The 144,179-nt window shown below is 44.1% G+C and overlaps 4 protein-coding genes, 1 long non-coding RNA gene, 1 other non-coding gene and 3 pseudogenes across 8 annotated transcripts; 5 read left to right on the forward strand and 4 right to left on the reverse strand.

Annotated features, from left to right (window-relative positions):
- Positions 1-18,849: 18,849 nt before the first annotated feature.
- On the reverse strand, positions 18,850-18,988 carry LOC123406599. Its single transcript, XR_006612266.1, has one exon. It is a non-coding gene; the product is annotated as a small nucleolar RNA Z247 (small nucleolar RNA).
- Positions 18,989-21,617: 2,629 nt separating this feature from the next.
- Positions 21,618-23,566, forward strand: LOC123405903 (annotated as a pseudogene).
- Positions 23,567-55,240: 31,674 nt separating this feature from the next.
- Positions 55,241-56,756, reverse strand: LOC123405904 (annotated as a pseudogene).
- A 23,662-nt stretch (positions 56,757-80,418) lies between these two features.
- Positions 80,419-83,171, reverse strand: LOC123401637 (putative F-box/FBD/LRR-repeat protein At5g44950). Its single transcript, XM_045095478.1, has 4 exons — positions 82,610-83,171; positions 81,328-82,212; positions 81,094-81,249; positions 80,419-80,986 (listed from the first exon to the last, which is right to left on the reverse strand). The coding sequence occupies exons 1-4, from the start codon at positions 82,613-82,615 to the stop codon at positions 80,558-80,560; spliced, it is 1,476 nt and encodes a 491-aa protein (XP_044951413.1). The 5' UTR covers positions 82,616-83,171; the 3' UTR covers positions 80,419-80,557.
- A 2,481-nt stretch (positions 83,172-85,652) lies between these two features.
- On the forward strand, positions 85,653-89,123 carry LOC123403053 (protein COP1 SUPPRESSOR 2). Its single transcript, XM_045097027.1, has 6 exons — positions 85,653-85,923; positions 86,006-86,230; positions 86,319-86,433; positions 86,536-86,609; positions 87,659-87,816; positions 88,396-89,123. The coding sequence occupies exons 1-6, from the start codon at positions 85,850-85,852 to the stop codon at positions 88,566-88,568; spliced, it is 819 nt and encodes a 272-aa protein (XP_044952962.1). The 5' UTR covers positions 85,653-85,849; the 3' UTR covers positions 88,569-89,123.
- A 2,045-nt stretch (positions 89,124-91,168) lies between these two features.
- On the reverse strand, positions 91,169-96,313 carry LOC123405905 (annotated as a pseudogene).
- A 9-nt stretch (positions 96,314-96,322) lies between these two features.
- Positions 96,323-103,346, forward strand: LOC123405906 (F-box/FBD/LRR-repeat protein At3g52680-like). Its single transcript, XM_045099421.1, has 4 exons — positions 96,323-96,583; positions 101,728-102,606; positions 102,720-102,872; positions 102,996-103,346. Exons 1-4 carry the CDS (start codon positions 96,323-96,325, stop codon positions 103,344-103,346), a joined length of 1,644 nt encoding a protein of 547 aa, XP_044955356.1.
- A 2,142-nt stretch (positions 103,347-105,488) lies between these two features.
- LOC123404147 lies at positions 105,489-106,221 on the forward strand. 2 transcript variants are annotated; one of them, XR_006611669.1, is made up of 3 exons: positions 105,489-105,591; positions 105,677-105,727; positions 105,818-106,221. It is a non-coding gene; the product is annotated as an uncharacterized LOC123404147 (long non-coding RNA). The 2 variants fall into 2 exon arrangements; XR_006611668.1 differs by having other exon boundaries at positions 105,489-105,727.
- Positions 106,222-111,845: 5,624 nt separating this feature from the next.
- Positions 111,846-114,546, forward strand: LOC123403533 (serine/threonine-protein phosphatase 7 long form homolog). Of its 2 annotated transcripts, XM_045097462.1 has the most exons (7): positions 111,846-112,213; positions 112,300-112,902; positions 112,980-113,258; positions 113,346-113,551; positions 113,637-113,949; positions 114,029-114,119; positions 114,196-114,546. In XM_045097462.1, exons 2-6 carry the CDS (start codon positions 112,825-112,827, stop codon positions 114,092-114,094), a joined length of 942 nt encoding a protein of 313 aa, XP_044953397.1. In that variant the 5' UTR covers positions 111,846-112,213; positions 112,300-112,824; the 3' UTR covers positions 114,095-114,119; positions 114,196-114,546. The 2 variants fall into 2 exon arrangements, with proteins under 2 accessions (XP_044953397.1, XP_044953398.1); XM_045097463.1 differs by having other exon boundaries at positions 111,846-112,902.
- The last annotated feature ends 29,633 nt before the right edge of the window (positions 114,547-144,179 follow it).

The following is a 144,179-nucleotide window of genomic DNA, read 5'->3' on the forward strand; positions in this document are numbered from 1 at the left end:
TCCGCCCGAGCTCCGCAGAAACGCGATCTAGAGGAAAAACCGTGGAGGTATGTGGTCGGGCTGCCGTGGAAAAGTCGTCTCAAATCAGCCCCAATACCTCCGTATATATAGGTGGGAGGGAGGGGACCTTGCCTTGGGGCTCAAGGAGCCCCAAGGGGGTCGGCCGAGTCCAAGGGGGGAAGGCTCCCCCCCCCAAACTGAGTTGGACTTGGTTTGGTGGGTGGGAGTCCTTCCCTTCCTTCCCACCTCCCTTTTTTTTTCTCTTTGATTTTCCTTTGTATGGCGCATAGGGCCCTTTTGGGCTGTCCCACCAGCCCACTAAGGGCTGGTGCGCCACCCTTATGGCCTATGGGCTTCCCCGGGGTGGGTTGCCCCCCCGGTGAACTCCCGGAACCCATTCGTCATTCCCGGTACATTCCCGGTAACTCCGAATACCTTCCGGTAATCAAATGAGGTCATCCTATATATCAATCTTCGTTTCCGGACCATTCTGGAAACCCTCGTGACGTCCGTGATGTCATCCGGGACTCCGAACAACATTCGGTAACCAACCATATAACTCAAATACGCATAAAACAACGTCGAACCTTAAGTGTGCAGACCTTGCGGGTTCGAGAACTATGTAGACATGACCCGAGAGACTCCTCGCTCAATATCCAATAACGGGACCTGGATGCCCATATTGGATCCTACATATTCTACGAAGATCTTATCGTTTGAACCTCAGTACCAAGGATTCATATAATCCCGTATATCATTCCCTTTGTCCTTCGGTATGTTACTTGCCCGAGATTCGATCGTCAGTATCCGCATACCTATTTCAATCTCGTTTACCGGCAAGTCTCTTTACTTGTTCCGTAATACAAGATCCCGCAACTTACACTAAGTCACATTGCTTGCAAGGCTTGTGTGTGATGTTGTATTACCGAATGGGCCCCGAGATACCTCTCCGTCACACGGAGTGACAAATCCCAGTCTTGATCCATACTAACTCAACTAACACCTTCGGAGATACCTGTAGAGCATCTTTATAGTCACCCAGTTACGTTGCGACGTTTGATACACACAAAGTATTCCTCCGGTGTCAGTGAGTTATATGATCTCATGGTCATAGGAATAAATACTTGACACGCAGAAAACAGTAGCAATAAAATGACACGATCAACATGCTACGTCTATTAGTTTGGGTCTAGTCCATCACGTGATTCTCTCAATGACGTAATCCAGTTATCAAGCAACAACACCTTGTTCATAATCAGAAGACACTGACTATCTTTGATCAACTGGCTAGCCAACTAGAGGCTTGCTAGGGACGGTGTTTTGTCTATGTATCCACACATGTAAAAGAGTCTTCATTCAATACAATTATAGCATGGATAATAAACGATTATCTTGATACAGGAATTATAATAATAACTATATTTATTATTGCCTCTAGGGCATAATTCCAACAGTATCATGTATACATCCAATTTTAAATTTCCATGAAGGAAATCCATTTTGACATCCATCTACCATATCTCATAATCGAAATATGCAGCTATAGCTAGTATGACCCTCACCAACTTCAGCATCGCTACCGACGAGTAGGTCTCGTCGTAGTCAATTCCTTGAACTTGTCCATAAGCTTTAGCGACAAGCCAAGCTTAGTGGATCTGAACATTTCCGTCCAGATCGGTTTTCTTCTTAAAGACTCATTTGCAATCAATGGCTACCACGCCAGGCGGTGGATCAACCAAGTCCCAGACTTGATTATCATCCATGGACTTTAAGTTGGTTCTCATGGCCTCAAGTCATGCATCGGAATCTGGGCTTATCATCGCTTCCTCAAATGTGTCCGCCTCATCGCTTTCTTGCAATAAAACATCGCACACTTTGTGCAATCTATCTGACCTCCATGGCTCCGGTGCCGACTGCACTACGGGTTCCCTGATCGACTCCAGTATGATCTCATCACCAGCCGAGTCGTCCCCGAGTGGCTCTCGAATTTCTTTGAGTCGCACCGTTCTCCCACAGGCCTCCCGGCTGGGAAACTCTTTCTCTAGGAAAACCCCGTTCCGAGCCACAAACACTTTGTTCTCTAGGTAAATCCAGAGGACACACGATTTTCTTCGCCTCCTCGAAACTGGCCGGGCACTTGTTCCCATTAGGAAGACGTTCGTGCCAGAATGACATGTTCTCGTCGAAGCATGCGTCGGTCATTTTGTGTTTTACCTTCATCTCAGAGCCATGAGCGTTACTTTCAGGCGGGTATCCTCGGGCCTGCATCCTTCATACAATGGAGTAACCGCGTCTATCTCCAGTTGATCCAGCTTGGCTTTCTCTCTGGCGGCAGCTCTTGCGTTATCCGTCTGCTTGAGAAGCAGCTCTTGAATATGAGGGTCCTACACCCAGGCCATGGATGGTCCATCGTCGTCTGCTCCGGCATCTTCATCTTCATGATCATGCCCTTCGTCTGCTCCGGCATCTTCCTCATCATCATGTCCGGCATCTTCTACATGATGACTGTGTCCTGGAGATTCTTCGTCTTCTCTCCCGCCCTCGCCGCGGTTGTCTTGCTCATGCCCTTCCTCATTTCTTTCCCGGCCCCCATGGACGACTTCATAATCATTTTCATCACCTTGCCATCGATAGCCATCCATGAAACCACGCAAGAGCAGGTGGTCCCGCACCTTTACGGAATCCGGGTCCATAAGGCTCTTCAGCTTGCATCTTCGACACGGACATCTTATCTCCGTCTCGTTCTTTTGAAGCATCTCGGCCTTCGTGGAGCTCAAAAACCTATTCACGATGCCTTCGGTCATCGTGCGGACCATAGTCGCCTGCGGGGTAGAGCAAAACGATATTTTAGAACCAAAAAAAAATTGGCATGACTTTGCCTAAAAATAGGACAAAAAAGAATGCATAGTGCCAAATTCTCGCCGAAACGGAAATGAATCAACATTCCGGGAAAATATTGGCAACTATCGCATTTCAAATACCGGTACCTGCAAACACAAACATATATGCAACACCACAAACATATGCAACACAACAAACATACGTAGATCTAGCTAGGCCATAAAAAGTGCATGTGCACGTTGTTGGAGGGAGAAAAAAGTAGATCTACAACATAAAAGCTTTCCCCTTACTTACCTATCAAAAAAAGGTAATTTAACCACTTAATTTGGATGAATCTATGATGCAAATGAGGTGAGGAGGAGGAGGCACCCGAGACAAGTTTGGAGGAGGAGGTGGAGAGAATGAAAGTGGGGAAAGTGAGTGTGGTAGGTGGCTCTCCAAAATATTTAGCTGGTCCCAGGTTACTAATGGCGCACCACCTACATATGCGCCATTAGTAACCCTGGTTACTAGTGGCGCACCTCCTCTGGTGCGCCATTAGTAGTTCTGTAAAAAAAAATTAGTAGTGGCGCACCACCAACAGATGCACCATTAGTAACACTGGTTACTAATGGCGCACTAGCTTTGGTGCGCCATTAGTAGTTTGCAAAAAAAAACCATTTTTTTTATAGTAGTGGCGCACTAATAACAGATGCGCCATTAGTAACCAGGTTACTAATGACGCACCAGGTGCTGGTGCGTCATTAGTAGTTTTGCAAAAAAATAATAATAATAATGGCGCACCGAGAGTGTGGTGCGCCATTAGTATCCACCACACTAATGGCACACCTCACATGGTGCGCCATTACTATATAGTAGTGGCGCACTGCTTGTGTGGTGCGACATTAGTATTTATATCATCTATAGCCCTTTTCCTAGTAGTGTATGGCCAAGAGCCATGATATTGCTAACTCTTGATGGCATGATAGATTTATATGACCAACTGATGGCTATATAATTTACTTTGCTCTTCATAGATAATTTAATAAGAACAAAAGGGGATTGCCATTGCCTTTCGTTCTAGATTTGAATGGACTAATCTCCCAACGTGTTTTTGCATATGCTATCACTTTGAGCATGGATACAAATCACGATGTTGAGATCTAGGGTTTCCTTTTCCCTCACCTATCCCTAGGAGGCTAGGGTAAATTCTCCCCTTAAGGCTTTGCCGGCGAGCCCGTGGATTCGCCTTTCCTCAACCTACTACTCAGGCGGGCGGTACGTGGGGATCCCGTTGCATTCGTCCCGGTTAATAGTTTAGGTTAAGGTTTTATAGTCCACACAGGTGCGGCACTCAGGTGGATGACGACGATTTTTTTTTTGAATTTTGGTTCCGGGCTCAGATCATCCTCGAGCTCGTCCATTTGAACGTAGTTGGCAGAGCTCGGGCTTAGATTCCTGCCGTCTTCTTGGGACGGTAAGGTTAGGGCGTCTCCTATGTGACGAGATTATGACTCCAGGGCTATAGAAGAGGAGCGGCTACAATGGTTCGTCAGCGGCACGTTCTGGCGGTGGTACTGGTCGTTTGATGGTATGAGAATCTCGATCTTTTTTTTAATTATGTTTGAGGTGTTTTGTATTTTTGGTGTATTTTAATAATAGATCTAGATCAATTTTGATTGAAAAATTAACAACGATGAGGAATTAATTAGTTTAATTTTGGAGATTGCACTCGTCGATATCTGAAAAAAAAAAGTATTTCCTTTCGGTACGTGGCAATTAATTAAGTACGTGACTTGCACTCCACGACATATTGAATCAACTTCATAGACTAGGAAAACACATACCGGTACGTAACTTTTGGTTCGTTTTAGGAGTACTTGTTATGTGTATGTAAATATCAAGCAGCCGGAGGATACTAGTACTACGATGGAATTATTTGCCGCGGACGTTCTCCGCGAGATCCTGCTGAAGCTGCCGGCGAAGGACGTCGCCTGCTGCCGGTGCGTGTCCAGGCGATGGCGCTGCATCATCGGGGACTCCTCCTTCTGCCGCCTCCACGCCGTCTCCGGCTCCGGCTCCGGCCCGGAGACCTTGCTCGTCTCCCACGGCACCTTGCTGGGCAAGGGCCTCCAGAACACCGTTTTGCTCAGCGTCTCGTCGACGAAGCCCATGCCGACGAGCCGGATCGAGGTAGCCGGGGGTGATTACCACCCCGCTAGCGTCTGCAACGGTTTCGTCGTCCTAGCGTCCGAACGAGTCGAAATAGGATTCAACTACGGGTACAGCGTGGAGTCCCTGCACGTGTGGAACCCCGTCACCGGCGAGAAACTGCGTGTTCCCGCGCCGTCCGTGCAGTCCAAGGGGTGGCATCTCTTCGCCATGGGGTTCAGCGGCGTCAGCCATCCGTACAAGCTGTTCCGCCTCCCCTTCCGGGGAGTCTGGACGGACGACAACCACCTGGACGTTTACACGTTAGGCGACAGCAGAGGGTGGCGCCGGCTCCCGGACCCCGTCCCAAGGTACTGGGTGCACTGGGCCGGGTCGCCGCCGACGCTCGTCGACGGCAAGCTATACGTGTTGACCAAACGTTCAAAGTGGTACCCGTCGCCGCCCGACAGGGTGCTGGTGATCGACGTGGCGAGCGAAGCGTACCGCATGTACCGTCTGATGGAGGGCTACTGGAAGACCGACGCCGTGGCGGTGATGGACGCCTTTGAGCTGGCGGGTCGGCTGTGCGTTGCCGTGCACGTCCTCGACAAGCTACATCTCTGGGTCATGCCACCGCCGCGCCTAGTGGAGGGTGGCCAGCGGACTCTCCGAGAAGCTGGCCGGCGACTGGGAGCTGCGCTAGAGTTTCTACCGCGATCACCCTGTCAGCCATTCGAACCTTGACGAGCCAAGGGGCACCTGGATCGACGATGATGGTACCCTCTGTTGCGTCATGGGAGATCACTTGTACAAATACAACACCGCCAACAAAGAGAACAAACACAATGACAAGGATGAGGTTGGTGGCAGTTTCCTAACGTGGGATCAGAAACTCCGGTTACCGCCGCCGCCGTCCGGCGACAATCGCCAGTGGCGAATCTATGGGGGCTACCGCCCTACCCTACTCTCGCCTCGAGATATTGGGGCGCAAGATCACGATGACAAATTATTTGGGGATTGCCTGCAACTCAGCCGGCTGAGACACAGTTATGGTCTCAGTCGGCTGACGTCACCTGGCGTGTTTTTTTTTTAAATTTAAATAGGAATTTTTAGTTGGTCAGCAACCCGCTCGTTTCCTTCGATTTTTATCTGTTGTATCTTGTGTCGTGGGTGTTGTCTAATTATGGGCCTCGTCGTAGTTTTTTTTTTACTAGGTCGAGCTTCCTTCCGTTGGTTGACACTCTGATGCAAAAAACAATATGATGTTTCCTGTGAGAAAACATTGGAGTTGGGTCGTGTGGATGTGTATGCAGAGTATTTAGAGCGTGCCAACTAATTCATGTTGAAATTGAAATCATGAAATTCAAAGTTCAAAATTTTAAAATGTCATGTTCAAATTCTGCCCTTTTTAAATCATAATTTTAGAAATAAATATCCTTGAATTTGTTCATAAAATATCATGATTAAAAAGATGGATTTTTAAAGGAAAAATTAAAAAAAATCCTCATGAGATTAACAATTGCAAAAGGTTAAAAAAGTTGCGAGTTTAAAACAATATTCACAAATTTAAGAAATGTTCATCATAGTTGTAATCGGCTAAAATATGATTTACAACTGTGATCCCGCCTTAGAAAAATGCAATTGCAACCCACCTTAAAAACATGCAACTTCGACCTCCCTTCAAAACATGCAGTTGCGACCGCACCTTACAATCATGTAGTTGAGACCCACCTTAGAAACATGCAACCAACCCCTCTTGGAAACATGCAGTCGCGACCCCGCCTTAGAAACATGCAGTTGCGACCCTACCTTAAAAACATGCAGTTTCGACCTTGCCTTAAAACATGCAGTTGCGACCCTGCCTTAAAAACGTGCAACCGCGACCCCGTCTTTGAAACATGCAGTTGCGACCCTGTCTGAAAAACATGCAATTACGACCCGTCTTAGTACCAAGCAGTTGCGACATTGCCTTAGAAACATGCAGTTGCTACCCCATCTTAGAAACATGCAGTTGCGATCTTGCCTTAAAAACATGCAGTTGCGACCCCGTCTTAGAAACATGCAGTTGCGACCTTGCCTTAAAAACATGCAGTTGCGACCCCGTCTTAGAAACATGCAGTTGCGACCCCGCCTTACAAACAAGTAGTTGAGACCCACCTTAGAAACATGCAACCAACCCCTCTTGGAAGCATGCAGTTGCGACCCCGTCTTAGAAACATGCAGTTGCTACCGTGCCTTAAAAACATGCAGTTACGACCTTGCCTTAAAACATGCAGTTGCGACCCTGCCTTAAAAACATGCAATCGCGATCCCGTCTTTGAAACATGCAGTTGCGACCCTGCCTTAAAAACATGCAAAAGAGCAAAGGCTCGGCTTAAACTCACACATGGGCTGTTGCTCGTACGAGACGAACCAGGCACCCAGCAGCTCCCGAGATAATGAAAAAAAAATGAATCTAGCAAATATGGAAGGTGAAAAGTGATTGAGACCATAGTTGAAACTCAGCCGAATTATTTGAGACTACTCATAATAGAAAGTAACATATAATATTAACATGCATATGTTAATAGTGTAAGTTACTACCTTCACAATAGATAATAGCATAGAGGTAGTAACATTAAGTCTTTCATTTATTAATTTATAGATTTATCTTGTCTTGTTATGGGCTATGTTGCTCCTAATATGAGTAATTAGTTAAGTTACTCAATTTCTCTCTCTTCTCATTAATTAACTATCACGTCATATTTTTTTGCTTAGGTAACATCTATTTTACTACTCCTACCTATGTTACTTTTATTGTGGATAGCCTGAGGACGACTCGTGCGCTGCAGCTGCCATAACTCCAAGAAAGGCCGCCGTCCTTCATGCCCAGACATTGGCAGTGACGATCATGCCTCCAAGAGGAGGATTTATCACTAAGACATTTTCCCCTTTAGTATTTTACATTGCGCATTATACAGTGGGATTCGTTGCTATGGTAATGTTGAAGGATTTTATGTTCTTAACTAGGACATGTTAGCTTCCATACAACAAGCGGAGAGACGTTGGATGGGGGGTCGATCCGCGTGAGGCGCGCGGGAGCGAGTGGATCAGCATGAAGCGAACGGGGAGGGAGAGGAAGTAATGGAGGGGATTTTTGTCCAAAAAGACCCCCTGTCGAGTGGGATTGTCAAAAGAGACCACATGCGAGTGCAAACGTCCAAAAAGACCCCCACCCCGGGCGGCGGCAGGCGCGCCAGGCGGCACGTGGCACCTGCCGCCACCGCAGGAGGCGGCCGGGGGGCCTGCCGCCACCGCCCCTGGCGGCCGGCGCGGGATCCCGTTCCCTCCGGTCTTCTCTCGCCTGGAGGGATGCGCGCTCGATCTGACCATTGATACCTGCCCAGATAGCACTCATTTTTGCTGTAGTTTTCTGCATGCACATCCTCTTGAATAGCTTGAACCAATCTTTGTTTTTGAATTTCGAATAAAAATTAGCTGCCAAATGCCTCATGCACCACCTTGTCTCCAGATCGGGCCACCCCCAATCTGGATCTTGTGAAGCCTTAATTATCTCAAGCGCGCTTAATAGTCCGGTGTTGCGATCAGAGATGATGCAAACCCCTTCCCGGTCTTTGATGACACCCATCTTCAGGCAACACAGGAACCATAGCCAACTATGTTTGTTTTCGCTCTCCACTAGTGCATAGGCAATAGGAAGAAGTTGATTGTTTGCATCAGCTGTCATCGCCACTAAGAGTGTGCCCTTGTACTTTCCTGTGAGAAATGTACCATCAATTGATACAACCGGACGACAATGCTTGAATGCTTGTATAGTCTGGGCGAATGCCCAGAATAAGCGATCCAGGATTTGCTCGTCCGGGTTCAATGGATTTGGACGTTCTTTCCGGAAAACTTGAGTCCCCCTATTAGCAACTGAAATCTGATGCAGCATTCTAGGGGCAAAAGAGTACGCCTCCTCATAGGTTCCATACAACCTCTGAAATATCTTTTCCTTTGCATGACGAGCCTTGCTATAGCTGACAGGGAAACCAATCAGATCAGATGCAGTTGCACGCAAAGCCCTAATACTAATATTAAGACTTTGCTGCACAATGGTTTGCATCACCTGTGACACATATTCTGCAGTCACGTTGCGGTGCTCTGAAAGAGTGCCGGTTTGCTCACAACCATGTTGCTCTATTTTTGTGACATGCCATGGCTGACATACCCCAGGCTTCTGGCGAGCAATAACTCTTCCGCGGCAACCCGCTTCGCGATGGATGCATATGAGCTTCAACTCCTTTTTATCAGACTGCTTCACTCTATGTTGCCTGTGTATAGCAATTGCATAGCTATGTATTGCTTGTTTAGCAGATTTCTTATCTGGGAAAATCTGTCCAACGGCCAGACTCCCCGCGTCTAGGCCAGCAACAGAGTGAAATTCATTGGTGATGCTCATAACCTGTAAAAACTCTGGGTTGATTGCTGCAGCGACCGCATTCTCAGGAGGAACAACTTCATCATCATCTGATTCCGAAGACGCAGAAGAATGACCATCATCGTCATCATCTAGCGCCTCCGGCAATCCCTCGACATGTTCGCTCATGTCAACGACCGCAGACCAATATCCCGTGTCATACACTTGATGGCCACCTGTTGGTTCCGTTGGGCTGGCGTCGGGGGCTACAGTTATGGCCATATGTTCGCCACCGCTTGGTTCCGATGGGCCGGCGTCGGGGGCTACAGTTGCGGCCAACTCGGCCTCACCGGCACCGCTACTGCACTCGGCGACATCACTGGCAGAAATGAACTCCACATAAACCATGGGTTGTCCATACATGGAGTTATTGGGATTGCTTGCAAAACCCATGTACGACGCCCATGCTCTTTCACCGGTAACCCGTCGCAAAACCCAACGATTTCCTCCCTCAACCACGAAAGCCTCCACGGTCATTTTTTTTCCATTCATCGTTGAACCAAACACCGATCGGATGCACCTTCTAACTGCCGCATACTCTACATTAACCATGTCTTTCACTACAACCGTAGTCATCCCGCACCTAGACACATCCACACCAGAAGGACTCTCACGTAAGATGTGCCCATAAAACACTAACAAATTTTCCATAGTACCTAACGAGCAGCCATATTTACATCGTTAGTCCATTAAAAATCATATTTTTAGATTTACATTGTAATAACAACATCCATTACTTATCTTTTTTACATATAACAATTTAACAACATCCATTACATCTACGCATAATAATTTATATTGTATCATTTATCGTCACACTACATCTATAAAATAAATAGAAGATGAATTACAATATGTCATTCATACCTCTGGTTGGCAAATTACATACTGCATATATATATATATGCGGCAAAATACATACTGCATATATATATATATCACGAATCATATTTCTACGGGGTTGGCAAATTATCAAATAAACAAATATATTACACACGCGTCTTGCATGTAATAATACTAATGGAGCTAACATATTATTACATGTTTTTTTTTACAAAAATGCTAGTTACATATGCATTTCTTCGGCTCCTTTCTAAATACCAGTTGCATGCAAACACGAACAAATCATCGGTAATATATGAACATAGTCGACCTATTATCACATGAACACAAATATGAACAAAGTCTCATACCTTGATCTTCAACTTAGTAGTTCATATCGCATGACAAAATAGTTCCACAAAAGTGATAATACGCTCCCTAAGACAAAAGAAAACACATACTTAGAAACTAATCAAACAAAATAAAAACATCATGCATGCAAACACGACCAACAGAAATGGAAAGCTCTTACCTTGATCTATCTTTTATTCAACTACAACGTCTTCAAAATAGTTCCACAAAAGTGATAATACGCTCTCTAAGACAAAAGAAAACACATACTTAGTAACTAATCAAACAAAATAAATACATCATGCATGCAAACACAACCAACAGATATGGAAAGCTCTTACCTTGATCTATCTTTTCTTCAACTACAACGTCTTCAAAATCTCACTTTAATCCGTCCTAAATCGCCACATAAACATTCATACGGAGTGAGAAAGAGAAGAGAGTGAGAAAGAGAAGAGAGTGGGAAAGAAGAGTGACACGGGAGGCAACGACAGGAGAAGAGAGTGAGAGAGGAGGCAGCGACGCGGTTCGCTTATAAAGGAGTAAATTTCGCACTGTTTCGTCGGTGGATAGCGGGAAAAATTCCCACAGTTCTGCCCGGCCGCGCGGGAAAAATTCGAGCGGGAAAGGAGCCTCAGAATCAGCGCAATCAATCATCAACAGTGCCGGCGTGCGGAAAAAAGGGCACCTGGCCGCCTGCTCCCGAGGCGGCAGGGCCCACCCGGCCTTGTCCGTTACGGACAGGAGTGGGCAGGAACGGGATCCCGCGCCGGCCGCCAGGGGCGGTGGCGGCAGGCCCCGGCCGCCAGGGGCGGTGGCGGCAGGCCCCGGCCGCCAGGGGCTGTGGCGGCAGGCCCCCCGGCCGCCTCCTGCGGTGGCGGCAGGTGCCACGTGCCGCCTGGCGCGCCTGCCGCCGCCCGGGGTGGGGGTCTTTTTAGCCATTTGCACTCGCAGGTGGTCTTTTTTAACAATCCCACTCGACAGGGGGTCCTTTTGGACAAAAATCCTAATGGAGGAGGAAGAGGAGGTGAGGCCGTAGCGATTAAAGAAGGAAGGATGCCTTGGTTTTTGGAGAGAGAGGACTCCGAGGAGGTTGATTGCCACGGTTTTTTAGGCTTCCTCATACTAGTACTCCCTCCGTGTAGGTGCATTATGCATCTTAGGAGGTGCATTGCAACCTAAGAACACAGAGATTGAAGTAGAAGAAAAAATTAAATCGCAGAGAAAGCCAATCACGCTATTCCTTTCTTAACTCAAAACGTGCAATTAATTTGGAAACATCTTAAAATTCGAAAAGTATGCCGCACAATTACATGCATTGGTCCTCTAATTAATAGATGTGGTCTAATTAATATGCATGCAACTAGCACTATTGTAACGTGCTGTAGTGTTTTGAGATTATTTAATTTTCGTAAGATGCCTAATGCACCGAGACGGAAGTAGTAGGACCTCCCTCCCTCCCTCCCTCCCTTAAATCACGCTAGGCAGTCAGTTAAGCTTCCTAATAAAGAGGCTCCCTCCCTCCCTCAAATAACTCCAGCAGTTAGTATGAGCTCCCTCCCTTGATTTTTTTCAAAACTACTACAAAATTTATAATAAATTTGAAAAGCATGTATGCGCTTTTAAAAATGTCAAAAATAGCACCCCGTCAGCTTGTGGGTGGTCGATGGGGGACCTGTCGGCCTGTGGGTGGCCGAAGAGCCACCTGTCGGCCTGGGGGTGGCCGAAGAGGGCCGTCGGCCTCCAGGAGGCCGAAGAGCCCCTGGATAGCCCCTGCCGACCCCCATCTTCCTGCATCTTCCTCCTCATTTGCTTGTTCCTCTTCTCTCCCTCGTTTTTCTTCCCTCATTTTGCCCCCTCCGATCTCCTCGATCCTCCACCCATTTTCCTATTCAATCCACGGAATCAAAGATCGTACCCATCTCCACTGGCCTACGGTCTCATTTTGTGCGATGCGGTAGTTCTTTGTTCGTTTGGAGGAGCCATGGTGGGGTGGTGGAGTTGTGGATGGTGAGGTGAGGAGGTGGTGTGGTGCAGAGGAAGAAAAAGGGGACACGCGCGTGGAAGGTATACCGATTTTTTACTGTAGGTTCTTTTTAGTGTTGGTTTATTTAGTGTACGTAGGTTTATTTTTGTATAAACTAGATCATTGATGGCGCGCGTTGCCGCGTCCATCTATTTAGAATTTTCTTAAATATATAATTTTCTTCAATACAATGTGCATCTATTAACCTATTTGTTAGCAATAAAAGAGAGAAACTTTAGTTGCCTTGCAAATAAGTATTGAGATAGTATGGCAGGATATGGTTTTTGTTCAGTTTAATGAACATTAATAGTAGGAAAACGACACATGATGGGGTACATAGTTAAACCCTGAAAAGTAAGTGTGCTTCATATTTGGGACTATATGATCAAAATACACTTTGTTTTCTTTGGCAAAAAGAGAGAGCACATACTACAATACAATGTTTTGACATTTTGGCATGGGAACTTTTTGAAATGTTTAGTGAAGTGAGGGGGGTACAGGATGCAGTAAGTGCTTTTATCTGCTATATGTAGCTAACTCATACAGAGTGCGGACGTTTGGAGCTCGGCCTCCATGGAGGCCGAGATTTTTGAATAATTCAAAATTCAAACTTTTTGGTTCCAAAAAAATCTGAAAAAAAAATATGGAAGTAAAGAAGGATGTTAGGCGTATGTGTGCAAAAATTTAGGATGAAATACCTTGAAATACGATCTGCATAAAAAGACAAATTCATGACCTGAAATGATGAATAGTGTCATGTGTAAAAAAGTCTCAGATTTGTCTTTTTTGCACAGCCCTCATTTCAATGTATTTTTTTCTGAAAATTTACACACATGTGTGTTACGCCTTCACTTATCCCTGTATTTTTTTCAGAATTTTTTGGAATGTAAAAATATGAATTTTCATGAAATTTGAGTTTCAAATTTAAAGGGCTCCATGGAGCTTGGGAGCCAAAAGCAATTTCCGACTAATACATTCTTAATAAAGTTGCAGACGATTATTATTTAACGGTGTATTTGCCAATAATAACATGCACATTTTCAATGTTCGCTTTCATGAATTGAAGACTTCAAAGAATGCATACATAGATATCCAAGAGGAAAATTGATTTGTGCATTTCATCAAACAAATGACTGACCAAATATAGAGATAAGAAAGGGTGCAAAGATAGTAGCATGAATGAAAGGCACTTACGATTGGAGTGTCCTTTAAGCTAGAGGAATGGTTGAGTGACACACATGCACTCGAGTGAGGGGGCTTCTATGACACTGATGATCAGCAGCCGGAGGTGCTCGTTGTTGCCCATGACGCAAGCACCAGCCACCATGGCACCTGCCCAGTACGGTGTTCTCTCGAGTTGGCGATGGATCTAACAACCAATCCACTCCATGCTTTTGCTCGTCTCCAGCACAGCAGCAAGGAGCCTGTATGTGCATGGGAGGAGACCTTAATCGATCGTCAAAGCAAGCATTGCCTCACTCCTATTAAACCGGCCTCCTGAGAAGTTCATCTCTTGTTTATTCGATGTTATACAGTGGTTCAAGTCTACAGCCAAAGAGAAAGATTGGTTGGCATTTTCTAGAATAAAGTTTGTTTAATTGAGAGGCCACATCTCTACTTGAATACTTCAAATCAGTTTATTTTCTTGCAGAAATATATTACCTACAAAATGATAACCCCCAGTAGGAAGACACCAATGATTTTGTCTGTGATGGAACTTGACAATTGACACCCAAGGGAGAAATACGCAAAAAATGCATAACTTCACCGCAACAGAACATAGATGCAAACTCAGGTCTAGTTAGGTTAATCCGTTCAACTATACAAACACCAAGACCGGCATACCTGAAATGAACAAGAAGGCTGCTTAGCTTTAACTAATCAAATATGAACTTCTATGGCCTGCAAATTCTGGAAAAATAAAGGGGTTCTCACAATTAGAAAAGCTAATTATTTATGAGCAGTATTATCACATACTTTTTCAGATATTAGATATATGTTCATCTTATGCAAAAGCTCTGTTTGCTCACAACATTTGAAATAGCAAAGCATGTAATGTAGGCACAATAGGAATAATTAATTTAACACAAATGCCTAAGTAAGCTCATGATAAAAGTTGATCCGTATTTACTTTTTCTAGGGAAGTATTTACATGGGCATTTGTGTTCAACTGTAATAAAAATAGACTTGGACAACTTGTACCTTCCGCAGATGCATTTGCCTTCGCAAGTGAGGATGCTGGGGAGAATAGGGTCCCTCCTTTTCTCCCTGGTCGATGGGAAATCCTCCGTTGTCGCTAGAGAGATCTCTTCCGAAATCCAGCTAGGACAATTTTACTCTAACCAGGTTATATGCTATTCGAAGCCACGCACAAATTGATCTCAGGTACATAACCACACCAACCAGGGAAAGCCAACAGTCAACACAGGTCGTGCAGAGCAACCAGCGACCAACACAGGTCGTGCAGAGCAACCAGCGACGGGGGAGGGGGAGGGGGATCGCGTATACGACGTACGTACCTAAACGCAACGGCACACACCATGGCCACCTGGATGACTCGATGAAGGGAGGACGAAGCGGATCGTGGTGGGGGTTGCCGCTCCAAGTTGCGCTCGGTAGGGCACCAGAGGGGAAGTAAGGAGAAGATGAGATAACCTAGGCACGGGCTTGCCAGGAGAGATGAGATGCAGGGAGGGATGGAGGTTTCCGTTTGACGGCGGGCATCGGCGGCGCTATCTCTTTGCTCCGCCTCGAATCGGGACGAGATTTTTTTTTCTTGAGGCAACCGAATTGGAGCTGGAAGAATTGGACGCGGTCGCTCCTCTTTATGCCGCAAGCCCAACGGACCTCCTTTAGCGCTGGAATGGGCTGACGGCCCAGTGCACCAGAGGCCTTCATTTCGGCCTCTGGAGCAGCAATCCACAAGACAGCTGGGCCAGATTACACATACTACGGGACAAAACGCTTTGTACACGAGATCTGACGGCCACGAATGTCAAGATCGCATAAACGGACGGCCCAAAACGAAAATCGCTGTGAGGGCAGGGATTAGGTGCGGTTATACTGTCCTTAATTTGTTCTTTGCGAATAATGACAAGCTTGCAATGTCTGACAGGTGAAAATGTCTGAATCTGTAAATTTGACTGTTTATTACGGCCCTGGTAATGTTCTGTATAATGAGTTGGGGGTTGATCTTAGCGAGTTTAAAAAAAGGCATGCTAACACTTTCAGACCCGGACAGACTGGACATTAGGCAGTTGAAGCACTGGTTGACTACTAGTTTTGGGCTGGATCCTGAAGTCTGTTCCGTCAGTATTCATACATTGTGGACCAAATCCTGTAAAAATGTCAAGTGGGAGTTGATGTCGATAGATAGGAGCCAGCATTGGTTGTCCCTGTTAAGTCGTTCCAGAGACCGAATAATCCACCCATATGTCCTAGTGCAACCATTGGCAAAGGAGGAGAATTTTATACAAGTCAACGTGGGGTATGAACCAAGACAGGGTAGTCATGTATCCAGGTCACGGCCACCGGATGTGGATGCTAGCCAAGCCGAGAAAGAGTCATATTATGTGCCACACAATGAGACTGGGCAGAGTATTCAGTCGATACTATTAGCTGGCTCTGGTGTTGCTTATGGGGATGAGGAAGGCGATGAAATGCAAAGGGTGATGGAGGAAGAGAACGAGGATGGGTTTGCGGAGGATCTGGATTCTGAAAACTCCGAGGATGAAGTGGAGGTATCGATTCCTTTCGGATGGGATAAGGACATACCCGATGGCATTACTGTCAACGATGGCCATGAGACTCCATGGCAATATAATTTGAACCAAGTCCAGATCGGGGCTATGTTTGACACAAAGAAAAATATTAAAGTATGCGGTGATAAGGTGGGCTATGTCTACGTAGAGGGTTTTCCAAACACACATATCGACTCCAACAAAATATACCGTGAATTGTGTTGAAACAGGTTGTCCTGCAAAGGTGCACGAGCACGTGCTGAAGTGTAACATCCACTGGGTTGTCACCAATGTGGTCCCACATAATTGTGTGAGGAAAAATCTGTTGGTTCGTCATCCAAACCTGAGTTCAACTCTCATAGGGCAACTCATGTATATTGAGATAGTTGAGAAGAAAGATATGGAAGCAAAACATATCCAGAAAGCAGTGAAGGTCAGATGGAATTATGACATTCCATATGGGAAGGCTTGGAGGGCTAAGCAGAAGGCCCTCGAAGGTCTTGATAAACACTCGGGCCAGATCTGTCCAACAATATATGCTTCAAGGAGCCAACTGATTCAGCCACGCACGGGCAGAACCATCCAACATCAAGGGCAAATGCTTCATCGCAACATTATCATTGCCGCCGCCAATTAGTACCGCGACTCGGTAATCGTCTAGCCATGTTTCACGCTTAGACTCTCCGGCGAACTTGCTTATTCCAGCCGCCAACCTGAAGTTGGGGGAATATCAACGGAGCGAATTGCTCGACTGAAAGACTCGGGGCCGGAGATGACAGAGCCACTTCCACTCGGACGATCTCTGTTGTAGCCGTCCCTATGGGCCCGACCTCTATCAACTCGCTTCTGAGTGAGATAGTCTCTTGCATCATGCCTGGGGTCGCGTTCATCACCTACCGAACGCCTTTCGTCGTAGTGTCGGGGCACGTACGATCCACTCCGTGGAGGAGAGCTCGTCCGGTGGCGATCATCACGATGGTACCGAGGGGGAAACATATTCCAACCCTAGTCTCTGTGCCGATCTTCTCGATGATCTCCGCCTCTGCGACGCTGAGGGGAACCCGGACTGTAAATTGACCGAACGGTTTCCGCTCGGGCAAAATTGCTATGCAGTCTATTGAACGACTGTAAAACAGCCGAATTCTGCTGCTGCGCCACTTGCAGCAAAGCACGAATCTGTTCCAAGCCTCGTCCTGCCTCTTAGTTTGTTGGCTGGAACGAATTTGCTATCTTCGCAGCCGCAGCTACATTGAGGACAGGTGTGCGGAATACCTCAACATTGTTCTGATGCCAACTGAAAGCGGGAGGGCGCTCATGATGACCACTCGACGCCTCTCCAGCCTCGTGCTTGTTGCGACTGAATTTGGGCGGGCTCTCCTGCGAGCCAGCCATGAAAACCTCTGCCACTGGGTTGCAGCTCTCGCACTCGGCCGGAACGTTAGACTGTCCCGACGCCAAGTCGGAAGTACCGCGAAGAGAAGCAGCGGGCTCGATGGCTGCAACTTGTGGCGATGACGCTTGACGCGCCAGTGCGTGGTGCACCCAGCGCAGAATTCGCGAGCGACTGGGTCACTTGTGGCGACGAACAACTGGGAGTGTGGTCGACAACGGAGTCGATGATTGGCGGAGAAGGACTCCGCAGGAACTAGCACGGAAGTGTGTCGCTCCATGAATCGGGAGTGCCTCAACGTCGAGAGGCACCTCCTAAATCCATGCCGAATTGTCGGCGACGAAGACGAGTGCGCCGAAACGGATCTCGTGACGGAAGCACAGATCGCCGACGGAAGACATGGTGAAAATGGGAAAACGCAAACTTGCGGGAAGTCACCTAGACGCCTCCCCACGGTGGCCGCCAACTGTCGTGGTTATAAGCCTGACAGTAGATGACTAGGGTACGAATAGAGAGGGCAGAGTCCTAGCTACGACAAGGTTGTATGAGTTCAGGCCCCTTTGCGTGGAGGTAACAGCCCTACGTCTCAGTGCTCTTGGAGCTTGTGTCGAGTGAAAATGAATGTTACAGGGATGTGAACCCTTGTGCCAGAGGGGAGGACAGCTTATATAGAGTGTGCTGTCCCTCATCAATGCCCGGCATGCAAGGGTGCGGTTAATGGGGTTTAAGTGCGTATTTTACTGATAACGTACGTAATAAATGGTGTTTACTATAGCCAGTTGAACGCCTGCCCGTTGGCCTCCCTGAGGTGGCTTCAGGTCTTCTGTATCGACTGGCTTCGGGTGCTATCGAGTGGATGAGGAATCCTCCGAGTGGTTTCGTACCGATTGGATTAGACGCTGTCATGATCCATTCGGAATTTCCCTTGTAGTCCTTAAACTGATAATGAGGTGCCCCTGGGTAGGACGTATAGGTAAGGCCTATGACCCTACCGTAGGGCTATGTCCCCGTCAGCGGCCGTGAAAAGCGGCGTTGGCCGATAACTTGAACCCTCCGCCAGAGCCTGCACCTTGGAAGAGAGCGAGGCACTGATCAAAGTTGCTCATCTGAGCGAAGAGGTCGTCGAGGCTGATGGTGTCGGTGTGGGCGTTGTTGGCGGAGACGAGGGGCTGGTATTCCATGTCCAGCCCAACGACGATGTAGGAGATCAGTTCACCATTGTCGATTGGTTTTCCATCGGCTACAAGCTCATATGCAAGGGACCTCATGTGAGCAAAGTATGCCGCCATGGTCTGTGTCCCCTTCTGTGACATGGAGAGCGTGATCCGGATGTTGTTGACGTGAGCCCTGGACTACGACGAGAACATGTTCGCGAGGGCAGCCCAGAGCTCATGTGGCGTGGCGATGGAGGTAACCTACACAAGGACCTCCTTGGAAAGGTTATTCATCAAGTAGCCAAGTACCTGTTGTCCTTCTCTCACCCAGATCGAGTGGAGAGGATTGAGCATCTGCTCTTCTTTGTCGCCTTTGTTCTTCACGGTGAGGATCTTTACGAGCTCCGGTGTGGTACCATCGACATAGCCAAAGTACACAGCTCTCCTCAGTTGCGGCGTCACTTGTGTGTGCCATAGCACATAGTTGGTGCAGGTGAGCTTTTATGCCACTTGCCCGGGGAGGGCATCTGCGGCGTTGCCGGAGGAGGACGACATGGTTGAGATTAGTTTTGCTAGATGAGAGATAGATAGAGGTGGCTCTAATTACCATGTGAAGATAGCTATAACGTCGTACCTCTCTCGAGGCGACGGCTTCGTGTTATACAGCAGGGGCATATCCCTGAGATAAACATATAAATTGTTGGAGATTACATCTTGATGAACAAGAAAGATAGAGATAAACCAAACTAAGTCTAACAAGAAAATCTGGCTACTCTATCCTATATCGGTTACGTACAGACACCGTAACCGAGTCCAACTCTACCGTATGCCTAACAATGAGGTCGGGACTTCCTCGGAACATGATAATCCCTGACACCCAATGTTTTCTTAGTATTTTCAGGTATAGTTATTTCAAAGAAGTTAATGAGCAATATAATTTCAAGTACTAGTCATTAGGCCCTCAAAGAGCAAGTGGCCACTCCAAACCGGCGTCAGGTTCAACAACTCATTGCTCCAAGTTAGCTCATAGAGGTGTGGCGAGTTGCTCCAGGCCAACACCGCAGAACGGGCATTGTGGCAATCGTGGACGAGGTCAGACGCCGAGCCATCCAATGCTAGGTTCATGAAAACCGCGCCCTGGCGGCGGAGAAATAAGTCGGCTTGGAAATGAACAACGCAGCGAGCAACACGTCCACGATCGCGACTGCAAACAAGTCCTGGAAGATTTTGCCTGTGGCAGGCGAAAGAAAGTTTCCACCATTGTTGCTCTGTTAACCGTGGTGGACATGTTTTGTGCCCGCCACAGCTAATTTTTCAAAATAGCACCTATAAGAAAAAAAACCAGTAGTGTGAGGTTATGGTAAATCGGCGGTGTCTAACATTGGGGGCGAGCTTACCTCGGCACATTGCGAAGTCGGCAATTTTGATAACTTCTAGCTATGTGTAGAACCGCTGATGCATTCATACTTTATTTTTGTGTAATATATATTCCTCGCCTTCACATAGATGGTATATCTCATGTTCTTGCTTAGAGTTGGTAAGACATGAACAATTTGTAGCTAAAATATGTATTACTCCCTCTGTTTCTAAATATAAGTCTTTTAAGATATTTCATTAGGAGTCTACGTACGAAGCAAAATGAGTGAATCTACACTCTAAAGTATGTCTATATATATCTGTATGTAGTCCACTAGTGAAATCTCTTTAAAGACTTATATTTAGAAACGGAGGGAGTATTAGTTTTCTCATAATTGTTAGCTCGTTTTTAATGGACAAGTGATTTATGTTTTAGAAATGTGATTTTTAGCGAATCAATTTGTGATTGGATGGTTAGAGGAATAGTGGTATCCCAGTCCATTAGGGTTTAAATCCCGATGCTCGCATTATTTCTAAATTTATTTTAGGATTTCTGGCGATACGTTTTCAGTAGGAAGAGGCGTCCCCGTCGATGACGAGGCGCCTAAGCTGAATTCGTAAATTTTAACTTGATATGCCGACCCAGTCTCTCAAATGTGCTCACGTGGGTAAGGTGTGCGTATAGGGATGAATGCATGCTCACGTCTGTACTGTATTAAAAAAAATATGATTTTTGAAGTTACTTTAGCTTCTAAAGTTAGTGTATATTTAATTGCAATATTGTGTTGGAAAATTGCAAGTTATGTGTATCTCTAACGACTTGACTTCTCGCTTAACCAATCGAAAAAACGGGATCAGAGGTCCGTTATGCGCCGCCGCTTGCCCTGTGCTGAGCCCCACCCAATCGAAGCGCTCCACTCCGAGCCGCAGTCGGAAATCTGAGCGCCTCCTTTTTCTTAGCGGCAATTCGGAATCAAAGCAGTCCTCTCCGGATTACAATCAAAAGCAGGCCCTCTTTCGAATTCAGTCTCCGAATTTCCAATGGTAGCGTGTATATATACTAGAAAAAGGCCCGTGCGTTGCAACAGAAGAAAAAAATACCACATCCTTTTAATCTTTTTATAATCATTTTGATTTATTATAAAATAATGATGGAGCACGGGTTGAATAATAAAAATTACAGGGGCCTTTTTATAAAAATGCCGCGTTGGTTTTTCGAGGAAAGCAATAGCCTCTTTATTATTAGGTATAGATATGGCCCCTGGCTGTACCCGCCAATCTTCGGAGGAGACCAATTCACTGCAACTCGTGAGCCTTGAGCAGGTGCAAACTCCCGTGACATCCGACCATGTCGAGCTCTCTTCGCCGGCGATCGGCCGCCAGACCGATGGGCAAACCATCCGCCAAGGGCCTCAACAGCTATAACAGATGGTCCTCTCTAGCCAATCTGGTGAGTTGCTTATCCTCTACATCTTTTTCTGCGCTCCTCCAGATGAAATAAATAGTAGAAAAGAGTGGTCAAAATTGCTTCTTCTTTTTTTGGTGTGAAAAGACATTATATCAAAATATCACCGTGGAGACTGTATGTCCGAAATCACTCTGATTTTCTCTTCCTTCCATGCCAGATACCCGAAGAAGAGGAAAGCTATTATCAAGATGACCGGCTCAGCAATTTGCCCGATGATGTGTTGCTAAATATCGTAGAGCGACTTGATATCGCAGATGCTGCAAGAACCAGCACCCTCTCCAGACGTTGGAAGCCGATCCCCGCTATGCTCTCTGAAATTTCTATAAAGGTTGGTTCGGTCGACCCGGAGCACGACAGGACCTGTGATGAGGTAGTTCGGGCCAATGCAACCGTACTTGGGGCGACTAGGAGCCTTCTGGAAAACAGGACGTCAAATCTACTCGCCATTCGGTGCATGAGATTCTTCTTGGGAGATGCGTCCACTATAGTCGGCCAGACTGTCGGGAACACCATGGCGACGAAGAAGATTGGTTTGGCTGAGTTCGATATCTTGACAGAGAAGGTGGCTGAAAGATGCACCGTTGACGATATGGGCACTTACGGGAGACAGCTCATGGCATTTGTTGATGCTTGTCCAGACACATTCAGTGGTCTCACGCGACTCAAGCTGGAGAATGTGATGCTAGGTGGATCAGACTTCCCTAAAATCTTCAGTATATGCAACCGACTGGTGTTCCTCCGCTTGGACAACTGCGACATGGGGTTAATGTCCTTGCTAGAATTGCAACACGCGCAGCTTCGCCAACTCGAGATGAAAAATATTCATTTTCAGAGGGTTGATCTGAACTGGCTACCAGAGCTCACAACGCTCACTTTTTCTTGGTGGGCCTCTCCGCGTGATCCTTTGTCTTTTGGTTATGTCCCACTGCTCCATACCGTAAGCATCTCTAATACCACTCTATCATACCACAAGATGCTCAAGTTAAGTGAAGTCCTTGGCAATGCCACCATAAGCAGCCTGCATTTGAACTTTGAAAGTGAAAAGGTTAGTAAAGATTACAGAATCGTTGATGATGCACGTAATATTCCATGGTCATGCCTTTATTTTGTGAGGTTCTAGTCTTTAATTTGGTTAACAATCTTTTGCAGATTTGGGTTAAACCTGAAGGCCCAAAAGAATTGTCGCAGGTGTTCAACAAACTAAGGCTTGTGCATTTGGCTGACATTTCAGAAGACTGATCTGACTTGGACAATGTTCGTTCTTCAAGGCGCACCTTCCCTTGAGGAGCTACGCATCACGGTAAAGTCTTTAATTTGTACCTATTCTCCACAAAAAGAAGAGCTCAGTCCTGCTGCATGCTGAAGTTACAATGTGTATTGTCTCGTCTAAAACCTTGCAGCGCCACATTAAAATTTTAAATTTTAAATTGTTTCTTACATTGTTGGATGCAAATGTGTTGCAGGTGTGGAATAGGTGCCTGATGATGAGGGATGAGACCCAGAGGAAGTTGCAAAGGTATAGCGAGGAGAAGAAGGACGCGGGCACAGAGTGGGACGCGTCTGCATCAGCTTTCAAGCACCACAATCTTTTGGTGCTCAGGATCTTCGGGTTTCAATCAGAAGACAAGTTTGTGGATTATGTCAATGATGTCATGGAAGCAGCAGTGAATCTCAAGGATATATACCTGCTTGAGAAGCCAACGTGTCCCCACGGGAAGATCAAGGATACATACCCACGGACAACGAAGCGGAGGAACTTGATCAGGAGCTGTTTCAACATGGATATGCACCCGCTTTTAAGGATTCACTTCCCAGTTCGAGCCAAATAAAGCCATGGTGGTTGTGCTGGACCACAAGAAATTTGTGTTACGGTTCTGATGAACACTTCTATTACATTTTGTGTTTGGCCAAGTTATCGTGTGTTTACATTTTGGCAAGGCTGCACATTGCTTTTTTTTTAGAAAAAGGAGGTTTAACCCTCGGTCTCTGCATCAATCGATGCATACAGCCATCTTTATTAATTATTCCACGAAGATCTGATAAAAATATACATCACACCACCCGAAGCCACCATTCACACCTACAGACTCGATAATGTGGAGTGCTCTCACTCCCCATATCTAAAACCGGAGTTACCATCCACATAACGTATCGGGACCAACAGCCGGTGCAGCAGACTTAAAGCGCACACCACATGCACACATTAGAAGCCGCCATCATCATCGGTCCATTGACCCATCTTCAGGAGAGAGATCTGTATCATCTTTGCCAGTCCGAACATCCGTCGAGCCACCACGGCGCCAAACAGTGCCACCGCCCTGTGCTCATCCGTCCAGACGCGAAGATTCTGGAAGAACTGTCGTGCGTAGCACCTGCCAACCAGGCATGACTCAGCGTAGCACCTGTCGGTCAGTCATGACTTGACAGCTCCACCAAATCTTCGGGTAAGACGAAGCCACTCCATCTCCAGCCTATGTCATCCAGCACTGCTCCACAACGATGCTCCCAAAAGAGAAACGACACCGCAATACCGCCATCGTCCGATCTGTAAGGCCAGATCTTAGTCTTTCCCCCGAAGCAGTGCCCATCACCAGCAACCGTCAAGGACCCACACAGTGCCCACCACCACTCAGCCCTCAAGGCGACACCTTCAGGAAGGTCACGGCTTCAAGGACGCCGCCGCCGCCCACCGCAGTTAGGGTTTTCACCCGAGAGGCAGTGAGGTAGGAAGTGGAGGAGCAGACGTAGACCGACGTCTCCAAGAAGAACAACGGCGCCCTTGAGCGTCGTCGGTGGCGCGGCCGGCCAGGGCCAACCAAGGGGTTTCCCCCAATCTGAATCTCCTCCACCAGCTTCATCTGCGGCCATGCCGGCACCGCCAGAAACCCGTAGGAGAGAAGCACACCGATTAGGGGCCAGAGGACAGTGACCGGATCAGCCACCGCCGACCGCCAGAACAGCCAATGACACCACGAGCCGTGACCCCTGCAGTGACCCACGACGGCCGCCACCATCCCTCGCGCCGCCCGCAAATGTTGATCCTGGTAGGCAGCCAACCAGCCGCAACCCTAGCCCGAACCACCATGGCTCCAGGCTGGAGAAGACGCTGCAGGAGGCCTTCAGGACGCGCATCGGCGGAGCCGAGCCTCCCACCACCGTCCGCACTAGCCGCAGCCCGCGGATCCCAGATCGGATCAGGACCGAACGGGCCCGACGACCACGACCGCACGCACCGCGATGAGGCGCCATGCCACACGCCGGAGACCACCTCCGCCGCGAGCAAGGACGCTGCCCCAGAGCCGAACGCCGGACAGCCACCGCCCGCACGCGAGATCCCCTCCTCCCGCGCGAGCAGCAGCCAGAGGGCACCCCGCCGCCGCCGGATCCGCGCAGGCTTTGCCTGCCGGAGGCCATCGGCAACGGCGAGGAGCAGAGGGGCTGGTGAAGGGAGTCCGGCTGCGGAGGGGACGGGGTCGCCGCTCGTGTCGCCCCGGGAAGGGAGCGGTGCGGGGGCCTTTCTCCTTCGTTCGTCAGGTAGACTTGCCAAGAATCCAGTTTCCAAACATATGGGTCGGCTGCGCATTGCTAAGAAACTAAAGTAGTCTTGCTATGGTTTCCATCTCACCCTAGTACTCCCTCCGTTCCAAAATATAAGACCTTTTAGGGATTTCACTATAAGACTACATACGGAGTAAAATGAGTGAATCTATACTCTAAAATATGTCTATGTACATCCGTATGTAGTTTATAGTGCAATATCTAAAAGGTATTATATTTAGGAACAGAGGGAGTAATTTATTTGCTCAAACTGCTTATTTGGTACTCCCTCCATTCGGAAATAAGTGGCGTGGCTTTGCTTCAAATTGTAACTAAAACCAGCCCACTTATTTTCCGAACGGAAGGAGTATTATTTTGTAGTGGTTTGCTAGAACAATGTGCTTGGTGTTGCAGCTAACACGAGCAAGAATAGATTAAGAAACAGCCCAGTAGGCAACATGCACGCACGGCACTTTGAATTGCTGGGTTGTGCTATATGATTAAGCTCCTGACCACTTGTTTGATCAATCCCGTTCATGTTTTTGTTTTTAAGAGAGACACAACATATCTGCATATACTAAAAGCACAACACAATGTACTGTAAATTAAATCGAGCCACCATGCACATCATTTGAATTTGTATTATTTAGACAATTAGATATAGAATTAACAGCTATGATAATGAGTTATTTATTTTACGTACACATATTTGTTTGATATGGTTTTGTGTTTGTCACGGCCATCCTAGTTGTCAAATAAAAGGGTATACGTTGTTAAATAAAAGTACGCGCTATGTCACAATACTTAGGACATGCCTACATATGACCCTAAAAAACAATTCTTAGGACATGCTATTTCACAACTATGCTTAGGACGTACGTCCAGAAAAACTGTATTAAGCATGTGCTATGTCCACTATCGAACGTTAGATTTTTTTTTTTTTACTTTTCATCCATAACACTCGATCCACCGTCTGTTTGTTCGTGCATGAATCTTAGAACAATATTCTTCTCCCATGTCTCTTTTTCTCGGTCGTTGGCGTTTGATGTTCCTGCGACGTACGAAACGACACGGTCGCTTTCCCCTCAACTCGCCCCACACCTTGTCCACTCTCTCCACCGCACCGCACTAGACAAGGAATGGATGGGAGGAAGAGAGGTACCGCGGACGCAGCTCATCGACACCTCGCCAACGGCGGCTAGAATGGCGGCTGGAAGTGGCCGAGCGGAAAGCGGCGGCGCTCCGGAGCTCCTCTCCTCTCGCGCAGGAAATCTGGCCTTGAGGCCAAGACTCGTAGCGGTCTCCTCCCCCGACGACCGCCATCTCATCGGCGAGGGGGATTCTCCATCGACGGGTTCGGCGTCGACGATCTCCTCTCTCCCTTCACCCACCAGAGAGGTCGCGACAACTCGTCAACGACGGCTGGAATGGCGATGAGGTGGCTGAGCGAAAATCGGCGGCGCTCGGGAGTTTCTATCCCGCAAGAGATCCGGCTTGGAGGCGGGGACTCGCGACGGTCTCCTCCCCCGAGGATCGCCATCTTGTTGGCGAGGGGGACTCTCCATCTATGGGTTCGACCGTGATGGTCTCCTCCCTCCGTGCATTCGCCAGAGAGGTCAAGCGGCAGGTGAGGTGCTCGGGAGCACCTCACCACCACGACCACAGTAGCAGCAAGATCAAACAAGACCACGATCACGGCAAGGAGTAGCAACTGTTATGTTATTCTTCAAATTCTAATATAAAGAAGAAGGTCAACTTCTAACGAGCAAGCGGAGCAAGGCCCGTTGCCGGTAGGCTTGGGCCGGATCAGGGTTGACCTAGGACACCTTGTTATATATTCATCTTGTAAGCCGCCGCACGGGAGATATCGATCAGTTGTAAAATCCCCGGCGTTTGTAACCTCTCCCGATCATAGTGAAGCTTGGCTGGCTGGCGTTCGTGGTTTCCCCCCTTTGCGCTGGAGGGGTTTTCCACGTTAAAATCTTGTGTCCCTTTACTTGATTTCATTCTTCATCATATGGATTGCACTTCGTATCTCTAACAAGTGATATCAGAGCCTTGTTTTTTGCTTAGGGTTTCTTCGACGGCATGGCATCAGAAACTATGATCTCTAAGTTGTCATTGCAAACATGGTTCTCTCACAACAAAGCTGAATCTAGGTCGACAAGCTAGTCATATTTACAAAAACAAAATAGATAGAGTTTATACCAGCTTTTCAGTCTCAGTTACTTCGTCATATATCATCATTGTTGCCTTTCATTTGCACGATCGAACGATGTGAACGATAATAAGAGTGCTCGTGCATTGGACTAAGATGAATCTGCAGGCAAACACAAAGGAGAAGACAAAGTAATATGGCTCTTTAAAAGCTAAACTGGTAAGCATGTAAGAACCAATAAACATTGTAACCAATATCTTCTACCTTGACATAAAGAAAAAGAAAACTATTTACACTGGAAGCTCCCAACAAGCAAAAGAAGAAAGAAAAATCTTTTTGGGTTTTCTCAAAAGGACACAAAATAAGAAAACAAAAAAACGAAAATAAACTAGCATGGATAATACAGTGGCAAAGTGTGAACACCAGCTAACAGAGTGAAAGCATAAGCATGAATGTAAAGTCGGTGAGAACACGTACTCCCCCAAGCTTAGGCTTTTGGCCTAGCTTGGTCTACTCCCAAGGTGGGAAATAACCAGCTCTAGGATACTCCGGAGCAGACTGTGGATGCCACTGCTGTGTGAGCTCCTCTGGCTCCCACTTATAAACTGGCGTCTGGTACTCGACTGGCGGCTCGGGCACGGGCGCCTGTGGTTGGGCCAAGCCCCAATATGCGTAGATGTCCGAGGGCATAATAGTGTACCTGCCTGCATGAAGATCGAACAAAGAAGGAGCAAGCAAAGTAATAGTCTCTCGAGTACCCTGACTAAATACCAGGTTATAAATCATCCGTCTACTAGCATCTCTATCCAGAAAATCATGCTGTCATAATCCAAATATTTCTCAGGGAGAAGCATCTCTCCTTCCTCTCCCAGTTTAATGGATATCTCAAAGTGTCTAGCAAGACGGGTAGCATAGATACCTCCATAGACAACACCTTTAGAACGGTTCGGGTTCAACCGCTGGGCCACTATAGCACCTAGGTTGTAAGTCTTATCGTTATAAAGGCCTTCGTGCAAAACCGCAAGGTCTGGAGAACTAAGTGATCCAGCCTCCCCACGGCCAATCAAACATTTTCCCACAAATAATGAGAAGTACCGAAGCACAGGAAAATGTATGCTAGCAATTCTAGCGCGAGACACTCCTCTCTCCTCTCCAACAGCAATAGAACCAATGAAATCCTCCAAGTCCCGTGGACGAGGGTCACGGATATCCCCAACATAAGGTAATTTGCATATATTGCAAAAATCCTATAGCGTCATGCACTGGGGGACATCGTATATCATGAACTCAACCATGGGAGGATTCTTCCTCGGATAAAAGTTGAAGCTTTGAACGAAAATATTGGTGAGGATGAGGTATTGTGAGAACTTATCTTCAACGAACGCAGTAAGACCTGTGTTCTCCACCAAGTAATAAAAGTCTTCATAAAGTCCGGCGGCGCGCAAAAATTCATCACTTGGCCACTCGCACGCTCGAACTTCTGTAACTCGAGGAACTACATATTTGGGGTGGTTCTTCTCATCCTCCTTGGGGTTACGGCTTGAGGAGCCTCTCAAGAACCTCCTCGTCTTTTCCTTTTTCTAGCTCTGAAAAAATCTGAAATTTTTAGAGACTTCGAAATAAAAGTGAATAAAGATTAACCCAACTTGTAGCAACTACTCATACTAGTGCCTAGAGACCGTATCATGCGGTAAAACTACTTGGGACCAGCTAAAATCAACATTTCTAGCTCAAGAACAGGGTCACCAAGGTAGCAAGAATACGCGAAGGATAAAGCACTAGAGAAAAAACTAATTGGACCAATGGAGGAGTCACTTACCAAGGAGCAATTTCCCCAAAACGGTTCGGAGAATGGTGCTTTGAGCAAGGAGATCGAAAATCACAGCCAAATGAGCAAGAACACGGGTTTGAGCTGCGAAACAATTTTTTCTCGAGGTGAAAGAAGAGGCTGGGAGCTGGAATGAGTGGAGGGGGTCCCTGTGGGCCCCACAAGCTTGCACTCCGCCACGAGGGGGGTAGGTGGCAGTGGCAGGGCTTGTGGCCCACTGGTGTGGCCCCCAGGCCAGCTCTCAGGCCCAGTAATTTTCAAAAATTCCAGAAAAAAATCATACTAAATTTTCAGGACCATCGGAGAACTTTTATTTTCGAGGTATTTTTCTCCGGGACGCTAAAACAGAAAACAGGAAAAACTAAACTAACTCTACCATTTTTCTTCTAAGCAACAGAAAATGAAAGCTCAAAACAGACGTATGTGACTCTTTGGCCACTAAGTCACCTCAATGGGGATATGTATCTCCCCAACAAGCAAATCATACTTCATCTTGACACGAGGAATAGGGCATTCAAAGCTCCCAATGAGAATCGATGAAGTCTTTTCGATAGCATTGATGCAATGTACTGGATATCATTTCTTCGGAAAGTGCACGGTGTGCTCATTACCGTTGACATGGAAACTGACATTGCCTTTGTTGCAATCTATAACAGCCCCTGCAGTGTTTAAAAAGGGTCTTCCGAGGATGACAGCCATGGCATCGTCCTCGGGAATATCCAAGATAACAAAGTCTCTTAAGATAGTGGTGTTAGCAACCACAACAGGCACATCCTCGCAAATGCCGATAGGGAAAGCAGTTGATTTGTCGGCCATTTGCAGAGAAATTTCAGTGGGTGTCAACTTATCCAATTCAAGTCTACGATAAAGAGAAAGCGGCATAACACTAACATCGGCTCCAAGGTCACATAAGGCAGTTCTTACGTAGTTTCCTTTAATAGAGCAAGGTATAGTGGGCACTCTGGGATCACCAAGTTTCTTAGGAGTTCCACCTTTAAAAGTGTAATTGGCAAGCATGGTGGAGATCTCAAGATCTGGTATCTTCTGTTTATTAGTCACGATATCTTTCATGTACTTGGCATACGGAGACATCTTGAGCATATCAGTTAACCGCATCTGCAGAAAGATGGGTCTTATCATCTCAACGAAGCGCTCAAAATACTCATCATCCTTTTTCTTGGATGGCTTAGGAGGAAAGGGCATAGGTCTCTGAACCCATGGCTCTCTTTCTTTACCATGCTTCCTAGCAGTGAAGTCATTCTTATCGTATTTCTTAGGTTGTGGGTTATCGGGATTAACCGAAGGTTCAATCTCCACATCCTCATCATTGCTAGGTTGAGCATTATTATGAACATCACTGTCCATATTGTCACCAGGTTCATGTTCATCACCAGATTGTGTTTCTGCATCAGACGCAGAAATATCATTAGGTTCTTCCGGTGTGACAGTTTTTGGTGAACTGGCATGCAGGCTTTTATCATCCTTCTTCTTCTCCTTAGGATGACTGGGTGTATCAGCATTGATTCCTTGAGAATCTTGATCAATTCTCTTAGGATGACCTTCAGGATACAAAGGTTCCTGAGTCATTTTGCCTCCTCTAGTAACGACTCTGACAGAGTTGTCATTTAATTCATTGAGCAGGTCATTCTGAGCTTTAAGTACTTGTTCTACCTGAGTAGTAATCATAGAGGCATGTTTACTCAGAAGCTTCAGATCGTTGACATTTTTGTCTACACAAGCACTTAAATGGCTAAGCATACGAGCACTTTGTTCCAAATGTCTGCTAACATAATCATTGAAACTCTGTTGTTTGGCAACAAAGTTGTCAAATTCATCAAAGCATAGGCTAGCAGGTTTATCAAAAGGAATATCACTCTCATCAAACCTACACAGAGAATTCACTTCTACTACCTCTATCGGGTTATCGAGACCATGGATCTCTTAGATAGGTGGTAGGTTTTTTACATCTTCAGATCTAATGCCTTTCTCTTGCATAGATTTCTTGGCTTGTTGCATATCTTCGGGACTGAGGAATAGAATACCTCTTTTCTTTGGAGTTGGCTTAGGAGGTGGTTCGGGAATAGTCCAAGCATTATCGTTGATCAAGATGTTATTCAGTAGAGTCTCAGTTTGTTCTACAGTTCGTTCCCTAAAAACACAACCGGCACAACTATCTAGGTGGTCTCTAGAGGAATCGGTAAGTCCGTAATAGAGGATATCAAGTCTCTCGTTCTTCTTAAGAGGGTGACCAGGCAAAGCATTCTGTAGCTGGACGAGCCTCCCCCAAGCTTGTGGAAGACTCTCTTCTTGGAGTTGAGCAAAGTTGTATATTTCCTGCAAGGCAGCTTGCTTCTTATGGGCAGGGAAATATTTCTCACAGAAGTAATAGACCATCTCCTGGGGACTACTCACACATCCAGGAGCAAGAGAGGTGAACCAGGCTTTAGCATCATCCTTTAGAGAGAAAGGAAACAGCTTAAGGATATATTAGTGGTGGATCTTGTCCTCATTAGTGAAAAGGGTGGCTATATCGTGTAGTTTGGCAAGATGGGCTACGACCGTCTCAGACTCATAATCGTGAAAAGGATCAGATTCGACTAGAGAGATTATCTCAGGATCGACAGAGAATTCATAATCCTTATCGGTGATAAAGATAGGTGAAGTAGCAAACTTCATGTAACGACCAAGATGCGGTCCTTTCCGATCTGGGGGTCGAGGCCCCCGAATAGGAAAGAAGCGCATCTAAGTGTTTCGCAAGCAAGTAAACATAGCATATAATAATACTTACAGTAGACAATCTGGGATTCAATTGTCTTCTTATTAAAATACAGAATACAACGCAGATACAAACAAGGTAGTTCCGGTACGGACTACAAAACAAGGAAAATGCTATGCTACCCGCTGCAGGCCCACGATCACGACCACGGCTCAGACCTCTGGATAGTTCACGTAAAGGCGATCTGTCTCCTCGTCGTACTGCCACGCCAGCTGGGTGCCGTCGGGATCATCTGCCTCTGGGGTACCTGTACCTGCTGGGAGTATCGGGGGAATCCGTGAGCCACGGGGACTCAGCAATCTAAGACCTTGGTGCCAGAACTAGTCATGTTATTGGGTAAGGAAGGGGTGAAAGGTTTCAGGCTGCTGCATCCTAAGGTTGAATAAGTGGCTAGCTTACGCCAAGGAGAAGTGACAGTGTTCTAAGCTAACGATCGTGAATACTTGATCAGAAAGTGATCCTGAACACCTACCTACGGCATTCATAACCCCACCGTGTTCCCGATCGAAGAGAGATCTTCGAAGGGACAGTCACGGTTACGCACACAGTTGGCATGTTTTTATTAGTTTATGTTTCAGTTTTCTAATACCGGATGTTAACAAAATATTCCAAGTTGCCACATAACTGCGGGCACGGCTTTCCGAAAGATTAAACCCTGCAGGGGTGCTCCAACTAGTCCATCACAAATGAACACAGGCCGCAAAGGCATCCTCTAACACGAATCTCGTGATCTCGTCGGATTCCTTAGAGGAAAACCTCGACTCTGGGGAAAACCAAAGCTTCACCGGAATTCCTATACGCAAGATATACCGCTAAGGCAAGACAAGACTAGCAGGACCTCCCGACGTGTCGACGACCCTGATAAGAGCCGCGTATCTCAGTCTCAGGACACGCCGGATGAGTCACACTACAGGTATACCAAACCTCAGGTTGCCCTGTGGTGGCCCCACAGTCTGCCCAGTTTGGACCAACACTCATGAGGAGCACTGGCCCGGGTTGTTGATTAAGAAACCTCGGGGTAGCTATTCCCTATGCAGTTTATTATTAAGTGATTAGCAAATAGTACCAATGTTGGGTCCTGCCGGACAAGCCTTAACACTACGCGATTTATCAAGGGGGTCCCCATAACAACCCCGAACGTGTTAGGAGCGATCATTATGGAATCAAACACCGGTAACCGGTAACTAAGGCGGCAATAACGGAACAAGACACCCGGCAAAAGGCTAGGCCTCCCGTCATTTACCAAGTATATAGCTACATTAATTAAATAACAGAAAATGATATAATGATATCAATCTCATGTCATCACATGAGTTTAAATCACCTGCAACTAACAACGCTAACATTAGTAGCTGAGCAAGCCAACCTAGCCATGCAAGTTTGTTAGGAAAGAGTAAGGTGTTTAGGCTAATGGCATATGAAGAGGCAATATATTTTCAGTAGTAGGCAGCGAGCAATTTGACATGGAATCGAAACTAACATAACAAGTCTAGAGATGGGATCAAGGTCATATCATCTTGCCTGTGATGTCCTCAGCTTGGAATGGTTCTGGATCGTCCTGCACGTACTCTCCTGACTCCACGTATTCGTTCTCCGCTCCCGGTGCTACCCAACACAAGAATAACAGCCAATGAACAGCAGCACCACAAAATGCAACAATCACATGATGCATGAGATGAAAGTTGAGCATGCACTACTATTTCCATCACTAGCACAAGCGCAATAAACTACAACAAGTTCCTGGGCAGAATTTTGCACTAACTTATCTGGGCATGCATGGGAATGATATGAACAGATGCATCTCGTAAAAACGGTGCAAAACCATATAAAGAACTTTGCAAACGGAACTACGGATCAACGGGAACCAACGAAACACGATATGAAGCTCTACGTGAAAGATTCAACACCTCACACACAATTGGCACAAATATGGTGTTCCCAGGTTTCCAAGACATATATTAACCCAACATGAATGAAATGGAGTAAGGTAGAACACCCCAACAACAATTAAACACAAACTTTGAACAAAATGGCAAAACTACGTAATCTGCCAGTTTCTGCATCTTAGCTGTTTGTGAGCAACATGCAACATAGCTACAGGTCTTCAAATATGACAAATAATATATGTGGATGTTGCCAACCAAGAACACTACAAGCTCCAGCAAGAATCACAGCAAAAGGAATTAAACTCTAGAAGATACAAGGCCACAAACTTTCCCAAAACCATCAGTTCTCAGGGACTTAGTGAAAATTCCTGCACCTGAGATTCTGTTTCTGTTCTGAAGCTTTTTGACAGCATTCAAAACACAAGTTACTGGACTCCAAATGACTTGGAAATTGACAGGAAGATTCAAAAATATACCAGTTTCAAAACACTAGCACTGAACTAAGTCCAGTTCTCAACAGAATGACCAGCACATCCTTATCTACAGGGGAAGAAAATGTCTCCAGCATTCCAGACTTAGTGAAATTTTCAGAGTTCAAAAATCTGGAATTTTCCAACCACATGCCCACTTTGTCTAGGCATAGTTTGCACACACAAGTTCCCAAGAGGTTTTTGACACCACCATGGTATTGAGAACAAACCCCTACCACCAACACACCAAGATCCATGCCTTTGGCCTCCATCTATACCATGGAAAGAAAGCCCAAACTTTCAACAAAATGTAATGCAAATCCATAAGGTATTCTTCTAAGACGACAAATACATAGGAGGGTTTCATGTGCACAATGACAAAGTGACATGGGGGTTTGAACCCCATGTTTGTGACATGCACATCAACAACTCCAACACACACAATTCCTCACAAGCACTAGCATCAAGCTCAAAACAAAAGAAACTTTAAGCTAACAAGAGGGTATGCACACCCCCACATATGGCCATGTGATGGTGCACACTCTCACAAGCACTCCTAGGATCTTTCTAGGATTCATGTCATTCTCAAGGAGCAATCCCCACAACAATCTACCCAAGTTTAACTAGGAACCACACCTCCACATGCTAACATAGAGCCACATAGAACATCACATCAAAGCATGTGATGAGGGGGAGGCACCCACCTCACAGTATTTCCATGCAAAACAATAAAGCTACAAGTTCAACTTAGCCCACACCAAAGTTCACAAGCTAGGGCTTTGCAAGATTAGCTAGGGCAACTAATCACCTCCAAACACTACACCCACATTTGTCAAGGCATCTAGCATCATGCCCTTAACAAGGTTGGCTCCTCTTCACTAAGGTACAACCACTATAAACATCACAAGCTAGCAATACTATTTATCACCCCTAGTGTGCAAAACATACTCACAACTATATCTACTCCACTATTCTAGCAGGAACAGGAGCAATCACCACTGTGTAGGAGTTTTAAAATAAAAACAACAGGGAACAAAACTGATAAGACACATGTGTAGGAGTTAGGACACAGATAAAATCATAAGCAGAAAAAGGAAAAGGAAAAGGGAGTAGCAAAAGAAATAGGCCCCCCTGGGAATCGAACCCAGCACACCTAGTGGTTAGCAGCAGCATCACACCACCACACCTCTGTCGTCTAATGGACAGGGTGGAGGAAAGGAGCAAGGTAACATATACTCAGCTCTCTGTGCCCTGTGTAGCAAACCTCAAAAAAAAAACAAAAGGAGGCCGAGGGGGGGATCGAACCCGCGCCCCTCCCACAGGCACAAACACTCTCTACCACTGCGCTACGATCCGATGTCTGAACGTATATGCGTCGCAAAACAGAAGAGCACTTCCTAGCTACTACTGCTACCGTCGACTGGCCGGAACAGAGGAGGTGCCTAGCCGGTGATGCGGGTCGAATCCATCTCCGATTCGTGGAGGGGAGGAAGCCCTCGATCACACGAATCCATTTCCGCACCTAGCTATGCACGAAAGGCTCTACCGAGACGTGACCACGGCGATCGGCGGCTCCGGCGACAGAGACGTCACGCCGGCGATTCCTACGGCTTCGGCGCCCGATCTGAGGCCGAGAGGAAGGAGGGGTGCGCTACCTCGTGTTCGAGTCGAGGAGGGAGCAACCGAAGGGGAAGTAGCGCGAAGGAGAGCGCGTCGCGGCGGAGTTCGCCGGAGAAGAAGAGCTCCTGGAGGAAGAGGAAGCAGCGCTGGGAACGTCGATCCGGCGGCGGGAATGAGCCCGTGGTGAAGCCCGCGTGCTTCTGGAGCCCTTGATGCGCAGGAGAAGGCACCACGGCGTCGACGGTGACCTCCTTCACCCGTCGGCCATGGCGGAACCAGCGCCTCCTTCATCGCGTCGAGAGAGGAAGGAGGAAGGAGAGATCTGGTGGAGCGGCGGCGGCGGCAGGGAAACCCTAGCCAAGGCACGGACGCCAAGGGGTTTTATAGGGTGAGCGGGGAACGAGAGGCGCGCCGCTGTGCCATGTGCGGGGAGCTTCGGCTCGGGGAGGGAGGTGGCGTGAGACTGACCGGTGGGACCCCTGCCTCGCTGGAAAGTGGAGGAGGAAGACGCCCGCGCGCGTGACGCCGGGCGAAGTGGGCTGGGCCGCGGCGTCGGATTCCTTAAGGCGATGGATAGGCCGAGACCGCGACAGTTTTGGTTTTTCTAATTATAAAAAGAAAGAACTACTCAGATAGGATTTAAAAACTATAGCAGTCCTGTTGGTGTAAAAAAATAAAAGCAAAAAGCCCCTAGCCATAAGGATTTATGGCCTGCTCAATTAAATTCGAAAATAAATATTTGGAGCCATTTTGGTTTAAACGCAAAACAGTAATTTATTTACTGTTTGGGTTTACATGCTCCTGTAAAGACAAGAACAACACAGCAAAACTTCACCTCCTCATAAACACAATTTACACTAACCACCAGACATTTTTAAAATCACTTTGGAAGAAGGAATTTTTTTAACCTGGAATTATAGAAGGGAAAAGGAGTTTAAATAGCAAGAGCTTAAATGGCTAGCACTCACCCCTACATTGCACACACCAAAATCACATGGGCATCAAACAAAATTATTACTAAACCACACCCTCACAGTTATCAATATCACATGCATACAAAAGGTAGGCAATGAATGACATGGCATGGATGCATGCATGCTAATGAACAGAGAGTAAGAGTCACATGAAATCACAAGAAAAGGAGATGAGATTACATGATATGTTGTTCTAAGCATGCATGCAAGGAAGACATGCAATGAACTCAAGGTGGCACAGGGAAACATAGACATAAGAGCCATCAACATATCCTTGACAGGGTGGACCCACATACAATAGGACCCAAAAGGGAAAGTTCCACACTTGGGGCATTACACTTCGGGTCGTATTTCATCTTAGTTTTCAGAGATTTTTCCTTCCACTTGAGAAGTAATTTCTCAGCGTCATAGGCATCCTTACATGCAAGAAAATCCTCAGCTATCTCTCCCTCCATAACGTAACCCTCAGGCATATCAGGCAATTCATATCTAGGAGAGCTAGATCTAGCAGGAGCAAAAGCAGGTTCTATCTCAATAGTATCGGCAGTATCAGAAGCATCACGAGCATTGACAGTAACTCTAGCAATATGAGCATCAAGGAACACCCCTAGTGGAACATTAGGCAAAGTAGTATCTCTAGAAGTATCAAGCATAGCATCATCAGGCAAAATAGCATCTCTAGCATCATCAGGCAAAGCAGTATCAAGCATAGCATCTCTAGCAGTATCAAGCATAGCATCTCTAGCAGTATCAGGCATAGTATCAAGCATAGTATCATCAGCAGTAGCATCATAAACATCATCAAGCACAGGCGACATATCAAGATTTCTAGCAGGAGGTGATGTCGCAAACTTACTCATAACTGAAGGTGAATCAAGTGCAGAGCTAGATGGCAATTCCTTACCTCCCCTCGCAGTTGAGGGCAAGACTTTGGTTTTTGGATCCTTCAGATTCTTCATAGTGATCAGCAGATATAAATCCCAAATGACTCAGAGAATATAGCAATACCTCCCCGGCAACGGCGCCAGAAAAATTCTTGATGTCAACTGTTCTTCCCCTTTGCAACGGCACCAGAAGAATGCTGCTAGCACTCTCCGGCAATCGAAACTAGAAGAATGTTGTTGACGGCCCACCAGCGCGTGGGATCGTAGCAGTTTTCGAGGGTAGAGTATTCGACCCAAATTTGTTGATCGCCAAAATAGGAGGTGAGAGAATACTCTCGAGTATTAGCAGTTGAATTTGTCAGATTCAACCACACCTGAAAGATTAGTATCTGCAAGCAAAGTAGTAACAGCAAAGTAGCGAGTAACGGCAGTGGCAAGGAACAGCGTTAGTGACAGCAGTAGCAAGTAGCAACAGTAGCAAGCGACAGTAGTAGCAACAGTAGCAGCAAAGCAAGACAAGTAACAGCAGTAGCAACAGTAATAACAGCAGCAGAGCAAGACAAGTAACAGCAGTAGCAACAGTAATAACAACAGCAGAGCAAGACAAGTAACAACAGCAGCAACAATAGTAACAGCACAGCAAGACAAGTAACAGCAACAGTAGGACAAACTCGTAGGCAATGGATCGGTGATTTGTTTGGATGATATTCATCATGCAACAGTTATAACACGGAGAGATATGTGGCTAGCTCCCGTTCGTCAATGTGATGTAGGCATGCATTCCGTATGTCGTCATACGTGCGTAGGGAAAAGAACTTGCATGACATCTATTGTCCATCCCTCCCGTGGCAGCGGGGTCCAAAAAGAAACTACGATATATTAAGGTTCTCCTTTTAATAAAGAATCGGACCAACGCATTAGCACTTGGTGAACACATGAACTCCTCAAACTATGGTCATCACCGGGAGTGGTTCCGGTTATTGTCACTCCGGGGTTGCCGGATCATAACACATAGTAGGTAACTACAACTTGCAAGATCGGATCTAAAACACACATATATTGGTGACAACATAATAATTTCAGATCTGAAATCATGGCACTCGGGCCCTAGTGACAAGCATTAAGCATGGCAAAGTAGTAGCAACATCAATCTCAGAACATAGTGGATACTAGGGATCAATCCCCATCAAAACTAACTCGATTACATGATAGATCTCATCCTACTCATCACCGCCCAGCGAGCCTACGAATAGATTACTCACGAACGACGAAGAGCTTCATGGAATTGGAGAGGGAAGAAGGTTGATGATGACGATGGCGACGATCTCCCCTCTCCGGAGCCCAAGACGGACTCCACATCTGCCCTCCAGATGAAGAACAGGTGGTGGCGGCGCCTCCGTATCGCAAACGCGACGAAAACTTCTCTTCTTATTTTTTTATGGGACGAAAGTGAACTTATAGACCTGAGGTTGGGGGCGGCACAGCCGTGTGGGCCCCACAAGCCTGCCCACCGCCACCAGGGGGTGGTGGCGAAGCCAGGGCTCGTGGCCCACTGGCCCACCCCCTCAGGTGGAACTTGGCGCCGATTTTTCATATTTTCCAAAAGTGCTCCCCGTAAATTTTCAGGACGTTTGGAGAACTTTGATTTTTGCACAAAAGTAACACCAAGGCAATTTTGCTGAAAAAAGCGTCTGTCCAGGTGAGTTCCATTCAAATCATGCAAATTAGAGTCCAAAACAAGGGCAAAAGAGTTTGAAAAAGTAGATACGATGGAGACGTATCAGTGAGTAGTTTACCACAGGCCTATACGGGTCCGTAGTTAGTACCTAGATGGATGTCTCTCTCTGGATCATCAAAATAATGGTCATCGCATCTTCGCTTTGATATATCCGATGTAATCCTTTTGTGTTGTGTTTGTTCGGATCCGATGAATTGTGGGTTTATGTTCAGATCATTCATGGTAAAGTTTTGAGTCTTCTCTGAATTCTATTATGATTCTTATTTGCATGATTATCATAGCTTCGTAAATCTCTCTGATCTATTGAAATAGTTTGGCCAACCAGATTGATATTTCTTCAATGAGAGGGGTGTGTTGTAGTGGTTTCAATTTGACGGGTTTCCATATCCTAGTGACAGAAGGGGACAAGATATGTCTTCGTATTGTTGCCACTAAGGATTAAATGATGGATTGATTCATATGTTGATTAAATTCTCTTTATCTACATCATGTCATTGTTCTCCAAGTATTACTCTGTTTTACTTAATACTCTAGATGCATGTTGGATAGTGATCGATGTGTGGAGTAATAGTAGTAGGTGCAGGCAGGAGTCGGCCTATTTGTTGATGGACGTGATGCCTATATATGCATGATCATAGCCATGAATATCACATAGCTATGCGCTTTTCTATCAATTGCCCAACAGTAATTTGTTTACCCATCGTATGCCTACTACATGAGAGATGTCATTACGTAAAACTACGGCCCCCGGATCTATTCACTTATAAGTTTACAAATGCTATAATTACCTCATTTCCTTTATTTACTTTTTATTTACTTTGCAGTTATCAATTTTCATCTACACATTTGACTTGCTTGCAAATAATGAGTTCAAGAGGATTGACAACCCTCTTTTTGGGTGCAAGGGTTTGCTTCTTTGAGTGCTCTACTAAGGGAAATACTTACCTATATTGTGTTGCATCACCCGTTCCTCTTCATGGAAAACCCTACGCAGATCGTAAGCATCAGGAAGGATTTCTGGCGCCATTGCCGAGGAGTGCCAGCAACCTACTATCAAGTAACTTCACACAAATTATCATTCGCTTGTTCTTCTTTTTATTTGATGTTATATTTAGTTTTCTTCATAAAAAACAAAAACACAAAAATATTTATCTTGTCACTAATTTACTTGTTTGCTTGCTACCATGACTAGTTCTTGTTTTGTTCCCTTTACTCCCGATAACGCGGTACTCAATTTTAAGCAAAGGGGAGGAGAAAGTTTAAAAGATGTGTGGTATGTCATTTGTAATGCTCAAAATAAAACAATCCATAAGCAATCACCCAATATTTTGCTTCGTAATTTCTATGTTGGTGTTACTACTTGGTATAGATTTGTACTTGATACGATTACCGGTGGTAATTTCTTAATGAGTCACACTTCGGATGCTTTCAAAGCCATGGAAAATTTAGTTGGGTCACCACCTATTATCATTAATGAAACTATCTTCACCTTGAAACATGTTATGCAAAGGCTTGATGTTATTGAAAATAAAATGGTTACTAATGAACAAATTGAGGAGTTAGATAAAAAACTTCATTATCATATCACTCAATTTGGGTCACGAGTAGGAATTAATTTGAAAGCTTTAAAAGAGAAAGATACAACTATTGATGAAAGGGTAGAGCAAAGCTTGAATAGGATTGGTAAAATGGAGGAAGTTATTGATAACGTAGGTTTCACTTTCACAACCCCAAAAACAAATGCTAGTATCTCTTGAAATAAAAGTACCAAATTCATATATGTTCCGAAGAGCATTAGTACCCCTCCAATCAAAAGAAGTGAAGATCTTAAAATGATTAGTGTGCATCTCAATTTTATAGACTTGATATGAGACCCTATTTTGAAGCCTCCTATTATTCTTAACAAGCATGGTTGTCTTATTGAGCATCTTGAAAAGGTGGATGACAACACTTGAATTATATGCATTATGCCTAGCCAGGGGCGTAAAACAATAACGTTAGTTGGGTGGTAATCCAATAGTTATCTTAATATTTTTGTTTTTTACTTTCTGTTTGTGTGTGATAACATGAATGTTGCCTCCGTAATGATTGTGTTGTTATGTTTAAATTAGTGTCTGTGTCAAGTAAAGTCTTTGGAACGATTTATATGATAGTATAATTGATGCGGTGCAAAAACATAAACTTTATTGTCCAGTGCAAAATTTCTGTGATTTTACTGAAACGTCTTTTTGGTTTGAATTTTTGACACAATATTTTTACACAAATTCCTCAGCTCGTCCCAATTGTTCAGAATTGGAAACTATGCTAGAGAATATGATATTGATCTTAGCGTAATAAACATACCCTTTCCTACTAATTAACAAGATTCTTGGTCCAAGAATGATCTGCCAAGGCGGGCACGTCCATGCACGCGTAGGGATTTTGGTTACCTCTGGAGAAGGAAGCGGAGGAGCATGGCTTGAAGAGAGCATCGATAGGATTGGAGCCAGATCAGAGGAGGAGGTGGAGGAGCACAGCTTGAAGAGAGCATCGATGGGATTGGAGCCAGATCAGAGGAGGCATCCTCTCAAGGGAGCTCCTATATGGCGCCGCAAGCGCCCGTTTGCGCTCCTGGCGCGTGCAGCGACTCGTACTGGGCCTGCCACGACAACATTTGGCCCATTTTCAATTTTTACGAAAAAAGATCGTGATTTGAAAAATGTTCTTCATTTTGAAAGAGAAATTCACAAGTATGAAAAAAAAGATCATTGATCTTCAAAAACAAAGTTCATCAATTTTGCAACAAAGTTCATCAAATTGGAAAGATGTTCACAGATTTTGAAAAGAAAAATAATCAAATTCAAAAAATGCTCATTGAATTTGAGAAAGGTTCATCAACTTTGATAAAAAAAGTTCAGTGATTATGAAAAAAGTTCATCAAATTTGAAAAACAAGTTAACCAATTTTCAAAAAATGTTGATAAAATCTGAAAAAGTTCATCGAATTTGAAAAAATGTTCGTCGATTTGGAAAAAGTTCATCGATTTTTAAACACATTTCATATAATTGAAATATAGTTCACCGCTTTTGAAAAACAATCATCCATTTTGGAAAAAAAGTTCATCGATTTTGCAGAACATTTCATCTAATTAAAAAAACACTGGTTTTGAAAGAAGTTCAGCGATTTTGAAAAAAAGTTCATCTAACTCGAAAAAAGTCCACTGGTTTTCAAAAAAGTTCATCGATTTTGAAAAACATTTTGTCTAATTGAAAAAAAGTTCACTGGTTTTGAAAAAGTTCACAAATTTTCAAGGACCACGCGCTAAAGAATACAAAATAGGATAAGAAAACAAGAAAAAAAAAAAAAAAGGGTACAATATAAAAGAGAAAACAACTAGTAAATTTGTATCAACTGATGGTCTCTTGGTGGTTACGGCGCGCTAAATAGGGATTGCTTCCTCTTAAGGTTGAACTGGGTCACCCTGTCGGCATCAGTGGGCTTCGGTTCCCGGCTATAGTATCGCTAGCCCGCGAGTTCGACGGCTGCAACCTATGGTTCGGCGTGGTGGTGCCAGCTACCGTGGTCGCCCTCAGCCTGGCGGAAGCGATTTCGGAAAACCCTATTTAGCGCCACACGCGTGTGTTACATGCAAAATTTGCTAGCCGGCGCCTGCAGCGCTCCGGAATTTGTATCAGCTGATGGTCGCTTGGTGGTTACGGCGTACTCGCTTGCAGCAAAGCGTTGCAAGTTCGAGTCCGGTACCCGCTGCATTTTTTTGATAATTTCTAGATCCAAAAAAAGATAAGACTGGACCGGCCCAGTTTGGAGTATTGCACGCACCCGTTGGCAAAAATACAGTCTAACGGGTGCCTGCGGCGCTAAATAGGGATTGCTTCCTCTTAAGGCTGAACTGGGTCACCCTGTCGGCATCAGTGGGCTTCGGTTCCCGGCTATAGCATCGCTAGCCCGCGAGCTCGACGGCTGCAACCTATGGTTTGGTGTGGTGGCGCCAGCTACCGTGGTCGCCCTCAGCCTAGCGGAAGCGATTCCGGGAAACCCTATTTAGCGCCACAGGCGCCTATTACATGCAAAATTTGCTAACCGGTGCCTGCACCGCTCCGGAATGGGTCGGTCCATCTACAGATCCGTCATGAACTTTTTTTAACCTGTGAAGTGTTTTAGCCCATGATTTTTTTTGAAACCGATGAACTTTTCTGAAAATCGATGAACTTCATTTGAAATTGGTGAACTTTTTTAAAAATTGATGAACATAATCTAAAATTCATGATCTTTTTTCAAAATCAGTGGAGTGTTTTCCAAAATTGATGATTTTTTCGAATTATGTGAACTTTATGAAAATCCATGAACATATTTCAAAATTAGGTGAACTTTTTTTATAATTATTTAACTTTTTTCGTAAATCTAAAGTTTTTGAAATACTGTGAACTTTTTTTTGTTTTTTTTACTGACTAACGCATTTTACATGGGTCGGTCCACAAGGAGAAATGCTGCAAGCGTCGGTTCCTCTAACCGACGCTGAAGGCGCCATATAGGAGTTCCCAGCGATTCCAATCGGAGGCTACTGCCCGTCACACGAAAACCGGGCTACCCAATGTTGGCGGACCAAGGCCCTGAATAAATAGCACGTGTGGAAAGGAGGGGCACATCAGTCTCTTAGCTCGTAATCATGTGCGTAATAAAAACATAAGAAGCAACTAGTACAATGCATTGTATCTTATGTGTTCTATCTAAGTTTAATGATTTATGGCTCATGTATGCATGTGATTGGGTTATCACCTCTTTTTTACCTATGGCCACGTGCCAAGGTTGTATGTTAGCTAAGATACAACATCATTATCTCTCTTCATTAAATATAGTGCCACATAAGCAAAATGCCTATGAAACCGCGCTAAGAGACTTGCATTGGCACATGCCTTAGCGAGCCGGAAGCCTGGGTATCTCAGTTCTCTGGCAGAGACCCGTTTTGGGATCCCGTTCCCCGGGAGCGCGACAAGAAGAACCAACCCTGTTCTTATCATATGACGTATTTGGTTGTTCTTATCATATGTAGGCCCTCGAGGGGTTGAGAATGCCTATGGGCCTACATATGATAAGAACAACCAAATACGTCAACGGGTGTCGAATACACGGAAGAAACGGTGGCGAGCATTTCCTGGCTTTTGACTCAAGCAAACAGTACCCGACACCAGCTTTGGAGCTCATCCACAATGTGCAGTTGAGGACTACACTGACGCACTGTTGCCACCCCCTCGACATGAACACACATGCCATGCTCCGTCATGTAAAGCTGGTATAGATATATATGGCCTCATTTGGGGCCAAGGGAACGCCCCCTTGTATCAAAAACACTACAACGGAAATATCATCAGGCATGAGTAGGGTGTGACACCACAATGGTGACCTGAACCTGGGTACTACTTGTGTACACTCCTCCCTAATTCATCTTCTCGGGCGATGATGGTGCTCGAGGAAACCTAGTGTCTTCAGTCCCTGACCAAACTCTCAAAAAAGGTTGGTTTGTACAACGACCCGATGTCTGGTTTTAAGGCACCGACAACTACCATATTTGCTTCTATAGGACAATGAGCAAAAATAACAAAATTAAAACTGCGGCATAAAAAAGTACACTCTTCATAGGTCCCGCCGCAGGTCCATGAGTAGAATACCACACACAATGGAAGGGGGCCACATCGAGTGGTGAGACACAGAACACAGAGCTAGGGTACCAAAACGCACACCTGTACAAAGGGGCCACTACTTATTAACCAAAGAAGTTAAGGCAGAAACATTAGATCGCAACCACATATCCATTTAGCAAAGAGAGCCTTGGCTCAGTGGTTGGGCATGCGGTTGTTCAGCCCTTTCGGATCTAATGGTTCAGATCGCTAGTCTTTTCCCCGAGGTTGGATCTGGTTAGGTTTGTGGATCCGTCCGACGCGTGCTCATGGTTCGCAATCCTTGCGATTAGGTTGGTTAGTTTAGTGATGTGGTTGGTTTGGTTTCCATTGTGCAGTAGGATACTGGTCTCAATCAGTAAGAGTTCAATTTGCTCTGATGATTGATGTTCCTTTTTTTGGGGGGGGGGGGGGGGGGGGGGGGGGCTGGGTGATTGATAACTATAATGTTTGCCCTTCTCCAATTTGACTGATCTAATATTTGAGCTTGATGACTGGTAGGGTTTTCGTAGATTGGTATGGTTCGGAGGTTTTCCATAAAAAAAATGCTCCCTTGAGGGTTTAGGGTTTCCATAAAAAACTCTGACATGACTGATAGTGTGTACTAGTATAGTGGTCTCTTTCCTTCGAGGGTTTAGGGTTTGCACTGATGATTTGATAGTTTTTTTAACTGGATGATTGATGAGAGTTTTCATGGATGGTATCGTTTAGAGGGTTTTGATAAAAAAAATTGGTTCCTTGGGGAAGGTTCAGTGGTGAGTTCGGCTTATCATGTGCAGATTGGTTATGCCATATGTTACTGCTTGCATGCTAGACTGGTTACTTGTACCATTGTAGATTTGTTGTTTGTGATTCATCAGTTTGTAATTCATCACTAAGATTTGCATTGCTGTCATAATGCAGGTCGCCATGGCTCCAAGGAAGATCCCCAGGAGGTTTCAGTCTTGCATTAATTGTTTTGGATATCTTGATGCATTGCTGTGTGAGACTCATTCTTACCATTTCTTGTGTTTGCAGTTGCAAGAACTTGGAAAACGACAAGCCAAAGCGTGCCTGCAACAGCCGTTTCCTCGAGGAGGCCGTGGAGCAGGATGGGCCCATTGAAGGTGAGAATATCTGATTGTTAATCACTTGTAATCCGCATGTTTAGTCTGTTTAAGTGAGTTGTTGGGCTAGTGCATCTTGCTAAATCCTGTCAGGTTTCTCTGAATATTTATTTTGCCTGTCTGCTTTTTCAGTGCCTTTCTACTTGGTGGCTCCCAGAGCAAGCTCCAAGAGGCAACTGATGAAAAGGGCCAGCATCTTGAAGGGCGCAACAACGGGCTATGGATGTCCGAGTGGATACAATGGGAACATTTGTTATCCATTGTCTGAGATGGAGCAAAATTTGTAAGTCTGTTTTTATGTCTTTTCCTATCTGTTTCTGTTATTTTTGTATATGTATGTTAGCTGATTTTATTTCTGTGGTTTCTAATTTTGAAATTGCAGGCTCAACTCCATGGGTGGTGATACCCTTGTTAATGAGAATGTTGGTCTGAATGGTGTGTCTTTACTGTAGCTGTACCCTATATATATATGTTGCTGTCCTATTGGCCAATGATCCTAACCCCATTTCATTCCCTTGTAGAATATGTTGCTGCTGTGGGAGGTGCTTTGCTGAACAACGCTTTACTTGGTAATGGTGTAGTATATATATATATGTCCTTGTCCTATTGGACTCCTATCTTAAGCTCGTCTCCAACACTTGTAGGAGGAGCTGCTGAGGCTGCTATGGATCATCTCTGAGTTAAGACTGATGTGTCTCTTTTAAAAAAGAACAGGTATTTACCCCAATTTTTTTGAGAATGTAGTATTAGTACTGATGATTGATGTTGTCAGCTGTCCTTCTCTTCTTCTATTACTGATCGTGCATACAATAAATGTTTTGCAACCATTTGTTAATGGCATGAGTAATCGGCATTGTTTGTTCTTAGAGTCATACCATCTTGTATCTTGTAAAAACACATATGTTAAATTTGTGATTGGTCATGTAGCTTTTATAATTGGAGCAGTATTAGCCTTTATGCTTTGTTAACTTTTATTCAGATCATTGATTTTGTGTAGTTAGAGCTGCTTGTTTTTTTCTTTGCTGGTTTTGCTTCCTTTTATTAGTTTCTTTTCGTACTGATTGTCTGCCGTTAAATTTAAATTTTCATGTCATGTTTTGCTGGACTGCAGTCTTTAATTTTCCTATTTGATTCCAGGAATGGTGAAAGGTAAACTGGATCTCGAAGACGCATGTCCCTGAATTTAACTGTCCAAACCGAGCTCCCCATTCATAATAAGATCACTTCCTACAGCTTTCCGCCATGTAAATTTAGCACTTCGTTTCTGTTGTACTGTGACTGTACTAGTGATCTGTAATTGTGCACTCTTTTAGATTGATGGGTTTGATTGGCTAGTTAAATTTTGGATATATTTGATGTGTTCTTTCGTTTTCTGTGATGTTTGACTGGGATTTTCGATTCAAGTTCTAATTCGTTTGCACTGGGAGCTCAATTAGCAGCATATGCATTACCTCATGAGCGAGCATGGATACAGAAGGCAATATCTTACCTGCTGCACTTCATTTCTGTCGTACTGTGACTGTAGTAGTGATCTGTAATTGTGCACTCTTTCAGATTGATGGGTTTGATTGGCTAGTTAAATTTTGGATATATTTGATGTGTTCTTTTGTTTTCTGTGATGTTTGACTGGGATTTTCGATTCAAGTTCTAATTTGTTTGCACTGGGAGCTCAATTAGCAGCATATGCATTACCTCATGAGCGAGCACGGATACAGAAGGCAATATCTTACCTGCTGCACTTCGTTTCTGTCGTACTGTGACTGTAGTAGTGATCTGTAATTGTGCACTCTTTCAGATTGATGGGTTTGATTGGCTAGTTAAATTTTGGATATATTTGATGTGTTCTTTCGTTTTTTGTGATGTTTGACTGGGATTTTCGATTCAAGTTCTAATTCGTTTGCACTGGGAGCTCAATTAGCAGCATATGCATTACCTCATGAGCGAGCACGGATACAGAAGGCAATATCTTACCTGCTGCACTTCGTTTCTGTCGTACTGTGACTGTAGTAGTGATCTGTAATTGTGCACTCTTTCAGATTGATGGGTTTGATTGGCTAGTTAAATTTTGGATATATTTGATGTGTTATTTCGTTTTTTGTGATGTTTGACTGGGATTTTCGATTCAAGTTCTAATTCGTTTGCACTGGGAGCTCAATTAGCAGCATATGCATTACCTCATGAGCGAGCACGGATACAGAAGGCAATATCTTACCTGCTGCACTTCGTTTCTGTCGTACTGTGACTGTAGTAGTGATCTGTAATTGTGCACTCTTTCAGATTGATGGGTTTGATTGGCTAGTTAAATTTTGGATATATTTGATGTGTTCTTTCGTTTTCTGTGATGTTTGACTGGGATTTTTGATTCAAGTTCTAATTCGTTTGCACTGGGAGCTCAATTAACAGCATATGCATTACCTCATGAGCGAGCACGGATACAGAAGGCAATATCTTACCTGCTGCAGTTGTTTTTGCTGCATGACTTCATGTGGTGTCATCTTTGAGTTGTGCGACAACAATTTGATGAGACGTATTTTGACTTAAACCCCGTCAACCCTCAGATTATTGCTGTCTTACTACTCCCTCTGTTTCTAAATATAACTAGTTTAGTGCCCGTGCGTTGCCACGGAACAGAAAAATATATATAAATACATTGATCAAATAATTGTTATTCAGAAGTGTATGTCAAACATGATGGACAAATACCGGTCCTTTCTATACTTACTTTCAGAGCGAACGGGAGGTCTAAACTAAGGGTTTGCAATAAAATAAGCAGATGCACTCAAAATAAATGATTTCAACCGATCAAAATGAAGGGAGGTGAGAGAGAGGTACCTTGGGTGATGAAAGTGCTCCGATTTCAACGGACAAATCTCAAGCAAATAAGAGAGATCTAAAAGGCTCTTGTGTGAGGAAGAGAGAGGGGGAATATCTGAGCTCGAGGGAGAGGTGAAGGACTGAATGTGTGGGTATGGGGAAGGGGAGGAAAGACCTCATCCAACAAGACAATCTTATCCTCAGGACCCTACCGCCAAGGTCCCGAGCGGTAGACTCTACACCCTACCATCATAGTGCTCGATGATAGGCACTTTGCCATGTCATCGTGGGTTGACGGCCGTCAGCTGCCATTCTATCCACCTATGTCGCCCTACCGCCGGAGGGGCCTGACAATAGGGTGTGAGTCTACCACCAGACCCTCCCATGATAGGTAAAAGGGCCAGATGATGACATTACATTTTTACCAACGGGTTAGATCCGACTAAAGAATAAAAAAGGGTCAAAACAAGAAATTTCCCCTTCTCCCTCCGTGCAAATTCCCACAGCCGGAGGCACTGCTCACGCACAGCTGCAGCGCTGACACTTCATGCTGCACATCCATCCATCCATGATCCATCCATGCATGCATTATTTCATCAGGCATCAGCTACCTAGCAGAACAGTTCAAAACAGTACCAACAAAAACGCACAGAGACAACCTAGCGAACGGGAGGTCTAAACTAAGGATTTGCAATAAAATAAGCAGATGCACTCAAAATAAATGATTTCAACCGATCAAAATGAAGGGAGGTGAGAGAGAGGTACCTTGGGTGATGAAAGTGCTCCGGTTTCAACGGACAAATCTCAAGCAAATAAGAGAGATCTAAAAGGCTCTTGTGTGAGGAAGAGAGAGGGGGAATATCTGAGCTCGAGGGAGAGGTGAAGGACTGAATGTGTGGGTATGGGGAAGGGGAGGAAAGACCTCATCCAACAAGACAATCTTATCCTCAGGACCCTACCGCCAAGGTCCCGAGCGGTAGACTCTACACCCTACCATCATAGTGCTCGATGGTAGGCACTTTGCCATGTCATCGTGGGCTGACGGCCGTCAGCTGCCATTCTATCCACCTATGTCACCCTACCGCCGGAGGGGCCTGACAATAGGGTGTGAGTCTACCGCCAGACCCTCCCATGATAGGTAAAAGGGCCAGATGATGACATTACATTTTTACCAACGGGTTAGATCCAACTAAAGAATAAAAAAGGGTCAAAACAAGAAATTTCCCCTTCTCCCTCCGTGCAAATTCCCACAGCCGGAGGCACTGCTCACGCACAGCTGCAGCGCTGACACTTCATGCTGCACATCCATCCATCCATGATCCATCCATGCATGCATTATTTCATCAGGCATCAGCTACCTAGCAGAACAGTTCAAAACAGTACCAACAAAAACACACAGAGACAGCCTACAGGAAAACAGTGCACACAGTATAACGTTGTAGACACTTGGCTCCAGTATTTGTATTTTACAAATAGTGCAGCACGTTCCTTGCAACTTTGCAAGGCAAAACATGAGGAATAAAAAAGTTCGATTCCGGCCTCTCGACCATTCCGTCAGTTTTCAAAAAAAATGTGTGGGGATTCCAGCAAAAGTTCAGAAGCCAAAATGAACAGTTTTCAGACAGAGGAATAAGATGACTACTATCATGTGCAAGGCCGGAGAAAGAAGAGGAAAGAATAGCTGACCAATGGAAAATTTCCTTTCTATATTTACTCAACTCATCACATCTCATCTCTCTTAGCCTACATGTACATGAGCAGCAACGATGGGCCGAGCTCAGCTCACACAAATACACAATGACCATGCCCCCCATATGTACAAATGAATGCCACCACCCCCTACCCTTACCCTGTCCAACATGGAAAAAATGCCACCTCTCCTCTCCCTTTGCCCGGTCTCTCCAAAGCTAATCAAACGCGACACATCCATTGAGGCACAAGCAAGCATCTACGCGATCAAATTGGTCGCCGTCGCCGGTCACCTTGGTCCGGACAGATCCATGGCCTCAAGGCCGACCGAGGACTCGTCGGCCCCCGCGAAATCGGTGAACTTCAGGGGCAGGAGCTCCGACGAGACGGACTTTGGCGTGTCGACATTCTGCGACGCCTCTCATTTCTCCGCGAGCCCGTCCCCTTCCAGCATCCTGATCACCTCCGACATCCGGGGGCGGTGGGACGGGTAGTACCGCGTGCACATCAGAGCCACCTGCACCATCTCCTCCGGCTCCACCCTGTCGTAGTTGCTGCCGAGGTCCTTGTCCACCATCATGTTCAGCTGCTTTTCCTGATGGAGCTTCTTTACGTGGAACCACCACATGCAAGAATGAGAAACAATGATTGTGCCAATACAAAGACCATATACTGAAATCTGAACAGAAGATGGTAACTGGTGGTCAATTATTTAATATGCCCAAACTATGATAATAAAGGATTAACAGAAATGAATATCACCTGCTCCATCTGCAAACTATTGTAAGGCGTCTTTGCAGTTCAATGTCTTGTATTGGTGTACGGAGGTAGCAAATTAATAGGGATGGCATGATTTTCTCAAAAAAAGGGAAATAATTGTTATCATTCTTAATTTCCAATGCCTTCTTCTGGTCATAAAATGATTTTCAAGCAGGACATCGCAATGGTGAACAGTTTAAGTTGTCTTTGGTATCATAGAGCATATTTTTTCAACTTACCTGTTTTTAACTATGAAATATGCTCCAATATCTCGAGTATAAAATCTTACCATTGAGTGTAGTCAATGTAAAAGGTGAGACAGGACCTAAAAGTGGCAAACAGAGTTGTCGAAAAGCTCTGAAGACACTAAACTAAAGGCGAGAACCGAACAAAGTCCAGAAAGAGAAAGCGATCTTTTCACATAAAGTAATAAGGTGAACTTGATACCATTGCATGAAAAGAGCATGATATAACATGCTTACCAGATCAAGCACTCCGCCCTTCTGATTTGCTAGGCTCCCAAAATCCAATGCTTTCTGGCCAGTGATCAACTCAACCAACAGGACTCCAAACCCAAACACATCTGTCTTCTCCGATGACTGGCCAGTTGACAAATACTCTGGAGCTATGTGTCCCACGGTTCCATGCACTGTCGTGGTAACATGGGTCTCCTGGTGATCCAAAAGTTTCGCCAATCTGAAATCTCCGACTATTGCTTCAAAATATTCATCAAGAAGCACATTGGAGGCTTTTACATCACGATGGATTATTTTTGGATCACACTGTTCGTGCAAATAAAGCAGCCCTCGTGTTGTTCCCAGTGCTATCATCTTTCTCCTCGACCAATCTAGAGCTGGCTTGCCATTTATATGCTCTGGAAAAAAATCCAGGAAAGCTTAGGTGGACTGAAGGAGGTCACAGTTTGCTTGCAAACCGAATAATATACTTGGAAAGCTGTCATAAGATGCCTCTTTTTTTATTAATTCATTTCATGGTGATGGACGGTGGGTCTAAGAGACGTTGGGAGGACAGCACCTGCAGCAGCCACTCCGCCAGATCGATTCCAGCGTTGTCGGCTGGTGGTTCTGAAGGCGATTTGCTTCCCTTTGTTTCGAGATGGTTCCAGGAGTTGGGAGAGAGAGAGGGGGCTGAAAAGGAAAGATGGGAAAAAGAGGGGTTATCTGCAAATGGGCACCAGGGGTCTTTTGCAAAAATATACATATTGCTTTGTGTGCGTTAGATGCAGATCCGACGGTCGTAAACAACGGATGGCAGGCACACCATCATCACCAACTCAGTTTTTTATAGGAGTAGAGATAGAGATATATCACTTCTTTTTACTAATGCTAGATATATTTCTGTTCAGGTTGAGCCTAACTTCCATTATCTATCTTTCGGACATTCAACATCGAGCTATCCTCCACAATTTGTACTTACATGGGGTTAATTTGATAAGAAACCAACTGATCATATTTATATTTCTAATATGCTGCTAGAAGGATGCACGTTCAACATAATTTGGAAGGGACCACCCTAGGTTCTGGGTGTCTTACATGATGATCCGGTAAGTGACTTTTTAAACAGATTGTTAACAAACTAAAAGAAATACAATCTATTGTATGAGGGAAGACTATTAGTGCAATTTTTCCAGTCAAAAAATATATATTACCAGTCTATTTTTCATTTAAGAAAATAAAAATTATGTTTGCATGAGAGAATATAACTTCTACAACAGACAAATCTTAAAGCATGGGAACTAATGTGAGGAGTTTTGTTGCATCAGGTTGTGATGTTGTCTCTTCTCCTCTATTGATAATGTGGTTAATATCTTCATTTCTTATTATGCTAGCCTTAGAACTGAATACCATTTCAGCAAATAATCTCACCATCAGCTCATCCTTATTGGCAACTACTTCCTCCGTTCCTAAATATAAGTCTTTCTAAAGATTTCACTAATAGACTACATACGGATGTATATAGACATACTTTAGAGTGTAGATTCATTCATTTTGCTCCGTATGTAGACTTCTAATGAAATATCTTAAAAGACTTATATTTAGGAACGGAGGGAGTAATAAAGAACACAACAAAAAAAGTACATTAATACTTGTTCCACTTTAACATGAAAATTAATGAAATTACAAGTAGTGGGAAGAAACAAAAGCAACTTTTCTGTTCTGGCAATAAATCTTGCTGAATGACCAAAGCATCCAAGGCAAGCTTCTTATATGCTCTCTTGATTACTTTTGCCTCAACAGTAATACTGCAATAGAACATTTTCTGCATGACACAAGTAAAACATACTGCTACCCTTCCATTTCCAAAAATAAATTAAGATACTCAGTGCAAACACGGAAGATACGGAATTCTTTTACAAATTCTATATTACAGTATTCACCTTGCAAATTCACTCGAGTGTTCCTAAGAAACAGAAGAATTCAACCTCAAAAACCATGGCAACGATAATAAAAAGGGTACTATCGCACTACCGTGCTGGCAGCTTAATGATGGTGGCATGACATGTCGAACTGCTAGTGTCAGACATTAACGAGCACATCTTCGAATTCATTAAGTATTTGATGACACGCTCCTGGAGAAGCATTATTGATTTATATAAAAAAGAATGAATTCCATAACTTGCATAGGTAGAACCAACATATGAGTTGCAATGGTGAAAATAGCATATAAAAGGTGAAGGATTAAACGGAAAAAATGCAACAGACCTGGTTCTTGAAGAATAGCTCCAGCACTGGATAGGTTGATGACGAGTTGAGCTTGCTTGCTATACGAAGCGCGTGACAGGCATGGTATGAATAGGTGTGGTACCTGCAATTTTGTAGCACAGTAAAATGGTGTTAGAATGAGGTGTACATCACCTTCTGCTACCATAATCCCATCTAGTGTCAGATTCTATGCAAGTTGAAGTGCAAGGCCAAACAGGGCAAGTTCAAATTAAGTGTAAATCCCACAACACCAGCATATGAACCAACTAACACACATCTAAATCAATAAATGGCAGATATTAGGGAAGATTCAGTCCAATTGTCAAATTCTCTAGTGTCAGTGCCAGAACTATCCATCAGCTCCAGAAAAAATTGACCATTCACAACCCCTTCTAGGCTTTTACCTCTCTATAATCTTACTGTAACTCTAGCCTTTTCCCATGGATCAATCTCAATACTCAGAGTACACATCGCCGAGGACCGTCCCACAAAATTTCCAAACTTGCCAAAATCACACCTGCACGGTGGAGATGAGAGTTTCACTGTGCATGATGGAGATGAGCTGCCAAAACCACAAAATTTAAAAATGCTATGTGTCGGACGTCGGGCGTACACATTAATGCAGTTTAAATTGCTAGTGACTATCGTACTGAACAGCGACACTAGTATGTTAATGCAGTTTAAATTGCTGGCAATTGTCCTACTGAACTGCGACAGATTAATTGGCTATGTTACTACTGAAGATTAGTCCAATGTTAACCATTCAGCTTTGACCAAAGGTAAGTACTATATTTCAAATAAACCAATAGCATTTTTTATATCTGTCTTTGTCAAAATCAACTTGCTATGGAAGTGGAAACTATGAAAAACATAGCTCAAAACTCAAGAACCAGTAGGTTATACAACCTTGATGCAACAAAGATGTCTATATTTTGAAGTACAAATAGAGGCAGTGTTAATATGGTCAAGCACAACATCGAAAAGAGCATTACCATTTACATCAAAAAATATCTGTTGATTATGCTTATGCCTCCACCAAAGAAGCATACCGACCACGATAGCGACAAACGCTGCAGAACCCATGGTTGCTCCACAGATGATGGCAATACGGTGACTTCTTGGCATGGCTTGTTGTGGCTGAACTGAGGAAAGGGAAACAAATATGAGCAGCGCAGAGGAGATAAAACAATACTATTGATGTATACTTCTCAAGAATAAAAAAAATCTCACTCTTAAGGTCATCTGGTGGATAAGAAAGCGGGTCCAGCGACACGGATGAGCAATTGTCTCCAGACTTGACACCACAGATCATTGAATTTCCAGCAATGTTGTACAAACAACCAGCAATAAAGGAAAGAAGAAATGAGAGCATGAGCAATAATAGCCTAGAGCATGCACAGAGGGTTATCAGGTAGGAATTGAATCAGCCAGGTGATCGGGCATGAGCTGAACGACTCACCTGAAAGTTCTTGCAGAAATCTTTGGCACGGGACCGCTCAGGTTGTTAAACGAAAGGTCCCTGTGAAGTAGGCCGATTATTAGAACTGCTTGTTGCAGTACACCGAGGAAAGAGGAGAAGAAGAATAAGTAAAGGATTCACAGGACATACACAAGTGCAAGGCCATTAATGGTGGCTAGTTATTCGGGTAAAACTCCAGATAAACTGTTGTTGTTCAATTTCCTGGCAGCAACAAGAGGACAAGGTGTGAGTTGTTGTATAATAAAGCAAGAAGGCAGAGAAATTGATAGCCGGGGAAAGAAATCTCACAGATAGTTGAGGTTCTTGAGATTGCCAAGCGAAGTCGGGATGCTCCCGGTAAGATGGTTGTCTGACATGTCAAGCGTCTGAAGCATCCCCAGCCTGCCTATGGTGCTAGGAATAGTGCCAGAAATCGCATTGTTCTGCAATAGCCTGTCCAAGAACAGGAAAGATGTTGAACACTTGCCCATCTTTCAAATGTCTAGAGGCTAGAGCGATACATTTTCAAAGAAACTGTACTGATAAATCTGAGCGACGAGCTTACACAGATTGCAGCCTGGTGAGGTTCCCGATGTCGGGCGACAGTTTACCGGAGAGGCGTTGGCTGGGCAAGCCGCTGCGAGCACAGACCATCACACGAGAAGATTAGTTCGGAAATAAGACGCGGCCACTGACGACGGACGCTCCTCGACGGAGAGATGTACCGGTGTGAGCAAAGGAGGGGCGGGGAGAAGGACGTACAGCGCGGAGACGTAGCCCGGCGCTGCGCGCAAGCATCCGGGTCGGCGGCAATGTTGCAGCAGCGCCGCCGTCGTGACTGCGGAGTTGGCGGTGGCGGCGGCGGAGCGGAGGAGGTGGCCGGGGACGGCGCTGCGCGCAAGCATCCGGCTCGCCGTCGACATCGCCGCCGACTGCGGGGTTGGGGGAGACTACGGAGGCCGGCGATGGCGATATGACGCCGCGGTCATCGCGCGAGAGAGGAGGGGATCGTGAGAGCGTGGGGGGAGGCAGGTGCGTTTGTGGGTCGCGTTTTTTTTGCCTTTTGACGGGTTGGGTGGACGTGGGTGGGTCTGAGCGACGGGGGATGGATCGTGCGTAGGTTTTAGTGGGTTTTTTTGAACCGTTATATTTGGCTGTGCTAGCGACGGTTTTTTGACTGGTTTATGAAGGGATTGAAAAAAATCGGTAGAAGGATGAAAAGGGGGACGAGCGAACGAGAGGTCGAACCATCGCTCTGGTCGAACCATCACGACGGCAGATCCCCCTTTAATAGTAGAGATTCTTCTAAAAGATGAGATGTCTACTATTAAAAGGTGTTCGAACTTTGTAGCGATGGTTTGACCTTGTTGGATCCCCCCTCACTCCTTGGATCGCTAGCCATGGTCTTCGATCCCCCCTCACTCCTTCGATCGCTAGCTATCTCGATCCAGCAAACCAGCCTAAGAAAATATGCCCATCAACAAGAAATATGAATCACCTACTAAGAAAACCGGAGTTATTTCTTCCAGCGACATCGTTCTCCCATCAGCTGTTTAAGTGAAATTTGGTGTGCATAAGATCCTGTTCTCCCATCAGCTGTTTAAGTGAAATTTGGTGTGCATAAGATCCTCTGTCGGTACTTAATACCAATAATCAAACCCCCAAAACCTGACAGTGCCAAGCACTGAAATGATACATCTATTATTCTTACCACTAAAAGTTATAGCAGTACTGCTTACCAAAAAGTTACCATTAAGTTCAAATACTGTCCACAAAACCATAACAGAAGTAGTACAAATTATCCAAGTACCATTGTTTAACTGAAACATGGTGTAGATAAGGTTATAAAAGCAAGTTGCTGCAATTTGGCCATGTGTTAAAAGCTAAGAGATACCAGCAATAATTAAGTACCACAAATCATAGAACTGAATCCAACTCAAGACTTTTGTCATGGGATTCCACAAACCCACATTGGTAATAATTGTACTTCAAACATGTTGTTACCGGCCAGCAACAACTCCAGGACGGAGTTGGCAAAGAAGAAAAGGCACTATACCTCCATCTAAAAACTGTTAAACAGCACATAGCAGAATCCTAAGCAAGATAGCAAGTGAAGCAACTACTCAACTACTCATGTCAGAACAAGGGGGCCGGTGATTGACGCGATGCCTCATGGCTGACACCTCACCTACCCATGCGCAAGGCGAGCGCCCACCTCGCACTCCTCGGACGTGTCGCTCGCTCTCACCTCTTCCTCAATCCGTCGAAATGGTGGGAGGTCGCAAGGCGAGATCGAGGCGGACTCTTCCCGCGCATATGGTGGCGCCGCCAACTGCTCAGCCTCCGATGGTGGAGGAGCCACTGCCGGAGCCGCTGTCGGCGTCGTTGCGACCATTCCCATCGATGGAGCTCCCGTGGGTAGAATCGTCGACGCCGGAGGCCAGGGCGGAGATGGTGCGGGTGTTGAGGGAGAGGTTCCCCGATCGTTCAAGGTGGTCTGAGATCTGCGTCGAGATCATACGGAGCTCGAAGTTCGTCGAGAGGATGCGGTTCGTTGGGGACGGCGGGGCGATGGACTACGAGATGGTGTTCAGGGCGATTCAGGAGGCGGAGCCCGAGGATCTGGTTCAAGCAGCGAGATGGATGCGATTCAAAACAAGGAATCCATCCAGGCTCAACATCCGCCCTCCTCCAGTGGTGGAGATCGCAAGTATCCCCCCGGAGTTCCCGCCGTCGGGGACGATGCTTCCTCGGGTCCCCTGAGGGGGCTGTACCCCGACAGGAGAGTGCGGCGGGGCAATCTGGAGCCGCCTCCCTGGCCGGGGGATCGCGGAGCAGTCATGTCGACTCGCTATCATACGCAGAAATGTCAGTTCCTGTCGTTTGACAGAAATCTAGTTGATAGTGATTACATTTTGAGGCTTGTCCCTCAGAGTGATTTGGGCTTGAATGCTAATTCTAGCATAAATCCAGTTGAGAGATTTACAGAGAATAATCGAGATTTTGTAGAAGATAGTTCGGGGGTTACCCCTCCTGATGAATTGGGTTCTTGTGTTGATGCAAATAAGGTTTCATTTGAGGGAAAATTGTGGGATAATAGTGAGATTGCTTCTGCAATCAGTGGGAATTGGATTTGATTTGGCCCGATATCCCTGGGAGTCGTCCAATCTTTCCTGATCCGATAATCCAGGGATGTGTGGTCAGGAGGAAAGCGAGAAAGCAAAAGCTGTCTTCCCTCCTGGCTCACGAAATGTCAAAAGAGGTGGTGGATTGTTTTTGGCCAATTGTGGGTGGTTCCATCCCCATGCCGTCGACAGAGGCAATATAAGAAGAAGCCCAGCCCCCCAAACCCTAGCTCCTCATTCCCTAAACTTTTTTTGGTGAGGAAAGATCTGTTCATAGCTAAGAAATTCTCTCCACAAGACTGCTTCCCTGTGAGATATGTGGGTCATTTTGATCCAACTCCAACTATCTTCAAAATTTCCTCGGAAGGGGCTACATCTGGATCTAGATCCTTTGCTCAGGTGGTGAAGGGAGAGATGGAGAACAAGGGACAGGGTAATCAGAAGAATCGTTGGCCTCCTCCAAGCAAGAAGAACCTGCAAGAGGTTAAGGTTGCCACCCCCCGGGGAATCAAGCCAAAGCTACGCTAGTGGCCAGAGCTGGGACTGGAGGGAGACAGATCAATGCACCTGTTCCAGCCCCGGTTGACAAGCCAGCTGCGCCAACTCAGATCCCAACAGTGCAAACCCTCGATCCCAGGTACAAGGATATGATTTGTTTCAATTGTAGCTGGCCAGGGCACTATGTGGGGAACTGCATTGAAGCAAAAAAAGTGTTTCATCTGTGCGGGCAACCACAATGTGAACAACTGTGTTGCCTGGGCTAAACCCCAACCCAGTGCTACTTATTTTGGTAGTGCTGCTGCTGGGTGAGGCTTCTACCACATCGATATCCATGTAGCTTCTGAGTCAAACTGGCTTAATTACAACAATTGTGCTATCCTCAAGGTGATCAAAGGAGAAGTTTCTACTTTAGAGGTACCGACTCAATTGAATGGAATCTTTTGCAAGAACAAAGAATGGCCATGGCAGATCGGAGAGTTAGAAGAGAGGAAGTTTCTGTTGAGATTCCCTCCTTGGAAGAATGTCAATGACTTAATTGAGTTCCCTGCATTTGAGCTGCCTATTGATGGAGTGTATGTGAAGATTTGTGAATGGCAAGGCATGTTAGACGCATTTGGGGAACTAACTGAGGCATGGGTTCAGATTGAGGGGATTCCTCCCAAGTGGTGTGCATGGAAGGTATTTGCTCAAGTTGCTGCTTGTTTTGGCATTCTTGTAGATGTAGACTGGAATGGGATTTTCAAAAGCTTCTATGAAATAGTGTTGATCAAAGTTGCCTACACAAACACTACAAGAAATATGTCAACTAATGACACAATGCAAATGTTTTCCATTTTTTTTTTGAATTTTTCATGGCCATTTCAAAATGGGGTCAAAACAATAGGTATGACCATTCCTACCTAGTGGTTGAATCTTGGAAAACTTTTGGTGTTTCTCTGATTAAATAGATACCTATCTACCTATAAATAATTTTTGAGAAAAATAAAGAGCAAACTATGAGGGAGTTGCAGTTCAAATTTAACCCGCTTCCAACTAAATTGGCAGAAATTTGTCTTTTTCACAAGAGCTGGATAAAAGCTTTTAACACCCAACCATTTTTTCAATTGTACATTAAATATGGCCTAGTATTTTATAAAAATGATTTGATCCAATTTTAAAACAAATATATGGTAGGTCCTTCACAAAAAGAACTCATTTTGGGCACTTGAAAAATGGAAAATGATTTTTTCATACAAGGAAAATAAAAAATTCCTTAATCAACATTGCTTGCCATTCCAATACTCACCTTTGTGTACAATATGAGATCATTTGAAAAAACTATGCCATGGATGTGGCCAAAAGATTGATCATTTGGCTTGAAAACCATGAATCTTCACACATAATAGCCCATTTCTAAGAACACTTTTTAAAAATAATTACCGTATTACAAGTTTATTAATTTTCCTAGTAACTTTGTCACATATGACGACACAATGCGAAGGTTTTCCAATTTTTTGAATTTTTTTAAATTTTTCATATCCATTTTGAAATGCGGTCAAAACGGTGGGTATGACCGTTCGTAGCTAGGGATTGATTTTTGCAAATATTTTGGAGTATATATGAAGAAATAGTTACTTTTGTACCTATAAATGTTTTTTGAAAAAAATAAATAGCAAACTATGAGACGATTGTAGTTTAAATTTGACCTGCTTCCACCTGAATCGATAGAAAGTTTTCTTTTTCACGATAGGTGGATAAAAGCTTTTGACACCCAACCATTTGGTCAATTGTATATTAAATATGTACTAATATTTTAGCGAATTGATGGAGTACAATTTTGCAACAAATATTTGGTTGGTTCTTTACAAAAATAAACTCATTTTAGCCACTCAAAAAATTGTTAAAAATAGCTAGAAAGATGAGAAATGCATACAAATTGGTACTCATCCATAAAATATGGTCTAACTCTAGTGAAAATTTGTGTGGTACACTTTTGAAAAATATTTTTGATAGATATTTTACAAAATTTCTCTATTTTTATTACCTTCAAATTATTTAAATTACTGTTTTCCCGAACCAACCACAACTCTTCCCACGGATTGATGACATGGCGTCCATCCATCCATCCATCCATCTCTCCATCCCAAATCCATCCATCCATCCATCTCTCCATCCCACATCCATCCATCCATCTCTCCATCTTAGATCCCCCCACCCGCAGCCCTAGCTCAAACTTCCTCGTCCCCATCTATCCACACCGCAGCCGACACCTCCTCCCTGTCCCCGCCCCCTCCCGATCCAGTTCTCTCCCTACCCCTCTGCAGCCCGACCCAAACCCTACCAGCATGCGACCCACTCTCCTCCCTCAATCCCCTTCCCTCTTGAGAACACGCATGTCGCCGCCTCCTTCTTCCTGATCCAGATCGGCGATGTCGGCTCTCTCACCTCGCCGGCAGGTCCGACGGCGTGTGACCTAAGGAAACACATCTCGCTGCGCTCCCGATCCCACCTCATCCATCCTATCCGTCTTCAACCAGTTTGTTCGCCACATCCTACCGCCACGTGCTCGCTAGGGTTTGCCGTCGTCACCACTCACTGATGTTTACTACACAACCTTCTCCTTGTAGACTTTGTTGGGCTTCCAAGTGCAGAGGTTTGTAGGACAGTAGAAATTTTCCCTCAAGTGGGTGACCTAAGGTTTATCAATCCACGGGAGGCGTAGGATGAAGATGGTCTCTCTCAAGCAACCCTGCAACCAAATAACAAAGAGTCTCTTGTGTCCCCAACACACCCAATACAATGGTACGTTGTATAGGTGCACTAGTTCGGCGAAGAGATGGTGATACAAGTGCAATAAGGATGGTAGATATATAGATTTTTGTAATCTGAAATTACAAAAACAACAAGGTAACTAGTAAAAAAAAAGAGCACGAACGGTATTGCAATGCGTGGAAACAAGGCCTAGGGTTCATACTTTCACTAGTGAAGTTCTCTCAACAATGATAACATAATTGGATCATATAACTAGCCCTCAACATGCAACAAAGAGTCACTCCAAAGTCACTAATAGCGGAGAACAAATGAAGAGATTATTGTCGGGTACGAAACCACCACAAAGTTATTCTTTCTGATCGATCTATTCAAGAGTGCGTAGTAAAATAGCACGAAGCTATTCTTTCCGTTCAATCTTTCGTAGAGTTCGTACTAGAATAACACCTTAAGATACATATCAACCAAGACCCTAATGTCACCTAGATACTCCATTGTCACCTTAAGTATCCGTGGGCATGATTATATGATATGCATCACATAATCTCAGAATCATCTATTCAACCAACACATAGAACTTCAAAGAGTGCCCCAAAGTTTCTACCGGAGAGTCAAAACGTGTGCCAACCCGTATGCATAGGTTCCCAATGTCATGAACCCGCAAGTTGATCACCAAAACATACATCGAGTACTCACATGAATCAAACGTGTGCCAACCCATATGCATAGGTTCCCAATGTCACAAACCCGCAAGTTGACCATCGCAGATAGACACGTGCAAGACATACATCAAGTGTTCTCAAAGACTCAATCCGATAAGATAACTTCAAAGGGGAAACTCAATTCATTACAAGAAGGGAGAGGGGGAAGAACATCATAAGATCCAACTATAGTAGCAAAGCCCACGGTACATCGAGATCAAGACATCTCAAGAACACGAGAGAGAGAGATCAAACACATAGCTACTGGTACATACCCTCAGCCCCGAGGGAGAACTACTCCCTCCTTGTCATGGAGATCGCCGGGATGATGAAGATGGCCACCGGAGATGGATTCCCCCTCCGGTAGGGTGCCGGAACGGGCTCCAGATTGGTTTTTGGTGGCTACAGAGGCTTGCTGCGGCGGAACTCCCGATCTAGGTTTATTTTTTAGGGTTTCTGAATTTATAGGAATTTATGGCGGTGGAATTACGTCGGTTGGGCCCACGAGGAGGTCACAAGCCTTGTAGGTGCGGCCTAGGGGGGTGGTCGCGCCTCCCGGGCTTGTGACTCCCTTGTGGCTCTTCTGGCCTTCTTCCAAACCTTTGTGGGTCTCTTTTGGTCCAAAAAAATCATCGTAAAGTTTTATTCCATTTGGACTCCGTGTGAAAAAGAGTCAAAAAGACTGAAAAACAGAAACTCGCACTTGGCACTGAGTTAATAGGTTAGTCCCAAAAAATATATAAAATAGCATATTCATGCATATAAAACATCTAAAGTTGACAAGATAATAGCATGGAACCATAAAAAATTATAGATACGTTGGAGACGTATCATTCACCACCGGCCAGCCATGGCATCCGGGAAGCACTCCAAGTAGATCGTCCTTGGCGGCGGCGTCTCAGGGGTAAGCACCTTGATATGTCTCTGTCGTATCTACTTTTCCAAACTCTTTTGCCCTTGTTTTGGACTCTAACTTGCATGATTTGAATGGAACTAACCCGGACTAACGTTGTTTTCAGCAGAATTGCCATGGTGTTGTTTTTGTGCAGAAATAAAAGTTCTCGGAATGTCCTGAAAATTTACAGAGAATTTTTCTGGAATAAAAGAAAAATACATGCACAAAGTTCCACCGGAGGAGGTGTGCAAGTGGGCCACAAGCCCCTGGACCGCGACCACCCCCCAGGCCGCGCCATGAGGGCTTGTGGGGCCCACGTGGCTCCACCGCCCCCAAACTCAGCTCTATTTATTCCGTCTCGTCCGGAAAAAATCAGAGAGAAGGATTCATCACGTTTTACGATACGGAGGCGGCGCCACCTCTTCATCTCGAGGGCAGATCTGGAGTCCGCTCGGGGCTCCGGAGAGGGGAAATCGTCGCCATCGTCATCATCAACCTTCCTCCATCGACAATTTCATGATACTCTTCACCGTTCGTGAGTAATCTCATCATAGGCTTGTTGTACGGTGATGAGTTGGATGAGATCTATCATGTAATCGAGTTAGTTTTGACGGGGATTGATCCCTAGTATCCACTATGTTCTAGATTGATGTTGCTACTACTTGGCTATGTTTAATGCTTGTCACTAGGGCCCGAGTGCCATGATTTCATATATGAACCTATTATGTTGTCGTCAATATAAGTGTGTTTTAGATCCTATCTTGCAAGTTGTAGTCACCTACTATGTGTTATGACCCGGCAACCCCGGAGTGACAATAGCCGGAACCACTCCCGGAGATGACCATAGTATGAGGAGTTCATGTATTCACCAAGTGTTAATGCGTTGGTACGGTTCTTTATTAAAAGGAGAACCTTAATATCCCGTAGTTTCCATTAGGACCCTGCTGCCACGGGAGGGATGGACAATAGATGTCATGCAAGTTCTTTTCCCTAAGCACGTATGACTGCATACGGAATACATGCCTACATTAGATTGACGAACGAGAGCTAGTTACTTATCTCTCCGTGTTATAGCTGTTACATGATGAATCACATCCGGCATACTGATCCATCACCGATCCACTGCCTACGAGTCTTTTACTATTGGTCCTTGCTACGCTACTTTGCTACTACTGCTATCGCTACTGCTGTTACTCTGATGTTACTACTGCTGTTACTCTGCTGTTACTACTACTGCTGCTACTGCTGTCACTACTCCTGCTGCTACTGCTGTCACTACTGCTGTTACTTTGCTTCTACTTGTTGCAAGACTTTTCTGGAGCCGTTGCCTGGGGAAGAATAGTCCCCCGTCCACGTGCTATTTACTGGCGCCATTGATACAACAAGTTAGGAATAGTCTGCCGTCAACAGATCTTTTTCTGACACCGTTGCTATCATACCACTTTGCTACTGATACTTTGCTTGCAGACACTAATCTTTTAGATGTGGTTGAAATTGACAAACTGAGCTGCTAATACTTGAGAATATTCTTTCGCTTCCCTTTGTGTCGAATCAATAAATTTGGGTTGAATACTCTACCCTCGAAAACTGTTGCGATCCCCTACACTTGTGGGTTATCAAGACTATTTTCTCGCGCCGTTGCCGGGGAGGCACAACTATATTCTCTGAGTCACTTGGGATTGACGTCTGCTGATCACTATGAGGAATCCCAAAGATCCAAGAACTGAAATCTTGCCCTCAACTACGAGGACAGGTAAGGAACTGCCATCTAGCTCTGCACTTGATTCACCTTCAGTTATGAGTAAGTTTGCGACTTTGCCTTCTGCTAGAATGCTTGATACTACTGAGCTTGATGATGTTACTTCTGCTGCCCATGATGCTTATGATGATGCTATGCTTGATACTATGCCTGATGATGCTATGCTTGATACTATCCCTGATGATGATATGCTTGATACTATGCTTGATACTGCTTTGCCACTAGGTGCATTCCTTGATGCACAACTTGCTAGAGTTGCTGCTAGACGTGATGATATTTCTGAAACTGCTGATACTATTGAAGTAGAACCTGCTACTATGCCTGAGTTGCCTGTTATGCCTGAACGCTATGCTATGGAGGGAGAGATAGCTGAGGACTTTCTTACGTGTAAGGATAGCTATGATGTTGAGAAACTACTGCTCAAGTGGAAAGAAAAATCTCTGAACGCTAGGATGAAATACGACCCGAAGTTTGCTACTTCGCCTATCTTTGTGACCGATAAGGATTATGAATTTTTATCGACCCTGAGTTAATCACTCTGGTCGAATCTGATCCTTTTCACGGTTATGAGTCTGAAACGGGTGTAGCCCATCTTACCAAACTGCACGATATAGCCACCCTATTCACTAGTGAGGAAAAGATCTGCACTACTATATCCTCAAGTTGTTTCCTTTCTCGCTAAAGGATGATGCTAAGACCTGGTTCACTTCTCTTGCTCCTAGTTGTGTGCGTAGCCCCGAGGATATGTGTTGGAAATATGCCCTAGAGGCAATAATAAAATGGTTATTATTGTTGGAAATATGCCCTAGAGTCAATAATAAATTAGTTATTATTATATTTCTTAGTTCATGATAATCGTTTATTATCCATGCTATAATTGTATTGATTGGAAACACAATACTTGTGTGGATACATAGACAAAACACTGTCCCTAGTAAGCCTCTAGTTGACTAGCTCGTTAATCAAAGATGGTCAAGGTTTCCTGGCCATAGGCAAGTGTTGTCACTTGATAACGGGATCACATCATTAGGAGAATCATGTGATGGACTAGACCCAAACTAATAGACGTAGCATGTTGATCGTGTCATTTTGTTGCTACTGTTTTCTGCGTGTCAAGTATTTATTCCTATGACCATGAGATCATATAACTCACTGACACCGGAGGAATGCTTTGTGTGTATCAAACGTCGCAACGTAACTGGGTGACTATAAAGATGCTCTACAGGTATCTCCGAAGGTGTTAGTTGAGTTAGTATGGATCAAGACTGGGATTTGTCACTCCATGTGAACGGAGAGGTATCTCGGGGCCCACTCGGTAATACAACATCACACACAAGCCTTGCAAGCAATGTAACTTAGTGTAAGTTGCGGGATCTTGTATTACGGAACGAGTAAAGAGACTTGCCAGTAAACGAGATTGAAATAGGTATACGGATACTGACGATCGAATCTCGGGCAAGTAACATACCGAAGGACAAAGGGAATGACATACGGGATTATATGAATCCTTGGCACTGAGGTTCAAACGATAAGATCTTCGTAGAATATGTAGGATCCAATATGGGCATCCAGGTCCCGCTATTGGATATTGACCGAGGAGTCTCTCGGGTCATGTCTACATAGTTCTCGAACCCGCAGGGTCTGCACACTTAAGGTTCGACGTTGTTTTATGCGTATTTGAGTTATATGGTTGGTTACCGAATGTTGTTCGGAGTCCCGGATGAGATCACGGACGTCACGAGGGTTTCCGGAATGGTCCGGAAACGAAGATTGATATATAGGATGACCTCATTTGGTTACCGGAAGGTTTTCGTGCATTACCGGAAAAGTTTCGGGCTCATCGGTAGTGTACCGGGAGTGCCGGGAGGGGTGCCGGGGACCATCGGGAGGGGTGTCACGCCCCAAGGGGTCTCATGGGCTATGGGAAGAGATAAACCAGCCCCTAGTGGGCTGGAATAAGTTCCCACTAAGGCCCATAAGGTTTGAGAAGAAAAAAAACACAAGGTGGAAAGAGTTTCCAAGTGGGAAGGTGGAATCCTACTCCAAGTAGGATTGGAGTAGGACTCCTCCACCTCCAATTTCGGCCAAACCTTTAGGTTTTGAGGCTGCCTCCTCCCCTCCCTCCCACCTATATATACGGAGGTTTTAGGGCTGATTTGAGACGACTTTCTCACGGCTGCCCGACCACATACCTCCATAGTTTTTCCTCTAGATCGCGTTTCTGCGGAGCTCGGGCGGAGCCCTGCTGAGACAAGATCATCACCAACCTCCGGAGCGCTGTCACGCTGCCGGAGAACTCTTCTACCTATCCGTCTCTCTTGCTGGATCAAGAAGGCCGAGATCATCGTCGAGTTGTACGTGTGCTGAACGCGGAGGTGCCGTCCGTTCGGTACTAGATCGTGGGACTGATCGCGGGATTGTTCGCGGGGCGGATCGAGGGACGTGAGGACGTTCCACTACATCAACCGCGTTCTCTAACGCTTCTGCTGTACGATCTACAAGGGTACGTAGATCACTCATCCCCTCTCGTAGATGGACATCACCATGATAGGTCTTCGTGCGCGTAGGAAAATTTTTGTTTCCCATGCGACGTTCCCCAACAGTGGCATCATGAGCTAGGTTCATGCGTAGATGTCTTCTCGAGTAGAACACAAAAGGTTTTGTGGGCGGTGATGTGCGTTTTGCTGCCCTCCTTAGTCTTTTCTTGATTCCGCGGTATTGTTGGATTGAAGCGGCTTGGACCGACATTACTCGTACGCTTACGAGAGACTGGTTTCATCGTTACGAGTAACCCCCTTTGCTCAAAGATGACTGGCAAGTGACGGTTTCTCCAACTTTAGTTGAATCGGATTTGACCGAGGAGGTCCTTGGATGAGGTTAAATAGCAACTCATATATCTCCGTTGTGGTGTTTGCGTAAGTAAGATGCGATCCTACTAGATACCCTTGGTCACCACGTAAAACATGCAACAACAAAATTAGAGGACGTCTAACTTGTTTTTGCAGGGTATGATTGTGATGTGATATGGCCAATGATGTGATGTGATATATTGGATGTATGAGATGATCATGTTGTAATAGAAATATCGACTTGCACGTCGATGGTACGGCAACCGGCAGGAGCCATAGGGTTGTCTTTATACTAACATATGTGCTTGCAGATGCGTTTACTATTTTGCTAGGATGTAGCTTTAGTAGTAATAGCATAAGTAGCACGACAACCCCGATGGCAACACGTTGATGGATGATCATGGTGTGGCGCCGGTGACAAGAAGATCGTGCCGGTGCTTTGGTGATGGAGATCAAGAAGCACGTGATGATGGCCATATCATGTCACTTATGAATTGCATGTGATGTTAATCCTTTTATGCACCTTATTTTGCTTAGAACGACGGTAGCATTATGAGGTGATCTCTCACTGAAATTTCAAGACGAAATTGTGTTCTCCCCGACTGTGCACCGTTGCGACAGTTCTTCGTTTCGAGACACCACGTGATGATCGGGTGTGATAGACTCAACGTTCACATACAACGGGTGCAAAACAGTTGCACACGCGGAACACTCGGGTTAAGCTTGACGAGCCTAGCATGTGCAGACATGGCCTCGGAACACATGAGACCGAAAGGTCGAGCATGAATCGTATAGTTGATATGATTAGCATAGGGATGCTTACCACTGAAACTATTCTCGACTCACGTGATGATCGGACTTGAGATAGCGGATTTGGATCATGTACCACTCAAATGACTAGAGAGATGTACTTTTTGAGTGGGAGTTCTTAAGTAATATGATTAATTGAACTAATTGTCATGAATATAGTCTAATGGTCTTTGCGAATTACGATGTAGCTTGCGCTATAGCTCTACTGTTTTTATATGTTCCTAGAGAAAATTTAGTTGAAAATTGATAGTAGCAACCTTTGCAGACTGAGTCTGTAAAACCGAGGATTGTCCTCGTTGCTACGCAGAAGGCTTATGTCCTTAATGCACCACTCGGTGTGCTGCACCTCGAGCGTCGTCTGTGGATGCTATGAACATCCGACATACACGTTACTGATGACTACACGATAGTTCAGTGCAAGATACTTGATGGCTTAGAAGCAAGGCGCCGAAAACGTTGTAAAACGTCACGGAACATAAGTGATGTTCCGAAGAGATGAAATTGTGATTTCATGCTTGTGCCCTTGTTAAGAGGTACGAGACCTCCAACAAGATTCTTTGACCACAAAGTAAAGGAGAAAAGCTCAATCGTTGAGCATGTGCTCAGATTGTCTGAGTACGACAATCACTTGAATCAAGTGGGAGCTAATCTTCCAGATGAGATAGTGATGGTTCTCCAAAAGTCACTGCCACCAAGCTTTGAGAGCTTCGTGATGAACTATGACATATCAAGGATAGATACTATGATCTTTTGAGTGATTCGCGATGTTTGACACTGCGAAAGTAGAAATCAAGAAGGAGCATCAATAGTTGATGGTTAGTAAAACCACTAAGTTTCAAGAAAGGCAAGGGCTAGAAGGGATACTTCGTGAAACGGCAAAACAGTTGCTGCACTAATGAAGAGACCCAAGATTAAACCCAAACCCGAGACTAAGTGCTTCTGTAATAAGGGGAACAGTCACTGAGGCGGAGCAACTCTAGATACTTGGTGGATAAGAAGGCTGGCAAAAGTCGAGAGAAGTATATATGTGATATACATAATGTTGATGTGTACTTTACTAGTACTCCTAGTAGCACGAGGGTATTGGATACCGGTTCGGTTGCTAAGTGATTAGTAACACGAAATGTAAGCTACGGCATAAACGAAGACTAGCTAAAGGCGAGGTGACGATACGTGTTGGAAGTGTTTCCAAGGTTGATATGATCAAACGTCGCACGCTCCCTCTACCATCAGGATTGGTGTTAAACCTAAATAATTGTTATTTGGTGCTTGCGTTAAGCATGAACATGATTGGATCGTGTTTATTGCAATACGATTATTCATTTAAGGAGAATAATGGTTACTCTATTTTCTTGAATATTCACCTTCAATGGTTTATTGAATCTCGATCGTAGTGTTACACATGTTCATGATATTGGTGCCAAAAGATACAAGTTAATGATGATAGTACCACTTACTTGTGGCACTGCCGCTTGAGTCATGTTAGTATAAATTGCATGAAGAGGCTCCATGCTAATGGATCTTTGTACTCACCTGATTTCGAATCACTAGTGACATGCAAATCATACCACATGAGCAAGGCCTTGTTTTCATTGAGATGAAGTAAGATAGTAACTTGTTGGAAGTAATACATTTTTGATGTATGCAGTCCAATGGGTGCTGAGGCACGCAGTGGATATCATTATGTTCTTACTTCACTGACGATTTGAGTAGATACAGGAGTATTTACTTAATGAATCACAAGTCTGAAATGTTGAAAAGTTCAATTCCGTTCAGAGTGAAGTTCGTCGTAACAAGAGGATAAACTGTCTACGATATGATCATGGAAATGAATATCTGAGTTACGAGTTTTGGTACGCAGTTAAGACAATGTGGAAATTGTTTCGCAGTTCATGCCACCTGGAACATCATAGTGTGATGATGTGTCTGAACGTCATAGCCACGCACTATTTGGTATGGTGCATACTATGATGTCTCTTATCGAATTACCACTATCGTTTATGGGTTATGCATTAGAGACAACCGCATTCACTTTAAATAGGGCATCACGTATTTCCGTTGAGATGACACAGTATAGATTGAGGTTTAGAGAAATCTAAACTGTCGTTTCTTGAAAGTTTGGGCTTCGACACTTATGTGAAAAAGTTTCAGTCTGATAAGCTCGAACCCAAAGCGGATAAATGCATCTTCATAGGATATCCAAAACAGTTGGGTACATCTCCTATCTCAGATCCGAAAGCAAAGTGTTTGTTTCTAGAAACGGATCCTTTCTCGAGGAAAGGTTTCTCTCGAAAGAATTGAGTGGGAGGGTAGTAGAACTTGATGAGGTTATTGAACCATCACTTCAACCAGTGTGTAGCAGGGCGCAGGAAGTTGTTCATGTGGCGCCTACACCAATTGAAGTGGAAGCTGATGATGATGATCATTGAGCTTCGAATCAAGTTACTACAAACCTCGTAGGTCGACAAGGTCGCGTACTGCTGCAGAGTAGTACGGTAACCCTGTCTTGGAGGTCATGTTGTTGAGCAACAGTGAACCTACGAGTTATGGAGAAAGCGATGGTGGGCCCAGATTCCGACAAATGGCTGGAAGCCATGAAATCCGAGAGAGGATCCATGTGTGAAACCAAAGTGTATACTTTGGTAGAACTACTTGATGGTCATGGGACTATTGGGTAAAATGGATCTTTAAAAGGAAGACAGACGATGATAGTGATAAGTCACTATTAAGAAAAGCTCGACTTGTCGCAAAGATGTTTCCGACAAGATCAAACAGTTGACTATGATGAGACTTTCTCACTCGTAGCGATGCTGAAAGTCTGTTAGAATTATGTTAGTAGTTGCTGCATTATTTATGAAATATTGCATGTAGGATGTCAAAACATTGTTTCCTCAACGGTTTCCTTGAGCAAACATTGTATGAGATACAACCATGAGGTTTTGTCGATCCTAAAGATACTAGCAAGTATGCAAGCTCCAGTGATCCTTCAATGGACTGGTGCAAGCATCTCGGAGTTGGAATATACACTTTGATGAGATAATCAAAGATTTTGGGTTTTTTACAAAGTTTATGAGAAACCTGTATTTCCAAAGAAGTGAGTGGGAGCACTATAGAATTTCTGATAGGTATATGTGGTTGACATATTGTGGATCAGAAGTAATGTAGAATTTCTGTAAAGCATACAAGGTTGTTTTGAAAGAAGTTTTCAAAGGAGTACCTGGATTACGCTACTTGAACGTTGAGCATCAAAGATCTATGGAGATAGATCGAAAAGCACTTAACGGAAGTTTCAACAAGATGCATGCCTTGACAAGTTTTTGAAAGGAGTTCAAAATAGGTCAGCAAAGAAGGAGTTCTTGGTTGCGTTGTGAGGTGTGAATTTGAGTAAGACTCAAAACCCGACCCCGGCAGAATAAAGAGAATAGACGAAGGTCGTCTTCTATGCCTTAGCCATAGAATCTAAAGTATGCCATGCTGTGTACCGCACCTGATGTGTGCCTTGACTCAAAGTATGTTGAGAGGTACAGAGAGTGATCCATGATTGAATCACTAGCAGCGGTCAAAATTTATCCTTAGTAACAAATGGACTAAGGAACTTTTCTCGATTATGGAGGTGGTTAAAGAGTTCGTCGTAAAGGGTAACGTCGATGCAAGCTTTGACACTAATCTGAATAACTATGAGTAGTGAAACGGATTCATATAGTAGAGTGGATATTTGGAGCATTTCCGAATAGCACGTAGTAGCAGCATCTATAAGATGACATAAAGATTTGTAAAGAACGCACGGATCTGAAAGTTTCAGAACCGTTGACTAAAACCTCTCTCACAAGCAAGACATGATCAGACCCCATAACTATATGGGTGTTGGATTCGTTGGAATCACATGGTGATGTGAACTAGATTATTGACTCTAGTGCAAGTGGGAGACTGTTGGAAATATGCCCTAGAGGCAATAATAAATTAGTTATTATTATATTTCTTAGTTCATGATAATCGTTTATTATCCATGCTATAATTGTATTGATTGGAAACACAATACTTGTGTGGATACATAGACAAAACACTGTCCCTAGTAAGCCTCTAGTTGACTAGCTCGTTAATCAAAGATGGTCAAGGTTTCCTGGCCATAGGCAAGTGTTGTCACTTGATAACGGGATCACATCATTAGGAGAATCATGTGATGGACTAGACCCAAACTAATAGACGTAGCATGTTGATCGTGTCATTTTGTTGCTACTGTTTTCTGCGTGTCAAGTATTTATTCCTATGACCATGAGATCATATAACTCACTGACACCGGAGGAATGCTTTGTGTGTATCAAACGTCGCAACGTAACTGGGTGACTATAAAGATGCTCTACAGGTATCTCCGAAGGTGTTAGTTGAGTTAGTATGGATCAAGACTGGGATTTGTCACTCCATGTGAACGGAGAGGTATCTCGGGGCCCACTCGGTAATACAACATCACACACAAGCCTTGCAAGCAATGTAACTTAGTGTAAGTTGCGGGATCTTGTATTACGGAACGAGTAAAGAGACTTGCCAGTAAACGAGATTGAAATAGGTATACGGATACTGACGATCGAATCTCGGGCAAGTAACATACCGAAGGACAAAGGGAATGACATACGGGATTATATGAATCCTTGGCACTGAGGTTCAAACGATAAGATCTTCGTAGAATATGTAGGATCCAATATGGGCATCCAGGTCCCGCTATTGGATATTGACCGAGGAGTCTCTCGGGTCATGTCTACATAGTTCTCGAACCCGCAGGGTCTGCACACTTAAGGTTCGACGTTGTTTTATGCGTATTTGAGTTATATGGTTGGTTACCGAATGTTGTTCGGAGTCCCGGATGAGATCACGGACGTCACGAGGGTTTCCGGAATGGTCCGGAAACGAAGATTGATATATAGGATGACCTCATTTGGTTACCGGAAGGTTTTCGTGCATTACCGGAAAAGTTTCGGGCTCATCGGTAGTGTACCGGGAGTGCCGGGAGGGGTGCCGGGGACCATCGGGAGGGGTGTCACGCCCCAAGGGGTCTCATGGGCTATGGGAAGAGATAAACCAGCCCCTAGTGGGCTGGAATAAGTTCCCACTAAGGCCCATAAGGTTTGAGAAGAAAAAAAACACAAGGTGGAAAGAGTTTCCAAGTGGGAAGGTGGAATCCTACTCCAAGTAGGATTGGAGTAGGACTCCTCCACCTCCAATTTCGGCCAAACCTTTAGGTTTTGAGTCTGCCTCCTCCCCTCCCTCCCACCTATATATACGGAGGTTTTAGGGCTGATTTGAGACGACTTTCTCACGGCTGCCCGACCACATACCTCCATAGTTTTTCCTCTAGATCGCGTTTCTGCGGAGCTCGGGCGGAGCCCTGCTGAGACAAGATCATCACCAACCTCCGGAGCGCCGTCACGCTGCCGGAGAACTCTTCTACCTCTCCGTCTCTCTTGCTGGATCAAGAAGGCCGAGATCATCGTCGAGTTGTACGTGTGCTGAACGCGGAGGTGCCGTCCGTTCGGTACTAGATCGTGGGACTGATCGCGGGATTGTTCGCGGGGCGGATCGAGGGACGTGAGGACGTTCCACTACATCAACCGCGTTCTCTAACGCTTCTGCTGTACGATCTACAAGGGTACGTAGATCACTCATCCCCTCTCGTAGATGGACATCACCATGATAGGTCTTCGTGCGCGTAGGAAAATTTTTGTTTCCCATGCGACGTTCCCCAACAATTATCATATTTCCTTGTTCATGATAATCGTCTATTGTTCATGCTATAATTGTATTAACAGGAAACAGTAATACATGTGTGAATAAATAGATCACAATGTGTCCCTAGCAAGCCTCTAGTTGGCTAGCTCGTTAGTCAATAGATGATCATGGTTTCCTGGTCATGGGCATTAGATGTCATTGATAACGGGATCACATCATTGGGAGAATGATGTGATGGACAAGACCCAATCCTGAGCATAGCACTAGATCGTATTGTTCGTATGCGAAAGCTTTTCTAATGTCAAGTGTCTTTTCCTTCGACCGTGAGATTGTGCAACTCTCGGATACCGTAGGAGTGCTTTGGGTGTATCAAACGTCACAACGTAACTGGGTGACTATAAAGGTGCACTAGGGTACCTCTGGAAGTGTCTGTTGGGTTGGTACGAATCGAGATCGGGATTTATCACTCTGTGTGACGGAGAGGTATCTCTGGGCCCACTCGGTAGAACATCATCATGAGCTCAATGTGACTAAGGAGTTAGTCACACGATGACGTACTACGGAACGAGTAAAGAGACTTACCGGTAACGAGATTGAACAAGGTATAGGTATACCGATGATCGAATCTCGGGCAAGTTCTATACCGACAGACAAAGGGAATTGTATACGGGATTGATTGAATCCTTGACATCGTGGTTCATCCGATGAGATCATCGTGGAGCAAGTGGGAGCCACCATGGGTATCCTGACCCCGCTGGTGGTTATTGACCGGAGAGGTGTCTCGGTCATGTCTACCTGTCTCCCGAACTCGTAGGGTCTACACACTTAAGGTTCGATGATGCTAGGGTTATAGGGAATTCTTATACGAGGTTATATAAAGTTGTTCAGAGTCCCGGATGAGATCCCGGACGTCACGAGGAGCTCCGGAATGGTCCGGAGGTAAAGATTGATATATAGGACGGATGGTTTCGGACATCGGAAGTGTTTCGGGCATCACCGGTAACGTACCGGGACCGCCGGGACCACCGAAGGTGGCCCCGGGGGTCCACCGAAGGGGGGCAACGACCCCGGGAGGCTAGATGGGCCAAGTGGGGGAGGGAACCAGCCCCTAGGTGGGCTGGTGCGCCCCCCCACTCAGCCCAAGGCGCAGGGGAGAGGGAAGGGGGGCAAACCCTAAGCCAGGTGGGCCTAAGGCCCACCAGGTGTGCGCCACACCCCTCCTCCCCTCATGGCCGCCACCTCCTGGCACAGATGGGGCTGCCGCACCCCTTGGGGGTGGGAACCCTAAGGGTTGCGCCCCTCCCTCTCCCCCTATATATAGTTGAGGTTTCGGGGCTGTTTCGCACACGGTTTTCTCTCTCTCTCGGTGCAGCCCTGCCCTTCTTCCTCCTCCTCTCTGTCGGTGCTTGGCGAAGCCCTGCCGGGAGACCTCGTCTCTCCATCAACACCACGTCGTCGTGCTGCTGGAGTTCTTCCCCAACCTCTCCCTCCTCCTTGCTGGATCAAGGTGCGGGAGACGTCACCGGGCTGCACGTGTGTTGAACGCGGAGGTGCCGTAGTTCGGCACTAGATCGGAATCACACCGCGATCTGAATCGCCACGAGTACGACTCCATCAACCGCGTTCTAGTAACGCTTCCGCTTAGCGATCTTCAAAGGTATGAAGATGCACCCACCCTCTCTCGTTGTTGGTCTCTCCATGGGAAGATCTGAATATGCGTAGGATTTTTTTTGAATTTATGCTACGTTACCCAACAATATGGTCTACTACTTCTTAAAAAATATTTCTCTGCCCATAAGAAACAAGCTGCCTTGCAGAAAATATACAACTTTGCTCAAGCTGAGGAAGAGAGTCTCCCACAATCTTTGGGGGAGGCTCATCCAGCTACTGAATGCTTTGCCTGATAACCCTCTTGAGAAGAATGAAATACTTGATATCTTCTATAATGGACTTACCGATGCTTCCAAAGACCACCTAGATAGTTGTGTTGGTTGTGTTTTTAAGGAACAAACTGTAGAACAAGTTGAGATTGTACTGAATAACATCTTGTGGAATGAGAATGCTTGGACTATTCCCGAACCACCTCCTAAGCCAACTCCGAATAAAAGAGGTATTCTATTCCACAATCCTGAAGATATGCAAGAAGCCAAGAAATCTATGCGAGAGAAAGGCATTAAATCTGAAGACGTACTTACCAGAGCTACTATCATGTAACTACACAGCCAGCAATACATTAAGAAATGATAAAATGTTTACATTAATAAACTGTATTATGTAATAGCTCTGTAGTTGCATAATAGATTAATTTCTTAATGTATGGTCAGGATTCGCTGCTCTGTTTTACTGCTCATAAAATAAAATTGCGTGTACGTGTAGCTTGCTGAACCTAACATTGTCAGCGCAACTGTGCCAAGTGATTTTGCATGTTACTACTAGTTTCTCCCATGAGTTTGCATTGCATTAGCATTAGCGTTTTGTCCCTATGAGTTTGGAGTTTACTGTATTCATATCAAAGTGCCAGCTTCCGTTCCTCGCTGCTGGTGCTGGTTCAAGCATTGCGTTACAGTCATTGTGTCTGTGTCCGAGTAGGGATGTAAATGGCGTTGGGACCCACTAGTCCCACATATGTCATCCACCAAAAAAAAATTAAATGGCTTTTGTGGACATCCATAAAAATTATCTGGGATAAATGGATAGCCCAGAAAATCCCATCGACAGTCCACTGCACCGCGCCAAGACATCCCGCTCCCAATCCATGGCGCCGCCGCCGCCATCCAGGGAAATCGCTGGAAATGCATCTTCATCCTGCCGATCCATGGCGCCGCCGCCACCACCGTCCCTCATCCTTCCGACGCCATCTTTCGCTCCCCCTCCGCCGCCAGAGGAAATCGCTGGGGAAATCCCGGCACCTGCTCTCCCGCCTCCTCCTCTGCTCCCAGGTATGCACAGACCTCACCTTCCCCTCCCCTCCCCTCCCCAACAGCCAGCCTCTCCTCCGTGACGAACCCTAGCCAGCCACGGCGGCGGATCCCTCGGGCATGGCATGTAATAGGTGTAGAGGTGGACGGCTCGCGCTCTGGTGTGGTGCAGAGGTGGGGAGGGGGAGAGCTGACGATGGAGGAGATCTGGCGACGACCGGCATCTTGGGCGGAGGTGGAGAGCAGGGGTGGGAGGCCGGCACAAGGGGTGGAGGCCGGCACGGACAGGGGACGAGCACTCCCCGAGGTTGCCAGGCGAGACGGAGATGCAGCGGATGACGGGTTGTTAGGCTTCCCCCCCCCCCCATTTCACTGGTGACGGGTTGTTAGGTTGCCGATCTTGTCATTTATGCTTTTTGTGAGCTTTGATGGTGATTCATATGCTTACTGTTTATAGTCAAAAGGGGTTGAAAATCCCCAGGAATGGGCCGAATTTCTCCGTTTTGCTTGGAGGTGTCAGCCTCTTGAACTGTTTCCTTGTTAGATGGTTGGAGATTTGCGTGTGGATTTATTTAGAATTGGCAGTTCTCAGTAGTATGAAGGATTACTTTGTTTCCCCCCCTAAAAGGAATGATTATTATGCTAATTGTTGAACCCTACCGTAAAAAAAGTATCCTTGATTCTGCGTCATCTATAATGCAATTTTGTAGAATTAATAATTGTAGAATGATTGTAAAGGCCTACAGCATGTTGACTGTTTATCAGAACCCTACAAAATGATTGTGATATTATACATATAAATTCATGTCCGTGATGAAATTATTTACTTTTTGTGACAGAAGTCTGTCTGTGTTGGTCCCTCTTATCCAACTCAGTGGTTTGGCCGTTTGGGGTTGCTGTTGGAAGGCTGGATTTGTGAGGGTGTTTGACCTGTTTGTTTAGAGAATCTGCAAAGTGCGTAGTAGTATAATCTGATCAACTCGAGTTTTCTTGGACATACTTCCGATTTATTTAGCATTGAGAGGCTGTGTGCAAAAAGATGTGCTGCCAGCATGCGTTTTGTGAATATGTATTATGTTTCAGCCTAGAATGTTAGATGAACCAAAATTGAACTTATGTTCTGCTGAAACATCTAATATGACATTTCAATGCAGATTTCATTGAACTGGCCATGGGTGACGACCAAGTGGCGTTGACTGTCTGTGTTGGTCCCTCTTATCCAACTCAGTGGTTTGGCCGTTTGGGGTTGCTGTTGGAAGGCTGGATTTGTGAGGGTGTTTGACCTGTTTGTTTAGAGAATCTGCAAAGTGCGTAGTAGTATAATCTGATCAACTCGAGTTTTCTTGGACATACTTCCGATTTATTTAGCATTGAGAGGCTGTGTGCAAAAAGATGTGCTGCCAGCATGCGTTTTGTGAATATGTATTATGTTTCAGCCTAGAATGTTAGATGAACCAAAATTGAACTTATGTTCTGCTGAAACATCTAATATGACATTTCAATGCAGATTTCATTGAAGTGACCATGGGTGACGACCAAGTGGCGTTGACAATCGACAAGCAAACTAAAAGGTGGAAAGCCATGGACCAGGATCAACATGTGTGGAATGCTATTGAAGAGCAACAAAAGTAAGTCCCTAGCCCTCATGTGTTTTCCTGTGACATTAACTGTATTTTTTGATATATATTTTAACCCCCAACGTTTGCCATCAAGATTGGTATAAATCTAATGTTTAGTGTGACATTGTTCAGGAAGAGACATTCGATCGCAAAGACAATTTCAACATTCTTCAATGGTGTGATATGTTAGAAACCAACTGACCGAGCCGTCCTCGTTTCAGGGGAAGTGGATTATCTCAGTGCATGTGTGTGTGCTCCTCCAGATTCGACCCCGATAGCAATGAGAAACCAGTAGCTAACAGCAAGCGAATTATCTTCGATGACAGCAGATCTTGTGCTCTCGATCCGAGACTTGGCTGATTGTAGTTCTTCTTGTTTGGCAAAATTTTGGCTGATTGTAGATTTTTTGGGTAAAACTTTGGCTGCTGAAATGATGCTGTGACCCAAAGACGCCACACCATCTTATCTAGCTGATTGTAGTTCTTCTTGTTTAATAATTACCCGAGAGTGTAAGCTGCAGAGAGATGTTTAATCTAAAGAGAGATTCCGAGTATTTTTATCTGAGAAATACTATTTTGTTGCAGTATATGGACAGTATTTTTATCTTAGAAAGTATATTTTTTCTGAAGAAAGATTTAGAATATGGACAGTATTTTTATCTCAGAAATTATATGGACAGTATTTTTTATCTCAGAAATACTATAAAAGTATGAATGTTGCAGTATATGGACGTCATAAATCCCACATAAAAATTAACTGGGCTACCACTTAATCCCACGTAAAAAGTGATGGGCAATGTGGTCAAGTCCAAGAGCGTCCAGCAAACAGCCCACTTACATCCTGATGTCCGAGTCAGTTTGGACTTTACAGTATTTTTTCATATGTCTCATGATGAGTATGCGTTACTCTGCTTGATGACTTTTGTCTGTGTTACTCTGCTTGATGACCTTTGTCTGCGTTACACTGCTCACTGAGTTTTACCTGGTCCATGCCATTAGCTTCCATTCCCGACTGCAGTAACCATGCAAGCAAGCACCACCTAATACTACTGGGTAGCTAAAATCAACACCTTTTTGCGTCAGCGATAACCCTTTTTTCCCTCGATAATTGAGCACTCTGGGTACTCCATTTTTGCTACATGACCAGGCCTCATCTCACCATAGTGAAATATCGCAAACGACTCGATCCCAGTGGTGAGTCTCTTCTTCATGGAGATCCTCTGCCTTTTAGTCCAGGGGTACCTGCCAAGCTTCCTCTCCTCGCAACTGCCACACTCCAACCTACTATACAGGAACACATCCTCTAGATTGACCGCCGCCACCAGAACACGCCTCAAATAACTCACAAAGCAATCTTCAGATTCAAAGCCAAAAATGACGAGTGTGGCCAAACTTTGGTGTTGGAAATCTGCTGCCACCAAGTCCCACTCTACACCCCTGTTCTCACTATACAAGTCTTCTTTCCTCTTCTCCTCGTCCATTTCCATATTACACGCATGATCCCATACCTACATGCCAGCAAAAAAGTGCAAGGATAAAGATAAATTGTCAATAGAGCATATGTGGCAAAAGAGACATCTTTACGTAAAAGAGACATCTTTACGTAAACACATACCGTCATGTATAGCTCCTTCAGTAAGGGCGCAGCTTCAAGAAAATACATTGTCCACGTGAGATCATACCCTTCAGGAAGATGAAGTAGATTCACAAACCTTAGTTGGCGGAAAACAGATGCCAGACATGGCGTCGGACATTCTGGCTGTACCCAAATCTGCAACGGATAAGCACATGATGAGATGGGCAGAGAACAAGTCAAGCCACAGTTCACAAAGTGACAATCTCGACATACCTTTTCAGAATTAAATGCCAACTTCAGATCTCGTATAGAGGTACCGCTAAGAAACTCACTTAACAACACCATCTTGTTGAAACTAAAGGCAAGATTTGTGAGGCTTACAACCACCAGCAATGGGACATGACCAATGAACAGTGGATCTTGGAATTGTAGCCAACCATCAAAGACCATTGTTGTGAGTTGAGGGAGCCAGTTCAGCTCAACTCGTTGAAGCATACAGTGGATGATACTAAGCTCACTGAGATGAGCATGTTCAACTTGCAGCGTGCTGCAATCACCAGAGTCACAATTGTACAAACGCAGACGCTTCAAGCGCTTGCAAGTGATGAGGACATTTGATATGTCTGGTTCACCAAATCTCAAATTCTCTAGGTCAAGGGTAGTGAGACCACCAAATGCACTTGGACAGGCATCAAAAAACAACATGAAATTTCTCGCAGAGGTGACCAGATCATGCTCAGCCATGTCACCATTGTCATACTTCCCTGTCATAACAGTGAATTTGGCATTCTCAACCAAGCTTGCCGCCATGGCACGACCAACAACACGCCCAATGGATATGGGGACATCATCTCTCAAGTAAAACATTGTGGACAGAAGGCGGATGGTGTGCTCTCCAGGATTTCTGCGTGTCAATATGCTATCTGTCGCTTGAACCACAGCTGCATTGATGCGAACCAATTCATCATCAGAGATGTCTGTGCACAACACATCCTTGGGCAGGAAGTCCAGAGCGCTTATTATAAGCCGAGACAGCTTGGCACAGAGCTGAGTCCACCGTCTTGAGAGGATGCTAGTTCTTGCATTCTCACGGACATTGAGTCGGTCAAGAATGTTGACCAGAACGTCGTCAGGCAATGCGCTGAGCCTATCAACTTTCTTGACAGGCACAAAGACAAATAAGAGTTTATTTCACACTAGTGGTAAAAATATACTCCCTCCGTCCCAAAATAACTGTCTCAACTTTGTACTAGCTCTAATACAAAATTGTACTAAGCTTAAGACACTTATTTTGGGACGGAGGGAGTATGTGATATTTTAAGATGTGCAACTTCTATGGAATTGCAAACATGTAATTTCGATGTTATCAGTCACCCAGACTTACATACTTTTTGTCGTGCAGAAATTGCAATTATTAAAGATGCAATTTTGATTCAGTTGGCAAATTTGATGTGGAAGTGCATTTTTTTCCAACTTTGAACAGATCTAATCTATATATAAAGCATTCTCTCTGAAAACAAAAGATCCGCCAAGGAAAAGAGGACAATAAACTCACTCCCATGGCTGCCACGAAGATCCGCCGAGGCCCGACAAGAATTAGTCGCCGTGAATTTGACAGCTGATGAAGGCTCACGAGTTGCCGCGGCTTGGTCTCCTCCGAAGATTGGCGAGTACCTCCGGCCAGATATATATAGGTGCTGGGTTCCCGCCACCAATGGAAACTCGGAGACTGAATTCGAAAGAGGGCCTGTTTCTGATTCTAATCCGGGAAGGACTGCTCTGATTCCGGATTGCAACTAAAAAAGGGAGCCGCTTCGATTGCGGACTGCGGCTCAGATTGGAGCCGCTTGATTGCTTGGATTGCCGGTTGCAGCTCGGAGCGCAGCCGCTTGATTGCGGATCGCCGCTGCTGCTGTTGCTTCGATTGGGGAGTGCAGCTCCCAAAGGGGGAGCTGCTTATTTGGTCGCCTACTCGGAAGCAGCACTGGATCCTCATTCGAGGCATCCGCCGGAGATTGCGACGGCGAGAGGGGGGAGATCGTCGCACGGCAGGCGGCGGCGCATAACTGACACCCGATCCCCTTTCCTCTCTGGTGGAACCCTAGGCGGCGTGGTTGGGGAGGATCACCGTTTATACGCGATGGAGGAATGATGGGCCACGGCCCAATGTTCCTGACGCGAGGCCGAGCTGGGCCGATCGGTGAATGGTGGTGGAGGAGTGGATGATATCCTAAGTATGTGACATTTGCTAAAATATATATATATATATATATATATATATATATATATATATATATATATATATATATATATATATATATATATATATATATATATATATATGTGAGAGGTACATGGAGCAGTCTCGAGAGATGATAACTTCGGTTCCTTCAGTGCAGTTAGGAGAAACTCTTCAGGCACTTTCATGGACGCTTCACCCATCAAGATCGACGGGGTGATGGATCCGGTGACCCTGGAGGCTTTGGCATGTCGCGAGGCTCTTGCTCTTGAAACTGATCTGGATCTTGCTCATATCCTTGTCGCCACCGATTGCCAAGGAGTAGTAAATGATATCAAGAACTGCACTGGGGGTGTTTACGCCAGCACCACTAGAGAGATTGCGATTTCTAAAGATAACTTTCACAGCTGCACCTTCATCTTCGAAGGTCGTACCACCAATGTTGAGGCACATAGCCTCACTAAACATGTTTTTGTTTGGATTTTGGGCGTCACATGAGGATGTTAGCACCCCCAAACCTATATTGTATCCCTATGAACTTTGTTGAATAATGAATAAAGCATGTTTTAGACTAAAAAAAGGTTACATGGAGGAGTGGATGATATCCTAAGTTGGGACTCAGCCAACGCTTCACGGAGACAATTATGTGATGTGTTACCTCGGTCTCCTTCTTCGTCATCTTTAATGGGGGGAAGCAAGAGGAATTCAGGCCTTCTGAGGGTCTCAGGCAAGGCGATCATATATCCCCTTATATTTTCCTATTGGAAGTGGAAGGACTCTCATGTCTGCTGAAGTCTACGAGTGCACATGATCGCATCGATGGTATAACGTTGGCTGCGGATGCACTCCACGTAAATCATATTACAGGCAAGGTCCTCTTGCCCAAGTTGATCATCAGCTACCGACAACCTGAACTGCCTTTCTCAACATGCGTCAGGAGATCCGAGACCCACAGGTGCATCAACAACTGCAGGACGGTTTGGTGGAGCACTTATGGAGGCTCAAAGGCAACGCCTAACTTGATATGTGATGAATTATGAGTTTTTATTTGTTAAACTATTTTGATATGTATTGATTTGTCGAACTATTTTTTATTTGTATTGATTTCTGTGATGAACTGATGAGGACATCAACATCATTGTTACACCCACAACCCCAGCTGTTATACATACTGGACCAGTTACTAGAGCTCGTGCATGCCAATTGAATTACCAGGTACTTTCGTTTCTTGAGAATACTTCTAATGTTCATGAACATATGATGTTGCCTACGTTAGATACTTTTGTTGTGCTCATGAATGAAGGACCTAGCATGGACAAGAAGGACATCCGTTGGAGCGGGATCAAGCATGGAGAAGAAGGTGCACGCGCGGGAGAGAACAATGAAGCTTCCACTGGTGATTTTTGCACTCTAAAGCCACCATAAGGAGAGTATGAAGGGGTTGGACGAAATATTCAAGACGCCATTTTATAAATTTCGTCCGTATGCTATTATAGGTGTTGCACCACCTTATTTTTAGGGCAGACCCATGTAATTTCGAAATGCCATAACATAGGCTATTTTTAGAGTCCGTATGTGTGGGGAAACGAGTTTTGGACTGTTTTTGGGCCCCTCCTCCAAGGGTCACGAAATTGCCTCTTTGTTCCCTCATATATACAGCCCTTAGGGCACCGTTTAGACTTGGATTTTGTTTAGATTACAAGTTTGCCATAGCTGCAACTTCGTGTTCTTTGTTTGTGTTCTACGACGAGACAAAGGCGTCACAGAACCCCACCTTCATCAATAAAGCTTTCCTCTTATATTCGCAATATCTTGACTGCATCTTACTTTCTTATTTGTTCTTCGTTTGCGTGCAGGAAACAGACCTGTCAGGTTGATCGTGCTTCGGCGTGGTCAATAACCTCTCGGAGTTGATTTAGCGATTGCTAAGGCGTGACGTCCTCACACGTTCGTAGTCGGATCGTCAAAGTCGACTCTACCAAAACGATACCCACGATCTCATCGAAAGACAGAAACAACTTCGCCTCTATCATGAACTATGTGATAGAAAAATAACTATTGTTGATCGTGGCGAAGCATGCCGAATATGAGCCAAAAGTGAATCAATTTGCGTTGAAAGTGGGCCAATTTGCGCTAAAAATGGACCGAAATTGATGGCTAGGAACCCGAGCCCCCCCCCCCCCCCCCCCCCCCCCCCAATGTTTCCGTCGGCGCACCCCAGACGACGCTATTTCATGTCCCTGAAGACCGAACGGCTGGAGATGCTCTTAAACATGTGCACGAAGCAGAAATATGTATCAACAATGATGAGTAAGCCTTATGTCAAACAAACAAACAAACAAACAAGGAAACCCACGCCAGTCTATGGGCTTTGCTTAGCACCGAGGGAACGGGCCCGAACTTCCGGGCCACCAAGCCGGGGTCACTCCGACGCGACGACCCTAATCCGCTCCAGCATTCCAAATCTCCACGACGACCCTCGCCGCCGGCGACTCATCCGGCAAGGAATCCTCTCAAATCCCGCCAGCACCGGCCCGAGCGCAGCACGGGTTCGCCATGGTAAAGAACTTCCGCAAGCGAAGCCTCGAGTCGGACGCCGCCGACAACTCCGACGACGAGGACACCCGCCGGTAGGTACCCTTCTCTCGCTCCCCTCCCCCGCCTCGTTAGGGTTTCTTGCTGCTGATGCCTCCCGCCCTTCGCCCCTCGCAGCGTTGCTCTGGAGGAGATCAGGTACATGCAGAAGCTCCGGGAGAGGAAGCTGGGCATCCCCGCGGCGTCCGTAGCCACCGGCGCCGCTTCCGCCGCCGGCGCCACCGACGGGTCCTCCGCTCGGGGCCGAGGTGGCAGCGGGGCGGGGGCAGCCGGCGAGGAGGACCTCGTGCTGCAGGATACCTTTGCCCAGGAGACCGCTGTTACCATCGAAGACCCCAACATGTGCGTGCGTTGTTGTATCTGCCTCTGCTTATTCTTGTTATCAATCCGGTTTCCAGAACTGACTTAAGCCTGGGTCTGATCGTTCAAGGCTGAGGTATGTGGAGAACGAGCTGTTGAAGAAGAGGGGCAAGGCGATCGAGGTGAACGACAAGGACGATAAGGACCAGGTGGACGAGCTCTATGTTGTGCCGGACCACCTCAAGGTTTGTTTGTGGCTGAACAGCCCTGTGATTCGCCCCTCGGGGTGAGATTGTTCGTGGTGTTGTGGGACTGCAATGATGTTGTGTTGTGTTGTTTGCTTGTAGGTGAGGAAGAAGAACATGGAGGAGAGCTCAACCCAGTGGACCACCGGCATCGCTGAAGTTCAGCTGCCCATCGAGTGTGTGCTTGCACCCCTCTTTTTCTGTCTTTATTTAGAGTTATTAAACTTGCTAAAGTTATATCATTATGTTGGGTTGAGAGGGGAAGGTGCCTAAAAGAAGTCTCATGTGTTGCGTACTTGTTATTGTTGCCTATGTCGATTTGTGAGGGAGAGCAATTTACTACTGTTCAGAAATCTCTAGATAAGTGCATGAAACCTACTGGTTAATTCCCATCTGTGCAGATCACTTATAACCTGTGCCAACTATTCGGTCCAATGGTCCATTGCCGACAAAGTTTCTTTGCTGGGTGCTGGCAGTTCTACTTCTAATGTTTGCTACATTTAACGCGCTAGATAGGTTTAATTTTGTGTGAACTCCAAGCTTCCTATCTGTTAGAGTTAATTTAGAATTTTTATTTTTCATGATTAGCAAAATCCTTGCAGCCGGAAGTCTAGGAAAGCATTTGGATCTCATTTGGTGTCATTACGTGTGCTATGCATTTTATCCATGTAATATCTGCAACGCTGATTCAAGATTGCTTTGCAAAGAGTGCGGTTGATCATGGCTACTGTACTGATCTTCTTTGTCATTGATGCATGCTATTAGCAACTGAACCTATTAAGTTGTGTAAGCATTCAGAAAACCTATAGATATTTCTCTGCTATACTAATACTATTGTTGGTATTTGAGGCGTAACAGTGTGTGGTTAATGTCTAGGTCAATAAATTTCACCCTGTCAATTTCTCATGGATACAGAATTTTCAGTCATATAACCTGATTTCCTGCTTACTCGATAATTTGATATTGGTGATATATCATGTTTCTTGCTTTCTAAAATTAATCTTGGTGATCTCAAAAGATTTCTCTGTGAATGTCATCACTAACAGAACAATCTTCATTTGATAATATTCCTTGCTCTGTATATAGGCTTGTAGCCATTATGATGCACTGTTTAAGTGGTACTAGTAGAGTTTACATAAAAGTGTGTGCATATCTATGTACAGTTTTATGTTTTCATCTGGGCCTAGTTATCATCAATTCATCGTTGCTTTCTTGATTGTTACAGGTACAAATTGAGAAACATTGAAGAAACCGAAGCAGCTAAAAAAATGCTGCAAGAGAGGAGGCTTGCGGGTAAAACAAAATCAGATGCAAACATTCCATCAAGTTACAGTGCTGATTTTTTCCATCGTGGGAGAGATTATGCTGAAAAATTGCGAAGAGGTTTGTATGCACTTAAGGTCACTTCCTTAGTTTTATTTTTGTTAGTGAGGACATGTATCACTGTTACATGAGATATTTAGATTATATTATTCAGTGTCAAGAAGACAGTTTTGTTCCTGTGGCAGAACTCTTTAGAGCGTATCTGCTACTGGTACTTTGATTCTGTGGTAGGACTAGTTTAAAAAGTTGAATCTAAGACTTTACAGTTCCCTAAGGGCAGCCCGGTGCATGTAGCTTCCGCTTGCGCAGGGTCTAGGGAAGGGTCCGACCACTTTGGGTCTATTGTACGTAGCCTTTCCCTACATCTCTGTAGGAGGCTGTTTCCAGGACTTCAACCCGTGACCTCATGGTCACAAGGCAGCAGCTTCACCACTGCGCCAAGGCTCCCCTTCAAGACTTTACTTTCCCTTTCATACAAAAATGCACTACTGGTTAAACCCCCCTGCTTATCAATCTGCACTTCTGCAGACAGTGTCAGCGATGATATGTTAATCCTATTATGTTGTTGAAACGCAGTCAGTGTGTCATGTTATTGATACACCTCCTTGTTATGTTACTAAACCATTGTTTGCAATGCAGAACATCCTGAGCTGTACAAAGGTCAAGATTCACAAGCTAATGAAACTGGAGGCAAACCAACAGATAGTAACAATCCAGGTGGTCCACCTGCAGCGCATAGAGAAGCTGCTACCGATGAATTGTTGCTTGAGCGTTTCCGCAAGCGAGAAAAATTCCGTGTCATGCGAAGATAGTAATAGCTGGCCGGGTAGGCTGCTGGCTTGGTGCCGTTGCCCTTTAAGCAGAAAACATGTACTCGGCAAATGAATTTTGCGTATGTCGTCGGAAGGGCTGGACAGTAAGTGGCAATACACGATAGTCCTCCATATATGTGTTGGGTTATTCAGTGAAAACCCATCACGCTCCCTTGGTTGGTTACTCTGCTTCTGCAGCTCCTGTGACAGAGGAACTATGAAGCTGATTTGAGTGGGTCTGTTACCTTCAGTGTGTTGCATCAATCTGGAGGCTTCATACAGTTCGAGGACTTCACGGTGGATGTCAAATTGAAGGAGTCACTCTTATTTTAGGGATTTGTGACTCTCGCAAATTGTTCAACTGCATGTTCATCTCCCTGGAAGAAACTCTGTTCTCAGTTGTACTCTTCTGCTATACTATGCATGAACGGCATCTTGAGCCAAGGGGTGGTCACAGGTCTAGTGCATTTTCTTGTGTTTACTTTAACCTAAGTGCATTTAGCGTGGAATATTCCTTCATCAATCTAGCCTGCAAGTGCAATTTACTTGTGCGAATTGCTCGTGGCTTTTTTGCAGTTCTGCTGCAGTATCTTCCTCAGTTTCTGCTTGTGTTCAACCGTTTACAGTTTCTTCAGTTACCAATAACACTTGATGGTTCACGGACGAGAGTAAATTTGCAGTCTGTTTAGCCGCAATGTTGCTTGCCTTGCTTAATAAATGTTGAAGTGCCAGCTTAAAAACATCTGAGTTTCCAAAGCAGTACATGAGGCGAACTAATAAACACATAAAACCTAAATTATTTTCTGAAACAAAACAGAACACGCAAAAACAAGATTATTTTTACAAAACTACAACTAGCCGGACAGTAGCAACTACTCCCTCTGTCCCATAATATAAGACGTTTTTAAAAGCTATGTTAGCTTACAAAAACATCTTACATTATAGGACGGTGGGAGTAGTCAAGTAGGTTCATCAAACAAAGGTCATAGCTACAACACTTTAGTGTACTGACAATACAGCTCCAGTTGACCATATAAAACAGTATGCAGGGCATTTCCCTCGACTGTCAAATGCTCCCTCTGTTCCTAAATATAAGACGTTTTAGATATTCTATTATTAACCACATACGAAACAAAATGAGTGAATGTATATTCTAAAATACGTATATATACATTCGTATGTAGTTTATATTAAAGTCTCTAAAAGATCATATATTTACGAACGGAGGGAGTAAAACACACTTGATAACATAGGAGTTACACAGCTAACACAAACTGTCCAGCCCTTCAGATGACATACGCAAAATTCAGTCAAAGTAATGCAAGCCCGGCAAATGAATCCTTACACGCGAACTGATCCCCATGTCCAATATGTTGGCAAGCGTGGCCGGGTGACTATTTCTGAAAAATAAAGTATATGTCCTTCACGGCGGCCGATGCTTTCATGGCGCTTTCGATGCAATTCACAATCTTCGGCTCACACTGAAACCCAAAGACCCTGAGCAAACACAAATTGTTGTGCTTGAAATCAGATGCAGGTGCTTTCCACGGTACGAACGCATACTCCTTGTCGTTGCTAAACCCATACTTCCTCGTCGGCTCCCCATCCACTATCATTTCACATAGATGATCCCACACCTGCATTTCGGCAAGCAAAACTTACAAATGTAAGAAGAAAACTACTCGTATGTGATTACTCAAACATTTTAATGCGCTCAGGAAGCTTGAGATGGGAAAATCCCACTGTAAATTGAACGGGTAGCGACTAGTTTTGTGAAGAGGTCTCTGGAAGCTGTCTTTTGGGCTTTCTGAAGGTAGAAATTTTCCAGGGGCATTGCACAGTAAAAACATGGCATCATACATATACAAACGATACAAGTATACCTAAGATTGTACCACGTTGGCAATATAATTGGTTGGGGATATTAGCTTTATTTTTCTTTTAACCTTTTTGGAGTGGGTATACAAATATTCTCACCGGAGGAAGTAGATACGCTGCATATAGCTTAAATTGACAGACTAGTGTTGGATGTAATTAAATTTACAGACTAGTGTTGGGTGTTCCTGTTTCAGGTGTGAGTATGTTATGCGACGGTGCAATTCTTTGGGTTTTCTTTACTTGCTTTGCTGCGTGCATGAATGGGCGGGAGCTGCGTGCGCCACTTCTTCCTACATTGGTGGCGTCATGCTTTTCTGCAGATCGGAGGCACGAGCACCCCATGGTCTCTCCAGCAACAGCAACAGGGAGCGCGCTGCTAGGGTAACAAAATGATCTTTGTTACATCTCACCAGAAAAACAAGTCCAGCAGACAGATGCTGTTATCATGTCAAAAGTGTTCATTGTTCAGTCTTCATCAAATGTTCTTTCGGCTAACACGCTATGTTCGCCAGTGTTACAAACTTACAACCCATTTCACAACGGAAAAAACATCGGCAGGCAATTTCCATTAGCCAAAATACTTGACACTAATGTTAAGACTACTCAACTTAGTACTCCCTGCGATCTGACGGCAAGTTTTTTCTTAGACAAAACAACGCACTCTCGCGCTGCAAAGCTACTGTTGGATGGCACTCCCTTCGATCCATATTACTTGTTGTCCATCAACTTGGGAAGCGGATCCCAACATCTGACGACATACCCTTGTTGATTTCGTCTCTAATCAACGACATCTCTGTCGACGACCACCTGCTTGGAAGCCTGCGCTTGCATTTCTCACACCCTGGATCCTTATACAGGTTTACTTTCTTCAGGTTCACCGCTGCCTCCATAACGTTTCTGGCATACCTCACGAATTTGTCTTCTGCCCTGAACCCATAGATACTGAGCTCAGCCAGATTGTGGTGCTTGAAATCAGGGGCAGATGGTTCCAACTCTAGTCCCTTGTCCTTCACCTCGCTAAACTCATGCATGTACCCCCGCTTCCCCTTCGTCATTTCACATAAATGATCCCGCACCTGCATTCAATCGGGTCAAAAACTCCTAACTGGTCATGGAAAGTTCGAACTTCGAGAAGAGACAATTCCCTTTGCATATTCAAACATGAGGTGGAATAAAAATGAGAGATAAAGAATCGGTACAAGAGTTTACCATGATGCATAGTTCCTTAAGGATGGGTGCACTTTGGAGTATGAACATCGTCCAAGTCAGGTCGCATTCTTCAGAAATGTTGAACAAATTCACAAGACTTAGTTTGCGGAACACCGGAACACTGGTTTGACCCAAATCTGCAAAAGAGGGGGATAATGCAGAGTTATGTTAACCAACAATAATGACTACAACCTTCTCCACGACACACATCATGCATGCTAATATAACATTGCAGACCTTCACTAACCTTTTCACATCTGAAGTTTAAATGCAGGTTGCTTATGGCTGTTTTACCAAGCAACTCACTTAGCTTGAGCATCTTGTGCCAAGAAAGACCAATATTAATGATGCTAACAGTCTGGAGCTATGGGACATAGCCCAAACAGAAGGGGTCATCTCGAGATAAAAACACATTAAATTTCAGTACTACGAGCTTTGGTACCCACTTGAGGTCAACCCTCTCGAGATTGCTACCGGAAATCACTAGTTCACGGAGTTGCGGGTGTTCTACTTCCAGCAAAGACAGATCCCCCGTGGCACAGAAACTCTAGTTGCTTGCATATACCGAAAATTTTGGAGAAGTCTGATTCGCCTAACCTCAAATTCTCTAGCCAGAGGCGTGCAAGACCACCAAATGCGTTTGGACACGAATCAAGGAATGACATGAACCGCTTCCCATAACTAGCAGGTCATCGATGTAACAATTGGTACGCACTTCGGTTAAGATTATCAACTCAACTGAAGCAACCTTTTGTGTTGCCATTGTGTTGGCAACAGTCAATCAATGAAGATGGAGTCATCTCCCAGATAGAATTGCACGGACAATAAGGTGAATGGTGTATAGACTTCCGGTCCTACTTTCCAGTATCCTCCTGGTTGCTTCCAGCACGGTGGCGTTGGCCCGAACTACATCGTGTGAGGTTAATTTTTTCCTTCCGTGCTTGGCCTCAAAAGGACCAACTGTTATGATAATTTTTGAGAGCATAGCAGGGATCTGCTTCCAACGTCTGGAGAGGATGGTGGTTCGTGCGACGTCGGTATTATCAAGTCGCTCGGCAATGTTGAGCAAAACGTCATCGGGCAGCTTGCTTAGCCTATCAACTTTATTGTCCTACATTATATATTTTTTAATTTAAAAATATATATATTCCCACTGTAAAAATTAAAAAACCATGGGCAGATTAGTTACACTCCTCTTGGAATAGGTGTAAACTTATACACCTGGATTTAATCTACAAGTGTATATTACCGGTCGTAGTGTGATTTCTGGCCAAAATAAAAACGACCATCCGAAGTCTGTAGCAATTATACATCGGTATTGAAACCAAACCGACAATCCAAACGCACCCTTAGGAGGTTGGGATACCATCCGCGAACGAAAAAGTTTCAAAACCTGACGTAGGAAGTCCTTAGGAACCGCACAAGAGAAACCTGAGCAGCTGCGGGTACATGAACAAGTAGCTCGGAACTGCACAAGAGCAACCTTCTCGCGTACGAAATGTATGTCAAACTCGATATGCTTCGGGGTTCACGGAAAGGTATACCATGAAGACGTTGTCACGAAAAATAGAGGTAACCTTGCCGACGGGGAAATATAGCTCACCAAGAAGTTGTCGAAGCCAGCAACTGTGTTTGCTACGGAGCAATACTCTGGATTTGGATACCGTCGGTTGCCGCTCAGACGACCAAGAAACGTGACTGCCACCAAGATAGACACATTAGTGGCTGGGACCCATAATTTCAGGCCTCTTAAGAGGAAGTTCTGTGTGTATTCGTTCCTCTTAAAAAACTCATCTTCATCTCAAAATAAAAATAAAAAATCTTGCAACAGATGGACATTACACGCATTTCAAAGAGAAAAAGAAAAGGTCTAAAAAATACTCAAAAAGAAAAGGAAAAAGTCTCACTTCCATCTTCCAAAAATAATCTCCAAAAAAACATTTCTCAAAAGAAATAAAAAAGTCTTACTTTCAACTATCAAATATAATCTAAAAGAAATCATAAATTATCTCGCCATGGCCAACCAGCATGCGCCATGTGGACATGCTAGTTGGCCGCCCTTCTCCCCCTCGTTAATGTGTTCAATAACCGAGAAGTGCTCCGACGAGTGTCAGTGCAGCAAGCCTAGTCATCAGAATAGGCTGCAGTATCCAAGGATGAAGGATCATGAATCCGCAAGACACGAGTAGACGTGTCATGCCATGGATGTAGCGAAGAAGTCGCTTAACAAGAGACCAATGTACTAGCATCTTTAGGAGTAAGCATGTGGAGGCAGACTTGACCGACGACACATGCAATGTCTGAACGTGTTAACGTCAAATACTGGAGCATGTTGGCCATGATTTGAGAAGATGTGGCGTCGTGAAAATTCATTCCGGAAGTGGCGGATACATTGGGCTTGGTGTCAACTGGAGTAGAAGAAGGCTTGCAATTGAACAAAGTAGTTCGGTCCAGAAGCTCCTCGACATACCTTTCCTGACAGCCCACTGGGTCTGTGACGAACGTGGACACCAAGGAAGATTCAGGTGACCGAGATCATTGAGTTTTTATTTTATGATTTTATACCTTTCTTGGGCTTGAGTTTTTAAATTCGTAATTTTATACAAGAACATTTAAATGATGAACACTTATTTTAATTCTTGAAGATTTTTTGAATCATTATACATTTTTTCACTCGATGAACCTTTTTGTAGTTTATGAACAATTTTTATTTTTGTGAACATTTTTTGTAAAATTCATGAACAGTTTCTAACCCACGAATATTTGTTCAAAATCATGATTTATTTGAACTCATGAACACCTTTTCAAATCGCTATCATTTTTTTTCAATTCCGAGAACATTTCCTGAATTCAAGAATATGTTTCAAACTCAGAACATTTTTTAATTGGAAAACGATTTTTCAAACTCGTGATTTTTTTTTGAAATTCAATTTTTTGTTTTGAATCCTGACCATTAGTTCAAATTCGAAACTTTTTTCAAATCCCCCACAATTTTGTAGAAGAAATAAAAAAACCCGAAAATAACAAAAGAAATTAAAAAAATGGGGCGCCCCTCCGCCATACGGGCCGGCCGAAAAGTTTGCGCAGAGAGCTCCTGGCGGTTTGGGCGCATGAGCGGGCGCGGTGCTTCTGTTCTTTTTTCGTCGTTCGTAGTTTCTTTTGTTTGTAACTTCGAACAATGTTCAAAAATCCAAAAGTAGAAAAAATTGTTCGGGGTTTCAAAACAATTGGAATTTTTTCAAAAAATATTCATGATTTGTTTTTCGAATTTCAATAAGTTTCTGGGATTACAGAAAAGTTCCAAATTTTAGTTTCGGGATTTGAACAATGCTCTGAATTCCAAAAAATGATTATAAATATGAAAAATAATAATCGAACGGAGGAAGGTATTTTCCTAGTAAAACCTTTAAAAACACTTATATTTAGGAACGGAGGGAGTACCTTACAACGCATTAAAACAGGGCAACTTTTGCACACTGAATCCAATAACAATATTGTTGCTCTAATCTAAAGTAAGAAAAGCACATCAACACCGAAGTTGTTTACTTGGGGAAGTAGATTTCCACAGCTGAGCACATGTCGTTGTTGATTTTGTTCCTGACCGAAATTTTCTGCTTGCTTTGTCCATGGGTATCTCGATAGCCTTCGAACCGGCTTGTTATGCAAGTAGATGTTCTCAAGGTTCACCGCCGCTTCCATTATATTTTTGATGTAACTCATAAACTTCTCTTGTGTCTGAAACCCAAAAATCCTAAGCACAGCCAAGCTGTGGTGCTTGAAACCGGATGCAGACCCGCCACATTCTAATCCACTATCTTTCGGCTCCTCGCTATACGAATACTTCTTCCTCTCCTCTTCATCCAGTATTGTATCACAGAAATGATCCCACACCTGCATGTAATCGTACAGAACACAAGGTAAGAAGAAAATATCTTTTGTGATTACTTATTTAATTTGGTCCAGAAAGTTTAAACTCTGAAATGAGAGACTATATACACTTCCACAGCTTGGATTAGAATGTGACGTGCGATTAAAGCCATTGTTCGGTCATCGAGGTCCAGCTTGTAGTACTCGCTCCTTTCCAAAATATTAGGCACGGGTTGATTTTTTTTTTTGGACTTCATCGCATAGCTTTGACTATATTTTCACTTATTTTATGCCTACAAAATTATCATAAAAAAATATGAAATATAAATTGTTTTGTAAGACAAATACGATGATACTATTGATACATGTTCAATCCATATATTATCGAAAAAGCCTCCTTTTCGAAAAATATATTGTCGAAAAAGGCTTTCGTTCAGCTTTATATACTATAAAACAACAATCATCAACAGTCCAGAACAAACGCACGTCACAAAAATGCACGCACACACCTAAAACATGATACAAAGACGCTGAGCGCAACTACATCACCCCTATCAAGAAGAGATGAAGCTACATATGATGATACATGGACTCCAAGACGACGCCATCAACAAGGAGCATCGCCACCGTCCGATCCGAAGATCAGAGTTTCCCCTCGAGCAACACGTCGGGCAATGAGAGCCGTGACGATGCATTCAAGAAGGGAACGAGCTTCGCCGTCGGTCTGTCCGAATCAGGTCTTCACCCCAACTAACACTCACCGCCACCGAACGCCACACCCCGGCTACCATGCCGCTCACATGACCATGGCCACCGGGCAGCACCGAGCCACGGGCTTTGCCCATGAGCACCATGCTACCACCACTAGGGTCGTCGCCCTGGCATCCAAGACCTTGACACCACTTCACTCAAGCCCTGCAGCTACCCCAACCAAAGAGACGAGCATAAATGCCCTAACAGAGGAGAAGAACGGAGGGCGCCCAGGAAGAGGCCCCGTTGCCGCCTTCACAGGAGCCTGCCCGGGCTTCGCCGACGAAGCGCCTCCAGCAGAGGCGAGACAAGTAGGGAAGGAAAGAAGGTCCAACAGCGCTCGGTGGAGTCACCCTCATGTCGCTAGAGGAGGGCGGAAGGTGACGCGGGGGTGGTTTTTTTTAGTGTCATATTAGGATGACTTTTAGGGGAGGCTCAAATATTCTCTCCTTGGCCACAATCCATATGTTTTGATATAGTATTAGTCAAAGCGTAAATCATTGTAAAACACAAATATCTGATTTTGCTCCTAAAAGATGGGATTTAGACATTAAAGCGTAAATCATTGCAATGCATTATCCTACTATAATTTCTACAGTGATATGGATAAAGATGAAGTGAGCATGACAGCTTCTTCCAACACATCAAGAGCACTCAGTTTTAACCTCTAAACAGAGCCACGTAGCAGTGAACTTATCCCAAAGGAAGCATTCACAAATGTCAAAAAATGTACCAATTATTTTCTCCATTAGGCCCATAGCTTCTATTTAAGAGAAAGCAAGTGTACAAGCGCAATAACTACTGAATTGTGGAGTTCCTGAACTCCTAACAACAGACCATACAATGGAGGACTTGCAAACTACTACTAGGTCATACAGACATCTCATTTTTTTTCAATTATTACGGCAAGAAGCAAACCATAGCAGGCAAAGACATCCCAAATTCTTGAATGATCTGCTTGCGCTCATCAGCATTCCGTGGATATCTCGATGGGGACTTCACCTTGGGATCCAAATCATCACAACACAGACATACCTTCTTGTCGTGCAGAAATATCTCTGCCATATTAACCGCATGTTCCATGACACACCTGATGAATCGCACAAAGATGTCGTCAGGTTGGAAGCCATAGATGGTGAGCTTAACCGGATTCTTGTGCTTGAAATCAGGGGTATGTGGCTTCCACTCCACGTCTGCCTTTTCACAGTAGCCATTTCTCTCCCTAAACTCTTTGTATCTCATCAACATATGACACGAATGATCCCATACTGTGATGCACAACTCTTTGAGGGACGGTGCAGCTTCAAGAATAAACATTGTCCAAGCTAAATCACATTCTTGAGGAAGTTTGTCCAGAATCACATGTTGCAGTTTGTCCAAAAATTAGGTTATCTTTGTGTCACTTGCCACGTGATTGATTCAGATTGGAAAATGAAGAAATTTGTCATAAGGTTCGTCATGATGGAGACCCCCCCACAATGCTATGAACATGTATGGTGTGATACTAAAGACTATTCAAGATTTTAATTTAGAGGATAAGCTCTTTGGTTTCACGTTAGACAACGCCCCGGTGAATACCGCGATGATTAAACACTTTAGAGATAATTTGGTTAAAAAAGGTTGTCTTCTCTTGAAAGGCGAGTTGCTTCATTCTCGGTGTGCTCCTCACGTATTCAACTTAATGGTTCAAGATGCTCTTCTTTCAATGAAATATGTGGTCAACAACATTCGAGAATCTGTCCAATATGTAAGGAGTTCACAATCTAGACGACAAAATTTTCAAGCGATAATCAATCAAGTAGGGTGTTGTTTTAGTAAGCAGCCTTCAATAGATGTACAAACTCGTTGGAATTTCACATATTTGATGCTTGAATCAGCTATACCGTTTAGAAGTGCATTTGATGCCTTAGTGGAGCAAGACAAGTAATACGAGTTATGTCCAACACCTGTTGAATGGAAAATGACTGAAGCTGCTTGCAAATTGCTAAAAGGATTTTACACGGCAACAAATATTCTCTCTGGATCAAACTATCCAACTAGTCATCTCTACTTCCCTCAGTTATGTAAGATCAAAAAGATATTGAAGAGAGATTCATCAAGTAAGAACATCAGCATTGTGCTTATGGTGCAGCAAATGGAAATAAAGTTACAGAAATACTAGAAAGAGTCGTACATGTCAATTTGTGTTCCGGTCGTATTTGATCCAAGGTTTAAGTTTGATCTCCTAGAATATATGTTAAAAGACTTTGGAAGTGAAGCTGAAGCCAATGAATGGAAGCTTAAATTAAAGAAAGCAATCCAAAAGCTTTTTGATGAGTACTCTCGAGAGATCCATGTTCATCAGCCACAAGAAGATTGTGGGAGTCCTAGTGCCGAGGAGGATGAGGAAGACGATGATCCACTTGCAGAGTGGGATCATTATATCAGTTGCAAAAAAGGGCAAGCAAATAATCAGCTGGATCAATATTTGAAAGAGGAGTTGTATCCAAGGAAGAAAGAGTTGGACATATTAGAATGGTGGAAAATCAAGTCTTCCAAGTATCCGGTTCTCTCTACCATTGCTCATGACGTATTGGCTATTTCGGCGTCTATAGTGCCTTCTGAATCTGCCTTTAGTTCTGGAGGACGCATTGTGAGTGACTATAAGGAGCAGTCTTTCTTGCTCCACCGTTGAAGCTTTGGTTTGCCTACAAGACTGGTTGAGAACAGATGGTTAGTAAGTTTTTCTTTTATTCTTCACAAAAAATGATAAACACAGTTAATCTAATAATTTACGTGTTTTGTGTTTTGTCTTTTGTGTTTTACAGATCCAGAAAGATACGAAGGCGCATCATTAGAACCAGAGTAAGAAGATCAAGGTATATGCTATGCCCCCATGATAATTTACTTGTTTGGATTCTCTCTATATGCTCTGAATCCTGTGATTATTTATGTGCTATCTAATTTGATTAGTCTCAGTGGACCATGGAACCTCGAAATATGAGACATTACTACTGCCAATCTCTGTCATTAATGGGGCAATCCTTTCTTCTCGGGGGCTAGTTTGCACAGGCAAAAAGTAGACCCAATCTCTTTAGGTTCACATGGATCTCAGTTTAGTTCCATTCCCATCTAAAGCAATTACGCTTATTCCCCTCCACCCAGCAGCCCTTACTAGAAATATGACACAAGGTTCGAGAGTAAGGTGTTACTCAAAAAGTACTGTTCCTCAAAAAGTACTGTTCTTTTGTATTTAGATTGGTCTACAGAGCTCAATGTTTACTGTTGCATTGATGCCCATGTTAATCTTGATCTCTGAATATCTGCAGTACTCGCCAATTCAACACTGGAGATTGTCCCAGAAGCCAGCGACAATGGGATGTACTTCTTTACATCCTAAGATACTGAGCATTGCTGGGTTACGAGGAAACAGATGCCTTCACGGCTCCGACTGCTTGCAAGACATGTAGCCACGGATGCTGGGCACTAAGATCCCAGTAAAATGGGTCTCTGGTTTGTCCATGCTATTTGTAAAGGAGAACATTCCACATTAGAAAAACTTAGTTCAATTATGAATAATGAAAGTTGCATGTACATACTCACACGCTTTAGCTGGGCAAGGGCCCTTTGTACTTCATTGGGTCTTTAGTTGGGCAGGGCCCTTTGTACTCCATTGGATTGCCATCTGTGAAGGAGGGAAATGGGGACTTCGTTGTTTGCACCCAGGAACTGCAGCCAGAGCGAGTAGAGAATAACATATGCATATGCAGTACGAAGTCCTTAGCTGGTGCTCATGATGCACGTGTTCACGTTTAATCAGAAAAGCCATTACCAGTTACAAACTGTGTTGTATCTAATGGCTTTCTGTTGCATTAATGCTTATAATAATTTAACTTTAGTGAACATCCCATTAAACCCACTTATCCCGCATAAAAACATGTGGGTCTAGGCGGACCTCCCACATAACCTATGTGACAACTGTGGGGCGGATGCGGAACTCCGCTTAACGTCCCACTTGCAGCTTGAAGAGAAATATTAAAGTTTTTCTTTTCTATTTGAAATACTACGAGCTGCTCGAGGACCATACAACAATGGCTGCAATTACACGTTGGGCCTTGTATCCTATGTTTATATACACGTACATACACTTATACCTATAAACCGAGAGACCGAGTCGACATATCATCTTGAGATTTACGAAGTCATCGTAGACGCCTCGTCATCGACGAAAACGTCTCCTCGCACTAAAAGCATATCATCGGAAATAATGTAAGCACTAGTATTTGAACCCTGGTGGACTGGGAATATCACGGTCACTCTAACCATCCAACCACAGATTGGTTTGCCACTCCGTTCAATCCTAGGGTTCCACCAAGAGAGAGAGAATTTCTAAAAAAACAAGAGAGAGAGAAGGGAAAAGGATCGGGTGTCAGTTATGCACCGCTGCCTGCCGTGCGCCGACCTCCACTCTCTCGCCGTCGCAACCGCCGTCGGATGCCTCGAATGAGGATCCATTGGTGCTTGAGCAGAGGCGACCAAATAAGCAGCTCCCCCTTTGCCCTTTGGAGCTGCACTCCCCAATCGAAGCAGCTCTTTTGGGAGCGGCTCCAATCCGAGCTGCAACCGGCAATCCTTTCCGGATTAGAATCAGAAGCAGGCCCAATTTCGAATTCAGTCTCCGGTTTTCCATTGGTGGCGGGAACCTAGCAGCTACTACTACTTATTACTCTCTCTGTCTCAAAATAACTGTCTCAACTGAGGGAGTATATATTTATCCGGCCAGTCTTAAGAGGAGACGAGCAGCTCTCTTCCCAGGCGACCGGCTGCCAGATCGAGCGGCCTCGGCAAATCCTCCTACTCTCAACAACATGCTGGTGAGTTCGTCCCCCTCATCCTTTTTCCCTCCTTGTACAATCCTCTTATCTTATTACAACATCACCGCAGAAAAGTAATCAAGGAATAATAGAAACTTAGGAACCATAATCAGAATTCGTGGCCATAATCAGAGTTGGTGGCGAAATCAAAGTTGCGGCAGTCTCTTGGAAAGTACTTACTACTCCCTCCGTTCCTAAATATAAGTCTTTCTAGATGTTTCACTAGTAGACTACATATGGATATATATAGACATAATTTAGAGTGTAGATTCAATCATTTTGCTTCGTATGTAGACCCCTAGTGAAATTGCTTAAAAGACTTATATTTAGGAACGGAGGGAGTAGTATGTTTTTTTTTTTTCAAAACTCTGGGTAATTACATCCTTTTGTGGGTAATTACAAAAAACTGTGCTATCCAAATTGTGTCTTAGAGGCCGGGGGCACGCTCCTTTTCTAAAAAAATAATGATCAAAATTGTGCCTTTTTGTGGGAATATATTTATATATTTTTTAGTTTTTTGTCCGTGGAAAATATTAAAATTGCACCTGTGATGAGACAGTAAGGAATCGACTCTGATTCGTTTCCATATATATAAAATGTAGGACAGCGAAGTTGATAGGCTCAGCGAGTTGCCTGATGACGTTTTGCTCAACATTGTCGAGCGACTTGATCTCACCGACGTCGTGCGAACCACCATCCTCTCGAGACGTTGGAAGCAGATACCTGCTATGCTCTCAAAAATTATCATAAAGGCTGGTCCTTTTGAGGCCAAGCACGGAAGTCCAAAATTAACCTCACATGGTATAGTTCGGGCCAACACCACCGTGCTGGAAGCAACCAGGAGCCTACTGGGAAGCAGGACGGGAATTCTATACACCATTCACGTAATGTCCTTGCAATTCTATCTGGAAGATGACTCCGTCTTCATTGGCCAGACTGTTGCCAACACAATGGCAACACAAAAGGTTGCTTCAGTTGAGTTTATAATCTTAACCCAAGTGCGTACCAATTGTTACGTCGAGGACTTGCTTAGTTATGGGAAGCGGTTCATGTTGTTCTTTGATTCGTGTCCAAACGCATTTGGTGGTCTTGCACGCCTCTTGCTAGAGAATTTGAGGTTAGGCGAATCAGACTTTCCCAAAATTTTCGGTATATGCAAGCAACTAGAGTTTCTGCGCCTTTACCAGTGTGACACGGGGGATCTGTCTTTGCTGGAAGTGGAACACTCGCAACTCCGTGAACTAGTGATTTCCGGTAGCACTCTTGAGAGGGTTGATCTCAAGTGGGTACCAAAGCTCACAATACTGAAATGTAATTGTTTTTTATCTCGAGATGACCCCTTCCATTTGGGCTATGTCCCACAGCTCCAGACTGTGAGCATCATTAATATTGGTCTTTCTTGGCACAAGATGCTCAAGCTAAGTGAGTTGCTTGGTAAAACATCCATAAGCAACCTGCATTTAAACTTCAGATGTGAAAAGGTTAGTGAAGGTCTGCAACTAATGTTATCAGAATGACGTCTGTCTCTGTCATGGAGAGGTTGTAGTCATTATTTTTGGTTAACACAATTCTGCATTATCCCCCTCTTTTGCAGATTTGGGTCAAACCAGAAGGCCGAAAGCAATTGTTACCGGTGTTCCACAAACTAAGCCTTGTGAATTTGTTCAACATATCTGAAGAATGCGATCTGACTTGGACGATGTTCATACTCCAAGGCGCACCCACCCTTAAGAAACTACGCATCATGGTAAATAAACTCTTCTACCGATTCTTCATTTCTCATCTTTATTCCACCACATGTTGAATATGCAAATCAAATTCTCTCGTTTTTCCGTGACCTGTTTGGCGTTTTTGACCTGGTTGAATGCAGGTGCGGGATCATTTATGTGAAATGACAAAGGGGGAGCAGAGGTACATGCATGAGTTTATTGAGGAGGACAAAGGACTAGAGTGGGAACCACCTGCCCCTAATTTCAAGCACCACAATCTGGCTGAGCTCAGTATCTATGGGTTTCGGGCAGAAGACAAGTTCGTGAGGTATGCCAGAAACGTCATGGAGGCAGCGGTGAACCTGCAGGCCATAAACCTGTATAAGAATCCAGGGTGTGAGAAATGCAAGAGCAGGCTTCCAAGTGGGTGGATGTGGACGGAGATGGTGTTGATTAGAGACAATATCAACAAGGGTATGTCGTCAGATGTTGGGATTCGCTTCCGGAGTTGACTGGCGACAATTAATATGGATCGGAGGGAGTACCATCTCAAAATACACAGATTCATCGTTGGCGATTAATCAGTGCATACAGCTGTAGCTTTGCAGCGCGAGTGCGTTGTTTTGTCTATGAAAAATGTTGCTGTCGGCGACAATTAATATGGATAGGAGGGAGTACTGAGTTGAGTACAATAATGAGATTAGCATAACATTAGTGTCAAGTATTTTGGCAAATGGAAATTGCCTGCCGATGTTTGCTTTCGCTGTGAAATGGATTGTAAGTTTGTAACACTGGCGAACATAGCGTGTTAGCCGAAAGAACATTTGATGAAGACTGAACAATGAACACTTTTGACATGATAACAGCATCTGTCTGCTGGACTTGTTTTTCTGGTGAGATGTAACAAAGATCATTTTGTTACCCTAGCAGCGCGCTCCCTGTTGCTGTTGCTGGAGAGACCATGTGGTGCTCGTGCCTTCGATCTGCAGAAAAGCATGACGCCACCAATGTAGGAGTAGGAAGAAGTGGCGCACGCAGCTCCCGCCCATTCATGCACGCAGCAGACCAAGTAATAAAAGCCCAAAGAATTGCACTCACACCTGAAACAGGAACACCTAACACTAGTCTGTAAATTTACATCCAACACTAGTCTGTCAATTTAGTGTATCTATTTCCTCCAATGAACATATTTGTAAACCCACTCCAAAAAGGTTAAAACAAAAATAAAGCTAATATCCCCAACTAATTATATTGCCAACGCAGTACAGTCTTAGGTAATACTCCATATGTAAACTAATATAAAAACGTTTAGATTACTAAAGTAGTGTTCTAAATGCTTTTGTATTAATGTATGTAGTGAGTACTTGTATGATGACATGCTTATCACTGTGCAATGTCCTAAACGAGGCTCTGGAAAATTTTTACCTTCAGAAAACGGCAGTACCACGCGTCGGCGCGCCGGTGCGAGGGCGACCGTCAAATCTGCAAGGGACCGTTAGATATATCCATGCAAAAAATTTCCCCGATGCAGCAAATTTTGGTGCGATACAGCAATTTTCGTCAACGGTTGCAACAAAAAAACAATTATAGCAAAAAAAATATCTACATGATCGTAGCAAAAAAAAGAAGCTGAGCGTGGTATCAAAAGTCAAACGCCGGTTGTAGCAAATATCTATGTGAACGTGTATGCAACTTTTTAGTGAACAGTTGCAGCAAAAAATGATACCGGTTGTAGCAAAAATTCACACGATTGTAGCAAAAGTCCAACGTCCGGTTATAGCAAAAATTCGATAAACTCGAGTTGCAATCAACCGTGAATGCAGCTTTTTAAATAAATAAAATGTAGCAAAATGACAAACGCCGTATACAGGTCTGCCGCGCCGCATCTCGCGCTCGTTCCATCACCAGGACTCCACAAGGCTTATGATAACTGTAGAGTCGCAGACTCTGCCCTAATACTGTAGAGTGGTGGCAGCGCTACTGCTCGACGAGACACCACCATGGCCTGCATTTTCTTTCTGCGTGAATCCATCAGAAAAGGACGATAGTACTGTAGCATTGCGACAGGCATCTGCACCGTGTGTTATTATTCAGACAATGGCGCACTGGTGCTACTGGTAGCTACTACTCCAACGAGACGCACTGCATTTTGGTGCATAGGCATGTGCATTTCAGAGCAATTATTTGGATCCCGGTATCTCCTCTCCACGGCTATAAAATCGGGCTCCCGTCAAGTGTGCGTCCATCCCACTCTCTCCTCTCCACATTGCAACTGCAGCTTCTACGTCTCTTCTCTTCTTCTGGCCACTGGAGTTTGAACCTCCTCTCCACCTTCCAACTACAACCACCTCTCCACCTTCCAACTACAACTCCTAAGGTCTCTTCTCTTCTTCTGGCCACCGGAGTTTGAACCTCCTCTCCACCTTCCAACCACAACTCCTACGGTCTCTTCTGTTCTTCTGGCCACCAGAGTTTGAACCTCCTCTCCACCTTCCGACCAGAATTCCCTTCTGGCCAACTGAGTTTGACCCTGAGGCACTCATACCGCTACCTAGTTTGGAATGCTAACCGTATGAATGGCTCAGTTAGCGGTATGAGTGTCTCAGGGTCAAATTTTGATTGCCGGAAAAACAACAACGGCAACAAAGGCAAGTTTAAATATAGTATTTATTGACTTATTATGTAAAAATTTAACACTAATTTTGCTCCTTGAAACAGATAAAAATATGTTTTTATAGAAAACCTTCTATCTCGGAGGTAACAATCGGTTTTCTTGCCTCTTAGAATTGGATTGTACACATCCCAAAACTATCTTTTCGTTACATCATCAAGTTTATTTCAGGGACAAGAACAAGCGATGAAAAGATAGAGAAAAATGAAGAGGTTTTCAAAGGTAACACACTCTAACTTGGTCTTCTTACCACCTAAAGTTAGTCCGATATTGGTTGTTTGTGTGAAGATATTAATTACCTATATCGTATAGGACGAAAGCGCATGGTAGTCAACATCACCGACATCAAACGACCATCGCCACCTCAATATGTCAACAATTACCCGTTGTCTACAATCTGTGCCATCATATTGATCATGAAGATAACTTAGTATGCATAGATCCACGCTAGAAGGAGAAGACAAGTTGTCCTAGTTGTGTTTGTGGTAAAATCATGTCCTTATTTATTTTGGTCTTTCCGGCTACTATTAGTACTACTTAGTCCGATCTCAGTATCTAGTCTTGTATTTCCTCAGTTGGTGTCTCTATCATGTAATTATTTCGTCTACTAGCTTGTTGCATGACACGTCTTGTAAGCAAACATTAGTTGTGAAGGTCATGTATACCGTAAAGTATCAATCCTACTGTTTCTGTTTCTAAATATATATATTTTTAAAGATTTTATTGTAAATTACATATATACATCTGTATGTACTTTTTTTTTGCGACGACATCTGTATGTACTTCCCCGTTTTCAAATGCAAGTCTTTTTTGAGATTACAGTATTGGAGTACACACGAATGTATGTATACATATTTTAAAATATGAATTCACTTATTTTATATCATATGTAGTCTTTTATTAAAATATATTTAAAAACAAAAAAAAAATATTTGTAATGAAATATCTAAAATGTCTTATACGGAGTAGAGTAGTTAATAAGGGAGGGAGTGTTTATCAATTGGCATGCGCATGAGCTTGACCTCTTGTGAGTGCAAGGCTTGCTCATGCATGTCTCTGACTGGACTGGAGGTACTCCTTTACATGGCTGCGTGCAGCCAAAGAGTAATGGAAGTAGGTGATGGGGTTGCTCGCTGGACGAGCCACACCTAATAATTGTTAGTCCCACATCGGGTACCCTAGCGAAAGGCGTCCAGTCACATCTGACGACGCACGAGCTTGCACCGGCTCGTGCCTTGGCGGAGCCATGTGCGGTATGCCAAAAATTCTACTAGAATCAGTCAGGATCATCAACAGCCGCCACTGTGTGATGGTATTGGCGCATGACACATGGCGCTTGGTTAATTTTTTTGTTTATGCTTCATATCTTTCCCAGGTTGCCTAAAGTTTTCGTGACCTTTTTCTGCCCATGTTTTTTTTTGAAAAATGTAACCACAAAACCTTAATTTCGGCCTTATCCAAATGAAACATTTTTGTTCTCTAGATCAATCGTGATATATACACTTTCGCTTAGTGATCTATAAGTGTAAATAGATGCACTCCCCTTCTGTAGCTATGCATTTTCATGGATAGATCTTACGTGCGCGTAGGAATTTTTTTATTTCCGATGCAACATTTCTCTAAAGTGTTGTCAAGAGCTAGTTCTATGTGTAGATGTTATGCATGAGTAGAACACAAAGTATTTGTGGGCATTGATGTTCAGATTGCTTACCTCCTTAGTCTTATTTTGATTCGGCAGTATTGTCACTACAACAAAAATGCTTATTTAGGACAAAAATTAGTGATAGGGTTTAATTGGTCATTGATCCATGACCAAAATGCACAAATTGGTCGTGAAGAGTGTGGATGGGTACAAACCCCATAATGTTACGACAATTCAGGGATGGAAGGTCATTATTTGATTGCATAGAATGGTCATAAAGATGTGAATGATGCGTAGTACCATATTTTAAGTCCATCATGACCAAATTATATCATCACAGAAATTAGATGAGGGTGACCGGATGACAACTCAACACCTTTGTTTAGGTGTGTGCCTAGTTGTCAATGTTAACTAGCTACACGTCTCGACAAGAGGATTGGTGGTCTGTGGGGCATAAATTAAAACTGACAAAAATAGGGTGCACCAAGTCTCGAACCAAATTGATCGCATGGCTTGAAAGCTAGGAACCTTCACACATAACATGTCCAAATCATTGTGTAAACTACCTTTAAAGCCATATAAATGTACAAATATTGCGTTGTTTATGCCTTGAACACATTTATGTCTAGGTGTTACGTTGAATTCATAATATTACTACAAAGCATGTTATACCGAAATCGGTCCAAACCCTAGTCGCTTCCCTCTCTCGTACCACCACCCCTTCCTCCTTTCCTCTCCTTCAATCCCGCCGCCCCAAGCCGCCCATCGATCCAAGCACGCGGCCGCATACCTCCCTCCTATCATCTCCTTCGATCGCGCTGCCCATAGATCCAAGCCCGACGACGTCAGATGATTTTTGGCACTCCAACAATAGAAAAATGACTTTTTTCTTTCTTAAAACCCATTTCTCATAACCCCTTTGAAAAGATATTCATCTTATTCCAAGTTCTTTATTCTTCGTGAAAATATGTTACATTTGGTGATACAATGAGAAGTTTTTTTTGGATTTTTTTGAATTTCCCAGGTTATAAAATAGTTGACGTGATTTAACACTTTATTTTTAGTCCAATATGATTAATTTAGATGGTTATAACATTGTATGCATGTATTGTATTTTAATTGGTCGATATACATGCCACGTGGATCATGGGTTTAACACCGTCGGATGCTCCGGGATCCAACGGCCGCCCTCATCCCCCTCACCCTCTCACCCAACCCACCATAGCCCCGCACTCCTCCTCCCTCGTCCACATCTCTCTCCCGCATGACTCTTCTCGTCGCCGCCACCATCAATGACGCTCGATCCACGCGACCTACCAGCCGGAATCGATGGCGCCAAGCACACCACAGGGATCCCCTCACTCTGCTACTCCCTCCTATCAGGGGAGATCCATCGCGCGCGTCCTCCGATGCCATCCGCGACTGTCTCTTGTTACTAGGGTTTCGGTAGGCCTGGCCCCGATGACTCAGGTGTGTCCCTCCACTCCATCTCCTCCTCCTCACAACCCTCCCTCACACCCTTAGCTCATGTTCTTTCCCTCCCAAATCCAGTACGTCGTCCTTGCTGGAGCATCGGGACGCCATGGACGGGAAAGCATCTCCCTCCCCTGCCTCGAAGCCATGGAGGGTTTCAATCGCTCAATCTCTCTCTATATTCTAAATAATTTAAGCCTCCCCGAGCGCATGCATCTTACCCATCCGATCGTGCAGACCCATCTATAATTTCACGCGCATGCATTTATTTGAGACTTCACAATTTTCTAAAATCCATAACTTTTGATTCTAGCATCGAATTTCAAATTCGTTTTCACCATTGTGTTTGTCGCGACGAGTACTTCAAAACAAGATCCCATATGGATAGGTTCCGATAAACTTTCTTTTTGAGCAACTTTGGGTGATATTGATCAACTTTAGTGCTAAAAAACAACTTCTTATTCGTGTGCGTAGTATGGTCGTCTATCAATGAAAATTCCTTTAAAGTTATCTACCATGACTAGAAGGTTAAATAACTTCACCCTTTAACAACCACATGGCAGATGTCGTCTGCTATTTCCAAACTGAAATAGTTAAATTATGTGTTGGATGTGCATACTCGGTTTCTCATGCGTTGGATGTGCATTAATTCCTGTACGAAAAAAATTTCAAAAAGCTAAACCGTGTGTCGGAATTATGATATGTTTTCATCGTTGGGTTCCTTATGACGAACTCGTCAAAACGAGATCCCATATGAATATGTCTTGAAGATTTTTTTCAAAAGCAACTTTGATGTTAGATGAGGCAACCTTAGTGCTAAACATAAGCAACTTTGATGCTAGATGAATTGCATCATGTGTATACACATGAGTTGCTTGTTGAATGCACAGGAGTTGCGCAAAAACACACTAAAAGTTGCTAACTTTTTTTGTGATATTCGAGTGCAATTATGACAACTATTTACAAATAGCAGGCAACTGTGCATCAATGGTAGGCAACTAAACATAAATCGTAGGCAATTGATTATGAGTGATAGGCAACTGAGCTTTAAAATTGAGCAATTTTACAATATTTGTAGGCAACTCAGCATCAATCATAGGTAACTGATCATTATTAATAGGCAACTAGGCATCAATGTTAGGCATTTCATAGTATTTGTAGGCAATTAAGCATCAACCGCATGCAATTACTTGTACGTAGCAATAAATGCGCATTATATTTTGTGTGATTTTCTCACTTTTACAAAAATCAAACAAATCGATATTCTAGCTAGTCCAAAAAGTAAATTGCTTTCCTTCAACACTAAAGTTGCCTCAATATCATCTAAAGTTGCAAAAAAAAGTTTGTCAAAACCTATCCATATGGGGTCTACTTTTGAAGAACTTGCCGTAAAAAAGCGAGCCGTGAAAACATATTTCATTTCTGACGCTCGATTCAAAAGATATAGTTTTTTGAAAAAAAATAAAATAATTAAGTACTCTGAAGGAGGGGGTCAGGTGTGCTCTAAATAGCTAACCAGCGCACTGCGCTCCCTAGCAACGTCCTTTTAGTATTTGGGTTCTTTATGTGCGTGGGTGCCGACGGGATTTAGCATATTTTATATGAATTCATGGCTTTTATAGTAACGACTTTTTGGATATAATCGACATGGCCAACCGGACCCAATAGAGGAGCGGCGACAACACGCGCGAGAGATTTGTTCCATTGACAGTAGTGGTCGTTCGCTGATGCATGATCCTCGATGTAATTTTCAAGACCGCTTTTCGCCTCGTTTTTGTTCTTGCGCGCACACTTTCATTCCGCGGTACTCATTCTCACAACATAAGCCTCGGTAAACTGGAATTTACTCGACGAAAAATGGGTGCAGTTAGAGCATGGTTAATAGTATAGCCAACTGCTGGCTATAAGCAGTCTTATAGCCCATCTTATAGCTAGCTTGTACAATAGTTAGCTATAAAAGAGTACTACTTTTATCATATATGACCCATCTTTCATTCTCACAAAGCACTAGGAGCACGTGCTAGAACTGGCTCTTCATGAAGAGCCCGCTTCCCTTCTCTCTCCTCTTCTCTCTCATCCAACTCAGCAAAAATATAGTATTTTAATCCTTACAACCTGCTGACTGTACCTTATTGTACTTGCTCTTAGAATGCCAACATGAAACTCTGAAGCCCAACTTTGAAAGCCAGCTAAATTGTCCACGTGGGGGTTGGGGTCGATTGAATAATATCGATGCCCGCCGAAATATGGGGTGGTTTGGTTACGCAAACACCGGAGCGAAGAAAATCCAGCGGAGCCACATCGATCTCTCCGGGTTCAGGGTGAAGTAGGCGCGAAAGAGACGTCTCACGCGTCTCGCGCAGAGGGACGAACGAGTCCCCGCTGCGGCCATGCGCAGGAACGCGTCAATCTAAATGTACATGATGGACCCGAGATTCGTGTGTTCGTGGACATCGTTTACCAGCCGGATTTTATTTACGGGTTCATATATAGTATATATGAACCCTTTGAGGAATGTGGTACACGACATGAGAAACCTCCATGTGACGTTGTTCTAACCTAAAAGACTAAGAAAGTACATATATGACCTCAGATTCAAAAAATTTGCAATATGACCTTTTTACGTGACGCCAACATCCGTGACGTCTGGGTTGTACTAGAGACACCAAAGACCATGGCGGTTGGCTCAGGCCCTGCGCGATACCGGCTTGGTTGATCAGCTGATGTGGCAAAGGGGCCAGACCCAGGGACCCCGGCGCCTGCTCGCCACACCCCAAACGCCACGAACCCTGACGTCTGGCTCGGGGGACTTAGCCACCACAATGGCCCGACCCACCCACCCATCTTCTTCCTACTCCTAACAGAAACACATCTCTCTCTCTCCCCCCCTCTTCCCCCTCACCACCCACCCTTGATCTACTCACTCCTCCACCAAAATCCATAGATCCGGTCCCCCCAAGCTTCCTTGAGGTAATCTCCCCCGATCCCTTCATTTTTTTAACATGTTATTTTGAGAGTATTTTTGAATATTAGGTTAGATTAGAATAGATGATTTTGCCTTAGTATTAGGAATTGTTTTGTAGTTGTTAGATAATATAGTTGTGTAGTTCCTATATGATAATTTTTTTGTGTAGTTGAATATGTTAGGCAAATTTTATTTTGGTCTTTGGATCATTTTTTTTGTAGTTCAATATGTTAGATGATATATGTGTAGGTGTTAGATGATAATTTTTTTGTGTAGTTCAATATGTTAGGCATATTTTATTTTGGCCTTTGGGTCATTTTATTGTTTGTGTACTTCAGTATGTTAGATGATATAGTTGTACGTATTGTTGGTATTATTTTGTGTAGTTGAATATGTTAGATGATATAGTTCAATATGGGGCATTTTCTTAATATGTTGGATGATGATATAGATGGAAGTATTGTTGGCATTTTTTTAATATGTTGGATGATGATATATACGGACATATTGTTGATATTGATGTATGTTATTTTTTGTTAGGATGGTGGATGATAATGACCCTTGGTATGACGGGTTAATCGAAGAGTTCGATAAAGAGCACCGTGCTCGTGCCATTGAGAATTGTAAGGTAAGAAGACTTAATCGAAGACTTGTCAATTATTCGTGTTTTCATATGTGTTTGACGTACTGATATGAAGCTCATATTCTTTGCAGCATGTAGTACCTATGCGCATGAGGGATCATGGTGCGAATTACTTTCCATACGATGTGCGATACGAGCCGTACATTGCAAGATTGGGTTTGCTGCCCTCTGTGTTGCAATTCATGCGAAACCCACCATCGGTGAACCATGCAGCGCTCACCACACTTACGGATCATTGGAGGCCCGAGACACACTCTTTCCACCTTGCCTGTGGGGAGATGACGATGACCCTAGAGGACATGGCCATGATAAGCAGACTTCTTATCAACGGCTTAGTTGTTACGGGTCATGTCTGCATCGTTAACTGGCGAGCTCGGGTTGGTGATTTAATTGGTGTTCAGCCCCCCCTCCCTCTGCCAGGCAAGGATGATAGCTTGTAAGTGAAGCATTCCTGGCTAAAAGAAGTGAGAGGAGCAAACAATTCGTGCCCTGTGGATGCCGATGAGATGGTTGTGCAGCAGTATGCTCGTGCCTATATTTGGTATGTGCTAACCAAAGTGGTCTTCACAGACGCAACTGAGGACTAGGCCCTCTGGATGTATTTGGAGCTACTCAGGGACTGGGATACTCAGTATAGCTGGGGTTCAGCAGCACTAGCATTCTTGTATTGTCGGGTAAGAGCTATCTGCAAACATTTATCTTTCATTTGCCATGCTCCACACATTGCTAACATATGTATGTTTAATTGCAGTTGGACCGGGAGTCAACGAGGACAAAATACACATCTTCATTGTGCGGGTTTGTGTGGAGCCTCCCTGTGTGGATGTGGGAGCGCTTGCCGGTTGGACGTCCCGTGGTCAAGAACCCCGATAATCCAAACCCCAATCTGCATGAAGGGCTTCATGATCAAGATCCGTATCGCCGCCCCACAATTTCCTATTGTTGGGACCAGGTCCATGTTTACATCGGAAGCTCTCATGGGCGATATAAGTGTTATGTGAACGAGCTGGACACCTTAACTGTTGAGCAGGTACCAACATTTCTGCTCCTCCTATTGTAGGTTTTCTGGCGGCCTTATGAGAATGTGTACCTAATATGTCAGCTCATCCTATTGTAGGTTTTCTGGTGGCCTTATGATAATGATCGTGATTTCAACATCAACGGGATGTGCACATGTGATAATCTTCTTTGGCGGGCGAGGTGTCCAATGATATTCTATTATGTTGTCGAGTGGAACTTTGTAGACCGTGTTGCCATGCAATTTGGAAAACTGCAAGGTATTCCAATTGAGGAGAGCAAGGAGACAATCACTAAGCTGCATAGGTGAGCAAAAATTCCAACGAGATTTGTACTCTAGCATTGTGAAAGTCTATGTTTAATAATTCTTTAAAATGTGCATCGTTTGTAGGTTTAGTCGAAGGAACAATCAGGATATATCGGATTGGGCGAACAAATACAATCATTGGATATCAATGTGGAATCAGAGAGAGATGTTTGTGGAGTCAGAGAATAGACCCCACAATGATTCAGCATACCAGAAATATCTTGTGTGGTATGGGCAGCATTATCGGTTCAAGCTTAAGCCCGGTTGGACACAAGAGGAGTGGGACGAGTTGGTGTCGGAAGACACATCACATGCAGAAGGTTATCATGCCTTCAACATGGTTGTGCGAGAGACTATAAGGAGTCAAGTTGACTACGCAGCCATGCATGACGAATTGGTAATTGAATTTACTTGAACCTACTTGCATTACCTTGTCTTTTTCAAATAATAATCTTTGTTGTGTTCATGAATTGCAGGGTAGAGAGTTTCTTATGTGCATGAACAATAGCACTAAGTCATCCCCAAGGAGGTGCATTATCTGAAAGAACTCTTAGGACCACGGTGGAGGTATGAACGTGTTTACAAATGCTTGTCTTAATGGATTAGTTATTTGCGTCTAACATAGTGTTTTGTGTTGTCTCAGAAGTTTAAGGCAATGTTCCACAAGTGGGCAGCTATGCTTTCTTGCCACAGTGCTTAGTCTATGGACGTGTTTACAGCTCGTACTAGCCGCTCGTCCAGAGCTAGACGTCCTCATGTGACCATCGATGATACAGAAGAAGAGGAACAAATACAAGAGGAGCAGGCATAGGCGCATGAGGTAGATATTGATGCCCCACAGTCATCACAACCGTCACAGCCGACGACGAAGAAGAAGAAAGGCAAAGATAAGAGAAAGAAGATACTTAATTATTGGTTTTGTAGTCCGGAGTATCCTCATAAGATTTTGCCTAAGGGGATGGTTAGAGACGGCGAGGAGGAGTCTAGTGAAGAAGAGGAAGGGAGACGGCACAACTCTTGGCTCAGGGGGCGAGACGCCAGAGCCCATGGTGTTTGGGCATAAGGGGTAGACGTCGGACACCCTGGCGTTTGGGCATCTGGGGGGGGGGGGGAGACGGCACAGCTCCTGGCTCAGGGGCCCAGACGCCAGACCTCATGGCGTTTGGGCATCAGGGAGCACACGCCAGACACCCTGGCGTTTGGGCGTCTGGGGGTGAGGGCGTCGGCATAGCTCCTGTCTTTTGGGCTTCAAGATCAGCACATCACACATCACACATCATACATCATACGTCACCACATTTAATTCACAAACATAGTCCCCATAACGACAAGTTCACATACATAGTCTCCACAACGATACATAGTCTCCACAACGATACACAGTCTCCATAATGACAAGTTCACACCCATTCGGTTCACATACATAATCTCGACAACGATAAGTTCAACCTGAAAAGTCCATCACTAACGCGGTTGAAATGAACCCCATGTCTACTAAGTAGTACGTGGTCATTTCCCCTTCTTGTTGCTTGCCTTGTCCTCTGCTTGTGCATCGCGAGCCCTTGCAAGCTTTCTTGCCCTCTCTTCTTGGCGAGCCTCCTTCTCTTTGCGCTTCCTCTCTTACTCACACTTCTTCTTCTCCTTCTTCTCTTTCTCACAATGCTCCCTCTCCTCCTCACGTGCTAAAGATTCATTAAAAAGGCGTTTCCTCCACATGGCGTCTCGATATTGGTCCTCTTGGACACGTTGGGGGTACTTCTTGATCTATCCAAGTGAAGTACTTGCAAAGAGGCGGAGGCGAGTACATAAAAGACATGTTTATATTAGTAATATGAGTTCAACCAAATAAAAGATATTTGGATGCCACATCTAACATACCGATGGTAAGTCATATGCGTTAGTTGGCCTCGGTTTATCATGTGCGTAGTTGGGACACACTAAAAATGTTCGGCCTTCTGTCCATTCTTTTTTACGGTCAATGGACACCTTCACCTTGCAAACATCACCACACCAACATGGTGGTGTGCGCACATCCTTCTCCTTGGTCTTGTCCAACTCGGCCGCCATCCACTTCTTTGGCATGTCCTCTTGGTCTGCGCACGGCGGCCTCATCATCGAACCGGATGAAGACATGCCTACAAAATGAATAAGCACTTGTTAGCAAAATACAAAAACAAAATATTAAATACAACAAAATAAAACAACAAATCAAATGACTTCTATGTGCAATCGCTCCCAACAATCTAGGGAGCCGGATGTATGCTTCTTTGTAACCACCATACAACATCCTAATAGCATTTGCCTTGGCCCTCCATGCCTTCCCATACTTCACTGCATAACCATATAGTTTTTTCGTCGTCCTCATGAGAAACCTCACTTTGACAGTGGGATCAACAGCTATGTCTCTCATAAATTTGTATTGATACGTCCATTTTGCATCATGCTTTCATGTTGATATTTATTGCTTTATGGGCTGTTATATTACTTGTGGTACCATATTTATACATTTTCTCTCTTATTTTGCAAGGTTTATTTGAAGAGGGAGAATTCAGGCAGCTGGAATTCTGGACTGGAAAAGGAGCAAATCTTAGTTTACTATTCTGCACATCTCCAAATGCCCTGAAAATTTACGTGGATCTTTTTTGGGATTATATAAAAAATACAGGGCGAAAGAAGTACCGGAGGGGGGCTGCGAGGGCGCCACAAGCCCTGCCACCGCCACCACCCCCTGGTGGCGGAGTGGGAGCTTGTGGGCTCCCTGACGGCCCACTAGACCCCCTCTTTTGCTATATAAAGGGTCTTGGTCTAGAAAAAATCATACGGGAGATTTTTCATGGTTTCGCCGCCGCCACGAGGCGGAACTTGAGCAGATCCAATCTAGAGCTCCGGCAGGACGATCCTGCCGGGGAAACTTCCCTCCCGGAGGAAGAAATCGTCGCCATTGTCATCACCAACACTCCTCTCGTCGGAGGGGAGGCATCTTTATCAACATCTTCATCAGCACCATCTCCTCTCCAATCCCTAGTTCATCTCTTGTAACCAATCTTCGTCTCACGACTCCGATTGGTACTTGTAAGGTTGCTAGTAGTGTTGATTACTCTTTGTGGTTGATGCTAGTTGGATTACTTGGTGGAAGAGTTTATGTTCAGATCCTTGATGCTATTCATTACACCTCTGATCATGATTATGATTATGCTTTGTGAGTAGTTACTTTTGTTCCTGAGGACATGGGATAAGTCATGCTGATAATAGTCATGTGAATTTGATATTCGTTCGGTATTTTGATATGTTGTATGTTGTCTTTTCCTCTAGTGGTGTTATGTGAACGTCGACTACATAACACTTCACCATATTTGGGCCTAGAGGAAGGCATTGGGGGGTAGTAAGTATATGATGGGTTGCTAGAGTGACAGAAGCTTAAACCCTAGTCTATGCATTGCTTCGTGAGGGGCTGATTTGGATCCACTAGTTTAATGCTATGATTAGACTTTGTCTTAATTCTTCTTTTGTAGTTGCGGATGCTTGTGAGAGAGGTTAATCATAAGTGGGATGCTTGTCCAAGTAAGGGCAGTACCCAAGCGCCGGTCCACCCACATATCAAACTATCAAAGTAACGAACGTGAATCATATGAACATGATGAAACTAGCATGACAGAAATTCCCGTGTGTCCTCGGAAGCGATTTTCCTCCTATAAGACTTTGTTCAGGCTTGTCCCTTGCTGCAAAAGGGATTGGGCCACTTGCTGCACTGTTGCTACTACTTGTTACTTGTTACTTTTTGCTTGCTACGTTTCACCTCGCTACACAATCACTTGTTACCGCTACTTTGAGTGCTTGCAGTTATTACCTTGCCGAAATCCATTTATCAGAGCCTTCTGCTCCTGATTGGGTTCAACACTATTACTTATCGAAAGGACTACGATTGATCCCCTATACTTGTGGGTCATCAGTATCCCATGTACTCAGACGTGAGCTGACGGTGTGTCTTACGATCACGTTTCTTTGGTCGTGTGCAAAAATGAGTGGGAACACAACTTATTAACACCCATTCTCCGGTTTCTTCTAACTTTCTTGCACGAACCTTCCATGGGCATCCTTCATATGCTTTCTCACACTTCACGGTGAACCAAAAATTTATGTCGGAGTGCTCAACATAAAATGGCATGTGGTTCCGAATGACATAGTCAAACAACCAAATCTTCATGGCAGCCAAAGTTGGAAACTTCACTCCTTTCTTCAAATAAGCATTCTCGTCCTCATCCTCATCCCTTGGTTCGCCTCGATCAGGGCAAGGTGTTGGCTCAATCGTCGTCTTCCTCATGCCACCATTAACTATGGCTTTATGGGCAAGGCTGAGATCTCCAAACAAATGAGTTATTTTTTCCAAGCCGTTCAAATCAAAGTGAATTTGGTTTTCCTCCTTTGTGAATCCATACTCGTCAATTCTTCCTGAGGACCTTCGTCATTTGAGTTATACCCAAATAAACGCCTAAAAGGTAACTCACGATCCATCTCCTTTTGTGCTATGTACGCATCTAAGTCACCAACATCAATACCATGAAACCCTTCCTCTACCTCATCGAAATCACCATCAACATCAACATCACCATCCTTTTGAATTACTTCCTCACTAGCAATCACATCAACTTCATTTGCTTGGCTGGTTGGTGGTGGGCTACAAGTATTAGGGGCATGTAATTCAACCTCACTTTCTTTGCAAGTTGGTGGTTGGCTATAAGCATTGGAGGCATCATCATAATCCTTTGCTCAATGATACGTCTCCATCGTATATACTTTTCCAAACTCTTTTGCCCTTGTTTTGGACTCTAATTTGCACGATTTGAATGGAACTAACCCGGACTGACGTTGTTTTCAGCAAAATTGCCATGGTGTTGTTTTTGTGCAGAAATGAAAGTTCTTGAAACGTCCTGAAAATTGAAGGAGATTATTTCTGGAAAATATGAAAAATACTTGCGCAAAGATCCACCGGAGGGGATGGGACAGTGGGCCACAAGCCCTGTGGCCGCGGCCACCACGCTTGTGGGGCCCACGTGGCTCTACTGCCCCCAATTCCAATGCTATTTATTCCCTTTCGTCCCGGAAAAAATCAAGAGAGATGATTTCATCGCGTTTCACGATCCAGAGGCGCCGCCACATCCCGTTCTTGCCGTGGAGAGCAGATCTGGAGTCCTTTTTGGGCTCCGGATCAAGGAGATCGTCGCCATCGTCATCATCAACCTTCTTCCCTCTCCAATTCCATGAAGCTCTTCATCGTTCGTGAGTAATCTATTCGTAGGCTTGCTGGGCGGTGATGAGTAGGATGAGATCTACCATTTTATCGAGTTAGTTTTGATGGGATTGATCCCTAGTATCCACTATGTTCTGAGATTGATGTTGCTACTACTTTGCCATGCTTAATGCTTGTCACTAGGGCCCGAGTGTCATGATTTCAGATCTGAAATTATTATGCTGTCACCAATATATGTGTGTTTTAGATCCGATCTTGCAAGTTGTAGTTACCTACTATGTGTTATGACCCGGCAACCCCGGAGTGACAATAACCGGAACCACTCCCGGTGATGACCATAGTTTGAGGAGTTCATGTGTTCACCAAGTGCTAATGCGTTGGTCCGGTTCTTTATTAAAAGGAGAACCTTAATATCCCGTAGTATCCATTTGGACCCCGCTGCCACGGGAGGGATGGACAATAGATGTCATGCAAGTTCTTTTCCCTAAGCACGTATGATTACACACGGAATGCAAGCCTACATCACATTGACGAACGGGAGCTAGCCACATATCTTCCGTGTTATAACTGTTGCATGATGAATGTCATCCAACAAATCACCAATCCATTGCCTACGAGTTTGACCCACTGCCATTGTTACTTGTTGCTGCTGTTACTACTGTTGCTGCTACTGTTACTTGCTGCTACTGCTACTTGCTTTGTCGTGCTGCTGCTGCCACTACTGTTGCTACTACTGTTACTTGATGTTGTTGTTACTTGCTACTGCTGCTACTTGCTACTGCTGTCACTACTGTTGTTCCTTGCCACTGTTGTTACTCATGACACTGCTACTACCTGCTACAATACTTTTCTGGCGCCATTGATACAACAATTAGGAATAGTCTGCCTTGTCAACAGATCATTTCTCGCACCGTTGCTATCATACTACTTTTGCTCCTTATATCCTGCTTACAGATACTGATCTTTCAGGTGTGGTTGAGCTGACGACTCAACTGCTAATACTAGAGAATATCCTTTCACTCCCATCGTGTCGAACCAACAAATTTGGGTTGAATACTCTACCCTCGTAAACTGCCGCGATCCCACACGCTGGTGGGCCATTGCAAGACAATTGCTAATTGTTGAGCAACTGGAAGCAGTTCTCTTCTGGCGCCATTGCCGGGGACTGCCAGCAGCTCTTTTCTGGCGCCGTTGCCGGGGACTGCCAGCAGCTCTTTTCTAGCGCCGTTGCCGGGGAGGGATAGCTATATTCTCTCAGTCACTTGGGATTTATATCTGCTGATCACTATGAAGAATCTGAAAGATCCAAGAACCAAAGTCTTGCCCTCAACTACGAGGGAAGGTAAGGAATTGCCATCTAGCTCTGCACTTGATTCACCTTCAGTTATGAGTAAGTTTGCGACTCAACCTCCTGCTAGAATTCTTGATATGTCGCATGTGCTAGATGATGCTAGAGATGCTATGCCTGATACTGCTAGAGATGCTACTGGTATTGATGGTGCTTATGATGCTACTATGGTTGATGATACTATGTCTGATACTGCTAGAGATGTTATGCCTGATACTGCTATCCATGATGCTATGCTTGATACTGCTTTGCCTGATGATGCTAAAGATGCTATTTTGCTTGATGATGCTATGCTTGATACTGCTAGAGATACTACTTTTCCTGATATGCCACTAGGGGTATTCCTTGATGCTCATATTGCTAGAGTTACTGCCAATGCTCGTGATGCTTCTGAAACTGTCGATACTATTGAGATAGAACCTTCTTTTGCTCCTGCTAGATCTAGCTCTCCTAGATATGAATTGCCTGATATACCTCAGGGTTATTTTATGTAGGGAGAGATAGGTGAGGATTTTCTTGCGTGTAAGGATGCCTATGACGTTGAGAAATTACTTCTCAAGTGGAAGGAAAAACATCTGAAAGCTAGGATGAAATACGACCCGAAGTTTGCCACTTCACCTATCTTTATCACCGATGAGGATTATGAATTCTCTGTCGACCCTAAGATAATCTCTCTAGTCGAATCTGATCCTTTCCACGGTTATGAGTCTGAGACGGTCGTAGCCCATCTTACCAAACTACACGATATAGCCAACCTTTTCACTAGTGAGGAGAAGATCCGCTACTACTATATCCTTAAGTTGTTTCCTTTCTCCCTAAAGGATGACGCTAAAGCCTGGTTCACTTTTCTTGCTCCTGGATGTGTGAGTAGTCCCCAGGATATGGTCTATTACTTCTGTGAGAAATATTTCCCTTCCCATAAGAAGCAAGCTTCCTTGCAGGAAATATACAACTTTGCTCAACTCAAAGAAGAGAGTCTCCCACAAGCTTGGGGGAGGCTCATCCAGCTACAGAATTCTTTGCCTGATCACCCTCTGAAGAAGAACGAGATACTTGATATCTTCTATAATGGACTTACCGATGCCTCTAGAGACCACCTAGATAGTTGTGCCAGTTGTGTTTATAGAGAACGAAATTTAGAACAAGCTGAGATTCTACTGAATAACATCTTGATCAACGATAATGCTTGGACTATTCTCAAACTACCTCCTAAGCGAACTCCTAAGAAAAGAGGTATTCTATTCCTCAGTCCCAAAGATATGCAAGAAGCCAAGAAATCTATGCAAGAGAGAGGCATTAGATCTGAAGAAGTCAAAAATCTACCGCCTATCGAAGAGATCCATGGTCTCGATAACCCGATACAAGTAGTAGAGGTGAATTCTCTGCATAGATTCAATGAGAGTGTTATTCCTTTTGACAAACCTGCTAGCCTATGCTTTGATGAATTTAACAACTTTGTTGCCAAACAACAGAGTTTCAATGATTATGTTAGCAGACAATTGGAACAAAGTACTCGTATGCTTAGTCATTTAAGTGCTTGTGTAGACAGAAATGTCAATGATCTGAAGCTTCTGAGTAAACATGCCTCTATGATTACTACTCAGGTAGAACAAGTACTTAAAGCACAGAATGACTTGCTCAATGAATTAAATGACAACTCTGTCAGAGTCATTACTAGAGGAGGCAAAATGACCGAGGAACCTTTGTATCCTGAAGGCCATCCTAAGAGAATTGATCAAGATTCTCAAGGAATTAATGCTGATACACCCAGTCATCCTAAGAGGAAGAAGGATGATAGAAACCTACATGTCAGTTCACCAAATACTGTCACACCCGAAGAACCAAATGATATTTCTGCGTCTGATGCAGAAACAAATCTGGTGATGAACATGAACCTGGTGACAATATGGACACCGATGTTCATAATAATGCTCAACCTAGCAATGATAAGGATGTGGAGATTGAACCTACGGTTAATCCTGATAACCCACAACCTAAGAGATACGATAAGAATGACTTCACTGCTAGGAAGCATGGTAAACAAAGGGAGCCATGGGTTCAGAGACCCATGCCCTTTCCTCCTAAGCCATCCAAGAAAAAGGATGATGAGGATTTTGAGCGCTTTATTGAAATGTTGAGACCCGTCTTTCTGCAGATGCGGTTAATTGATATGCTCAAAATGTCTCCATATGCCAAGTACATGAAAGATATCGTGACCAATAAACGGAAGATACCAGATCTTGAGATCTCCACCATGCTTGCCAATTACACTTTCAAAGGTGGAACTCCTAAGAAACTTGGTGATCCCGGAGTGCCCACTATACCTTGCTTCATTAAAGGAAACTACGTAAGAACTACCTTATGTGACCTTGGAGCCGATGTTAGTGTTATGCCTCTCTCTCTTTATCGTAGACTTGAACTGGATAAGTTGGCACCCACTGAAATTTCTCTGCAAATGGCCGACAAATCAACTGCTTTCCCTGTCGGCATCTGCGAAAATGTGCGTGTTGTGGTTGGTAATGTTACTATCTTAACGAACTTTGTTATCCTGTATATTCCCGAGGATGATGCCATGGCGATCATTCTTGGAAGACCATTCTTAAATACCGCAAGGGCTGTTACAGATTGCAGCAAAGGCAATGTCACCTTCCATGTCAACGGTAATGAGCATACAATGCACTTTCCGAAGAAACGATATCAAGTACATTGCATCAATGCTATCGAAAAAACATCATCGATTCTTATTAGGAGCTTTGAATGCCCTATTCCTCGTGTTAAGATGAAGTATGATTTGCTTGTTGGGGAGATTCATATCCCCATTGAGGCGACTTAGTGGCTATTCGACAATTCTCCGTTTCCTTTTGCGATTCGAAAAAGTTTTGTCATAAGGATTTTATCAACCTCATTGACCGATTTCTTTCGATGACCATGAAATGGATGAATCAAGGAGTCACATACCTCTGTTTTAAGCTTTCACTTTCTGTTGCTTAGAAGGAAAATGATAGATTTAGTTTAGTTTTTCCTGTTTTCTGTTTTAGCGTCCCGGAGAAAAGTACCCCGAAAATAAAAGTTCTCCGATGGTCCTGAAAATCAAATATGATTTTTTCTGGATTTTTTTTGAAAAATACTAGGACTGAGAGCTGGCCTGGGGGCCACATCAGTGGGCCACCAGCCCTGTAGCCGCGGCCTCCCCCCTGGCCGCGGCTACCAAGCTTGTGGGGCCCACAGGGACCCCCTCCACTCATTCCAGCCCCCATCCTCTTCTTCTACCTCCAGAAAAAATTGTTTCGCAGCTCAAACCCGTGTTCTTGCTCGTTTGGCTGTGATTTTCGATCTCCTTGCTCAAAGCACCATTCTCCGAACCGTTTTGGGGAAATTACTCCTTGGTAAGTGACTCCTCCATTGGTCCAATTAGTTTCTACTCTAGTGCTTTATCCTTCGCGTATTCTTGCTACCTTGGTGACCCTGTTCTTGAGCTTGAAATGTTGATTTTAGCTGGTCCCAAGTAGTTTTAACGCGTGATACGGTCTCTAGGCACTAGTAGGAGTAGTTGCTACGAGTTGGGTTAATCCTTACTCACTTTTCTTTCGAAGTCTCTAAAAATTTCAGAATTTTTCAGAGTTAGAAGAGGGAAAAGATGAGGAGGTTCTTGAGAGGCTCTTCAAGCCGTAACCCCAAGGAGGATGAGAAGAACCACCCCAACTACGTGGTTCCTCGAGTCACGGAAGTTCGAGCGTGCGAGTGGCCAAGTGATGAATTTTTGCGCGCCGCTGGGCTTTATGAAGACTTTTATTACTTGGTGGAGAACGCAGGCTTACCGCGTTCGTTGAAGATAAGTGCCCACAATACCTCCTCCTCACCAATATTTTCGTTCAAAGCTTCAACTTTTATCCGAGGAAGAATCCTCCTATGGTTGAGTTCATGTTATACGATATCCCCCAACGCATGACACTACAGGATTTTTGCAATGTGTGAAAATTACCTTATGTTGGGGATATTCATGATCCTCGTCCACGGGACTTCGAGGCTTTCATAGGTACTATTGCTGTTGGAGAGGAGAGAGGAGTGTCTCGCGCTAGAATTCCTAGCATACATTTTCCTGTGTTGCAGTACTTCTCATTATTTGTGGGAAAATGTTTGATTGGCCGTGGGGAGGCTGGATCACTTAGCTCTCTAGACCTTGCGGTTTTGCGCGAAGGACTTTATAACAATAAGAGTTATAGCCTAGGTGCTATAGTAGCTTAGCGGTTGAACACAAACCGTTCCAAAGGTGTCGTCTATGGAGGTATCTATGCTACCCGTCTTGCCAGACACTTTGAGATACCCGTTAGACTGGGGGAGGAAGAAGAGATGCTTCTTCCTGAGAAATATCTGGATTATGACAGCATGGTTCGCCATGATTTTCTGGATAGAGATGCTAGTAGACGGATGATTTATAACCTGGTATTTAGTTAGGGTACTCGAGAGACTATTACTTTGCGTGCTCCTTCTTTCTTCGATCTTCATGCAGGCAGGTACACTATTATGCCCTCGAACATCTACGCATATTGGGGCTTGGCCCAACCACAGGTGCCCGTGCCCGAGCCGCCAGTCGAGTACCACACGCCAGTTTATCAGTGGGAGCCAGAGGAGCTCACACAGCAGTGGCATCCACAGTCCGCTCCGGAGTATCCCGGAGCTGGTTATTTCCCTCCTTGGGAGTAGACCAAGCTAGGCCAAAAGCCTAAGCTTGGGGAGTACGTGTTTGCACCAACTTTACATTCATGCTTATGCTTTCACTTTGTTAGTCGGTGCTTACACTTTGCCACTGTATTATCCATGCTAGTTTATTTTGATTTTCTTGTTTTCTTGTTTTGTGTCCTTTTGAGAAAACCCAAAAAGATTTTCCTTTCTTCTTTTGCTTGTTGGGAGCTTTCCCGTGTAAATAGTTTTTTTTCTTTGAGTCGAGGTAGAAGACCATGGTTACAATGTTTAGTGGCTCTCCCATGCATACCTGTTCATTTGTTAAAGAGCCATATTACTTTGTCTTCTCCTTTGTGTTTGCCTGCAGATTCAGCTTAGTCCAATGCACGAGCACTCTTATTATTGTTCACCTCGTTCGACCGTGCAAGTGAAAGGCAATAATGATGACATATGATGAAGTGACTGAGACTGGAAAAGCTGGTATGAACTCTATCTATTTTGTTTTTGTAAATATGACTAGCTTTTCATGCCTGATTCAGCTTTGTTGAGAGAGAACCATGTTTGCAATGACAACTTAGAGATCATAGTTTCTGATGCCATGTTTAATTAGCTAGGAGCTTATAATGGTTTGTCTTGAATGCCAACATAGATTTTGAGATGACTATGATGTAGTATGATAGGATGGTATTCTCCTTTGAATGATTCAAGTGGCTTGACTTGGCGCATGTTCATGCATGTAGTTGAAACAAAATCAACATAGCCTCTATGATGTTCGTGTTCATGGTGATTTATGTCCTGCTCATTCTTGCAATCAATGTTAGTTAAACTCATTGCATCTTGATGACTATTGTCGCTCTCTAGTTGGTCGCTTCCCAGTCTTTTGCTAGCCTTCACTTGTACTTAGCGGAATACTGCTTGTGCATCCACTTCCATAAACCCAAGAGTTTTTCCATGAGAGTCCACCATACCTACCTATTTGCAGTATCTACCTACCGTTCCAAGTAAATTTGCATGTGCCATTCTCTAAACGTTCAAGAAATAATCTTATTTTCCCGTTGAGTCATCCTCTTCTTACGTAAGCACCAATTAGAGAGCACCTCTATCATTTTTATGCTTTGCTTTTGATTGATATTGGGTATGACTATGACTGGATCTTCGTTGCTACGAATTACAATGTTTAGTCAACCCTCGATCTTTGAAAGTGCTCTGCATTTATATTTTGCGGTCTCAGAAAGAGCTAGCAAGATACCACCTATTCATATTGCTTCATGCTTGTTTTGATTGAATTGTTGGTATCTGAAACTCATTATTATTTGCTCGCTAGCTGATTATGCCATTGATATTAGTTTACCGTGAGACCTATGTGTCTCTTGCTTATGTGGTTAACTTGTGATCTTGCTGAAATTCTGGTTATGAGTTAGACATAGTTGCAACAACAAGATCAAACAGAGTTTCAAAGTTTTTCTTTCTCTTTCAGTTTGTCAACTGAGTTGCTTGAGGACAAGCAAGGTTTGAAGCTTGGGGGAGTTGATACGTCTCCATCGTATCTACTTTTCCAAACTCTTTTGCCCTTGTTTTGGACTCTAATTTGCATGATTTGAATGGAACTAACCCGGACTGACGTTGTTTTTAGCAGAATTGTCATGGTGTTGTTTTTGTGCAAAAATGAAAGTTCTCGGAACGTCCTGAAAATTTACGGAGATTATTTCTGGAAAATATGAAAAATACTTGCGCAAAGATCCACTGGAGGGGACGGGCTAGTGGGCCACAAGCCCTATGGTCGCGGCCTCCCCCCTTGGCCGCGGCCACCAGGCTTGTGGGGCCCACGTGGCTCTGCCGCCCCCAATTCCAGCGCTATTTATTCCCTTTCGTCCCGGAAAAAATCAAGAGAGAGGATTTCATCGCGTTTCACGATCCAGAGGCGCCGCTGATACGTCTCAATCGTATCTACTTTTCCAAACTCTTTTGCCCTTGTTTTGGACTCTAATTTTCATGATTTGAAAAGAACTAACCTGGAGTGACGCTGTTTTCAGCAGAATTGCCTTGGTGTTATTTTTGTGCAGAAATCAAAGTTATCCAAACGTCCTGAAAATTTACGGGGAGCAGTTTTGGAAAATATCAAAAATATCTGCGCCAAGTTCCACCTCAGGGGGTGGGCCAGTGGGCCACAAGCCCTTGCCCCGCCACCGCCCCCCTGGTGGCGGGGTGCAGGCTTGTGGGGACCACACGGCTCTGACGTCCCCAATCTCAGGTCTATAAGATCCCTTTCGTCCCAGAAAAAAGAAAATGAGAAGTTTTCGTCGCGTTTTCGATACGGAGGCGCCGCCACCACCTGTTCTTCATCTGGAGGGCAGACCCGGAGTCCGTCTTGGGCTCCGGAGAGGGGAAATCGTCGCCATCGTCATCATCAACCTTCCTCCCTCTCCAATTCCATGAAGCTCTTCGTCGTTCATGAGTAATCTATTCGTAGGCTCGCTGGGCGGTGATGAGTAGGATGAGATCTATCATGTAATCGAGTTAGTTTTGATGGGGATTGATCCCTAGTATCCACTATGTTCTCAGATTGATGTTGCTACTACTTTGCCATGCTTAATGCTTGTCACTAGGGCCCGAGTGTCATGATTTCAGATATGAAATTATTATGTTGTCACCAATATATGTGTGTTTTAGATCCGATCTTGCAAGTTGTAGTTACCTACTATGTGTTATGACCCGGCAACCCCGGAGTGACAATAACCGGAACCACTCTCGGTGATGACCATAGTTTGAGGAGTTCATGTGTTCACCAAGTGCTAATGCGTTGGTCCGGTTCTTTATTAAAAGGAGAACCTTAATATCCCGTAGTTTTCTTTTGGACCCCGCTGCCACGGGAGGGATGGACAATAGATGTCATGCAAGTTCTTTTCCCTAAGCACGTATGAAGACACACGGAATGCATGCCTACATCACATTGACGAACGGGAGCTAGCCACATATCTCTCCGTGTTATAGCTGTTGCATGATGAATATCATCCAAACAAATCACCGACCCATTGCCTAAGAGTTTGTCCTACTGCTGCTGTTACTTGTCTTGCTCTGTTGCTGCTACTACTGTTGCTACTGCTGTTACTTGTGTTGCTCTTCTGCTGCTACTACTACTGTTGCTACTACTGTCGCTTGCTACTGTTTCTACTTGCTACTGCTGTCACTACTGCTGTTCCTTGCCACTACTATTGCTCGTTACACTGCTGCTACCTGCTACACTCTTGATTCACCGGCCGTTGACGGGAACTGACAATTTCCGTCAACGCGGCAACGGAGGCGCCATTGATACAATCGTTAGGAATAGTCTGCCGTGAACAAATCGTTTTTGACACCATTGTTATCATATTACTTTGTTGTTACTACTGTGCTTGCAGATACTAATCTTTCAGGTGTGGTTGAATCCGACAAATTCAGCTGCTAATACTCGAGAGTATTTTCTCACCTCCTGACTGGCTTATCAACAAATTGGGTCGAATACTCTACCCTCGAAAACTACTGCGAACCCATGCGCTGGTGGGCTGTCAACAACATTCTTCTAGTTTCATTACTCGGGAGTGCTATCAGCATTCTTCTAGTGCCGTTGCAGGAGAAGGATTGTTGTCATGAGGATTCGTCTAGCTAACGCCAGAGATTGCAGATCAGCATTTTTCTGGCGCCGTTGCCGGGGAGGTATTGCTATATTCTGTGAGTTACTTGGGATTTATATCTGCTGATCACTATGAAGAATCTGAAGGATCCGAAGACCAAAGTCTTGCCCTCAACTACGACGGGAGGTAAGGAATTGCCATCTAGCTCTGCACTTGATTCACCTTCAGTTATGAGTAAGTTTGCGACTTCACCTCCTGCTAGAAATCTTGATTTGTCGCCTGTGCTTGATGATGCTTGTGATACTACTGCTAGAGATGCTATGCTTGATACTATGCCTGATGATGCTGAAAAGACCTCGATGACGCCTAGAGGGGGGGGTGAATAGGCTATTTAAAAACTTCTTCGGATTTGGCTTGAAACTAATGCGGAAATAAACTAAGAGGGTACTTGTCAAGCACAAATCCTAAATGCACTAGGCACTGCAACGTGTATCAACAACACGATCTACCGAGATGGACACAATATAGTTACTAACAAGCACAAGTAAGTTACACAAACTTACTTGAGCTATATCACACGACAAGTAGGTGAACAACACAAGATACTAGATCACACTATATCACACGATATATCAAAAGCTGCAAGTATGAACGTGTGGATATAGAGGGTATGCTTGAATTATTAATCTTGTACAAGAAATAGCCAACACAATATAATGAGCACAAACAATATGCAATGTATGTATGCTCAGGTAACACAAGTAAACCACAAGTAAGGAGTTAGGGTTAAGGATAACCAAGGTCACTGAGACGAAGATGTATCCCGATGTTCACTTCCTTGGAGGGAAGCTAGTCACTGTTAGAGAGGTGGATGTTACCACGAAGGCACACCAACGCCACGAAGGCTCACCCTATTCCCCCTTTGAGATAACACCACGAAGGCGTTTCTCAACCACTAGTGGTAAGCCTTTGAGGTGGCTTCCAAACCCTCACAAACTTTTCTGGGGGGTAATCACACGGATTGATTCCTCTCCGAAGAACTCCTACCGCCTAGGAGTCTCCAACCTCCAAGAGTAACAAGATCACGGGGAATGCTCAAAACTTGCTCAAATCTCAAATAGCTTGGGTTGAGAGGAGGATAGGGAGATGATCTATCTTTTGATTGGAACAACTCTCAAAGGGGCTCACAAATGCTCTTGGGATCTAAGATTTGGTGTGAGCAAATGTGTGTGAGGTAGAAGTGTGTTCTTATGAGGATAAGGCTGTGTTGGGCTACCCTCTCACGAAGTGGGAGGGGGGTATTTATAGTGGGGAGAGAAAAACAGCCGTTGGGGACACTTTAAGTCACACAGGGTCCGGACGTCCGACAGTTTCCGGAAGTCCGGGCGTCCGCGAGGGGTCGGACGTCCGACAGCGGTCGGTCGTCCGAGGCCTGTAGATATCACTGAAAATACTGTGAATTGAACAGCGACCGGACGTCCGGAGAGGACCGGAAATCCGAGTTATTCGACTCAAATTCTTCTGGTGGGAGGTTCCGGATTTCCGAAAGGGGACGGACGTCCGGCCCTCGGACGTCCGGAGAGAGCCAGAAATCCGAGTTATAGAGCTCACGTACTTCTGGTGCAGGGCTCCGGATTTCCGAAGCTGGTCGGTCGTCCGGCCCTCGGAAGTCCGGAGTAAGCCGGAAATCCGAGTTATAGAGGTCAATTTCTTCTGGTGCAGAGCTCCGGATTTCCGTAGCATGTCGGTCGTTCGACCCTTGACCGGTCCTCGGACGTCCGGAGGGAGCCGGAAGTCCGAGGCAGTAGACCTGTTTTGAGATAGGAGCAAAGTAGAGAATATGTGGTATTGAGCAGAACAGTGGAGATGTAGTTTGAGCAAGTTCATCGCAAAACCTGTGATCCCCTCTTAATAGTGCGGGATCGCTAAGGACTCAAGAATCATAAAAGGGTACTGATAATCCATACTTGAGTGTATACTTTTATTCGCTGATCATCACTCCGCACAACTAACGTCAAAGGAACTGATACCTTGGAGTTAGCCCTTTCACTTGAGCTTGATGTTGTTGTTCCTTCTTGGCTCAAGTTGAAAGCAAGACATGATGAAGTCTTCAAGTAGCTCTCCCATACACAATGTGGAAAGCCTAGCTTATGTATTCATCTTCATTTGTCCACCATGTGAACATCCACAAGAATCAAGCATGTAGTGCTCAGGAATGCTTATCTTGATCTTGTCCTTGTTAGCACATGAGAGCTTGTCCTTATCAACACATGATCATTAACAATAGTTTCAATGATATATTCGTGCTGATCCACTTGAAACTTGCACACCACAATCTTGATGACGATCGCCACTTGATGTCATCCTTCATGGGTTGTATGGGATCTTCCTTTTGACGCAAGCACATGGAAGCACACCTAACCCCCACATAGGACTCTCACAAAGACCATGGGTTAGTACACAAACACGTAATGGACCATGCTTACCATACCATGGGATCACTTGATCCCTCTCGGTACATCTTATATGCTTTGTGTGTTGATCATCTTGATTTACTCTTTGTGTGAGATCTTGATCAACCTAGTGTCTCTATGACCATTCTTTGGATAATACCTTGAATACCATCTTGGTCATCATATAAACTCCTTGAACCCAACAGATGGACTTCAAGAAGTGCCTATGGACAAATCCTATAAATATAACTTAAGGCAACCATTAGTCCATAGGAATTGTCATCAATTACCAAAACCACATATGGAGATATATGCTCTAACAATCTCCCCCATTTTGGTAATTGAAGACAACCACTTCAAGAGAGTTTATATAAGGAAATAAACATAACCAAGCACACACATACAAGGTAATAATGCATGCGTGAAGATGTAAATGCTTATGCAATAAAAGCAAAACCCTCTAAACATATCCAAAGTAAACTCTCTAAACTTCTCCCCCATTGGCATCGATTGCAAAAATGGACAAAAAGTTTAGAAAGCCAATATAGTAGGTGGTCCTCCAAAAGATGTGTACTTCTCAGCAAATGAGTGCAGAAAAATACACAAAGACAATGATAAGTAGTTGGACGAAAACAAACTATATTGAGGACCCAAAGATTGCAAATAAAAGGATCGTATGCCACAAAGACATACAAAGATAGAGGCAAGCAATCAAAAGATTCCAGATGGAACAAACAATCATATGATCCTTCGAACCACATGAATAAAAGATATTATGATAAAGGCAACAGAGTGTTTTATCAAAAACTAGAGAAGCTCCCCATGATTTGTGCACAAATACGAGGTTGTTGTATTTGATACAGGTGCAAAAAATATGGTCGTTGCTCCCCCACAATTAATAAAAACAAACAACGAGTGCAAGAAGATAGATGAGACAATAAGCATATCAATTGCACAAAGCAAATGGTTGAGCAACATGTAAAAGAAGCAGCTTAAGAATAGGCTCAACCAAAGTAATGTGTGTGAGTCATGGCAAAGCACTTGAGAAGACTAAGATAAGGATGAGCATTACTCATCAACATAGTCTTGACGAAATGAGATACAAAGTGCAAGACATATCATTTCCACACACACATACTAGAAAATGGGTTCACAAGCTTACTAATAAACAAAATAAGAACCAACGCTTGTGACCACCCATTGTGAAGATAGAAAGTAAGAACCTTGTCAAGAGGAGAGATACTAATTAAAATGGCAAAACCCTCATCAAGACAAGCATGAGGAAAAATAATCTTCATGGCCAAAGAGTGCATCAAGATGTAGGGAAATAAGATACGCACTCAAAATAAAACCTTTCACGAAGCCACCAAAAGTTGAAAAAGGAAATGCAATGATGACCGTGAAAGAAAAGAGGATATTAATTAGCGATGTAACTTCTCTCATGTGTAAAAGATTCTAAGTAGAAGACAATCATGATGATATATATCCACAAAGAAGGATGTACACACGAAATGGTTACAAGAAGGAACAAACTAGATATCCAAAAGGAAGTCATAAATATATCAATGAGATATTTTGCTTGGAAGCATAGCACATGGCCTAATATTTTCTTATTGTACAATATGAACTTCCAACATACGAACATCAAAGACATCCCAACTAGTAGTAAGACATCATCGTTCGGATGCTTTGAGAAAGCAAACAAGTACTACGAGAACAAATCAAGAGATTCATGCCATGATGCAACCTGGAAAAGAAAAGACATGTTGGGTCCTTTGCAAGAAAATAATGCATGAAGTGGATACTTGTTACCGAGACAACATTGGATTGATGTAGTAGATAGTTGTTCTTTGATCATCCTAACTTGGCTCCAATAATCACATGGTCTCAACATCTTCCTTATAGGTGAGCCGAGCATCCAATGCATCTCCAGCTGTTCTTGGAACAACAAAACAAACAAAATGGTGCCCAAACTCATTGGGACCAAAGAGTTAGAAAACCAGCAATACATAGGACAAACTCCACATACATATGAGCATATAGATATGAATTTGAATTTCATGCACACTTTAGCCAATTTATGACAAGGTGGAGTTTCCCCTATATATTGGGTCAAAGAAGGAAAGCAAGCAAAAGAAGTTGTATATAGTAGCTAGATACGCATGCTCAAGACTCTCAAGAATCAACTCAACACAAAGTTGATAAGTCACCAAAAGACAAGGTATCAAGTGATAATAAGATCCTAAAACAAAAAGAACTATCACTTGAAGGATATCAATTAAAAAATACCTCAAGGAATGAGATATCCATTGACATATGCCAAATAGAAGGCAACAAAAAACCAATTGAAGGAAAACAAACACGAGGTATCTAGTTTCCAAAAGAGAGCTAGGTTCCAACAAACCAAGCCCTCGACAAATTTTCATGATGGCACAAAGCATCGTAAAGAGCAAGACTTGCCTCCCATCAACACACACTTGATGGGGATCAAAAGATTTTATGATGGGTGAATAAAGAGAGTGTTTTAAAGAAAATAGGATAGCTCCCCCAAGGGACATGCATTATATAGAATTTGCATTTAAATACAAAACGCACATGATGGGATCATCACTTTCTCTATATCTATAAAAACACTAGACATGTTAAAATAGATTCATAAAAGGCAAGGAAGACAAACGAAACACAAAATCCAATGTAAAGATGATTAGCAATTCCTATCACATGAAGGGAATACCAATTGTCAAGGACAAGAAGTATTTTCGAAGTGATACTCAGTGGTAGATCACAAATATATCCAAGATCATCTTTACCCATAAAACGCAAGCAAATGACACTTGTAGAGCTAACATGCCACCTAGGAACAAGATAATTTACAATATCAACACTAAGTGGCAACACGTCAAATGTACACATTTTCTAGGTTTGTAATATGCACATAGCATATTACTCCCCCATAATGTGATAAACCAACAACATTAACAAGTGGAAAATTAAAACCAACAAGAGATACTTAATGGACCATATAGAATTTGAATTTCTCATGAGTAAGACATACCACATAGAAACTAGATAATCTTGAAGTATCAAAACTAAGTGGTATTCCCCATGTATACACATTTATAGGATTGTGAGGTGTGCAAAGCACATCACTCCCCCACAATGGGATAATCCATTAATCTCTCACAAGAGCCAACAAAAAAATATAAACAATATGCAAAAAGCCTCAATACAAGACTCACATGTACATGATATGCAAACCAACATACCCATACTCGATTACTCAAGATAAGCAAGTTGGAAGCACAACATATACAAACGCATGCAAGGTACAAAACCACAACATGCAAAGGGGCAAGCACCTAACAATGTAAACAGTTTAAGTATAAGTTACCGTAAGGAGGCACATTGGATATAAGATAGAAACTCGATAATCCAAATGACCTGGCTTGAGATAATATGAATGATGAAGACCCCTTAATTCTTCATTATGTATCCAAGTCTCTAATGTCCTCCATAGTCATCTATTGATCAAGTTTGAGCTTGTTGGTCCCCAACTACGTTGGGTCCTAAGAGGTTAATCACAATAGGCTTGGCAACCCAAATGGTTCTTTTCTTGACACCATTTTGAGTACCAACAAACTTGGCAAACACATTGTCAACCTTATCCTTCCCAAGGGAATAGATATCATCAATAGTGATTGGGTTGGATAAGTTACCTCTCGTGCAAGACAAAGCGACATGACCCTTCTCACGACATAAGTAGCAACATCTACCCTTTGTTTTCTTCCCAGTTGATTTCTCACCTTGGGGAGTGTTGGCTTGGGTCTTATTGGGAAGAAGCCTTCCTTCAACTTGTAGCTGAGTGTGTGATTGAGTTTGTGGCCGCTTCCCTTGTTGCTTGTGACTTTGAGACTTCGTCTTCAAAGGGCAAGATCTAACATGGTGCCCTTTAACTTTGCACTTGAAGCAAATGATTTTGGCCGAATTCTTAACTCGTTCTAGGTCACTCTTGTTCTTGTTTGAGTTTACTCCAACATCATTTTTGTCATTCGGAGATGTTTGCTCACACAGGACGTTGTTGAGTGTGGACATCCCTTCATGACACTATTCCAAGTCTTTCTTCAAAGAAGTGACTTGGGCCTTGATCTCTTCGATTTCCTCTGCATGGTTAGTTTTAATGCAAATACTAGAGGAAGTGTAAGTTTCATTGTTAGAGCAACAAGGCAAGGAAAGTAATTCATCACACGAGGTAGCAACATTATGAGTAGACGAATTACGAGGACTAACACATGGAAATATAGTACTTTGACTAGAAGTAGTGCCATTGTCCACATGAGGCTTATTTGATGTTACCTTGGTGATGATAGCCTCATGAGCTAACTTTTGCACATTATAGGATGTTAGAAGATCGGCATGAGAGCTTGTGAGCATTACATGGTTTTCCTCCAACTTCTCATAATTGCTAGTTAGTAAATCAAGTTGAGCACGTAGCTCAATATTCTCCTTCAATGTTGATACTTCAAATGAGGTAGAGTTAGATGTACAAGTATCATCAACAATATGAGAGGAGTAAGTAGCAAATAGAGACTTCTCATGAGTAGATTGAAGCTCCTCATAGATCTTAGAGGTTTTGATGAGCTCTCCCTTGACATTATTGCATTCAAGGAGAAGGACCTCAAAATCCTTTTTAAGTTTATCATGAGCAACTTCAATCTCTCCTTTTGAAGATCTTAAGTCTCTACATGCTTGATGACTCTTCTCAAGTTCATGTTAAAGTTGTTCACTTTTAGCTTGTTCATGATTAAGTGAATCATTACAATTTTCAAAGTAAGCAAGAACATCTTGGAATCTTTGAAGAGCGTTGTTTTTAGCTTTATGAAGAATGTTACTGATCACATAGATATTTTCGGTCAAATCATCATCATCATCCTCATCGCAAATATCACCGTTATTGCACAGGGAAGATGATACCTCATTATTACCTCTTGCCATGAGGCACATGTGAACTGGAGGAGTTGATGATGATTCTTTTGGTGAATCAGATTCTTCATTAGTCAAAAGTACTTCATATTTCTTGATTTCCCCTAAATGATTAGTCATAGAGCAACTAGGGAGAAAAAAGATATTTTGATCAAGAGGACACGAGGAAGCATGCATATCACCACAAACATTTGTCGATGGATCTTTAGGTGAAATGCACGACCTATCAGCAAAATAATTTACACTATGTGTGGTGCTAGATATGCTCGTGTCCATCGAGGCTATGACATTTTCATCAACATATATTTCTTCACTCACCATGTCATTACCTTGTGAGATTGAAGATGCTGAGGTGTGCAAGCAATCGGATATGGAAGTAGTGGTGGACTCTGTAAGATCGAAAAGAGTGAAGAGCTCATGCACCAACTCCTTCATCATAATACCGTCTTCATCGAGATTGGACCCACCATATATATCTTCAAGTTTAGTCCAAACTTCATGAGCTGACTTGCAAGTCGAGATAGACTTAAACACTTCAGGACTTATGGTTCGATGAATGGCAAGAAAAGCCTCACAATCAAGATACATCTCATTAGTAGATGAAGATGCATCATCCTTTTTGTCGGCAATCCCTGCAAGAACAATTCGTAAAGTATTTGGGCCCATGGCCCGAAAGAGATGAAGCATACGAATTCTCCATAGGGTATAATTTGTGCCATCAAAGTCAAAGATGTCATTGTGCACTAATCCAATAGTCGACATCGATACTCTCTAGGTCGTGAAACCTAATTAAAGAGAGACCTAGCTCTGATACCAATTGAAAAGACCTCGATGACGCCTAGAGGGGGGGTGAATAGGCTATTTAAAAACTTCTTCGGATTTGGCTTGAAACTAATGCGGAAATAAACTAAGAGGGTACTTGTCAAGCACAAATCCTAAATGCACTAGGCACTGCAACGTGTATCAACAACACGATCTACCAAGATGGACACAATACAGTTACTAACAAGCACAAGTAAGTTACACAAACTTACTTGAGATATATCACACGACAAGTAGGTGAACAACACAAGATACTAGATCACACTATATCACACGATATATCAAAAGCTGCAAGTATGAACGTGTGGATATAGAGGGTATGCTTGAATGATTAATATTGTACAAGAAATAGCCAACACAATATAATGAGCACAAACAATATGCAATGTATGTATGCCCAGGTAACACAAGTAAACCACAAGTAAGGAGTTAGGGTTAAGGATAACCAAGGTCACTGAGACGAAGATGTATCCCGATGTTCACTTCCTTGGAGGGAAGCTAGTCACCGTTAGAGAGGTGGATGTTACCACGAAGGCACACCAACGCCACGAAGCCTCATCCTATTCTCCCTTTGAGATAACACCACGAAGGCGTTTCTCAACCACTAGTGGTAAGCCTTTGAGGTGGCTTCCAAACCCTCACAAACTTTTCCGGGGGGTAATCACACGGATTGATTCCTCTCCGAAGAACTCCTACCGCCTAGGAGTCTCCAACCTCCAAGAGTAACAAGATCACGGGGAATGCTCAAAACTTGCTCAAATCTCAAATAGCTTGGGTTGAGAGGAGGATAGGGAGACGATCTATCTTTTGATTGGAACAACTCTCAAAGGGGCTCAGAAATGCTCTTGGGATCTAAGATTTGGTGTGAGCAAATGTGTGTGAGGTAGAAGTGTGTTCTTATGAGGATAAGGCTGTGTTGGGCTACCCTCTCACGAAGTGGGAGGGGGTATTTATAGTGGGGAGAGAAAAACAGCCGTTGGGGACACTTTAAGTCACACAGGGTCCGGACGTCCGACAGTTTCCGGAAGTTCGGACGTCCGACAGGGGTCGGTCGTCCGAGGCCTTTAGATATCATTGAAAATACTATGAATTGAACAGCGACCGGACGTCCGGAGAGGACCGGAAATCCGAGTTATTCGACGCAACTTCTTGTGGTGGGAGGTTCCGGATTTCTGAAAGGGGACGGACGTTCGGCCCTCGGACGTCCGGAGAGAGCCGGAAATCCGAGTTATAGAGGTCACGTACTTCTGGTGCAGGGCTCCGGATTTCCGAAGCTGGTCGGTCGTCCGGCCCTCGGATGTCCGGTGTGAGCCGGAAATCCGAGTTATAGATCTCAATTTCTTCTGGTGCAGAGCTCCGGATTTCCGTAGCATGTCGGTCATCCGACCCTTGACCGGTCCTCGGTCGTCCGGAGGGAGCCGGAAGTCCGAGGCAGTAGACCTGTTTTGAGATAGGAGCAAAGTAGAGAATATGTGGTATTGAGCAGAACAGTGGAGATGTAGTTTGAGCAAGTTCATCGCAAAACCTGTGATCCCCTCTTAATAGTGCGGGATCCCTAAGGACTCAAGAATCATAAAAGGGTACTGATGATCCATACTTGAGTGTATACTTTTATTCGCTGATCATCACTCCGCACAACTAACGTCAAAGGAACTGATACCTTGGAGTTAGCCCTTTCACTTGAGCTTGATGTTGTTGTTCCTTCTTGGCTCAAGTTGAAAGCAAGACATGATGAAGTCTTCAAGTAGCTCTCCCATACACAATGTGGAAAGCCTAGCTTATGTATTCATCTTCATTTGTCCACCATGTGAACATCCACAAGAATCAAGCATGTAGTGCTCAGGAATGCTTATCTTGATCTTGTCCTTGTTAGCACATGAGAGCTTGTCCTTATCAACACATGATCATTAACAATAGTTTCAATGATATATTCGTGCTGACCCACTTGAAACTTGCACACCACAATCTTGATGACGATCGCCACTTGACGTCATCCTTCATGGGTTGTATGGGATCTTCCTTTTGACGCAAGCCCATGGAAGCACACCTAACCCCCACATAGGACTCTCACAAAGACCATGGGTTAGTACACAAACACGTAATGGACAATGCTTACCATACCATGGGATCACTTGATCCCTCTCGGTACATCTTATACGCTTTGTGTGTTGATCATCTTGATTTACTCTTTGTCTGAGATCTTGATCAACCTAGTGTCTCTATGACCATTCTTTGGATAATACCTTGAATACCATCTTGGTCATCATATAAACTCCTTGAACCTAACAGATGGACTTCAAGAAGTGCCTATGGACAAATCCTATAAATATAACTTACGGCAACCATTAGTCCATAGGAATTGTCATCAATTACCAAAACCACATATGGAGATATATGCTCTAACAGATGCTATGATTGATACTATGCTTGATGATATTGTGCCTGATACTGCTATAGATGTTATGCCTGATGATACTATGCCTGATACTGCTAGAGATGCTATTCTTGATACTGCTTTGCCTGATGAGGCTAGAGATGCTATTTTGCCTGATGATGCTATGCTTGATACTCCTAGAGATACTCCTTTGCCTGATGTTCCACTAGGAGTGTTCCTTGATGCTCATATTGCTAGAGTTACTGCCAATGCTCGTGATGCTTCTGAAACTACCGATACTATTGAGATAGAACCTGCTTTTGCTGCTACTAGATCTAGCTCTCCTAGATATGAATTGCCTGATATACCTGAGGGTTACGTTATGGAGGGAGAGATAGCTGAGGATTTTCTTGCGTGTAAGGATGCCTATGACACTGAGAAATTACTTCTCAAGTGGAATGAAAAATCTCGGGAAGCTAGGATGAAAAATGACCCGAAGTTTGCCACTTCGCCTATCTTTGTCACCGATAAGGATTATGAATTCTCTGTCGACCCTGAGATAATCTCTCTAGTCGAATCTGATCCTTTTCACGGTTATGAGTCTGAGACGGTCATAGCCCATCTTGCCAAACTATCCGAAATAGCCAACCTTTTCACTAATGAGGAGAAGATCCGCCACTACTATATACTTAAGTTGTTTCCTTTCTCTCTAAAGGATGATGCTAAATCCTGGTTCACCTCTCTTGCTCCTGGATGTGTGCGTAGTCCCCAGGAGATGGTCTATTACTTCTGTGAGAAATATTTCCCTGCCCATAAGAAGCAAGCTGCCTTGCAGGAAATATACAACTTTGCTCAACTCCAAGAAGAGTGTCTTCAACAAGCTTGGGGGAGTCTCGTCCAGCTATAGAATGCTTTGCCTGATCAACCTCTTAAGAAGAACGAGATACTTGATATCCTCTATAACGGACTTACCGATGCCTCTAGAGACCACCTAGATAGTTGTGCCGGTTGTGTTTTTAGGGAACGAACTGTTGAACAAGCTGAAACCCTACTGAATAGCCTCTTGATCAACGATAATGCTTGGACTATTCCCGAACCACCTCCTAAGCCAACTCCTAAGAAAAGAGGTATTCTATTCCTCAGTCCCGAAGATATGCAAGAAGCGAAGAAATCTATGCAAGAGAAAGGCATTAGATCTGAAGATGTCAAAAATGTACCACCTATCGAAGAGATCCATGGTCTCGATAACCCGATACAGGTAGTAGAAGTGAATTCTCTGCGTAGGTTTGATGAGAGTGTTATTCCTTTTGACAAACCTGCTAGCCTATGCTTTGATGAATTTGACAACTTTGTTGCCAAACAACAGAGTTTCAATGATTATGTTAGCAGACAATTGGAACAAAGTACTCGTATGCTTAGTCATTTAAGTGCTTGTGTAGACAGAAATGTCAATGATCTGAAGCTTCTGAGTAAACATGCCTCTATGATTACTACTCAGGTAGAACAAGTACTTAAAGCTCAGAATGACCTGCTCAATGAATTAAATGACAACTCTGTGAGAGTCATTACTAGAGGAGGCAAAATGACTCAGGAACCTTTGTATCCTCAAGGTCATCCTAAGATAATTGATCAAGATTCTCAAGGAATCAATGCTGATACGCCCAGTCATCCTAAGGAGAAGAAGAAGGACGATAGAAACCTACATGCGTATTCACCAAATACGGTCACACCTGAAGAACCTAATGATATTTCTGTGTTTGATGCGGAAACACAATCTGTTGATGAACATGAACCTGGTGACAATATGGACAGTGATGTTCATAATAATGCTCAACCTAGCCATGATGAGGATGTGGAAATTGAACCTACGGTTAATCCTGATAATCCACAACCTAATAGATACGACAAGAATGACATCACTGCTAGGAAGCATGGTAAAGAAAGGGAGCCATGGGTTCAGAGACCTATGCCCTTCCCTCCTAAGCCATCCAAGGAAAAGGATGATGAGGATTTTGAGCGCTTCGTTGAGATGATAAGACCCGTCTTTCTGCAGATGCGGTTAACTGATATGCTCAAGATGTCTCCGTATGCCAAGTACATTAAAGATATCGTGACTAATAAACGGAAGATACCAGATCTTGAGATCTCCACCATGCTTGCCAATTACACTTTCAAAGGTGGAACTCCTAAGAAACTTGGTGATGCCGGAGTGCCCACTATACCTTGCTCCATTAAAGGAAACTACGTAAGAACTGCCTTATGTGACCTTGGAGCCGGTGTTAGTGTTATGCCGCTCTCTCTCTATCGTAGACTTGAATTGGATAAGTTGACACCCACTAAATTTTCTCTGCAAATGGCCGACAAATCAACTGCTTTCCCTATCGGCATTTGCGAGGATGTGCCTGTTGTGGTTGCTAACACCACTATCTTAACAGACTTTGTTATCTTGGATATTCTCGAGGACGATGCCATGCCTCTCATCCTCAGGAGACCCTTTTTAAACACTGCAGGGGCTGTTATAGAGTGCAACAAAGGCAATGTCACTTTCCATGTCAACGGTAATGAGCACATAGTGCACTTTCCGAAGAAACGATATCCAGTACATTGCATCAATGCTATCGAAAAGACTTCATCGATTCTCACTGGGAGCTTTGAATGCCCTATTCCTCGTGTCAAGATGAAGTATGATTTGCTTGTTGGGGAGATACACATCCCCATTGAGGTGACTTAGTGGCTATTCTAAAATTCTCCGTTCTCTCTTGCGATTCGAGAAGGTTTTGTCATAAGGACTTGATCAATCCCATTGACGGATTTCTTTCGATGACCATGAAACGGATGAATCAAGGAGTCACATACCTCTGTTTTAAGTTTTCCTTTTCTTTTGCTTAGAAGAAAAATGATAGAATTAGTTTCGTTTTTCCTGTTTTCTGTTTTAGCGTCCCGGAGAAAAATACCTCGAAAATAAAAGTTCTCCGATGGCCATGAAAATTTAGTATGATTTTTTCTTGGATTTTTGAAAATTTCTGGGCCTGAGTGCTGGCCTGGGGGCCTGACCAGTGGGCCACAAGCCCTTGCTCCGCCACCACCCCCCTGGTGGCGTGGTGCAAGCTTCTGGGGCCCACAGGCACCCCCTCCACTCATTCCAGCTTCGAGCCTCTTCTTCCACCTCCAGAAAAAAATTGTTTCGCAGCTCAAACCCGTGTTCTTGCTCATTTGGTTGTGATTTTTTATCTCCTTGCTCAAAGCACCATTCTCCGAACCATTTTGGGGAAATTACTCCTTGGTAAGTGACTCCTCCATTGGTCCAACTAGTTTTTGCTCTAGTGCTTTATCCTTCACGTATTCTTGCTACCTTGGTGACCCTGTTATTGAGCTAGAAATGTTGATTTTAGCTGGTCCTAAGTTGTTTTAGCGCATGATACGGTCTCTAGGCACTAGTAGGAGTAGTTGCTACAAGGTGTGGTGGGTCTTTATTCACTTTTCTCTTGAACTTCAAAAATTTCAGCATAAGGAAATTATGTTCAGGAGGAAGTTTCATGGTGGTTCCTCAAGTAATAAGGGTCCTCGTCTCTCCTTTCGGGAGCCCGAACCTTTTCAACTAAGGGACGCACAGGTGCAACCATGTGAATGGCCTTCCGATGAGTTCATGATCGAAGCAGGCTTCAAGGATGAGTTCGATGCACTTGTCCGCAATGCCGGGTTAGAAGAATTCCTCTCAGATAAATGTGAACAGTATGCTATGCTCACTGCCTCTTTCGTGCGTAGATTTAAATTTTTAGCTGGCCGTGAATCATCCATACTGTTTGACATGTACGATAAATTATATACTGTGGATCTGGAGGATTTCAATAGGATTTGCAAGATACCCGATTGGGGTTGTGTTAATGATCCTCCTAAGTCTTCGGTCAGAGACTTTGTCTCCAGTATAACTGTGGGAGAAACCAGAGATATCACGCAAGCCACCATAGGAAGTATCCATTTCCCTGCCTTGCACTACCTTGCCCTCTTCATAGGTAGGTGCATTAACGGCAAGGGTGCACATTGTCACCTATGCGCTTCCGACCTTAGTATCCTTAAGAGCGCAGTAACAGGTGACATGAGCTTCAATATGGGAGCTATTATAGCAAGGAGGCTGAATAAAAATGATAGTGAGGGGGATTTCTTTGGTGGAGTTTATGCTACACGCTTAGCAAATTTTCTGGGAGTATCCATCCGTCCAGAAGACCCTCCTCTCCGTACAGCCTACCTTGATCGTGTCGCTCTAACACGCTACCAGTTCCTTGAGAGAGATCATGGATACCTCATATACCGCTTGATATTTAACCGGCAACGTGTTTTTCATATTACCCTTCCTGCTCCTGCTTTCTTTGACTTTCAGGTAAAACGAAGATACTACATAACCATAGGAGAGGCAGAGGAGTATGAGAGGGAGGCGACTGCTGCTCGACTTCGTGAGGCAGCTATTTAGGCAGTGGCTGCAACACTCCCGTATAACACCCATTATGACTTTGGGTTTAGCCAGGATCATCCATGGGAGTAGATCAAGCTAGGCCAAAAGCCTAAGCTTGGGGGAGTACGTGTTCTCACCGACCTTACATTCATGCTTATGCTTTCACTTTGTTAGCCGGTGTTTACACTTTGCCACTGTATTATCCATGCTAGTTTCTTTTCGTTTTCTTGTTTTCTTGTTTTGTGTCCTTTTGAGAAAACCCAAAAAGTTTTTTCTTTCTTCTTTTGCTTGTTGGGAGTTTTCCCGTGTAAATAGTTTTATTTTTCTTTGTGTCAAGGTAGAAGATATTGGTTACAATGTTTATTGGTTCTTGCATGCTTACCTGTTTAACTTTCAAAGAGCCATATTACTTTGTCTTCTCCTTTGTGCTTGCCTGCAGATTCCGCTTAGTCCAATGCGCTTATTACTGTTCACATCGTTCGATCGTGCAAATGAAAGGCAACAATGATGATATATGATGAAGTGACTGAGACTGAAAAGCTGGTATGAACTCTATCTATTTTGTTTTTGTAAATATGACTAGCTTGTCGACCCAGATTTAGCTTTGTTGTGAGAGAACCATGTTTGCAATGACAACTTAGAGATCATAGTTTCTGAT

This window comes from Hordeum vulgare, chromosome 6H (genome assembly GCF_904849725.1).
Source record: "Hordeum vulgare subsp. vulgare chromosome 6H, MorexV3_pseudomolecules_assembly, whole genome shotgun sequence".
NCBI lineage: Eukaryota > Viridiplantae > Streptophyta > Magnoliopsida > Poales > Poaceae > Hordeum > Hordeum vulgare.

Excerpts from the sequence above, each read along its gene's own strand:
- LOC123403053 (XM_045097027.1), top strand. The coding sequence starts at position 85,850 with ATGGTAAAGAACTTCCGCAAGCGAAGCCTCGAGTCGGACGCCGCCGAC. Across the intron at positions 85,924-86,005 it reads GACGACGAGGACACCCGCCG|CGTTGCTCTGGAGGAGATCA; the intron begins GTAGGTACCCTT and ends CGCCCCTCGCAG. Across the intron at positions 87,817-88,395 it reads TGCTGAAAAATTGCGAAGAG|AACATCCTGAGCTGTACAAA; the intron begins GTTTGTATGCAC and ends TTTGCAATGCAG.
- LOC123405906 (XM_045099421.1), top strand. The coding sequence starts at position 96,323 with ATGACCATGGCCACCGGGCAGCACCGAGCCACGGGCTTTGCCCATGAG. Across the intron at positions 96,584-101,727 it reads CTCCAGCAGAGGCGAGACAA|GACAGCGAAGTTGATAGGCT; the intron begins GTAGGGAAGGAA and ends TATAAAATGTAG. Across the intron at positions 102,607-102,719 it reads TAAACTTCAGATGTGAAAAG|ATTTGGGTCAAACCAGAAGG; the intron begins GTTAGTGAAGGT and ends CCTCTTTTGCAG.
- LOC123403533 (XM_045097463.1), top strand. The coding sequence starts at position 112,825 with ATGTATTTGGAGCTACTCAGGGACTGGGATACTCAGTATAGCTGGGGT. Across the intron at positions 112,903-112,979 it reads TAGCATTCTTGTATTGTCGG|TTGGACCGGGAGTCAACGAG; the intron begins GTAAGAGCTATC and ends GTTTAATTGCAG. Across the intron at positions 113,552-113,636 it reads ACAATCACTAAGCTGCATAG|GTTTAGTCGAAGGAACAATC; the intron begins GTGAGCAAAAAT and ends CATCGTTTGTAG.
- LOC123401637 (XM_045095478.1), bottom strand. Across the intron at positions 81,250-81,327 it reads TGGCATTTAATTCTGAAAAG|ATTTGGGTACAGCCAGAATG; the intron begins GTATGTCGAGAT and ends TATCCGTTGCAG. Across the intron at positions 80,987-81,093 it reads TGAAGGAGCTATACATGACG|GTATGGGATCATGCGTGTAA; the intron begins GTATGTGTTTAC and ends GCTGGCATGTAG.